Source organism: Megalobrama amblycephala, linkage group LG1, assembly GCF_018812025.1.
Source record: "Megalobrama amblycephala isolate DHTTF-2021 linkage group LG1, ASM1881202v1, whole genome shotgun sequence".
Lineage (NCBI taxonomy): Eukaryota > Metazoa > Chordata > Actinopteri > Cypriniformes > Xenocyprididae > Megalobrama > Megalobrama amblycephala.
The window spans coordinates 72,738,743-72,882,921 of record NC_063044.1 but is presented as its reverse complement, the minus strand read 5'-3'; the positions used below and the strand labels follow the sequence as shown (position 1 = coordinate 72,882,921).

Sequence of the window (144,179 nt, the reverse complement as noted above, 5' to 3'; positions counted from 1 at the left end):
AGAAAAGACTACAAAACTGCTCTATTGAAAGACAATGCTGATATTTCTCACAATATGACACATATAAAACATAAAACAAAAACATTAATTGACACTCATCTTCATCAACCTCTACAGCTAAATAGCTACAGCACACAATATGTCCATATGAATCAAAATATAGTCTGATTTTATGATAACTGCATTAATTTCAGTAAAGTAATTCAGTGATTAATATGTTGCAGTTTTTAATAGCAGAAACTGACAATGTTCCTAAAACCTTTAAAAATAAAGAGAAGCACAAAGCAACATTTAATCTTTCCAGTATCAATCTGTTCATATTAATCTCTATTAACATTGAAGTACAGATTTAAAATATCTCATGGCTCATTATAGGCTCAATGTAAAGTATTTATCAGTATCATATATTTTAATAATAATGAGTCATTCAGTAACAGTTCTTCTCACTCCAAACACTGAAACAATGGTGAGTTGTGACTGAGCTTCAGCAGTTTCAGTGTTTTTTGTGTTGTCAGGATCAACAGTCTCTGTTTGGTTAGAGTCTCTAGGGTCTTTCCATGGTCCCTGTTTCTCCTTTTAACACCTCCAGAATCCAGCTGGACACTGTAGGATCTCGAGTCGATGGGCTTCACCACTGTGCCCTTTCTCCAGACCTTATGAGGCTCGAATGCTTGTATTCTCACAGTCACCTTGTTTTAGTGCGTCTGAGTCTTTGGCTGATCTGTTAAAGTATGTTTGTTGCAGTTGTTGGAGGCTGCTTTTCATGGGTAGTCGTGAATAGAGATGAGCAGCGTGTTGTTTTTTAGTGATTATGTTATTTTCATAGATGTTTTGTCGTTTTGAACAGTATTTGGCGCGTCTACCGTTGGCGGCCGATGACGTCACCGCTCGCGCGCGCTCCTTCCTCTCATTCAGTTTCAGCGTCGAGTCTTCTGAGGAGAGTCGAGCAGTTCACGGTATTTCTCATATTTACACGATCATCAAACACACTTTATACAGTTAATGGGGGCAAGTTGCCAAGCACTGAAAATAATTTATGTGGCCCTTGATAAGATCTACGGTGGACTATGGCAGTATAGTGTATTCTTCAGCAGCTAGATCCCATTTAAAACAATTGGATGTGATTCAGGCTCAGGCGTTGAGAGTGTGTAGTGGAGCTTTTAAAGGAATTGAAATCAATAGAAGAACATCTAATAATTTAGCAGTATTTACAGTGGAGATGGTTGCAAATTTAGTTGCTTATGCATTGGGTGGAAAAAGGAAAAACTGACAAAATCATATTATGTACAGACTCAGCTTCAGCTCTAGTTAGTCTAATATCGTTCCATTCAAGTCGACAGGATATTCTCTACTCAGTTACAAGAATAACACACCAGGGTGGACTAGTTACATTTTTATGGGTTTGTTAGGGTTGTTTGTTATTGTTATTGTTATAAACTGGTGAGATAACACAAATAATATTTGCAACATTTATTATTTTACGCACATAGGAGTGGACTTTGGAGGGCAATGAAAAAGTGGACAAGGTCGCAAAGAAGGCATTAAAGAAGGAAAATGTAGAAAAGTATAGGAAAATTAAAATACTAGTTTGTAGCAAATAAGAATCAGTAAAGCGGAAGTAAAATGTATAATCTGGAAAAAAAAATGAACAAGAAATGTGGGATAGTGAGGGGAAAGGGAGACATTTATACCATATCCAAAAGAGTATTAAAGTAAATAAGGTGGGAGGTGGAGATAGAAAAGAAGAAACAGACTGTTACATTTTTATGAATAGGAGTGGAGGGCACTGTGAAGGAAAATGTAGAAATGTAAATAAGAATCTCTGAATAAAACATAGTAGAAAGGGAGACTAAAATCCAAAAGAGTACAAGGGGTGCAGAAACTCACTTTAAAAACAATACTAAGTATGAATGACAGATACTGGGCTTTATTATAGGATATAAAGGTAGGTTTTTTTTTTTTTTTTTGCTCTCCCTGGATATTATAGATTATACTGTAAACTTACTGACTGATCCGCACTCCGGAACAGAAGGTGGCGGTAATGCACCATTAAGCTGGATGCCAACCGCCGTTAAAAAAGAAGAAGAAGAGCCTTTTTTTTTTTTTTTTTTTTTTATACAGTTTGATCAAGCGACAGACTCATTTCTGTGTTGTTTTCATGGAGCACAGCGATACTTGTGCGTCTTCTCTGGCGTCTTCCTGCTGAAATAAACATTTAGTGCAGCATGTGAGGAAAATATGTTGAATTCAATTCAGACCTGAGCGATTTTGTGTTCGTTTGTGTTATTGTTTCATGTTTTATAGTGAAAACTGCTAAGTCAAAGTTTGAGATATGAGGGGAATTGATGGGAATCGATCTCTAGTTTTGCTGCTGCCATTTTATTTCTAATCTTTTAACATCTTTAGATGATCTTTGTCACTTTACAGTATTTAAAAACACTGGAACAGAAAGTGTTAAATTCATTAAGCCTATAACGAGCCACATGAGATATTTTACATCAATAAATAATTGTATAATTAATATAGAAACGTAAATAAAAGTTTGTCACCGGAAACATTGCTTTGTGATGCTGTTTATTTTTTAAATATTTTATAATAATTGCACATTGTTCCATCTAATTACATTATTGCAATAAATATAGTTACTAGAATATCAAACTATTCATTGTCATTATGCTGCTGTAGTTATCCTATTTGTGTTTGCTTGTATTATTGTTTTATCCATGTCATATTGTGAGAAATATCAGTATTGTCTTTCAATAGAGCAGTTTTATAGTCTTTTCTCATATATCCTGACTCAAATAATCAGTTTCTAACAGCAAACACTCAGAATAAAGTGAGATGATCTGAATGTCTTGTTGAATGAGTGTTGATAGTCTGAGGATCATCAATATTAACAGAGAAACTGCTGAAAACACTCTTTATTTCATGTCAATAGTTCCTGTTTTCACCTCATTTATTATGCTGATGTCTTCAGATCTGCTGTAAATTGACACTTAAAGCTCATTTCATTGCTGTCAACAGACTGAGGGGATTTGATGACTACAAATATGTGTGTTTCTGTATTCATGCTTTCAACTGTTTTTTTTACTACTTTTCTAGATATTTGCCATTATTTTAATGAAGAAACAGAATAAAGTTCGATTTAGAAATAAAATGTTCTGAATTAGCCTCAGTTGCTTTATGATAGATGGATACAATTCTGAATGCAATTAGTTTATTTGGTGAAATACAAAAAGAGGTTAATATAGAAAAAAAAAAAACTGTCATTATTTAGAACAAGAATCATTTTCTGACATTCAAACACTGTATTTAAGGATCACAGTGCAGCCCAAAATACTCTTTAATTGTCATTTTAAATCTTTATATAAAATTTGATATCTGGACTTTAACCCTATAAACACAGTAACTGATATATTTTTAATTTTGGCAGATCAGCTCCTCCCACTGCAGTAGATCATCAGTGAAGCTCCTCCCACATCAGTCACATCATCAGTGAAGCTCCTCCCACAGCAGTTCATCAATAAATGCTGGAATATTCCCATCAGACGAGCATCAGAGCATCAGGAAGAGCTGAAATCTGCAAAGACTGAGTTTATTAAAGAGGACAGTGAGAACATGAGTGATCCAGAACCCTGCAGAATGAAACACACTGAAGATACTGAAGAACAAAGAGGTTGGTGTTTATTCTTCATTCATTCATGATGCTGAACAACATTCATGATAGAAAGATTCAAGCACTTCTGCACGTTTAGAGAAACAGCTGAACTATGAAATGAGACATAATGTTCTTTTCTAACAAAAGCTCAGTAAAGGGAAGTTTGAGAAACTTTCATAATGATTGTCAACATCAGATCAACCTAAATATTTATTTTACATTATTTCAATATCTGCTTCACAGTTTGCAAGAGTGTTTCCAGAATTTAGGCATTTTCAATATAGTTTACAACATTATTATTTTTAATAAACTGTGAACACCAAAATGTTTGAAGTAAATGAACTTTCCAGAATGGCTGACAGGGTTGTAAGTGTAACTTGAGCAAAATCTCTTCTTACAGTAACTTTGGTAACAGGGTTGATGAATGCAGTCATTCATTTGTGTAAAAACTGAGACAATGGATTGAGATTATTTTTTTGTCCTCCCATCATGCTGTAGAAAGAGCCCAGATGATGTCACTTCCTGGGTGTTTTTGAAAGCAGGAAAATCATGTCAGAAGTAACAGGGTTGAGTGAATCATGAAGGACACTGATAATAACACATTTAAAGATGCAGTCAGTCTAGACTTTGAGCATGTGAACTTTCTACAGACGCTGAAACGATCATGATATGATGTCACACTCCGTGAATCTCTTTTAAAACATAAATAACAAACAATAATCATTTCAAAATGTAAAAATATACAATCTACTCCACTTTACTGCAAACTTCACTTGATCTTGTGTTTCTGGTGTCCCACATTCACATGTGTATGAATGGAAGTCAGTGGAAGGAAAGTCTAGTGTGTCCGGCCCTTTATAATTACACAGTTTTAGGAAAATAAATCAAATATCAGTTTAAAAGTTGATGTGAAAATATGGCTGTTAATATCACTCATTAGATATTTTTGTCATTGATCAATTATATTTAATAGTTCTCACTACTATTGATATTTTTTATAAATAAATCAATTTCTCTAAATCTACAATCATTTCACATGGAACGACAGACTCTCCTACTTTGTCTTTTCCTTATATCATGGTCATAGTGACTATTGATATTTCTGATATTTTTATACCATCATATGTCACCAAAGTCACCACATTTATGTTTTGGCTGTCTGGTCTTACTGGAATGATTTTTTTTTTTTAATTAAAATAAATATAACAACAATAAGCTTATTTTACATAAAATATGGTACTTTTAGAGATAAATGAATACAAAAAATCACAAAAAGTACATAAATTGATTTTATCGAAAATAGTGATTTGACATTTATTAAAAAAAATAAAAAATAGGATTACACCTGAGACCTTCATGCCCAAATTTGTCCACAAAGCACCAATTAAGAGTTGCTAAACGAAGGATGTTAATTTAAGGGAAAAGTGGCAGAGCAGCCATTTGGAAAATTCTGTAGCCAGAAGACCTCCATTCCGTGCTCATTGTCTTAATTCAGCAAATCTACATTTAATAATTTGAATTGAAATTAAATTAAATGAATTGAATTTAAAATTGAAGTGAGATTAAGCGTAAAGCTAAATTAAATTGAAACTAAATTCAGTAAAATCAAGTGAACATCACAGGAGCGCTGGAAAGACGTACACACATTATATCTTCACCCAGACCTCTGGATTGTGTTGTTGAGATGACCGGTGAGTCTGAACAATTGGAAGATTAATGTTAAAGTTTCAGGGACATATGCAATTAATTTATGAAAACGCAAATGCATCAAAATGATCAGGATATTTTATAGCAAGTTTTATTTCATTTTGATGTACTGAAAATTAAATGAATCTTTTTTTCTCTTTCATTTCAGAGCTGATGGAAGTGAAGGAGGAGAGTGAAGAACTGAGTGAAGTGGAGGAGAAACATCATGACAAACCTGGAGAAAAACCTTTGAGTCGCTCAAAGACTAAAAAGACATTTTTAAAGAAAAGAAGAGACAAGAAATCTACAACCTGCACTCAGTGTGGAAAGAGTTTCTCAACAAAACAAAATCTTGAGCGTCACATGAGAATTCACACTGGAGAGAAGCCGTTCACATGTGATCAATGTGAGAAGAGCTTCACGCGATCATCACACCTTAAAGAACACATGAAGATCCATGCTGGAGTGAGACTGTTCACATGTGATCAATGTGGTAAAACATTTACTCAGTCAATAAACCTGAAGACACACCTCAGAGTTCATACGAAGGAGAAGCCATATTCATGTTCTGTGTGTGGAAAGAGTTTTTCACTGCTGTGTAGTTTACATGAACATGAGAAAATACACACTGGTGTGAGAGAGTACATGTGCTTTGAGTTGTGAGAAGACTTTTACTAAAGCAAACTATTTAAAACTGCACCAGAGAATTCACACTGGAGAAAAACCTTACAAGTGTTCACACTGTGACAAGAGATTCAATCAGTCATCAAATCTGAAAAGACACGAGATGATCCACAGCAGAGAGAAGCCGCACACGTGTGATCAGTGTGGAAAGGGTTTCACTACTAAAAGTCACCTGAAGATACACATGAAGATCCATGCAGTGCAGAAACCACATCACCACAGTCTGAAATCATGATAAGTAATTCATCTTTATGTTCTGAGAAGAGACACAGAAGAGATCTCTATATGAATCTGCTATATAAATGCTTCATTCATTCATTCATTTATTCATAGTTAGCCGTTTCTCAATATGCGTTCTTGTCTGTTCTTGTGAAATTCATCAGCTGCTACCCAAGTACTGATCTAATTCAAAGTTCACATCTAGCCAAAGAAAATATCAAATCCCCGGACGTGTTCTTGATCCTTCTTGATCCTTTTATCGATCCTTACCGTCTTACCTCGGCTAGTCCTTCTGATGATTGCCACTGGCTCTGATGCCTCTGTAATGGTTACACATGAGATATAATTCATCTTTTGTATATATAACAGGTGATCTTTGGTCATGAATCTATAATTTGTTGAAGTGAAAGTGAAGTTTCATAACTTTACCGTTGTAGCCTACTGGAGCACTGACTTTGTGCGTTTGACTGAATTGTTTGCTTTATTTCTTATTGTAGCTTCTTATACCTTTTGCTTATACTTTTATAATGGTTATTATTGATCATTAAAACTGTCATTTAACAAAAAGAAACAGTGTTGTGTTTTATGTTTGCAGACTATATGCACATGTTACCTGAACCACATATGTTTAAAGTCTGTGTGAACCGGAAGTTGAAAATGACTTTTCTCCAGTGTTGTGACGTATTTCCCAGTGAAACAGAATATTGAATAGAGGGCAGCTTTTTTACTTTAGCGCTCCTCATCTCCATCTCTCGCTCATAGCAGACTAACGGTTGCAGAGGAGTGGTTTACGTGTTTTCAACCCAAGCCGTCAAACTGACGTTATCAGAGAAGGAACGCCATTCCAGACCGGAAGTAACTTTTCAGATTTTGATTAAAGATTACCGCAACTAATTTTTTCTGTGTTTTAACTTGCACGGATTAATTGTTCACCACAAGACTAGTAAAGTAAATAGGGTCGATTTTGATTTAATCTGTACTTTAAAATTTTTAAAATGTAAATAAAATGTTCCTTGTCTAGTGTTGTCCTTCGACGGTTGTTAAGTTTACGTGTTTGTTGGTAGTTCTGATTTGCCTTTCTTGCCTACATCCGGATTTATCAGTTTTGCCTGGATTTACTTTTATTAAATCAGTTTGTGCTATGAAAATTATGTAAAATAATGAAAATAATTAGAGTATATAGAAAAAGTCTTTCACGTGTCATTTTACTTAAACAATTTGAATAAACGAGTCTGTGAATATATTTCTGTGAGAAAATTTTGGGCAATACATTTCTGGGCAAATTTTTATTTATTTTTTTCTCTCTCTCCATTTTAACACCTATTTGCCAACTGTTTGCCACCTGATGTCACCTGTTGGAGTTTAGGTTCCTTGCCGCTGTCACCTTTGGCTTTGTCACGGTTCATGGATTCATTGACTCGCTCTCGTGTGTTTGTAATTGTGGGCGTCGCCCTTTATGGTCTGATTGTGATCTGTTGCCAGCTGTGTCTTGTTGAGGTGTGTATCTGAGACCCCTTGGTCTCGGATACCCGTTGCAGCCCTGCTCCACCCTGCTCATCACCATCTCATCTGCATCTGTTCATCTGCAGTCAAGTTATTGTACAGCGAATTCTGTCAATAAACATTGTTAAACTCGCACTTGGATCCTCTGTCTTTGTTACATTGCCGGACAGAACGATCTGACCACGTTCATGGATCCAGTGAGATCGACGGAGCTCCAGGAGCACTTGAGTCTTGAGTAGCGTTGGTAATGACGTTATTGACGGGACGCGCAGCGTTGTGGGGAACAGCGGGGAGAGCGATCATCCGTGCTGCTCCTCGTTCCCAGCCCTGTCTCAGGAGATGAGACGGGTGTTCGACCATTCGGTGGCGGGACGGGAGGCCGCTCACAAGCTCGCGGACCTGCAGCAGGAATTCGAAAACACAGCTGGCCCCAGGGTCTGCGCAAATATGCGTTTCCCCCAGTGAGCCTTTTCGCACAACTCTTGTGCAAGGTCAAGGAGGACGGGGAGCAGGTCTTGTTAGTGGCGCCGTACTGGCCCACTCGGACCTGGTTCTCGGACCTCACACTCCTCGCGACAGCCCCTCCCTGGCCGATTCCTCTGAGGAAGGACCCCCTGACTCAGAGACGGGGCACCCTGTGGCACCCGCGTCCCGATCTGTGGAACCTCCACGTGTGGTCCCTGGATGGGATGCGGAGGTTCTGAGTGATCTCCCGCAAGCGTTTTCTTAGACACCATCACTTCCGCTAGAGCTCCCTCTACTCGGAGCCTCTATGTGCTGAAGTGGAACCTATTCGTTGAATGGTGCGCCTCTCGCCGAGAGGACCCCCGATTATGCTCGGTCAGATCCGTGCTTTCCTTCCTGCAAGAAGGGCTGGAGCCAAGGCTGTCTCCCTCCACCCTGAAGGTGTATGTTGCCGCTATCGCTGCACATCACCACGCAGTTGAGGGTAAGTCCCTGGGGAAACACGATCTGATCGTCAGGTTCCTGAGGGGGGCAAGGAGACTGAATCCTCGCCCTTCCTCCGTACCCTCTTGGGATCTGACCCTGGTTCTCACAGCTCTCCGGGGTCATCCCCTTGAGCCTTTGCAATCAGTCGACCTGAAACTAATGTCTCTTAAAATGGTTCTTCTGGTTGCATTGGCTTCCCTTAAGAGGGTAGGGGATCTGCATGCATTTTCGGTCGACAAAGCGTGCCTAGAATTCGGGCCCGGTGATTCTCATGTCATCCTGAGACCCCGGCCTGGATATGTGCCCAAGGTTCCTACCACTCCCTTCAGAGATCAGGTAGTGAACCTGCAAGCGCTGCCTTCGGAGGAGGCAGACCCAGCCCTAGCTTTGCTCTGTCCCGTCCGCGCTCTGCGTGTGTACGTGGACAGAACGCGAAGCTTCAGGACCTCAGAAGGGAAAGGCTGTCTCCAAGCAGAGGATGGCCCACTGGATAGTGGATGCCATCGCCTTGGCGTACGATTCCCAAGGCGTGCCTTGCCCGCTTGGGTTGAGAGCCCACTCCACCAGAGGAGTGGCCTCTTCCTGGGCGCTGGCTCAGGGCGCCTCGCTGACAGATATCTGTAGAGCTGCGGGCTGGGCGACACCTAACACGTTCGCTAGGTTTTATAGCCTACGTGTAGAGCCGGTATCTTCCCGTGTACTCGCTTCCACTAGCCGGTAGACGCGTTGAACCCACTCTAAGTGTCGGCTTGCAATGCCATTCCCGCCCCCTGGGCCGGATACGTGCATATTTTTTACTCCAGTCGTGTTCCCCGCTTGGCGAACCCTGTCGAGTTCCTCCGCCTCCCCCTTCAGCTCGGACATTGCGGAGTGTCTGATGCCAGGTCTACATCCGTCACCGACGTTGTCTGTTGGCTGGGTTCCATATGTCGTGACTCCTCTACGTGAGCGGTCCCATATGTGTAATTGTCCACGGGTTTAAACTTCCTACGGTGAGCCCGTGTCTTTCCCTTAGCAGAGCCAGCTCTGCTGTCACCTGTCAGATGAGTCTCCCCCTACCCAGGTGGAGCCATCCCAGGGACTCCATATGCGTACTGCCCCCCGGGCCAGTCCATATGTGTATTCTCCACGTAAACTCCTCCCCCATTGGGTAGGTAGTGGCCTCCGCAGCGTCCCCTACGGGTTCGCTTCCCCAGTGTAGTCTACTTAGTGGGTATGTCGGAACAGCAGTAGACTCTCTCGGCGTAAGCTCGCCCCCTTCACCGTCCCAATTGGTGCGACGGGTGGCTAGAGCTTGCACTGGGCACTGGAAGGGGTTTCGTAACTGTGGCGCTTTATTTGGGATCCCAATTCGTCGGTCACTACTGACGTACGTCGAACGTGACCGACTGAAAGGGAACGTCTCGGTTACGTATGTAACCCTCGTTCCCTGAAGGAGGGAACGGAGACGTACGTCCCGTCGCCACAGTTTCTGTACCCTCGCTGTTGTGCGGACACCAGTTGTCTCCTCAGCGAAAAACAGAGTGCGATTGCATCTGCTTCCTATTTATATACACCTGTCGGAGGCGGTGCGCATTATGCAAATATCGCACGCCAATTCCATTGGCTTGTTTTAGTTCACTCAAAGCTGATAGGGCTCTCTAGCGATATCCCAATTCGTCGGTCACTACTGACGTACGTCTCCGTTCCCTCGTTCAGGGAACGAGGGTTACATACGTAACCGAGACGTTTAGTTTACCTGTAGTTCTCCCAAAAAAACGTGAAAGACTCCCTAAAAAAATATCACTCAACAATGAGATGTTAAAAAGCCAATAAGCACTTCTAGGTTTAACAGAACCTAAAACAAAAAACACATTGCACCATGGCATGGTCTAAGAAACCTATTGGAGTAATTGAACAGCTTTTAAAAATGTTGAGCTGATGTTTAATATAACGCACTGACACTAGTGTTCTTGTCATAGGTTTCTTATTAAGATTATATTTTATAAAACATTTATTGTGATATTTAAGAACCCTTTTGCCCACAGTATGTTTGTTCAGTGTGTTTTGTTGTGATGTATTTAGTGAATGTCTCTCTGCAGACAGATGAAGGTGGTTTAATGTGTCTTCAGTTTCTCAGATCTTTATAGTCAGCATTTAAACACAAGCTGTCTATGTAGGGAGTGAAGCCAGTCACTAGACTTTGAAACAGAACCAGTGACCCCTGTGAAATAAATGACCAGTTAAAGACAAGAACAAGAAAAAGTGAAATATCAAAATACTTTGGTATCATTTTTGTTTTATTTCCATCAATACATATTGAAGTGAAAGTGAAGTTTCATAACTTTACCGTTGTAGCCTACTGGAGCACTGACTTTGTGCGTTTGACTGAATTGTTTGCTTTATTTCTTATTGTAGCTTCTTATACCTTTTGCTTATACTTTTATAATGGTTATTATTGATCATTAAAACTGTCATTTAACAAAAAGAAACAGTGTTGTGTTTTATGTTTGCAGACTATATGCACATGTTACCTGAACCACATATGTTTAAAGTCTGTGTGAACCGGAAGTTGAAAATGACTTTTCTCCAGTGTTGTGACGTATTTCCCAGTGAAACAGAATATTGAATAGAGGGCAGCTTTTTTACTTTAGCGCTCCTCATCTCCATCTCTCGCTCATAGCAGACTAACGGTTGCAGAGGAGTGGTTTACGTGTTTTCAACCCAAGCCGTCAAACTGACGTTATCAGAGAAGGAACGCCATTCCAGACCGGAAGTAACTTTTCAGATTTTGATTAAAGATTACCGCAACTAATTTTTTCTGTGTTTTAACTTGCACGGATTAATTGTTCACCACAAGACTAGTAAAGTAAATAGGGTCGATTTTGATTTAATCTGTACTTTAAAATTTTTAAAATGTAAATAAAATGTTCCTTGTCTAGTGTTGTCCTTCGACGGTTGTTAAGTTTACGTGTTTGTTGGTAGTTCTGATTTGCCTTTCTTGCCTACATCCGGATTTATCAGTTTTGCCTGGATTTACTTTTATTAAATCAGTTTGTGCTATGAAAATTATGTAAAATAATGAAAATAATTAGAGTATATAGAAAAAGTCTTTCACGTGTCATTTTACTTAAACAATTTGAATAAACGAGTCTGTGAATATATTTCTGTGAGAAAATTTTGGGCAATACATTTCTGGGCAAATTTTTATTTATTTTTTTCTCTCTCTCCATTTTAACACCTATTTGCCAACTGTTTGCCACCTGATGTCACCTGTTGGAGTTTAGGTTCCTTGCCGCTGTCACCTTTGGCTTTGTCACGGTTCATGGATTCATTGACTCGCTCTCGTGTGTTTGTAATTGTGGGCGTCGCCCTTTATGGTCTGATTGTGATCTGTTGCCAGCTGTGTCTTGTTGAGGTGTGTATCTGAGACCCCTTGGTCTCGGATACCCGTTGCAGCCCTGCTCCACCCTGCTCATCACCATCTCATCTGCATCTGTTCATCTGCAGTCAAGTTATTGTACAGCGAATTCTGTCAATAAACATTGTTAAACTCGCACTTGGATCCTCTGTCTTTGTTACATTGCCGGACAGAACGATCTGACCACGTTCATGGATCCAGTGAGATCGACGGAGCTCCAGGAGCACTTGAGTCTTGAGTAGCGTTGGTAATGACGTTATTGACGGGACGCGCAGCGTTGTGGGGAACAGCGGGGAGAGCGATCATCCGTGCTGCTCCTCGTTCCCAGCCCTGTCTCAGGAGATGAGACGGGTGTTCGACCATTCGGTGGCGGGACGGGAGGCCGCTCACAAGCTCGCGGACCTGCAGCAGGAATTCGAAAACACAGCTGGCCCCAGGGTCTGCGCAAATATGCGTTTCCCCCAGTGAGCCTTTTCGCACAACTCTTGTGCAAGGTCAAGGAGGACGGGGAGCAGGTCTTGTTAGTGGCGCCGTACTGGCCCACTCGGACCTGGTTCTCGGACCTCACACTCCTCGCGACAGCCCCTCCCTGGCCGATTCCTCTGAGGAAGGACCCCCTGACTCAGAGACGGGGCACCCTGTGGCACCCGCGTCCCGATCTGTGGAACCTCCACGTGTGGTCCCTGGATGGGATGCGGAGGTTCTGAGTGATCTCCCGCAAGCGTTTTCTTAGACACCATCACTTCCGCTAGAGCTCCCTCTACTCGGAGCCTCTATGTGCTGAAGTGGAACCTATTCGTTGAATGGTGCGCCTCTCGCCGAGAGGACCCCCGATTATGCTCGGTCAGATCCGTGCTTTCCTTCCTGCAAGAAGGGCTGGAGCCAAGGCTGTCTCCCTCCACCCTGAAGGTGTATGTTGCCGCTATCGCTGCACATCACCACGCAGTTGAGGGTAAGTCCCTGGGGAAACACGATCTGATCGTCAGGTTCCTGAGGGGGGCAAGGAGACTGAATCCTCGCCCTTCCTCCGTACCCTCTTGGGATCTGACCCTGGTTCTCACAGCTCTCCGGGGTCATCCCCTTGAGCCTTTGCAATCAGTCGACCTGAAACTAATGTCTCTTAAAATGGTTCTTCTGGTTGCATTGGCTTCCCTTAAGAGGGTAGGGGATCTGCATGCATTTTCGGTCGACAAAGCGTGCCTAGAATTCGGGCCCGGTGATTCTCATGTCATCCTGAGACCCCGGCCTGGATATGTGCCCAAGGTTCCTACCACTCCCTTCAGAGATCAGGTAGTGAACCTGCAAGCGCTGCCTTCGGAGGAGGCAGACCCAGCCCTAGCTTTGCTCTGTCCCGTCCGCGCTCTGCGTGTGTACGTGGACAGAACGCGAAGCTTCAGGACCTCAGAAGGGAAAGGCTGTCTCCAAGCAGAGGATGGCCCACTGGATAGTGGATGCCATCGCCTTGGCGTACGATTCCCAAGGCGTGCCTTGCCCGCTTGGGTTGAGAGCCCACTCCACCAGAGGAGTGGCCTCTTCCTGGGCGCTGGCTCAGGGCGCCTCGCTGACAGATATCTGTAGAGCTGCGGGCTGGGCGACACCTAACACGTTCGCTAGGTTTTATAGCCTACGTGTAGAGCCGGTATCTTCCCGTGTACTCGCTTCCACTAGCCGGTAGACGCGTTGAACCCACTCTAAGTGTCGGCTTGCAATGCCATTCCCGCCCCCTGGGCCGGATACGTGCATATTTTTTACTCCAGTCGTGTTCCCCGCTTGGCGAACCCTGTCGAGTTCCTCCGCCTCCCCCTTCAGCTCGGACATTGCGGAGTGTCTGATGCCAGGTCTACATCCGTCACCGACGTTGTCTGTTGGCTGGGTTCCATATGTCGTGACTCCTCTACGTGAGCGGTCCCATATGTGTAATTGTCCACGGGTTTAAACTTCCTACGGTGAGCCCGTGTCTTTCCCTTAGCAGAGCCAGCTCTGCTGTCACCTGTCAGATGAGTCTCCCCCTACCCAGGTGGAGCCATCCCAGGGACTCCATATGCGTACTGCCCCCCGGGCCAGTCCATATGTGTATTCTCCACGTAAACTCCTCCCCCATTGGGTAGGTAGTGGCCTCCGCAGCGTCCCCTACGGGTTCGCTTCCCCAGTGTAGTCTACTTAGTGGGTATGTCGGAACAGCAGTAGACTCTCTCGGCGTAAGCTCGCCCCCTTCACCGTCCCAATTGGTGCGACGGGTGGCTAGAGCTTGCACTGGGCACTGGAAGGGGTTTCGTAACTGTGGCGCTTTATTTGGGATCCCAATTCGTCGGTCACTACTGACGTACGTCGAACGTGACCGACTGAAAGGGAACGTCTCGGTTACGTATGTAACCCTCGTTCCCTGAAGGAGGGAACGGAGACGTACGTCCCGTCGCCACAGTTTCTGTACCCTCGCTGTTGTGCGGACACCAGTTGTCTCCTCAGCGAAAAACAGAGTGCGATTGCATCTGCTTCCTATTTATATACACCTGTCGGAGGCGGTGCGCATTATGCAAATATCGCACGCCAATTCCATTGGCTTGTTTTAGTTCACTCAAAGCTGATAGGGCTCTCTAGCGATATCCCAATTCGTCGGTCACTACTGACGTACGTCTCCGTTCCCTCGTTCAGGGAACGAGGGTTACATACGTAACCGAGACGTTTAGTTTACCTGTAGTTCTCCCAAAAAAACGTGAAAGACTCCCTAAAAAAATATCACTCAACAATGAGATGTTAAAAAGCCAATAAGCACTTCTAGGTTTAACAGAACCTAAAACAAAAAACACATTGCACCATGGCATGGTCTAAGAAACCTATTGGAGTAATTGAACAGCTTTTAAAAATGTTGAGCTGATGTTTAATATAACGCACTGACACTAGTGTTCTTGTCATAGGTTTCTTATTAAGATTATATTTTATAAAACATTTATTGTGATATTTAAGAACCCTTTTGCCCACAGTATGTTTGTTCAGTGTGTTTTGTTGTGATGTATTTAGTGAATGTCTCTCTGCAGACAGATGAAGGTGGTTTAATGTGTCTTCAGTTTCTCAGATCTTTATAGTCAGCATTTAAACACAAGCTGTCTATGTAGGGAGTGAAGCCAGTCACTAGACTTTGAAACAGAACCAGTGACCCCTGTGAAATAAATGACCAGTTAAAGACAAGAACAAGAAAAAGTGAAATATCAAAATACTTTGGTATCATTTTTGTTTTATTTCCATCAATACATACAATAAAAACAGAAAAATGTTCCAGTAAAGAACAATATTGCATGACATTTCAAAGATGTGCTTTTGTTAGTCGATGGTGTTTTTCAGGAAGTGAAATTGTCTGAACTAATGCAGTCTTCATGTTAGACTTCAGCAGATTATATGGCTTTTAATGAGGTTTGGCTTAATCTTTGTGAGTTTTCAGCTAAGTAAATACAATAACAAAAGTAGGAAACCAAAGTATGAAGGAATCACGCCCCTTTGTGGTCCAACATGACTGCGCACCAGTGCACAAAGCAAGGTCCATAAAGACATGGATGATTGAGTTTGGTGTGGAGGAACTTGACTGGCCTGCACAGAGTCCTGACCTCAACACCTTTGGGATGAATTGGAGCGGAGACTGTGAGCCAGGCCTTCTCACCAACATCACTGCCTGACCTCACAAATGAGCTTCTAGAGGAATGGTCAAAAATTCCAATAAACACACTCCTAAACCGTGTGGAAAGCCTTCCCAGAAGAGTTGAAGCTGTTATAGCTGCAAAGGGTGGGGCAACTTCATATTAAACCCTATGGATTAAGAATGGGATGTCATTAAAGTTCACATGAATGCAGGTGTCCCAAAACTGTTGGCAATATAGTGTATCTCATTATTATGAGAAAGTATCCCATTATCACGACAAAGTAACATTACAAGAAAGTATTTAATTATCTCATTATTACAAGAAAGAATCACGAGAAAGTATCTCATCTCATTATTATGAAAAAGTATCTCATTGATCTCATTACAAAATCTGTCATTAAGAAGATATATATTCTGAATATTAAGACTATGATAAATTATCATTATTATGTGAAAATAAGTCATAATTATGAGAATGTTTCTCATTACTATGACTTATAAATTCTATATTTTGTACTCAACTGTGAAAAACTGACTGAATTTTCATTTCAAACATGTATGTGTGAAAATGTGGCTGTTAGGAAACTAACTCAGTATATACAGATGAACTTCTTACCATGATTTCTGACTGTGGTGATGTGGTTTCTCTACTGCATGGATCTTCATGTGTATCTTCAGGTGACTTTTAAAACAGAAACTCTTTCCGCACTGATCACACGTGTGCAGCTCCTTCGTATGAACTCTCAGGTGTGACTTCAGGTATGATAACACAGGAAATGTTTTGCCGCACTGATCACATGCGTACGGCTTCTCTCCAGTATGAACTCTCATGTGAACATCAAGACTTTGTTTATATGTGAATCTCTTTTCACACTGATCACACTTGAACGGCTTCTCTCCGGTGTGGATCCTCATGTGAACCTGAACATTTTTTTTGTTTGGGAAACTCCTCCCGCATTGATCACATGTGAACGGCTTCTCTCCGGTGTGGATCCTCATGTGAATTTTAAGATTGTTTCTGTTTGTGAATCTCTTCTCACACTGTTCACACATGTACTGCTTCTCTCCTGTGTGGATTCTCATGTGTTCTTTAAGGTGTGCTGATTGTGTGAAGCTCTTCCCACATTGATCACATGCATACGGCTTCTCTCCAGTGTGAACTCTCATGTGTCCTGTAAGATGTGCTAATTGTGTAAAGCTCTTCCCACACTGATAACAAGTGAATGGCTTCTCTCCAGTGTGAACTCTCATGTGAAGCTCAAGACATTGTTTGTTTGAGAATCTCTTTTCACACTGATCACACTTGAACGGCTTCTCTCCGGTGTGGATCCTCATGTGAAGCTGAACATTTTGTTTGTGTGGGAAACTCTTCCCACACTGATCACATGTGTGTGGCTTCTCTCCAGTATGAACTCTCATGTGACGCTCAAGGTGACTTTTGTTTGGGAATCTCTTTCCACAAGGATCACACTTGAACGGCTTCTCTCCAGCGTGAACTCTCATGTGAACCTGAAGATTTTTTTTGTTTGGGAAACTGTTTTCACATTGATCACACATATATGGCTTCTCTCTGGTGTGGATCTTCATGTGGTGATTAAGACTATTTTTATGTGTAAATCTCTTTCCACATTGATCACATGTGAACGGCTTCTCTCCAGTGTGAACTCGCATGTGAAGATCAAGTCTTTGTTTGATTGAGAATCTCTTTTCACACTGATCACACATATACGGCTTCTCTCCAGTGTGGATCCTCAAGTGAACATCAAGATTACGTTTGTTTGAGAATCTCTTTCCACACTGATCACACGTGAATGGCTTTTCTCCGGTGTGGATCCTCATGTGTCCTTTAAGGTGTACAGATTGACTGAAACCTTTCCCACACTGATCACATGTGAATGGCTTATCTCCTGTATGAACTCTCATGTGAACATTAAGACTTTGTTTGGTTGAGAAACTCTTTCCACACTGAGTGCAGGTTGTAGATTTCTTGGCTCTTCTTTTCTTTAAAAATGTATTTTTAGTCTTTGAGTGGCTCAAAGGTTTTTCTCCAGGTTTGACATGATGTTTCTCCTCCACTTCACTCAGTTCTTCACTCTCCTCACTCTCTTCATCAGGTCTGAAAAAAATAAATAAATGTTTAATTTTTTTTCAGTAAATCTTCCAGTTATTATTTTTTTAAATATTATAGGCACAAGTAAAATGTTTGTGTAGTGGGAAATGATGATTTGCTGCTCAAGAAACAATTTTGATCAGTATTGAAAACAAGTTGTTTTTAACATTTTGATTAACAGAAAATTCAAAAGAACAACATTTATCTGAAATGGAAAGCATTTGTAACTTTTTATGTAACACAATATAAGGCATCTTGTGTATCAAATCATCACAGGTCTAGTGTGACCGTCCCTTAATAATTAAAAGCTTTTCAGTAAAATAAATTAAATGTCAATCTAAAAGTTGGAGCCCAAATTATGCCACTATTGTCTATTTTTTTAAAGTTACTATTATGCTAGATAATAATGTTGTTCATCAAATAAATTTTTATATTAGAATGATTTCTGAAGGATCATGTGACTCTGAAGACTGGAGTAATGATGCTGAAAATTCAACTTTAATCACATGAATAAATTAAATTTGACTATATATTCACATAGAATATGTATAGTTAGATTACTTCTTTTAAAGTAAACTTGATTTTGTGAATGATCTACAAACAACACATTAAATCATCAAGTCTCCTCACATTCATTCTCTAGTTCTTCACATTTGTCATTGACAGGCCCAGCGGAGGGTCTTTGTCTCCTCAGGTGTGAATCACAGCATTATTCATGATGTTTCACGCCCTCAACACATACAGCCATTCTGACACTAAAAGTGTCTTACAAAAGATAAATTACTATATTGTTTCGTATAGGCTGACACCTAATAGTCGACTAACTGTTAGTGAGCCAGAAGAGGCTTGATCAACCAAGATTTGATTAGACAGTTGGTCACAAATAACTTATCAGGAAACCCAAACATTCGCCTATCATTGATGATGATTATTATTTATTTCGAGCAATGGTGACACAACAAAACAATAGAAGCATTTGATTATACAAGGTAAGTTCACCTTACATAAACAACATAATCAATTGCTCGAAACGGAGTGGGAAGAAGTCAAACTTATTTAAACCCACCCCGGTCTGTTACAAATTAATAGAAATACAAAAACAAAAGTAGATGCTTCCTTAATTATTAATGTTATCATATCTCTCATGTATTTATACACATATGGAGAAGAAAAACAAAAAAACCCAAAAACAAACATATCTCAATACACTCATATATTACCACAGGTAACAATTATAGTAATACCAACAATGGTAACCACAATACCAACAAGGTAAGACACACAGCCAATAAATACATTAACAGACAATTAAGCCCCGCCATCCTTGTACTGTGAAAAAACCTTCTGTTTATATAGAGCTTTAAACTGACGAATGCTTTGACATTGTTTGTATTCAAGCCCCAGACCATTCCATATTTTAACCCCACATACAGACACACAAAAACTCCTCCTGGTAGTTCTGACCATTGGTATTAAAAAGTTCCCATAGCCCCTCCTACTGTACAGCTGCTCTCTATGCGTAAATAACTTTTGTATGTTAATAGGTAATAGATTATGAAATGCTTTAAATAAAAATTGTGCGGTGTTAAATTTAACAAGATCCTGTATTTTTAATAACTTTGATTTGAGAAAAAGTGGATTTGTGTGTTCAAGATATTCAGCTGTGTGTATAGTACGTATAGCCCTTTTTTGTAAAATAAAGAGTGACTGTATTGAATTATTATAATTGTTCCCCCATATTTCAACACAGTAGCTTAAGTATGGTAAGATCAGGGAACAATACAGGGTATGGAGTGCAGTATAATCAAGAACATATTTGGCTTTATTTATTATTGCAAGGCATTTGGAGACTTTGTTTTTTATGTGTCTGATGTGAGTTTTCCAAGTTAAGTTTATTATCTATTGTGACACCTAAAAATTTTATTTCAGAGACATGTTCAATTTGTATCCCATCTATCTCAATGGGCTTTTTCGAGTTAATTTTATAATTACCAAATAATATGGCTTTAATTTTATTCAAGTTTAGAGATAATTTATTGCTATCCATCCATTTTTTAATATTCCTTAGTTCAGTATTTACAACATTAACAAGCTTATCATAACTGTCATCACAATAGAAAATATTAGTATCATCTGCAAACAACACACTTGAGTAATTGTGAAACATTAAATATATCATTGATGTACAAGTTGAATAATTTTGGGCCCAATACCGACCCCTGAGGAACACCACAAGAAATCGCACAGCAGTTAGATGAGAACTCACCCATCTGCACATACTGTATTCTGTCACTTAAATAGCTTTTTACCCAGTTTCCAGCCACCCCACGTATCCCATACCTTTCTAACTTCTTGAGTAGTATAGTGTGATTAATAAGTGTCGAAGGCTTTTTTCAAGTCAATAAATATTCCAATAGTAATTTTTTTATTATCCAGTGCATTCGATATTTCTTCTATTGCATCAATTATAGCCATTGATGTAGATCTTTTGCTTCTGAATCCATATTGACTTTCGTTAATCAGTTTATAATTTTCAACAAATTTTTCTAATCGAATATTAAAAATTTTTTCAAGAATTTTTGAAAATTGAGGAAGCAGTGAAATCGGTCTGTAATTAGTAAAGTTATGTTTATTTCCATTTTTAAATATTGGTATAACTTTTGCAATTTTCATTTTCTTGGGAACACAGCCATTTTGAAGTGACAGATTACAGATGTGCGTTAGAGGTGCTTTAATATTATTTATAACTTTTTTTAATAGTGCCATATTGATGGAGTGACAGTCCATAGAATATTTATTTTTAGACTTTTGAACAATATTCATTGATCAACATCAAATATGGCTTATCACTTGAAACATGTAAGCAGAAGTAACTTTACAATCATCTCGCTCTAATGTTAGTCTGGTTCGATCAATGTGCGCTGTTATCTGGCTCATGTCCATGTGTTTGTGTGGAGAGCGTGTTTACTGCATGACATGGAGGCGCCGGTGCGATCATGTCTATCATTGTGCTGAATACAGTGGAATCAGACTTTAACCATGAAAATGTTTTTAAGAAACTGATAAAAGCACAAATATCAGGACATGTCAGAACTTCTGCCCCAAAACCCCCTCAGACCCCAGAGGATTCAGTTATATTGAGCTTTGTTGGTAAAATGTCTGCTGGAATGTTCAAAAATGTTCAGTGTTAAAATGTAGTATTTTAATTGATTTTTTTCTTTACAAACCATTGTTGTAATGAACTTAACCTTTACGAATGTTTTAAGAACTATTTATGTTGAAAGAGACCATACAAAATACGCTTACAGACAAATATGACCATGATATAAGGAAAAGACAGAGTAGGGGACAGAGAAATTATTTATTTCTAAAAAACATCAAATTTAAATAACTCAAAAAAGTACCAGTGTGTTTGCCACATTGAGAATGTTGTGTAGAATCAATCCCTCATTTATGTACTACATGCTAATAGTGATTAGCTAAGTGCCAAAGTGGGCTAAAAACATGCTAAGAACTGTATAAAAACTACATAGTAATCATCTGTGACAACTACCAACCACCCCAAGTACCTTAGCAACCATCTAGCAAACACCCCAAGTACCTTAGCAACCATCTTGCAAACACCCAGGTTACCTTAGCAACCAAGTGGCGAATTTTGCCACTGCAAGCACCATTCACATTTTAATGTACATTCGAGAAATTCATAGGAAATGTACATTCTAGAATTATAGTATTCCTAGTCATTCATTTCCTATGGTGCCGATTGTTTGTCCACAAAGAACCAATTAAGGAGTTTTGTTTTTTAACATTGTATAATCAAGTCCATTATTTTTTTGTGATTTTTTTCTTTGAAAAGTAAGACAAAATAATAAAAAGCAAATTTAATTTATACAAAAGTGAAAAAAAAAAAATCGCAAAATAAGTCAGAAAAAAAGTGTAAAAAACATATTCTGTATTCGGCCAAGTGTTTCATTATATTTGGTTCCGGTGCATCTCTACTCATTATTATGATTTTTATACAAGCACATCACATGGCTTAGGGTTGAGCTCTGAGTATGAATAACTTCTATAATTTATGATAAATACATCAGTAACTATAAATCTGATTACTTCTTAAAAAGCAAAACGTGCAGAAGTGCTTGAATCTTTCTATCAATGTTGTTCGGCATCATGAATGAATGAAGAATAAACACCAACCTCTTTGTTCTTCAGTATCTTCAGTGTGTTTCATTCTGCAGGGTTCTGGATCACTCATGTTCTCACTGTCCTCTTTAATAAACTCAGTCTTTGCAGATTTCAGCTCTTCCTGATGCTCTGATGCTCGTCTGATGGGAATATTCCAGCATTTATTGGAGAACTGCTGTGGGAGGAGCTTCACTGATAATGTGATTGCAGTGGGAGGAGCTTATCTGCCAATATCAAAAATATATCAGTTACTAAGTGTGTTTTATATTGATGTCTTGATAAGAGAATATAAATAATGTAAAGTCTTCCAAATATAAATAATGATAAGAAAAAACAGATGCAGTATAAAGACAGAAATAAATGTAGATATTTGTAGTCATCAAATCCCCTCAGTCTGTTGACAGCAATGAAATGAGCTTTAAGTGTCAATTTACAGCAGATCTGAAGACATCAGCATAATAAATGAGGTGAAAACAGGAACTATTGACATGAAATAAAGAGTGTTTTCAGCAGTTTTTCTGTTAATATTGATGACTATCAACAGTCATTCAACAAGACATTCAGATCATCTCACTTTATTCTGAGTGTTTGCTGTTAGAAACTGATTATTTGAGTCAGGATATATGAGAAAAGACTATAAAACTGCTCTATTGAAAGACAATACTGATATTTCTCACAATATGACACATATAAAACATAAAACAAAAACATTATTGACACTCATCTACATCTACAGCTAAATAGCTACAGCACACAATATGTCCATATTAATCTAAATATAGTCTGATTTTATGATAACTGCATTAATTTCAATAAAGTAATTCAGTGATTAATATGTTGCAGTTTTTAATAGCAGAAACTGACAATGATCATAAAACCTTTAAAAATAAAGAGCCGCACAAAGCAACATTTAATCTTTCCAGTATCAATCTGTTCATATTTATCTCTATTAACATTGAAGTACAGATTTAAAATATCTCATGGCTCATTAGGCTCAATGTAAAGTATTTATCAGTATCATATATTTTAATAATATGAGTCATTCAGTAACAGTTCTTCTCACTCCAAACACTGAAACAATGGTGAGTTGTGACTGAGCTTCAGCAGTTTCAGTGTTTTTTGTGTTGTCAGGATCAACAGTCTCTGTTTGGTTAGAGTCTCTAGGGTCATTCCATGGTCCCTGTTTCTCCTTTTAACACCTCCAGAATCCAGCTGGACACTGTAGGATCTCGAGTCGATGGGCTTCACCACTGTGCCCTTTCTCCAGATCTCATGAGGCTTGAATGCTTGTATTCTCACAGTCACCTTGTTTTAGTGTGTCTGAGTCTTTGGCTGATCTGTTAAAGTATGTTTGTTGCAGTTGTTGGAGGCTGGTTTTCATGGGTAGTCGTGAATAGAGATGAGCAGCGTGTTGTTTTTTGAGTGATTATGTTATTTTTTATAGATGTTTTGTCGTTTTGAACAGTATTTGGCGCGTCTACCGTTGGCGGCCGATGACGTCACCGCTCGCGCGTGCTCCTTCCTCTCATTCAGTTTCAGCGTCAAGTCTTCTGAGGAGAGTCGAGCAGTTCACGGTATTTCTCATATTTATACGATCATCAAACACACTTTATACAGTTAATGGGGGCAAGTTGCCAAGCACTGAAAAGAATTTATGTGGCCCTGATAAGATCTACGGTGGACTATGGCAGTATAGTGTATTCTTCAGCAGCTAGATCCCATTTAAAACAATTGGATGTGATTCAGGCTCAGGCGTTGAGAGTGTGTAGTGGAGCTTTTAAAGGAATTGAAATCAATAGAAGAACATCTAATAATTTAGCAGTATGTAGTGGAGATGGTTGCAAATTTAGTTGCTTTGCATTGGGTGGAAAAAGGAAAAACTGACAAAATCATATTATGTACAGACTCAGCTTCAGCTCTAGTTAGTCTAATATCGTTCCATTCAAGTCGACAGGATATTCTCTACTCAGTTACAAGAATAAAACACCAGGGTGGACTAGTTACATTTTTATGGGTTCTGGCGCACATAGGAGTGGAAGGGAATGAAAAAGTGGACAAGGTCGCAAAGAAGGCATTAAAGAAGGAAAATGTAGAAATGTAAATAAGAATCAGTAAAGCGGAAGTAAAATGTATAATCTGGAAAAAAAATAACCAGAAATGGCAAGAAATGTGGGATAGTGAGGAGAAAGGGAGACATTTATACCATATCCAAAAGAGTATTAAAGTAAATAAGGTGGGAGGTGGAGATAGAAAAGAAGAAACAGTACTTACGAGACTAAGACTGGGACACTGTGCTCTGAATAAAACATAGTAGACTAAAAGAACAAGGGGTACAGAAACTCACTTTAAAAACAATACTAAGTATGAATGACAGATACTGGGCTTTATTATAGGATATAAAGGTAGATTTTTTTTTTTGCTCTCCCTGGATATTATAGATTATACTGTAAACTTACTGACTGATCCGCACTCCGGAAAAGAAGGTGGCGGTAATGCACCATTAAGCTGGATGCCAACCGCCGTTAAAAAAGAAGAAGAAGAGCCTTTATACAGTTTGATCAAGCGACAGACTCATTTCTGTGTTGTTTTCATGGAGCACAGCGATACTTGTGTGTCTTTTCTGGCGTCTTCCTGCTGAAATAAACATTTAGTGCAGCAGCAGCAGCAGCATGTGAGGAAAATATGTTGAATTAATTCAGACCTGAGCGATTTTGTGTTCGTTTGTGTTATTGTTTCATGTTTTATAGTGAAAACTGCTAAGTCAAAGTTTGAGATATGAGGGGAATTGATGGGAATCGATCTCTAGTTTTGCTGCTGCCATTTTATTTCTACTCTTTTAACATCTTTAGATCATCTTTGTCACTTTACAGTATTTAAACACACTGGAACAGAAAGTGCTAAATTCATTAAGCCTATAACGAGCCACATGAGATATTTTACATCAATAAATAATTGTATAATTAATATAGAAACGTAAATAAAAGTTTGTCACCGGAAACATTGCTTTGTGATGCTGTTTATTTTTTAAAGATTTTATAATAATTCCACGTTGTTCCATCTACATTATTGCAATAAATATAGTTACTAGAATATCAAACTATTCATTGTCATTATGCTGCTGTAATTATTTATCCTATTTGTGTTTGTTGTATTATTGTTTTATCCATGTCATATTGTGAGAAATATCAGTATTGTCTTTCAATAGAGCAGTTTTATAGTCTTTTCTCATATATCCTGACTCAAATAATCAGTTTCTAACAGCAAACACTCAGAATAAAGTGAGATGATCTGAATGTCTTGTTGAATGAGTGTTGATGGTCATCAATATTAACAGAGAAACTGCTGAAAACACTCTTTATTTCATGTCAATAGTTCCTGTTTTCACCTCATTTATTATGCTGATGTCTTCAGATCTGCTGTAAATTGACACTTAAAGCTCATTTCATTGCTGTCAACAGACTACAAATATGTGTGTTTCTGTATTCATGCTTTCAACTGTTTTTTTTACTACTTTTCTAGATATTTGCCATTATTTTAATGAAGAAACCGAATAAAGTTCGATTTTAGAAATAAAATGTTCTGAATTAGCATCAGTTGCTTTACGATAGATGGATAAATTCTGAATGCAATTAGTTTATTTGGTGAAATACAAAAAGAGGTTAATATAGAAAAAAAAACTGTCCTTATTTAGAACAAGAATCATTTTCTGACATTCAAACACTGTATTTAAGGATCACAGTGCAGCCCAAAATACTCTTTAATTGTCATTTTAAATCTTTATATACAATTTGATATCTGGACTTTAACCCCTATAAACACAGTAACTGATATATTTTTAATTTTGGCAGATCAGCTCCTCCCACTGCAGTAGATCATCAGTGAAGCTCCTCCCACATCAGTCACATCATCAGTGAAGCTCCTCCCATATTAGTTCATCAATGAATGCAGGAATATTCCCATCAGACGAGCATCAGAGCATCAGGAAGAGCTGAAATCTGCAAAGACTGAGTTTATTAAAGAGGACAGTGAGAACATGAGTGATCCAGAACCCTGCAGAATGAAACACACTGAAGATACTGAAGAACAAAGAGGTTGGTGTTTATTCTTCATTCATTCATGATGCTGAACAACATTCATGATAGAAAGATTCAAGCACTTCTGCACGTTTAGAGAAACAGCTGAACTATGAAATGAGACATAATGACATTTTCTAACAAAAGCTCAGTAAAGGGAAGTTTGAGAAACTTTCATATTGATTGTCAACATCAGATCAAACTAAATATTTATTTTACATTATTTTAATATCTGCTTCACAGTTTGCAAGAGTGTTTCCAGAATTTAGGCATTTTCAATATAGTTTACAAACATTGTTATTTTTAGGAATAAACTGTGAACACCAAAATGTTTGAAGTAAATGAACTTTCCAGAATGGCTGACAGGATTGTAAGAGTAAAAATCTCTACTTACAGTAACTTTGGTAACAGGGTTGATGAATGCAGTCATTTATTTGTGTAAAAACTGAGACAATGCAGTGTTTCCCACAGGATTTTGTGAGACTGTGGTGGGTGGACACCTCTAGGGGGGTCCGGGGGCATGCCCCCCCGTAGGAAAATTTTGTACATTTTAAATTTAAATGCATAAATCTGGTGCATTCTGAGACCAAAATTTAAGTGATTAGATCAATGAAGAAACTTGTTCTCTTGTAAACAATTTTGTGCTTTAAAAGTAATTCATTTATTGGTGATGGTAGGGCACATTAGTCACGTACACAACATATAGTAGGCTAAATGATAGTTCACAAGTGGTCAAACATGTAGAGTATACATTTAAACCATTAAAAATATGTAGCAAAAGAGGGTACCTTTGTTGAATTAATTTATTAGTGGGGGCCTTTATCTATACATCTGTATTTGTGCAACTAATGGTCACTCTTTGACAATCCAGAATGCACAAAACACACTACTTCATTATAGAGAAAAACAACAAATTATTAAAAATATATAATCATAAGCTGACCAATAAATGAATAAATAAAAACTAGCTGACTATATTATTCAGCAGCAAAAATTATGCTGGCCTAATTCTTGAACAAAACAGTAATTTTATAAAATTCAAATGTTAATAAAAAGTTTAAAATTACTATTTGTATTACGAAATGAAAACAATATACATTTATATTAGATTTGTATTTATATGTAAAAATTATATGTATTTATATTAATGTAAGATTAAAAGACATTTATTTTAAATGTATTATGCAGATTTTTAATGGGGCAACAAGTTATAGATACGACAGAACAAAATAGGCTATTAATAATCTTTCAGTGTGCAAAACCATGATAATATGAAATGCTTCAAAACAGCAGCACAAACCGCTTATGCGCATACCGGGTGCAGAATGATGTGCTTGAAGCAATATGGAATCGCAGTGTGCAGTTGTGCTGCACATTGAAGAGTTCATGGCACAAAGAGAATCCCTGTGTATATCTACGTTTAAGTTAACAGTTTATTAATCATATGTTTCTTCTCACATTTAAATTCCAGTTATCGTGCATGTGACGCGAATTCATAGTCCTTGTGTTGTGCGATCTAACAGACACACTGTAGCCAGTATGATGACATCATTCAGAAACAGCAATAAACTCCAGCAAGATAAAGTCATTTTATGCAAATCCACAGTCCTTTATCTACATATCAAGTATTATAATGGGAATATATTATATTGGAGAATTTTACCGTGCGTGCTGCTGACTGCCGTTACCGAACACGACGCGCTGTGAGAATGATTGACAGTTTCCGTGAACTTAAATTTACCGATGCACATATTCTTCTATCCCTCACATGAAGCTATGAAATGGCTTCAGATGAGTTTGAATATAGTGCACAAAAACTTAATTGGTGCTAGTGTAACGTTTGTAGTCTTACATCCCCGAAACCATCACAAACCCCGAATAGATGACACACAAGAATCTGAGAAACAATAAAGTGTATTTTATGGACAAATAAATACACTGCAGACATAAACCATAAACCGCAGCAGTATCAGCCATTTTCTGCTGAACTATTCCATGCAACAAAATAACAAAGAATATGCATGAAAATCACATACCTGAGAAACAATAAAGTGTATTTTATGGACAAATAAATACACTGCAGACATAAACCATAAACTGAAACAAGAAAAACATAAAATGAACAAACTCTGTATGCACTTTTATCACATTTTTTTACAGTAATCAGGACAGAAAAGAAACACACATACCCGCAGCAGTATCAGCCATTTTCTGCTGAACTATGGTAAGCGCAGAAGGACAAAATAAAGACTGTCTGCAGTTTTTTTATCCACTAGGGGGCACCAAAACACCATTTGATCGAACTTTCCCTCTAAATTCATGTAATTAAACAAAATGAATATTGTTAAAATTAACATTCTTTTTAACTCCGTTACATTCACCCCCACAGAATTACATGAAATTTAGGCATCACCAAAGGTACAAAAATAAAGTCACATAATAAGCATTTCACATCAAAGAAGAACCTCCCATAAAAGGACGGTCAATATGAAAATTATCCCATAAGGATGGACTGATAAGAGAGTAGCGCTACGCTCCCATATCAACAAACGACAGCAGAATGTCCACATACATTCTACAATATTCTTCAACAATTTCGTATTCTTAGAATACACTTCAATAAATGAGAAGAAAACAAAAATACATAATTGAGTAAATAAAGAGACCCCCTTAACGGTCAACTAAGGCACCCTACGTCCTCAGGTATATCATTAGAACATGAACCAAGAACTTTAAACCAGTCCAGACAAACTAGGAAAGAAAGAAGAAAAGGCTTTCTCAAATGTTCCATAAAAGTAGATTAACTTTCCTAATTGACAAAGGCTCTGAACATGGACTTACAAACAGCCTCAACATTACGCTTTGCATCTTGAATTACAGCCTGACCTGACATTGTTTGAATTAATCTGTCAACTGGCTTGATGACACGGCCAAAGCGTGATCTGATCTGTCTGGTGGAACTAGGGTTAACTGGCGTATGTGTGTTCAGAATCACACCAGAAGACTGAGAGTGTGCTCGAGCAGGCGTAACAGTGCTTGCAGATTCTATGTTTCCTGAATCTGAATGGCTTTCATCTTCAGTGACATTCACATCAGCTGTTACTTCATCTGACTTCACAGATGTACTTTCAAAAGGCGTCGCTGGAGCAGCTTGTGGTGTTGGATTAACTATAACATCACCTGAGACTACAGTCGAAGTTGGTTCTTGACTCACATCAGGTAAGTGAGTAACCCAACTCAATGTTCTGTCAGTATCGTCATCCACATGACTGGTCAGAGGAACTGACTCGCAGGCTATGTCATCATCCATGTGTGTGGCTGAGACTTCACTTAACACTGAGCAGTCTTTCTGGCTTGATGAACTTGAAGGCATGCTACTATGGGGTTCACTCACAAGGGAAACCGTACAGTCCACAGATATTTCATCAGGCACAGGCAGGAAGTTGACCAGCAACAGGAGATTGCGATGAACCACCTTCTCCTGACCTGTGGCAGGGTGTCGAATTCTGTAAGTGTTAGTTTGAGGCTTGTGGTCCACTACAGTGTAGACAGTGGACTCCCACCGGTCAGCAGTTTTTCTTTTTCCCCTCTCGGCCTTATTCGCCAACAACACTTGGTCTCCCACGTCGATGGTGAGCCCCTTCACTCTGCGGTTATACAGAGCTGCATGTCTCTTCTGTTCTTTGGTGGCATGCTGTTGTGCAATCACCATGGCCTCTTTTAGATCTTTAACAAGTGTGTCAACAAACTTGTCGTAGCTGATCACATTCTGATCATTCAAGACTGAACGGAAGAGAATATCAACTGGAAGGCGTGGTACCCTCCCAAACATCAAATAGAAGGGTGCATAGCCCGTAGACTCGTGTGTTGTGCAATTGTACAGGAACGTCAACGTCTGCAAACGTCTCGGCCAATCCCTCTTGACATCCGGAGACAGAGCACGGATCATGTTGCCCAGTGTCCTGTTAAAACGTTCCACACTACCGTTGCCCATCGGGTGGTAAGGGGTGGTATGTGATTTCTTCACTCCTGAAAATCTGAGAAGTTCACCAATGAGCCGGCTCTCAAAACTTGCACCCTGGTCGCTGTGGATACGTTCCGGTAGGCCATAGATACAAAAATATTTGTCCCACAGGACCCTGGCAACTTGCTTGGCGGATTGATCTCGGCAAACAAAAGCCTGAGCTAGCCTTGTAAAATGGTCGGTCACAACTAAGACGTCGATGGATTTATTCTTAGCATCTTCTGCCGACCAAAAATCAATACAGACCAGCTCTACTGGTCTTGTAGAACTTATGTTCTCCAGAGGAGCTCTGCCGGAAGGGTCGGGACTTTTGCTTATGATGCAGCGTTGACAGTGGCGCACATAATCACGTACTCTGTGCTCCATGTTTAGCCAGAAGAAACGCTGCTTCGCCAAACTAACAGTCCTGAATTGACCTTGATGGCCACTGTCATCATGAACACTTCTCAGAATCACATCCACCAACGACTCTGGAACAACATACTGGAAGCGTTTCGTCCTTAATGACTGGTTATGAGACACCCTGTAGAGAACACCATTCCTCACAATCAATTTCTCCCAATGTTTGAGGTAACGAAGCACTGCAGCTGCCTCTCCTGCTCTTTCCTGCCTTGTGGGTCTCTGACGACTCTCAACGTAAGACATGACTCTCGATAACACTCTGTCATTCATCTGCTTGTCACGCAGGTCCTCCACAGAAAATGCTGGCAATGTGTCCTGGCCTGCAGGAACCAACTGAGGCAGGTGATCCACGACTGCCATAGCCCGTGTATCAGCACCAGATTCCCACTCCATATGAGAAGTCAAGACAGCAGTGACATCCGAGCCTGCAACAGTAAGATGATCCACGCCAAAACCATTATTGACTGTGCATGACTGTCGTTGTTGGATAACACTTTCCTCCTGATTTTTACCACAGGACCATCTGAAAGCATCCTGCACAGAGTTAGTTGATATCCTTTTCATGTCGGTCAACATGGAATCATAAGGCACTTGAAGCAGTCTTTGTGTCACCCCACTCTTGACAAAAGGAACTCTGCTGAGGGAGTCAGCGATGACATTCTGAGGGCCAGGTACATACTTTATATCAAAGTTGAAGCTGGCCAATTTGGCCACCCAGCGCTGTTCACAGCAATCCAGCTTAGGCTTTGTAAGTATGTGAGCAAGCGGATTGTTGTCAGTTAAAACAGTGAAATTGTGTCCCTTTAGCCAGTGGCCAAACTTTTCACAAATGGACCATTTCAGGGCCAAAAATTCCAAGCGGTGCGCGGGATAGTTCCGCTGTGAACGTGAAAGGGATTTGCTGGCGAAAGCAACTGGTCTCGCTCTAGTCTCCCCTTCCTGGACTTGTGACAACACAGCCCCAATACCATCCAGGGAAGCATCAGTCGCCAATATGAAGTGACGTGAGAAATCCGGGTGAGCTAGAACAACACTCCTGACCAGAGACGTTTTCAGCTGCTCAACTGCATCATGCTGCGCTTGAGACCAATCCTCAGGTCTTAACTTCCTGTTCTGACACAACACATTTTGAGTCCTTTTCTTCCGTCCCCTGACTTTCTGACCTTGAAGAAGTTCAAAGAGAGGTTTTGCTTTAACAGAATAATTTGGAATGAAATGTTGATAATAATTCATCATCCCCAAAAAGGATCTGATTCTCTTCTGAGATGGTGTCTTCCCATCTGCTTCCATCAGGTCAGAACTGTTCAACTTGGAAATACACTCCACCTTATCAGGGTCCGTAGACACTCCGTCCTTGTTTATGACATGCCCCAGAAACTTTACTGATGCTCTCAAGAGGTGACATTTTTTTGGAGCAAGTTTCAGACCATGGGCCCGTAGCCTTCCAAACACCATCTCCAACCGATCAAGTGCAACTTGCTCATTCGGGCCAAAGACGATCAGATCATCTATATAACACAGAATGCTGAGAAAGTTTTGATCGCCGAAAATACTGTTCATCATCCGCATAAAGCTACCGGGACTATTGCAAAGGCCTTGAGGTAGCCTATTGTACTCAAATAGGCCCATTGGAGTGGTAAAGGCAGTGAATTTTCGATCGTCCTCATGCAGCGGCATGTTGTAAAAACCTGACGTGAGGTCCATTGTACTGAACAGAGCATTACCACCAAGCGCTGCCAGGCAATCTGCCTGATGTGGAAGAGGGTGGGCATCTTTTAAAGTTCTTCTGTTTAACCAACGGAAGTCAGTACAAACCCGAAGATCCCCATTCTTCTTCCACACTAAAACAAGTGGAGATGCATACTCACTTGTAGAACGACGAATTATCTCTTTTTCCTCCATTTCTGTCAGGACCTGGCGCAGCTTGTGGTACTGACTGGGGGCTACTCGCCTGAAAGGGAGTCTGAATGGCCTGGGGTCTGAAAGGTGGATCCTATGTACAAAACCCTTAGCTTCTCCACAGTCAAGGTGATTTCTTGAAAAGATGTCTTCATATGTCAAGATCAAACTGACTAATTGCTGCTTGTATTGATCAGAAACATCACATGACTCTACATCAAGGTCAGGCAGTCCCATGGATTTCAACCTTTCACTTGCAGATATTGACTGGGCCCCGGAGTCAGACAGACCCATGGGACAGCTTACAAGGGGTGGTTCAACTGCATCCACGCTCTCAACGTCCTCAAGTGCGATACAAGGATATATATCAGCCAGTTTTGCATTACGTCTTAACAGTATAGGTCTCCCTGATGTGTTAATCACCTTCAAAGGGACCCATCCATCGCTCCACAATGGCGTGACTAGTCTAGCTACCATGACACCCCTGGGAATCGAATGAGAAGTGGTGGGCTCTGTCATGACAGCACTACCTGGTGATGCAACAGCCGATTTCGATAGTCTCCCCCACACCAAATATTCAGAACCAGGCTCAAGACAAACAGCCGAATTGCATCTCACTGTTCCAAGTTTCTCAGGCATGTCTTTACCTCTCCAGTGATTTAGTCCAGCGAGCATGGACAGAAAGCTCTCACATTCAGGATCCTTTGATGTAGGGCCAGACACAGCTCTCCAGAAACCCTCACACTGCTTGATATGTCGCAGGATATGTTTGATGACATTAGTTCCAATTATGAGTTCGTCGTGTTGGCCAGAAACCACTAGAGTAGGAACAATCATTTTCAAGCCATAAACTTCCATGGTCAGATTATAAACAGATTTAGGCTTAACACGCAATCCACCACAGCCCACTAGGACTACATCAGTGCTCAGCTCACTGCTTCCATCAACTATTCCCGCTTCTCTCAGTCTCATCTCAGCTGTGTCATTTATGGTGCATGCCATTGATCCACTATCCATCATGGCTCCCAATGTCACTTTTTCTCCGATTTTCACAGGTGTATAAAAGAGGCTATCGTGTCCCCCAACAACATGTGTGTTTTGATACACAATATTTAGTTCATCAACATTTTTCTCATTCAAATAACATCCATCTTCAAACTCAGTAACAACTTGGGAGTTGCAAGAATGACCCGTACTGCCTCCCTCCAAATACGGGTCCACTAGTTTCCCTCCATATTGTCCCGGACAGAGGAAAGTTTTGGACAATCACGTTTTGCATGTCCAGGTAAGAAGCATTCGAAACACAGCTTGTCAGTTATGCAGTGCGTCACAGTGCTGTGCTTGTTATCATGACACACACGACATGTATTTCTGGCATAGCGCCTCTGCAACCTCGAGCTGACTCTGTGAGTGGGAACATCACGTGACTGAACTCTATCCATCAGCTGCTCTAACATCTCCATCATACGTGAGAGCACTTGACTTTCAGGCTGCTGTGTATTCTGTGTCATGGTTTGGACTGCAGGCATGTTCGGAGCAGGACATGACCGACATTGAACAGTACTGGGCTCTGCTGAGAGTTCTGGCTGCTTACATGTACTTGGCACTAATGGAAAACTTGATGCATCCTGAACAGCAGACTGCGAAAAGCTGACGAGGTGATCATGTTCAGTACATTCTTTATTAAGCACAGCTGAAGTGTGGCTTTTCACATGCACACCATGTATTCTCTTTGATAGTCATCAATTCTGCTCTGTATGTCTTTAGCTCTCCATTCATGGATAGGTTTACATCTGAATACAGTAGCCAAACCTGGGTCTGGACAATGCTTGATGAACATCCTTGTCACCTCTTCACTCATGTCAGCCAGTTGCTTTCCTTGTCTATGGAGGCCATCGTTTGCCAGATCAGCAGCCTTGTTGATCCGAATCCAATAGTCTACTGGATTCTCTCCAGCTCTGGGAAGAGTAGCATAGAAATCGGCAAGAGGTAAGCATGACGAGGTCTCACTGAAATACTGTAGCAGAATATTATAAATCAGCTCAGGATTCTGCTTCACATCAAGCGTATAATCACTACGCAGACTGATTTTAACGACATCTTTGGCTTTTCCAGCAAGTCTGCTCATAATTTCCTCAGCTTGTTCTGAGATGGAACATTTCTGCTTTCTTATACAAGCTTTAGTTCTATCAACCCACTCTTTAATACAGTACTTGTCAGATTTGTCGCCACGGAACATGTCGTGTTCTGACCCCACATGCACTGACACGTGTGGCACCATCATTGGCATAGACTGTTCTGGTCTCATCTGTGATCGAGTTTGGTGGTCTAGCGAATCACTCTGGTTGTTATTACTTGCATTTACTAAGCCTGCTGAGAGCAGCCTGGAGACGATTGATTCTCCAATCTGTGCACCTAACTGGCCCACCATATATGTGAGATGGCTAATAGCATCCCTCTCAGCATTTGGTGTCGAAGTACAAGGGAATTCAACTGTGGCATGCACAACAGGGGAATTATTTGTTGTTAAATTTAAACCACGACCCCCACTGTGGTCATTGTGAGACCTCGACTGACCCACCCCCCTTCTGACACCTTCACTGAAAACATCATTCCCAGAAGCTCCAACGAGCCAACCACCCCTCCCTCTGGGAAAACGAGTGGCTTCCATGAATGTTCTATCCATATCAGTATCACAATCAATTTTTTCAGTCATATCTTAGTCACTGTTACTTACAAGTAATAAAAAAATGAGTATATATTATATAATTAAACTGAGAAAATGACACACTGAAACAACACTCCAGTTAGAATATACAGAAAATATATACAAGCAGTTCAAAAAGCTGTATATCAGTGTAAATGTGCTCAAAAGTCCATATCCAAAAAGTGTTAAGTGATTGACAGTCACTCAGCTTTGATCATGTATTGTGTATGCGTTTACTGTCTTTGTCCATAACATCGAAGATCCGAACGGGGTTCAAACACATCTGAGGAGCAGCAACCACGGCCGATCTGCATCAAGCTGATCAGGGCGATCCAAAGAGTCACGGCACCAGTGTAACGTTTGTAGTCTTACATCCCCGAAACCATCACAAACCCCGAATAGATGACACACAAGAATCTGAGAAACAATAAAGTGTATTTTATGGACAAATAAATACACTGCAGACATAAACCATAAACCGCAGCAGTATCAGCCATTTTCTGCTGAATTATTCCATGCAACAAAATAACAAAGAATATGCATGAAAATCACATACCTGAGAAACAATAAAGTGTATTTTATGGACAAATAAATACACTGCAGACATAAACCATAAACTGAAACAAGAAAAACATAAAATGAACAAACTCTGTATGCACTTTTATCACATTTTTTTACAGTAATCAGGACAGAAAAGAAACACACATACCCGCAGCAGTATCAGCCATTTTCTGCTGAACTATGGTAAGCGCAGAAGGACAAAATAAAGACTGTCTGCAGTTTTTTTATCCACTAGGGGGCACCAAAACACCATTTGATCGAACTTTCCCTCTAAATTCATGTAATTAAACAAAATGAATATTGTTAAAATTAACATTCTTTTTAACTCCGTTACACTAGTCTATTTCTTTTGCTCTATGATTCCCACTTTTGCCATATGAAAGAGCGCAATTATCAGACGGCTATTTAAATGTCGCGACAAACCTAATTTCCGTTTCATTTTAAGACTGTGGCGGGACAAATTAGAATGTGGCGGGCCGCCACAGTCTAGTCAATGTATGGGAAACACTGCAATGGATTGAGATTATTTTCTTGTCCTCCCATCATGCTGTAGAAAGAGCCCAGATGATGTCACTTCCTGGGTTTTTTGAAAGGAGGAAAATCATGTCAGAAGTAACAGGGTTGAGTGAATCATGAAGGACACTGATAATAACACATTTAAAGATGCAGTCAGTCTAGACTTTGAGCATGTGAACTTTCTACAGACGCTGAAACGATCATGATATGATGTCACACTCTGTGAATCTCTTTTAAAATATAAATAACAAATAATAATCATTTCAAAATGTAAAAATATACAATCTACTCGACTTTACTGCAAACTTCACTTGATCTTGTGTTTCTGGTGTCCCACATTCACATGTGTATGAATGGAAGTCAGTGGAAGTAAAAGTATAGCAAAGGGCTATTTGAAGCTGTTAGCGCTAGCTTGGATTGCAGCGAACTAGGTGTGTCGGTCAGAACACCACAGAGCGAAGAATCAATTTGAACTGGTTTATTTATCACTGGTATGCAGATATCAACATCAGAAGGGAAAGTCAGCCTTTACATGCACATTAATAAATAGACGTTTAAATAGAAAGGGCTGCGGCAGACTTAGCAACGAGGCTTCCTTTGCGGCATCCAGGAACAATGTATCTCTTTAGCTTAGTTTGAGCCTTGGGACAGCCAGAGATAAGTATGCAAGGACTAATATGAATGATAAGACTTGTGAGCAGGTTGAGCACATCCAGTGGAGGAGAACCTGAGGTACATTCAGTAAGAGTCCTGTGTTATCTTGCGTGGGTTTGCTCATAAATGAGTTGGATACATATCAGCTGATGTAGACTTGGATGGTACGGTAAGGACGTGTGTTTGTGTGGTTTATCTGCAAAACACACAGCAGCACTCAACTGTCAGCAACATCATTACATTATCCTCATTCACATACAACTATAGGCTGCTCCCCTCATACAATAATGCAATAATGCATAAACATGTGATATAACAGCGTACTGACTTGCATTGTCACTTTTATATAATTCAAATAACACCTTCCATCACGTTTACTATCATTATTAATCTACATGCCTTACTGCAACATTATAAACATTATAACTGTGAACATCGTAGACAACTTAAACGATTTAGAACTAGCACTGATGAGTTAACATCGTCTTGAAACATTATACAGCGTCTAACATTAACTGCGTCATCACTGATGATGAGCATAGATCAGCAAACACAACAGAATCAACAGTACTCACTCCCATAGGACGCACACAAACACAAAACACAAAACACATCCAATCCAACGCTGACAACAACTTTGATGCGGGTCCACAGCACTGATGAATGGAGCAAACCCGATCGTCAGCAGCGGATGATGCAATCTGTCATTAGCTCCGTTGGTGAATGAACAGTGTTCTCTTCCGTCTGTTCGCGCTACATATTTTCATAATAAGAGTCCCCACTAGGGCAGCACAACCATGCTCTGACATCGTTGAGCTCTAGTTTATGAAGTAGTCTTTTGCACAGCCGCCCCCAAATTGTGTGCAATTTGCTCATGTAAAAGACTCAAGTTGTCAGAGGGCATTTGTCATCCTCCTCAGCATCTGGGATAACCGGAAGAGTAATAAGACGGGCAACTGGCCGGGTGTAGATTTTGTCTTTGACTTGCACATCTACAGATCGCACATGACCATCTGCACTCGGATATACTTTGATCACCCTGCCTACTGGCCAGAGCGCCCTGGGGAACTGGGGGTCCATCAGCAGGACTACAGAACCTACTGTCAGATCGTTGGGGGTACCATGCCATTTCTGTCTGCACTGGAGGGCCGGCAGGTAGCACCTGATGAATCTGGCCCAAAAGTGATCTGCTATAACTTGGCAGTGTCGCCATCTCCGCTTGCTTAATCCCTCACTCTTAGGGTAGACCACGGGAGGCAGTGCTCCATCCAGCCGCCCCATCAAGAGCAGATTTGGCGTCACAGTATCCACGTCAGCAACACTAGACGAGGTATAACCCAAAGGTTTAGTATTCAGTTTTGCCTCAACCTCTAGTAAGATAGTATATAGAACCTCCTCAGAGATAGGTTGGACTCTTATGACAGTATAAAGTGCAGTCTTGACAGACTTTATCTCCCTCTCCCACGTTCCCCCGAAGTGAGGAGCTGCAGGGGAATTGAAGCGGAAATTAATCTTCTGCTTCGCTAGAAGGTGTTGGAGGTCGGAGGACATGCTGTTAAAAGACTCACGCAGCTCTTTCTCTCCTGCCTTAAAGTTTGTACCCTGGTCGGAACAGAGCTCAACTGGAGTCCCTCGGCGAGCGATGAAATGCCTGAGACTCATCAGGAAGGAGTCCGTATCCATACTGTGCATGAGGTCTAGATGCACCGCCCGGGTGGTAAGGCACTTATAGATGATGCCCCATCTTTTCTCTGAGCGCCGTCCTATCTTGACTTGAAACGGTCCGAAGCAGTCAACGCCCATAGAGTAGAATGGCGGTTTGTATAAGCGTAGACGGGACACCGGTAGGTCGGCCATCTTCGGGACCGATGGCTTAGATTTCCATCTTCGACACTCTTCGCACTGGTGTTGCACCCTCCGAACTGCCTCCCTGCCACGAAGAATCCAGAAGACCCGGCGGATCTCCGCAAATACTCGCTCTGGGCCTGGGTGACAGAGCCGAGCACCGCCGAGTGTCTTTCCTCGGGTTACGTCATCTGCTGGGTTCTGTGCAGAGTCCACGTAGCGCCAGGTACTCCCTCCAGTAAGCTCCTGGATCTCGGCTACACGAGTACCCACAAAGACTTTGAAGCGGCATGACTCCGACTGTAACCAAGTCAACACTGTCGTAGAGTCGCTCCAAAGAATCGTCTGATCTGTCTTTAACGTCAGTTCTCTCTCTAACGTCTTTGCTAACTGGGCAGCCGTCAAGGCACCACAGAGCTCGAGGCGGGGAATGGAATGCTGACGACGGGGAGCTACCCTGGATCTAGCCGCCAGAAATGCCAGGTAGACCTGTCCCTGAGTATCTTCTGTTCTCAGGTAAACTGATCCGTAGGCCCTTTCAGAGGCGTCACTGAACACATGGATCTGTCTGGAAGCAACCCTCTGATCAGTTGGCGTTGGAGCATAGGGTCGGGGTAACGAGATGAGTGGCAGCAAGTGCAGCTCTGATTCCCACTCCTTCCACGCCTTCTGCAGCTCTTGAGGGATAAGGGGGTCGTCCCAGTCACGCGGCTTGTCCCACATGCTCTGGACGATCAGCTTGGCGCGGGTAGTGTAAGGTGCAATGAATCCCAGGGGATCATATTGTCGAGCTAACACCTTGTAAACATTCCTCATTGTCAATGCCCCATACTCCAGAGGTCGGTTCCTGTAGCCTAAGATGTCTGTGTCCCAGTGCCAGCTTAGACCGAGTGCTGGTTCTGACAGGCCAGGTTCATCATTAGACAGCCATCGCTCCATGCTATCAGACCTTGCATCTGCAGGTAAGTGCCTGAGGACATCAGGTATGTTACAGGCCCACTGTCTGATCTCGAACCCTCCAGATGCTAGTACCTCTCTGAGCCGGTCCACCAGTTCTCTGGCCTCATTTACAGTGTGCACACTCTGGAGGCAGTTATCCACATAAAAACAGCGCTCCACTGAATGCTTGACTACTTCTCCTGGCCCGCTATGATCTCTTGCATGCATTTGGAGAGCAAAGGTGGCGCAGCACGGTGAACATGCTGTGCCAAATGGCAGCACCTGCCACTCGTTGACATCAGCGGGATTATCGCGCTTCATGTCCCTCCATATAAACCTTAGGAGCGGCCGGTCTTCTGGTAAGAGCTGGACCTGGTGGAACATTCCTCTGATGTCACCACTTACTGCCACTGCATGTTCCCTGAAGCGCAGTAAAACTCCCAGCAGAGAGGCTCCTAATGTTGGTCCAGGAAGGAGAGTATCATTAAGGCTTCGACCTTGATATTGAAAAGAGCAGTTGAAGACCAAACGACTCTTCCCGTTATGACTCACTAAGTGGTGTGGTATGTACCACGACTCATCCGTGGCTGAGGCCTCACCTGGGTCAATCTTCTTGACCGCTCCTGTCTCCACCAACTTCTGAATCGCTGCGCGATACTCATCGGCTTGTAGGGGGTCTCGGGCCAATCGTCTCTCTAGACTTCTGAGGCCAGGTAAGACGGCTTCCTTTGGAGCTCTGAGCGGGGGAATATCTTGTTTCCTTAGCAGAGGTGTGGCATATCGGAGGATGCCTGCGACCGGTACACGCCTCGTCTTGGCCTCCAGGGGCTCCAGCGCTTCCTTATCCTGCTTTGATCTCATAACTAATTTGCTGTTCTGGTATGGCAGTAGGTCCATTTTCCAGAGCATCTCGACATTCTGCATCAGCTCTGTCATTCGGGGTGAGATACTAGTGAAGAGACACTGCTGGGTGCTCTGAGGCCACTGGGTAAGGTGTGTAGGTCCTTGAAGTGTCTATCCCAATCTTGTGCGAATGGCTGCCGGTCCTCCAGGAGGGCCCAGTCTCACCGGTTCCGTAGGAGTAAGTAGACGTGGGTAGTCGGCTCCGATCAGCACGAGTGGCTTAACATGCTGAAATGGCTCAAGTGGAAGATCCGCCAGGTGTTTATACCTTCTCTTCAAACTGGCAATGGGGTAAGTGTGGTCCGCCAAACCCAAACGTTGTGAGGTGAAGGCCTCCACTATCCGGAATGTTCTCTTGGGATTCATAGGAGATGATATTCTGAATGAGACAGCAGATCCCTTCAGAGTTTGGACTTCCTGACAAATTGTGCGGAGAGCGAGATCTTCAGGCCTCTTATGCAGGCCCAGTTTGTCAACTGCCTCAGGGAGGAGCATTGTGCGCTCCGATCCATCGTCCAGTATTGCGTAAGTATCTAGTGTCCTGTCTGTTATGCAGGAGAACTCTGACGACTTTCAGCAAGACACGAGAATGGGCGGATGGCCTGTCTAGGTAGAGAACTTCCGTACTGCTGCTCACCAGACAACTTTCAGCTTTCGACTGCTCAGCCTTAGGGCGTGTGTTGGCGTCGTGTAGGACTCTCAGATGCTTCCCTTGACAAATGTCGCAGAGCCTTTTAAGGTCACATTGCACTGCTTGATGTGCTCTCCCGCATCTCCAACATCTCTTCTTAACTTTGATCCACTCTATGACCTCCTCTCTGGTGAGTTTCTGAATAGCGGGACACTTATTTAGGAAGTGCTCCGTGCCCTCACAGTATGGACAGTAGGGTTTTGCTTTGCCCTTCCATCTCGACACTGATGAGCTCTGAACCTCTTGTTTAGTTGCATGGTTTGATGTATAGCTCTCGGCTCCGTGTAGCACTGTAGCTGCCGGCTTGCTGCGTCGCTTATCAGCTCGGTAACCTGACGGCCCTGGGCCACGGATGTCTGAAGGATTATCATAGCCTTGGCACCACGACTCATATCGAAGCCATTCTGCCAGGTCGAGCAGTGTATGCGTGTGTCCCGGACGGTGGAACATCTGACGCCTGAAGTTTGCTCTCATTTCTATTCGAAGCTTGGTGAGAAGTCTGGCCACATGTGAGCCGCATCTCAGCTCGAATTCTCCATCTGGACCCAGGGTCTGTAACATACCCACGAGTGACTGTACATGCAGGGAGAACCTTTCAAAAGCAGCAATATCGCCTCGTCTAATTTCAGGCGAATCCATCTCAGCAGCAATCCTCTTCAAAGCTACATGATGTGGCTGGCCGAACTTCTCGGTCAAGGCTGCCATAGTGTCAGTGTACGGCCTAGGTGAGTTGATAAAGGAGTCGGCGATGAGACAGGCCTCTTCAAGCTTCACATGATCCACAAGGATCTGATACTTGAAAAGCTCCGTAGCATCAGTGGGTAGTAGGTTTGCTAGAGCTAGTTTTAACCGAGAAAACTCCATCGGGTCTTTATGGATGAAGAAAGGAATTTTTGGTGCCGGCCCCCTGTACTCTCCTCCTCCCAAAGTCGCTGATACTGGCGAGTACTGTCTGCCTTGGGCAGGACGTGGTTGGCCTGTATCGGGCCTGGCGGGGTACTGAGTTGAGGAGCCTGCATCCATGTGATACATACTGGGCTGCAGACGTGAGATGGGCGAGTAGAGTTGTGGCCTCTGGGTGTAGGACCGGACATCGTGTTGTTCAGTACCTCGTTTAGTCTGCGGGGGGTTCAGACTTCGAGGAGTGGAATGAGGATGAGTGTAGGTCGTGATGCTGGACGTTACACTGTCCCTCATAAGCTGAAGCTCGCTCATCATACGGTCTATGACGACGACCACTCGCTGCTCCTCAGCAGCCGCAGACATTGGAGGATAGTCAGACGAAGGCCATGGGGGAGGGGGCAATCCCTCATCATACTCCTCTTCGTCTAAGGCTAATGAGTCAACTGGTAAAGGAAGGGGAGGCATTGGCCATTGCTCCGAGGTCTGATCCCGCTGCACTGTTGCTGAGGCAGTAGACTGATACGATTCCCTTCTAGTATCATAAGGTGAAGTGAAACTATACTGCCTGCTCTCGGTGTGTAGCCCGCTTGGCTCTGCTTCCTCAGAGTGGGGCAGAGGGGTATGTGGCCATCCTAGGCTTGTATCATTGAAGCTCTCCTCAGAGCTTGGGGAATAATCATCCTGCACATTGCCGTGTTTTCTCCACTTCACATGAGGCTGTGAGCTCCACTCTTCTCCCCTGGGCACGTGTGGTGCTGGGCTGGCATGTGATGGACCACGTATCTTTGATCGCACTACATCAACGTCGTAATCTTTCAAATAGGATGGCAGTCTCACCTGACGTTTGGGCCGAGTAGATGGGGCCCACGATGCTTCATCACTCTGTTGCATGCTCCTAGCACAGCTGCAGATCCGGCTCGAAGGACCACAATTTATAGCAAAGGGTTATTTGAAGCTGTTAGCGCTAGCTTGGATTGCAGTGAACTAGGTGTGTCGGTCAGAACACCACAGAGCGAAGAATCAATTTGAACTGGTTTATTTATCACTGGTATGCAGATATCAACATCAGAAGGGAAAGTCAGCCTTTACATGCACATTAATAAATAGACGTTTAAATAGAAAGGGCTGCGGCAGACTTAGCAACGAGGCTTCCTTTGCGGCATCCAGGAACAATGTATCTCTTTAGCTTAGTTTGAGCCTTGGGACAGCCAGAGATAAGTATGCAAGGACTAATATGAATGATAAGACTTGTGAGCAGGTTGAGCACATCCAGTGGAGGAGAACCTGAGGTACATTCAGTAAAAGTCCTGTGTTATCTTGCGTGGGTTTGCTCATAAATTAGTTGGATACATATCAGCTGATGTAGACTTGGATGGTACGGTAAGGACGTGTGTTTGTGTGGTTTATCTGCAAAACACACAGCAGCACTCAACTGTCAGCAACATCATTACATTATCCTCATTCACATACAACTATAGGCTGCTCCCCTCATACAATAATGCAATAATGCATAAACGTGATATAACAGCGTACTGACTTGCATTGTCACTTTTATATAATTCAAATAACACCTTCCATCACGTTTACTATCATTATTAATCTACATGCCTTACTGCAACATTATAAACATTATAACTGTGAACATCGTAGACAACTTAAACGATTTAGAACTAGCACTGATGAGTTAACATCGTCTTGAAACATTATACAGCGTCTAACATTAACTGCGTCATCACTGATGATGAGCATAGATCAGCAAACACAACAGAATCAACAGTACTCACTCCCATAGGACGCACACAAACACAAAACACATCCAATCCAACGCTGACAACAACTTTGATGCGGGTCCACAGCGCTGATGAATGGAGCAAACCCGATCGTCAGCAGCGGATGATGCAATCTGTCATTAGCTCCGTTGGTGAATGAACAGTGTTCTCTTCCGTCTGTTCGCGCTACATATTTTCATAATAAGAGTCCCCACTAGGGCAGCACAACCATGCTCTGACATCGTTACTCTTTATGAAGTAGTCTTTTGCACAAAAAGTCTAGTGTGACCGGCCCTTAATAATTACACACTTTTAGGAAAATAAATCAAATATCAGTCTAAAAGTTGATGTCAAAATATGACTGTTAATATCACATTAGATATTTTTGTCATTGATCAATTATATTTAATAGTTCTCACTACTATTGATTTTTTTTTATAAATAAATAATTTCTCGATCTCCTACTTTGTCTTTTCCTTATATCATGGTCATAGTGACTATTGATATTTCTGATATTTTTATACCATCATATGTCACCAAAGTCACCACATTTAGGTTTTGGCTGTCTGGTCTTACTGGAATGATTTTTTTTTTAAATTAAAATAAATATTAAATATAACAACAATAAGCTTATTTTACATAAAATATGGTACTTTTAGAGATAAATGAATACAAAAAATCACAAAAAGTACATAAATTGATTTTATCGAAAATAGTGATTTGACATTTATTAAAAAAAAAAAAAAAATAGGATTACACCTGAGACCTTCATGCCCAAATTTGTCCACAAAGCACCAATTAAGAGTTGCTAAATGAAGGATGTTAATTTAAGGAAAAGTGGCAGAGCAGCCATTTGGAAAATTCTGTATCCAGAAGACCTTCATTCAGTGCTGATTGTCTTAATTCAGTAAATCTACATTTAATAATTTGAATTGAAATTAAATTGAATTAATTGAATTTAAAATTGAAGTGAGATTAAGCGTAAAGCTAAATTAAATTGAAACTAAATTCAGTAAAATCAAGTGAACATCACAGGAGCGCTGGAAAGACGTACACACATTATATCTTCACCCAGACCTCTGGATTGTGTTGTTGAGATGACAGGTGAGTCTGAACAATTGGAAGATTAATGTTAAAGTTTCAGGGACATATGCAATTAATTTATGAAAATGCAAATGCATCAAAATGATCAGGATATTTTATAGCAAGTTTTATTTCATTTTGATGTACTGAAAATTAAATGAATCTTTTTTTCTCTTTCATTTCAGAGCTGATGGAAGTGAAGGAGGAGAGTGAAGAACTGAGTGAAGTGGAGGAGGAACATCATGACAAACCTGGAGAAAAACCTTTGAGTCGCTCAAAGACTGAAAAGAGATTTTTAAAGAAAAGAAGAGCCAAGAAATCTACAACCTGCACTCAGTGTGGACAGAGTTTCTCAACAAAACAAAGTCTTGATGTTCACATGAGAGTTCACACTGGAGAGAAGCCGTTCACATGTGATCAATGTGGGAAGAGCTTCACGCGATCATCACACCTTAAAGAACACATGAAGATCCATGCTGGAGTGAGACTGTTCACATGTGATCAATGTGGTAAAACATTTACTCAGTCAATAAACCTGAAGACACACCTCAGAGTTCATACGAAGGAGAAGCCATATTCATGTTCTGTGTGTGGAAAGAGTTTTTCACTGCTGTGTAGTTTACATGAACATGAGAAAATACACACTGGTGTGAGAGAGTACATGTGCTTTGATTGTGAGAAGACTTTTACTAAAGCAAACTATTTAAAACTGCACCAGAGAATTCACACTGGAGAAAAACCTTACAAGTGTTCACACTGTGACAAGAGATTCAGTGTGTCATCATCTCTGAAAACACATGAGAGGATCCACACTGGAGAAAAACCTTACAAGTGTTCACACTGTGGCAAGAGATTCAATCAGTCATCACATCTGAAAAAACATGAGAGGATCCACAGCAGAGAGAAGCCACACACGTGTGATCAGTGTGGAAAGGGTTTCACTACTAAAAGTCACCTGAAGATACACATGAAGATCCATGCAGTGCAGAAACCACATCACCACAGTCTGAAATCATGATAAGTAATTCATCTTTATGTTCTGAGAAGAGACACAGAAGAGATCTCTATATGAATCTGCTATATAAATGCTTCATTCATTCATTCATTTATTCATAGTTAGCCGTTTCTCAATATGCGTTCTTGTCTGTTCTTGTGAAATTCATCAGCTGCTACCCAAGTACTGATCTAATTCAAAGTTCACATCTAGCCAAAGAAAATATCAAATCCCCGGACGTGTTCTTGATCCTTCTTGATCCTTTTATCGATCCTTACCGTCTTACCTCGGCTAGTCCTTCTGATGATTGCCACTGGCTCTGATGCCTCTGTAATGGTTACACATGAGATATAATTCATCTTTTGTATATATAACAGGTGATCTTTGGTCATGAATCTATAATTTGTTGAAGTGAAAGTGAAGTTTCATAACTTTACCGTTGTAGCCTACTAGAGCGCTGACTTTGTGCGTTTGACTGAATTGTTTGCTTTATTTCTTATTGTAGCTTCTTATACCTTTTGCTTATACTTTTATAATGGTTATTATTGATCATTAAAACTGTCATTTAACAAAAAGAAACAGTGTTGTGTTTTATGTTTGCAGACTATATGCACATGTTACCTGAACCACATATGTTTAAAGTCTGTGTGAACCGGAAGTTGAAAATGACTTTTCTCCAGTGTTGTGACGTATTTCCCAGTGAAACAGAATATTGAATAGAGGGCAGCTTTTTTACTTTAGCGCTCCTCATCTCCATCTCTCGCTCATAGCAGACTAACGGTTGCAGAGGAGTGGTTTACGTGTTTTCAACCCAAGCCGTCAAACTGACGTTATCAGAGAAGGAACGCCATTCCAGACCGGAAGTAACTTTTCAGATTTTGATTAAAGATTACTGCAACTAATTTTTTCTGTGTTTTAACTTGCACGGATTAATTGTTCACCACAAGACTAGTAATATGCACTAATAAAGTAAATAGGGTTGATTTTGATTTAATCTGTACTTTAAAATTTTTAAAATGTAAATAAAATGTTCCTTGTCTAGTGTTGTCCTTCGACGGTTGTTAAGTTTACGTGTTTGTTGGTAGTTCTGATTTGCCTTTCTTGCCTACATCCGGATTTATCAGTTTTGCCTGGATTTACTTTTATTAAATCAGTTTGTGCTATGAAAAGCATGTAAAATAATGAAAATAATTAGAGTATATAGAAAAAGTCTTTCACGTGTCATTTTACTTAAACAATTTGAATAAACGAGTCTGTGAATATATTTCTGTGAGAAAATTTTGGGCAATACATTTCTGGGCAATTTTTTTTTTTTTCTCTCTCTCTCCATTTTAACACCTATTTGCCAACTGTTTGCCACCTGATGTCACCTGTTGGAGTTTAGGTTCCTTGCCGCTGTCACCTTTGGCTTTGTCACGGTTCATGGATTCATTGACTCGCTCTTGTGCGTTTGTAATTGTGGGCGTCGCCCTTTATGGTCTGATTGTGATCTGTTGCCAGCTGTGTCTTGTTGAGGTGTGTATCTGAGACCCCTTGGTCTCGGATACCCGTTGCAGCCCTGCTCCACCCTGCTCATCACCATCTCATCTGCATCTGTTCATCTGCAGTCAAGTTATTGTACAGCGAATTCTGTCAATAAACATTGTTAAACTCGCACTTGGATCCTCTGTCTTTGTTACATTGCCAGACAGAACGATCTGACCACGTTCATGGATCCAGTGAGATCGACGGAGCTCCAGGAGCACTTGAGTCTTGAGTAGCGTTGGTAATGACGTTATTGACGGGACGCGCAGCGTTGTGGGGAACAGCGGGGAGAGCGATCATCCGTGCTGCTCCTCGTTCCCAGCCCTGTCTCAGGAGATGAGACGGGTGTTCGACCATTCGGTGGCGGGACGGGAGGCCGCTCACAAGCTTGCGGACCTGCAGCAGAGAATTCGGCCCGTCTCGGAGTTTGCCATCGAGTTATGCACCCTGGCGGCAAAGTGCAGATGGAACGAGGAGGCGCAGCGGGATATATTTCTGCATGGGTTGACCGACCGTGTTCAGCAGGAAATCTACGCGCTGGAGTTACCCACTAGTCTTAACGGACTTATCGAGCTCGTGTTACGAGTAGATGCCCGCTTACAAGAACGGGCGGAGCGCAGACGGCCGGTAGTGCGGGTCAAAGACCCGGAGGAGGCGGGAGCCAGCGGTGGTAACACGGTCGGTCCCCCGTTCGATCATGAACCCATGCAGGTGGGTAGAGCTCGGCTCTCACGGGAGGAGAGGAAACACCAGAGAGAGAAGGGACTGTGTATGTACTGTGGTAAGGCGGGACATTTTCTGAAGGAATGTCCCTTAAAAAGACCGAGCCCGACAGTAGGTCCGAGGTTACTGTCGGGTGGTCTTTCCTTGGATAAATCCTCATCTGCAACGCTCCTCCCGGTGAGACTGCAATGGGTATCGGGGTATCATATCTGCCAAGCTCTGGGCAGTGTTTCCCAAAAGCATCGTAAGCTTAAGTTGATCGTAGCTCCATTGAAACCAATGGAGCTATGATCAACTTAGGCTTACGGTGCTTTTGGGAAACGCTGCCCTGGTCGACTCGGGGGCGGAGGGCAGCATCATGGACCATGATTTGGCCACTCGGTTGCACATACCCATTCACCCCCTTAAACATGCAATAGCTGTTCACACCCTTAATGGACAGAAGTTACCCACCATCACACATGCCACGGAGCCTTTAACCGTCATCACATCCGGTAATCACACTGAACAGTTGTCATTCTTCATCTCCAGATCTTCACTCCATCCGGTCATTTTGGGACATCCTTGGCTGGCGATTGAGTGATTGAGTGGGGCCAGGTTTTGGTGGCGGAGTGGAGTAATCACTGTCATGTGTCTTGTTTGTTGAGCTCCTTCCACATTGATGACATGCATACGGCTTCTCTCCAGTGTGAACTCTCATGTGTCCTGTAAGATGTGCTAATTGTGTAAAGCTCTTCCCACACTGATAACAAGTGAATGGCTTCTCTCCAGTGTGAACTCTCATGTGAAGCTCAAGACATTGTTTGATTGAGAATCTCTTTTCACACTGATCACACATATACGGCTTCTCTCCAGTGTGGATCCTCAAGTGAACATCAAGATTACATTTGTTTGAGAAACTCTTTCCACACTGATCACACGTGAATGACTTTTCTCCGGTGTGGATCCTCATGTGTCCTTTAAGGTGTGCAGATTGACTGAAACCTTTCCCACATTGATGACATGTGAACGGCTTCTCTCCAGTATGAACTCTCATGTGAGCATCAAGATGTTGTTTTGTTGAGAAACTCTTTCCACACTGAGTGCAGGTTGTAGATTTATTGGCTCTTCTTTTCTTTAAAAATGTTTTTTTTGTCTTTGAGCGGCTCAAAGGTTTTTCTCCTGGTTTGACATGATGTTTCTTCTCCACTTCACTCAGTTCTTCACTCTCCTCACTCTCTTCCATCAGGTCTGAAAAAAATAAATAAATGTTTAATTTTTTTTCAGTAAATCTTACAGTTGTTATTTTTTAAATATTATAGGCACAAGTAAAATGTTTGTGTAGTGGGAAATGATGATTTGCTGCTCAAGAAACAATTTTGATCAGTATTGAAAACAAGTTGTTTTTAACATTTTGATGAACAGAAAATTCAAAAGAACAACATTTATCTGAAATGGAAAGCATTTGTAACATTATGTCATTATGTAACACAATATAAGGCATCTTGTGTATCAAATCATCATAGGTCTAATGTGACCATCCCTTAATAATTAAAAGCTTTTCAGTAAAATAAATTAAATATTAATCTAAACGTTAGAGCCCAAATTATGGCACTATTGTCTATTTTTTAAAGTTATAATCATGCCAGATAATAACTTTGTAAATTTTTAGATTACAATTATTTCTGAAGGATCACTCTGAAGGATGACTCTGAAGACTGGAGTAATGATGCTGAAAATTCAGCTTCGATCACACGAATAAATTAAATTTTACTATATATTCACATAGAATATGTATAGTTAGATTACTTCTTCTAAAGTAAACTTGATTTTGTGAATAATCTACAAACAACACATTAAATCATCAAGTCTCCTCACATTCATTCTCTAGTTCTTCACATTTGTCATTGACAGGCCCAGCGGAGGGTCTTTGTCTCCTCAGGTGTGAATCACAGCATTATTCATGATGCTTCACGCCCTCGACACATACAGCCATTCTGACACTAAAAGTGTCTTACAAAAGATAAATCACTATATTGTTTCGTATAGGGCTGACCCCTAATAATTGACTAACCATTAGTGTGCTAGAAGAGGCTTGATCGACCAAGATTTGATTAGTCGGTTAGTCGCAAAAAACTTAGCAGGAAACCCAAACATTCGCCCATCATTCATCAACATCAAATATGGCTTATCTCTTGAAACATGTAAGCAGTAGTGACTTTACAATCCTCTCGCTCTAATGTTAGTCTGGTTCGATCAATGTGCGCTGTTATCTGGCTCATGTCCATGTGTTTGTGTGGAGAGCGTGTTTACTGCATGACATGGAGGCGCCGGTGCGATCATGTCTATCATTGTGCTGAATACAGTGGAATCAGATTTTAACCATGAAAATATTTTTAAGAAACTGATAAAAGCACAAATATCAGGGCATGTCAAAACTTCTGCCCCAAAACCCCCTCAGACCCCAGAGGATTCAGTTATATTGAGCTTTGTTGGTAAAATGTCTGCTGGAATGTTGAAAAATGTTCAGTGTTAAAATGTAGTATTTTAATTGATTTTTTTCTTTACAAACCATTGTTGTAATGAACTTAACCTTTAAGAATGTTTTAAAAACTATTTATGTTGAGAGAGACCATACAAAATACGCTTAAAGACAAATATGACCATGATATAAGGAAAAGACAGAGTAGGGGACAGAGAAATGATTTATTTCTAAAAGACATCAAATTTAAATAACTCAAAAAAGTACCAGTGTGTTTGCCACATTGAGAATGTTGTGTAGAATCAATCCCTCATTCATTTCCTATGGTGCCTATGGTATTTTTATCCACAAAGGACCAATTAAGGAGTTTTGTTTTTTAACATTGTATAATCAAGTCCATTAAATTTTTTGTGATTTTTTTCTTTGAAAAGTAAGACAAAATTATAAAAAGCAAATTTAATTTATACAAGTGAAAAAAATTGCAAAATAAGTCAGAAAAAAAGGTACTGATAATGTGATTGCAGTGGGAGAAGCTGATATGCCAATATCAAAAATCAGTTACTAAGTGTGTTTTATATTGATGTCTTGATAAGAGAATATAAATAATGTAAAGTCTTCCAAATATAAATAATGATAAGAAAAAACAGATGCAGCATAAAGACAGAAATAAATGTAGATATTTATAGTCATCAAATCCCCTCAGTCTGTTGACAGCAATGAAATGAGCTTTAAGTGTCAATTTACAGCAGATCTGAAGACATCAGCATAATAAATGAGGTGAAAACAGGAACTATTGACATGAAATAAAGAGTGTTTTCAGCAGTTTTTCTGTTAATATTGATGACTATCAACAGTCATTCAACAAGACATTCAGATCATCTCACTTTATTCTGAGTGTTTGCTGTTAGAAACTGATTATTTGAGTCAGGATATATGAAAAAAGACTATAAAACTGCTCTATTGAAAGACAATACTGATATTTCTCACAATATGACACATATAAAACATAAAACAAAAACATTAATGACACTCATCTTCATCAACCTCTACAGCTAAATAACTACAGCACACAATATGTCCATATTAATCTAAATATAGTCTGATTTTATGATAACTGCATTAATTTCAATAAAGTAATTAAGTGATTAATATGTTGCAGTTTTGTATTTGTATTGCAGTACAGATTTAAAATATCTCACGGCTCATTATAGGCTCAATATAAAGTATTTATCAGTATCATATATTTTAATAATATGAGTCATTCAGTAACAGTTCTTCTCACTCCAAACACTGAAACAATGGTGAGTTGTGACTGAGCTTCAGCAGTTTCAGTGTTTTTTGTGTTGTCAGGATCAACAGTCTCTGTTTGGTTAGAGTCTCTAGGGTCTTTCCATGGTCCCCGTTTCTCCTTTTAACACCTCCAGAATCCAGCTGGACACTGTAGGATCTCGAGTCGATGGGCTTCACCACTGTGCCCTTTCTCCAGATCTCATGAGGCTCGAATGCTTGTATTCTCACAGTCACCTTGTTTTAGTGTGTCTGAGTCTTTGGCTGATCTGTTAAAGTATGTTTGTTGCAGTTGTTTGAGGCTGGTTTTCATGGGTAATCGTGTCTTAGTGCCACTGTTGCTGGTTTTTCTGTGGTGACTATTCTGTCTATTGCAAGAAAGCTCTAGTAACTCACTTTGATTAGCTTGGAAATGCTGTGAGACCTTGAGAAGGATCTGGGAAACTTTGGGAAAGTTACATCTTGCATCAATCAAGAAGATTAGAGGCTTAAAACACTGATACGTCAGAAATATAATTGATCACAAAAACTGTGTCATAATATATTGAGTCATAATTTATAATATTTTAAGACTTTGAACAAGAACATACACAGAGAAGTATTCTGACCTAATTGTCAGTAATTTAAAATGAATATAGTTTAGGCCAGACTCGACTTACTTTACCTAACCTGAGAATAATAAATAATACGGTTAAAAGTGTTGATCAGAGCACCGCAAAACAATCTGACATATTAAAAGATTCACCCTTGATATCCAATAGCCTGTCATCAAAGAGTTTGTTCTAGTCAGTTTGATGTTCATTCACACCACGAGGCTTCATGAAGTCAAAACAATTACTATGAACTTTAAACAAAACTTTTTCCAAAATAAACTGAAATGATCTCACCACAGCTTTACACAACCAGCAGAAAGAGAGCAGGAATAGAGATGAGCAGCGTGTTGTTTTTTAGTGATTATGTTATTTTCATAGATGTTTTGTTGTTTTGAACAGTATTTGGCGCGTCTACCGTTGGCGGCCGATGACGTCACCGCTCTCGCGCGCCTTCCTCTCATTCAGTTTCAGCGTCGAGTCTTCTGAGGAGAGTCCAGCAGTTCACGGTATTTCTCACATTTACACGATCATCAAACACACTTTATACAGTTAATGGGGGCAAGTTGCCAAGCACTGAAAAGAATTTATGTGGCCTTGATAAGATCTACGGTGGACTATGGCAGTATAGTGTATTCTTCAGCAGCTAGATCCCATTTAAAACAATTGGATGTGATTCAGGCTCAGGCGTTGAGAGTGTGTAGTGGAGCTTTTAAAGGAATTGAAATCAATAGAAGAACATCTAATAATTTAGCAGTATGTAGTGGAGATGGTTGCAAATTTAGTTGCTTTGCATTGGGTGGAAAAAGGAAAAACTGACAAAATCATAATATGTACAGACTCAGCTTCAGCTCTAGTTAGTCTAATATCGTTCCATTCAAGTCGACAGGATATTCTCTACTCAGTTACAAGAATAACACACCAGGGTGGACTAGTTACATTTTTATGGGTTCTGGCACACATAGGAGTGGAAGGGAATGAAAAAGTGGACAAGGTCGCAAAGAAGGCATTAAAGAAGGAAAATGTAGAAATGTAAATAAGAATCAGTAAAGCGGAAGTAAAATGTATAATCTGGGAAAAAATGAACAAGAAATGTGGGATAGTGAGGGGAAAGGGAGACATTTATACCATATCCAAAAGAGTATTAAAGTAAATAAGGTGGGAGGTGGAGATAGAAAAGAAGAAACAGTACTTACGAGACTAAGACTGAAACACTGTGCTCTGAATAAAACATAGTAGACTAAAAGAACAAGGGGTGCAGAAACTCACTTTAAAAACAATACTAAGTATGAATGACAGATACTGGGCTTTATTATAGGATATAAAGGTAGGGTTTTTTTTTGTTTTTTTTTTTGCTCTCCCTGGATATTATAGATTATACTGTAAACTTACTGACTGATCCGCACTCCGGAACAGAAGGTGGCGGTAATGCACCATTAAGCTGGATGCCAACCGCCGTTAAAAAAGAAGAAGAAGAGCCTTTATACAGTTTGATCAAGCGACAGACTCGTTTCTGTGTTGTTTTCATGGAGCACAGCGATAGTTGTGCGTCTTCCTGCTGAAATAAACATTTAGTGCAGCAGCAGCAGCATGTGAGGAAAATATGTTGAATTAATTCAGACCTGAGCGATTTTGTGTTCGTTTGTGTTATTGTTTCATGTTTTATAGTGAAAACTGCTAAGTCAAAGTTTGAGATATGATGGGAATCGATCTCTAGTTTTGCTGCTGCCTTTTTATTTCTACTCTTTTAACATCTTTAGATCATCTTTGTCACTTTACAGTATTTAAACACACTGGAACAGAAAGTGTTAAATTCATGAAGCATATAACGAGCCACATGAGATATTTTACATCAATAAATAATTGTATAATTAATATAGAAACGTAAATAAAAGTTTGTCACCGGAAACATTGCTTTGTGATGCTGTTTATTTTTTAAATATTTTATAATAATTGCACGTTGTTCCATCTAATTACATTATTGCAATAAATATAGTTACTAGAATATCAAACTATTATATGTCATTATGCTGCTGTAGTTATCCTATTTGTGTTTGTTGTATTATTGTTGATATATTGTTGTATATATGTCATATTGTGAGAAATATCAGTATTGTCTTTCAATAGAGCAGTTTTATAGTCTTTTCTCATATATCCTGACTCAAATAATCAGTTTCTAACAGCAAACACTCAGAATAAAGTGAGATGATCTGAATGTCTTGTTGAATGACTGTTGATAGTCATCAATATTAACAGAGAAACTGCTGAAAACACTCTTTATTTCATGTCAATAGTTCCTGTTTTCACCTCATTTATTATGCTGATGTCTTCAGATCTGCTGTAAATTGACACTTAAAGCTCATTTCATTGCTGTCAACAGACTGAGGGGATTTGATGACTACAAATATGTGTTTCTGTATTCATGCTTTCAACTGTTTTTTTACTACTTTTCTAGATATTTGCCATTATTTTAATGAAGAAACAGAATAAAGTTCAATTTAGAAATAAAATGTTCTGAATTAGCCTCAGTTGCTTTACGATAGATGGATATAAATACTGAATGCAATTAGTTTATGGGTGAAATACAAAAAGAGGTTAATATAGAAAAAAAAAAAAAACTGTCATTATTTAGAACAAGAATCATTTTCTGACATTCAAACACTGTATTTAAGGATCACAGTGCAGCCCAAAATACTCTTTAATTGTCATTTTAAATCTTTATATAAAATTTGATATCTGGACTTTAACCCTATAAACACAGTAACTGATATATTTTTAATTTTGGCAGATCAGCTCCTCCCACAGCAGTCACATCATCAGTGAAGCTCCTCCCACATCAGTTACATCATCAGTGAAGCTCCTCCCACAGCAGTTCGTCAATAAATGCTGGAATATTCCCATCAGACGAGCATCAGAGCATCAGGAAGAGCTGAAATCTGCAAAGACTGAGTTTATTAAAGAGGACAGTGAGAACATGAGTGATCCAGAACCCTGCAGAATGAAACACACTGAAGATACTGAAGAACAAAGAGGTTGGTGTTTATTCTTCATTCATTCATGATGCTGAACATCATTCATGATAGAAAGATTCAAGCACTTCTGCACATTTAGAGGAACAGTTAAACTATTAAATGAGACATAATGACCTTTTCTAACAAAAGCTCAGTAAAGGGAAGTTTGAGAAACTTTCATAATGATTATCAACATCAGATCAAACTAAATATTTATTTTCCATTATTTTAATATCTGCTTCACAGTTTGCAAGAGTGTTTCCAGAATTTAGGCATTTCCAATATAGTTTACAACATTGTTATTTTTAAGAATAAACTGTAAACAGCAAAATGTTTGAAGTAAATGAACTTTCCAGAATCGCTGACAGGGTTGTAAGTGTAACTGGAGCAAAATCTCTTCTTACAGTAACTTTGGTAACAGGGTTGATGAATGCAGTCATTCATTTGTGTAAAAACTGAGACAATGGATTGAGATTATTTTCTTGTCCCATCATGCTGTAGAAAGAGCCCAGATGATGTCACTTCCTGGGTGTTTTTGAAAGGAGGAAAATCATGTCAGAAGTAACAGGGTTGAGTGAATCATGAAAGACACTGATAATAACACATTTAAAGATGCAGTCAGTCTAGACTTTGAGCATGTGAACTTTCTACAGACGCTGAAATGATCATGATATGATGTCACACTCCGTGAATCTCTTTTAAAACATAAATAACAAATAATAATAATTTCAAAATATACAATCTACTCCACTTTACTGCAAACTTCACTTGATCTTGTGTTTCTGGTGTCCCACATTCACATGTGTATGAATGGAAGTCAGTGGAAGGAAAAGTCTAGTGTGACCGGCCCTTAATAATTACACAGTTTTAGGAAAATAAATCAAATATCACTTTAAAAGTTGATGTCAAAATATGGTTGTTAATATCACATTAGATATTTTTGTGATTGATCAAATATATTTCTCAAAATATTTCAGAGCAATGTTTTTTTTTTTTTTTTCTTAATATTATTTATAAATTATTAAGAATTATTTAAGGAAAGGTGGCAGAGCAGCCATTTGGGAAATTCTGTAGCCAGAAGACCTCCATTCAGTGCTCATTGTCTTAATTTAGTAAATCTAAATGTAATAACATTTGAAACTGGAGTCAGATTAAGCGTGGAGCTAAAGTAAAATTGAGACTAAATTCTAAAATTAAGTGATCTTCACAGGGGCGCTGAAAAGACATACACACATTATACCTTCACCCAGACCACTGGATTGTGTTTTTGAGATGACCGGTGAGTCTGTACAATTGGAAGATTAATGTTAAAGTTTCAGGGACATGTGCAATTAATTTATGAAAATGCATCAAAATGATTGTAATGTTTTATAGAAGTTGTCTATCACAGCCAGAGGTGTCAAGTAACGAAGTACGCACCTGCACATGTCACAAATCACGTCATACTCCAGCAAGGAGGACATAGCAAGTGTTGGCGTCGTCACTCAAAAAAAGATTATTTCTTAAAAGTTATTATTTCTCCACCACTGGCTCACGTAGGCTATCAAACGGGTGCTTTCTCTTCGTCCTCTGCAAATTAAGCTACGTAGTTCGGTAGAGAGACGTTTGAAAAAATTAGTGTATACACCGCTTTTTAAACTTTTTTTTTTTTAGCGCGACCCTTTTTATCTATGTGACCCACAGTCATATACAACGATGCTAAACAAGCCAAAACGAATTAATTTAAAACGAAACTGAAGGTAAACCTGCGTTGCTCGCATGGTATTATACCTTTCTCTTTTGGTGAAGTGGAACAGTCCTTTTGCTGAATGGCCTATTGTACCTTTTATATGTTTTTTTTTTAAACTGTATTTTATTTTTTATAATAAAGAAGCTGCGATGTCACATTTCCAGTGCTTTGTTGTGTGTGCGCGAGGCGCGGGCGCGATCAAACATCTGTATTTGCAGGGGACTTGCCTCATCGTCATGGCAATGGTTCGTGGACAGGTCAGATTACGTCAAAGTTTGTTGGATGCTCAGAGGACCAAACAAACGACGATTAACATGTTCAGTCTGGTAAAAACAGACTCCGACCAACGCCAACACCTATCCAACAAACTCCAACAGACGAGTCTGTTGGCGTTTTTTTGGTGCGGTGTGAACTGAATCAGCTGAAAACCACCTGCATTTGGCGGGTTGGCGGGTGTTAATGTCAAGCCCTGACTTTTACTAAGCCTGCTCTGGGTACACCAAAACTACCCGCATTGCCCTCACAGATTCCTGCAGTTAAGCTTGGATGTACATTCCAATAAAGGTCATTGATGACATGCCTCTGAACTGAAGTTTGACTTTTTGCACCATTAAAATACTTATAGGCAACTAGTCATCATATCTTCCGCTCCATGAAACACATGTTAACCCTCTGGAGTCTGAGGCTGATTTGGGGCTTGGAGAAGTTTTGACATGCCCTGACATTTGTGCTTTTTTCAGTTGTTCATAAACATATAAATGACAAAAGTGTCATTACACTGTATTCAGCACAAACTAGGCTACCATAATATGTGAGGAACATGTATGTACTAGGGGTGCACCGAAATTTCGGTCGCCGATAAAAAATCCAGCCGAAAATGTCAACCGAAAATGAATGTCAACCGCGCCCCTCCCATCTGTGCGCTAGCGCTTGGGTTTCACTCACGGTCAAGCTGTTATCACTCGTCACCCACCCCTCCGCAAACGGTGCCCGAGAAACGGTCACGTACAAGTGAGGAGGCGTACACTCCCTCACTTTCTGAGATGTTTGACGAAATTTTACAGGAAAGCACTCCAATTCGTAGCGGTGTTGAAACAAGCGCAGCCGCACAACAAATAGAGATGTATCTAGCTGAACAACCCATTGCCAGAAGCGACAATCCTCTGGACTACTGGCGCGCAAACAAAGACCGCTTTCCATTGCTTGCACAGATTGCACGCAGGTATTTATCTGCCCCAAGCACCAGCACAGACAGTGAGAGACTATTCAGTGCAGCATCTCATGTTCTTAATGAGAAGAGGAACCGTCTTTCTTGGGAAAAAGCTGAGCAACTTTTGTTCTTAAAGAGAAACCTGACACGTTTCCTTAAATAAACAGCAGTCAAATTTTCTGTTTATATAGTTACATTAAAATTTGCGTAGCACTGCACAACTGTGTTTCCTAAGGCTACATAGGCTTAAATGTTGTTTACAGTTTGAGTTTGGATTAAGTTCTATTGCTGTTTTTGCACTGTTGTTTTGCATTGTTTTGCACAGAAATTTAAAATGCAAGTAAATAATTGTTTACATGCAGCAACAGAATAGAGGCCCACTGCCATTCTGTGATTTTGTGTGCAGTTATTCAGATAATTGTGGATTGTTTTTTCCCCCACAAATGTTAATCTATTTTATTCAATGGAAGAAAACTTGAAGAATAATATTATTTATTTATTGTTAAAAAATATTTTAGGTTTTGTTATGTAACAAAAAGTGTTAATAAAAGTTTGATGATTATTCTATTGGTTTGTGATTTTTCATTTCAGATCCATTAAAAATTAAGCAATACGTTTTTAAAAGAAGCCATTTTCGGCTTCAGTTTCGGTTTTCGGCCAAGTGCATCCTAAATTTTCGGTTTCGGTTTCGGCCCAGAATTTTCATTTCGGTGCATCACTAGTATGTACATGTTTGTGTTTTTGAAGGAATAATATTTATGCGTGGTTATTGAAAAAACAAAAAACTTAAGTCACTGAAATAAGGCCAAAAAAGTATATTAAATCTGTGTTCACAAGACTTATGGGTATTGGAGGTTGTAGACTAGAGTTTTTGCTTCAGAATTATGTAAAAAAGTATGCTGCCTGCTTGTTCATATAAAACAATATATTGATTTAGTTTTTGTAAGGCACTTTTTGTCAAGAAACACTGTATGCGTGGAGGCGTGAATCTGCATAAATAATGGGCCATTTACACCTGAGAAGACAAAAGAATCACATAATAATGAGCTGAAATGACTTGCATATTAATGAGGCCTTTCAGTCAGGTAGGCTGTGAAAAAAGCCCTCTGTAATAATGTCTCAGCTCATCATAAACAGCAATACTGTGAAATATTATTACAATTTAAAATAATGGTATTCTATTATATTCTTTAAAATATAATGTATTTCTGTGATGCAAAGTGTCTGAACAATTATGTTACCTCTATGGCATTTCATATAGGCTTTTAGCTTAAAAGCATGCACATTTGGAGAAATATTGATGGATTCTTATATATCTATGTCAATTTTCTATACTGAGAAGTAATATTTATTGTCATCACTGAGTGCTGGATACTGTTTTTTCAATTCATACTTGCAGCCGGAGGGCGCTCTCTGTACATCTTTAGTCCACAAATTATTCTAAAGAAGAAGAGGACATTTCAGGAATGGTGTTTTCAATTCATACTTGCAGCCGGAGGGCGCTCTCTGTACACCTTTAGTCCACAAATTATTCTAAAGAAGAAGAGGACATTTCAGGAATGGTGTTTTTAATTCATACTTGCAGCCGGAGGGCACTCTCTGTACACCTTTAGTCCACAAATTATTCTAAAGAAGAAAAGGAACTAGGAACTAACGGCATGTCTTCTAGAGATCACTAACCATTTCTTTAACATCCAAATAAACACTTTTTAAGACAATAAATACACGATTGAGATGATGAATGCATGTATTGCCTCAGAATTTGCCTCTGAATAGCGCTGGCTCCGTGGGCGTGGGCGCATTAGCGGATAATGAGCTGAATCACGGACTTCTGACATGGCTCTCTTTTCATACAGATTACATAAACACAGAATGTTTGTTTTCGATTTGACTTACACGATTTAAAACCTGACATTTCAACATTTCTTTAGACGTAAGTGTCAATTTTTTTGTCATTAGTATTCATAAGTTACAGTTCATTTTCTGAGAACTATCAGATTGGACTTCGTTCAGAGGGAGAGGAGAGATCACGCATCATGTTAGTTTTCTTTATTTTAAAAAAAGCACAACATTGTGTTTTTACTCTGAGTGTACACAAATAAAAGAAAATATTCTATAGTTTCAATTGATATATTACTTATGTCTCTATGACAAAAAATGATGGAGTATTTTAAGTCTGTTTTGCTGCAATGTGAAAAAAATCCTGCAAAACTCGCCGGCGCGTTTTCAGACCTCAGGGAGTTAATGCTCAGTAGTACACATATATGGTGCTTTAATGTATTTGCATTGTAAAATGCGTTCATTTTCAATGGGCATATATGCGGCTGAAACGGGTAGCCTAGTGCATCCCACATTTTTCAACATTAACATTTTAATATAACATTGTAGTCATAATGTCCTTTAGAAAAATGTTTTTTTGAGGAGGTGGAGTGCACAATTGGCCCCTGTGGCGCGGCCTAAGCTTTTGTCCTTAATGACATTCCCCCCCCCCCCCCCCCCCATTACTTTTACTTTTATACTTTAAGTAGTTTTGAAACCAGTGCATTTATACTTTTACTTGAGTAAAAAGCTTGAGTTGATACTTCAACTTCTACAGAAGTATTTTTAAACCCTAGTATCTATACTTCTACTTGAGTAATGAATGTGAATACTTTTGACACCAGTGATCACAGCAAGTCTCAATTTTATGACCTTTCACTTCGTATTTTTCTCTTTAAATTATTTTGATTTACTGAAAATGAAATGAGTCTCTTTTTTCTCTTTTATTTCAGAGCTGATGGAAGTGAAGGAGGAGAGTGAAGAACTGAGTGAAGTGGAGGAGGAACATCATGACAAACCTGGAGAAAATCCTTTGAGTCGCTCAAAGAATAAAAAGACATTTTTAAAGAATAGAAGAGCCAATAAATCTACAACCTGCACTCAGTGTGGAAAGAGTTTCAAATTCAATCATCATCTTAAAGGTCACATGAGAGTTCATACTGGAGAGAAGCCATACACATGTGATCAGTGTGAGAAGAGTTTCAGTCATTCATCAACCCTTAAAAAACACATGAGGATCCACACCGGAGAGAGACAGTTCACTTGTGATCAGTGTGGCAAAACATTTCTTCTGGAATCATCCCTGAAGAGACACCTGACAGTTCATACGAAGGAGAAGCCACATTCATGTTCTGTGTGTGGAAGGAGTTTTTCACTGCTGCAGTATTTACATGCGCATCAGAAAACACACACTTGTGTGAGAGAGTACATGTGCTTTGAGTGTGAGAAGAGTTTTACTACAGCAAACTGTTTAAAACAGCACCAGAGAATTCACACTGGAGAAAAACCTTACAAGTGTTCACACTGTGACATGAGATTCAGTCAGTCAGGAACACTGAAAACACATGAGAGGATCCACACTGGAGAAAAACCTTACAAGTGTTCACACTGTGACAAAAGATTTAGTCAGTCATCATATCTGAAAACACATGAGAAGATCCACACTGGAGAGAAGCCGCACACGTGTGATCAGTGTGGAAAGAGTTTCTCTATTAAAAGTCGGCTGAAGATACACATGAAGATCCATGCAGAGGAGAAACCACATCACCACAGTCTGAGATCATGATAAGTAGATCATCTTTATGTGCTGAGAAGAGACTCAGAAGAGACTTAGCAAAATCTATCTTCTCCACCTATAGTTGGCGCTGTTGCTCTGTGTCTGCTGTTGAATTATCCAGGTTGTGGATGAGGAGCGACCCCTGATGTGATTGTGTACATACAGTAGTTAAGTGTTATATAAATGCTTCATTCCTTCTTTTATTCATAGTTTGCTGTTTCTCAATATGTGTTCTTTTCTGTTCTTGTGAAATTCATCAGCTGCTGCCCAAGTTCTGATCCAATTCAAAGTTCATATCTAGCCAAAGAAAATTTCAAATCCCCAGATGTGTTCTTGATCCGCCCCTTTTATTGAGCCTTACAGTCTAAAAATTCTTTCTTTGTATTGGTCTTAAGTAATATTCTAATTTTCTGAGATACTGAATTTGGGATTTTCCTTAGTTGTCAGTTATAATCATCAAAATTAAAAGAAATAAACATTTGAAATATATCAGTCTGTGTGTAATGAATGAATATAATATACAAGTTTCACTTTTTGAATGGAATTAGTGAAATAAATCAACTTTTTGATAAAATACTAATTATATGACCAGCACCTTTATATACAAAAGATGAATTATATCTCATGTTTAACCACTACAGAGACATCAGGGCCAGTGGCAATTATCAGAAGGACTAGCCGAGGTAAGAAATCTCGGCCAACTGAAAAGTATGAACATGAAAAGTATGAGCATGTACAGCACTCAATATTTAGTTGGGGCTCATTTTGCCTGAATTACTACAGCAATGCGGCGTGGCATGGAGTCGATCAGTCTGTGGCACTGCTCAGGTCTTATGAGAGCCCAGGATGCTCTGATAGTGGCCTTCAGCTCTTCTGCATTGTTGGGTCTGGCATATCGCATCTTCCTCTTCACAATAACCATAGATTTTCTATGGGGTTAAGGTCAGGTGAGTTTGCTGGCCAATTAAGAACAGGGATACCATGGTCCTTAAACCAGGTACTGGTAGCTTTGGCACTGTATGCAGGTGCCAAGTCCTGTTGGAAAATGAAATCTGCATCTCCATAAAGTTGGTCAGCAGCAGGATTCATGAAGTGCTCTAAAACTTCCTGGTATACGGCTGCGTTGACCTTGGACCTCAGAAAATACAGTGGACCAACACCAGCAGATGACATGGCACCCCAAACCATCACTGACTGTGGAAACTTTACACTGGACCTCAAGCAACGTGGATTGTGTGCCTCTCCTCTCTTCCTCCAGACTCTGGGACCCTGATTTCCAAAGGAAATGCAAAATTTACTTTCATCAGAGAACATAACTTTGGACCACTCAGCTGCAGTCCAGTCCTTTTTGTCTTTTAGACGCTTCTGACGCTGTCTGTTGTTCAAGAGTGGCTTGACACAAGGAATGCAACAGCTGAAACCCATGTCTTGCATACGTCTGTGTGTAGTGGTTCTTGAAGCACTGACTCCAGCTGCAGTCCACTCTTTGTGAATCTTCCCCACATTTTTGAATGGGTTTTGTTTCACAATCCTCTCCAGGGTGCGGTTATCCCTATTGCTTTTTCTACCACATCTTTTCCTTCCCTTTGCCTCTCTATTAATGTGCTTGGACACAGAGCTCTGTGAACAGCCAGCCTCTTTTGCAATGACCTTTTGTGTCTTGCCTTCCTTGTGCAAGGTGTCAGTGGTCGTCTTTTGGACAACTGTCAAGTCAGCAGATTTCTCCATGATTGTGTAGCCTACAGAACTAGACTGAGAGACCATTTAAAGGCCTTTGCAGGTGTTTTGAGTTAATTAGCTGATTAGAGTGTGGCACCAGGTGTCTTCAATATTGAACCTTTTCACAATATTCTATTTTTCTGAGATACTGAATTTGGGATTTTCCTTAGTTGTCAGGTATAATCATCAAAATTAAATGAAATAAACATTTGAAATATATCAGTCTGTGTGTAATGAATGAATATAATATACAAGTCTCACTTTTTGAATGGAATTAGTGAAATAAATCAACTTTTGATTATATTTTAATTATATGACCAGCACCTGTACATGGTGAGACTTGTGTCTTTAGCTACAATGACTTTCTAGACTCTAAAGTTTCCTTCTGACAAAATCAGCAACACAGATTCTCAATAGTGTGCACTTCAGTGAGTTCGGTTGTTTAGCAAAAGTACAGCAAAACTGTTTGTTGGTGAGTGTGATGGCATTGGCTTTATGGCGTGTTCAAAACATATCAATCATTGAGGTTCAACCAATAGTAGGACGTTGGGGCAGGCCAATGGGGGTCAAGGTTTAGCTTCAGCAGTTACAGTGTTTTCAAGTCATGTCAGAAAGAATGTATTTGAAATGCACATGAACACCAAAATGTATTTAATAGACTAAAAACCCATTAATATACAGTAGTCAACATTTGAAGTAGATCAAAAAAGTTCATCAAAGTTGTCCTTAGAAGGTTTTAGTACAACTTTGATGAAGGGTTTTGATCCGCTTCAAATGTTGACTATTTACAGACATACTGACATAAATATTTTAATTAAACTTTATTTGTAGTTCTTCTTTATTGCACAATGCATATTTCTAAATATTAAACCTAAAATGTGTTTAATATCACTATTAGTAAGGATAGTATGATCACTGTATAATTTAAATGCAAGATTAATATACTTGTGCTAAATTGCTTGCAATAGTTCCACTTTAGCATAATCAAATATACTTAATTATATCTTTAGTTGGACCTCAACACAAAAATACTTGTTCCAGTTTAGCAGACTTTAAGTATACAAATTTAGTATACTAAAAGTACAGTTGCAGGGTATTTATATCAAGTACAGGCAAATGTAAATGCAATTGTAGTACACTTAACATAAAATAAATGTATTTCAAATAGATTTTAGTAGATTTATTTTTCACTAGGGACTATCTTAGATTTCTTCCATATTATTTGGGACCTTTTGTAACAAGAGAAAATGTGATGAAATATTCAACACAACTGGTCTGCACAGGTCTTTAACTCCATGCCTCGTACATTATCAGGGCCTGGACTTTTTTAACATCTATATTTTTAAAAAGATGTTTAACCTTATAAACTTTGATATTTTACTAGATAATGTTTTCTGTTGTAAATCATTGATTTCTGCTCTAAAATCATGATTATCAAACCTCATTTAATTTATCAGCAAAATCCAATGCATTTCAAAATAAAACAGTATTGTTGTACCCTCTGTCAGTACTTTCATAGACTATTTTATGACACTGTAAATATATTTGCAGACTTGCATACACACTGCATGTTTAAGTGTGTGTGTGTGTGTGTGTGTGTGTGTGTGTGATACTCCTGGATGTGTAAACACAGGTTGGGCAGCCAGTAGTTAAATAAGTCTAACTTAGTTTTTTTGACTCCTATTTCTCTTCACCAAAATGCGCTCTAGGTGGTAGTCATTTCGGGATTTGACAAAAATTGTTTTGCAGTTACACTTTGATTAACTGATGATACAGGAAACCACAGACGGGGACTATTACAATTACAATATTAAAAAAATAATAATAATAGTTAAGTCAGTATATATAATAACAATATAAATGCTCAACATGTTTTGGGAACGCTGTAAAAAAGAATGTGATTTTAACGGTAAAATATTGTCAAGTCAAGTCACCTTTATTTATATAGCGCTTTTTACAATGCAGATTGTGTCAAAGCAGCTTTACATTGATAACTGGTATATAATTTTGGCTGCACAGCAGCTCTTAAAGAATAGTGTCAATGCAGGCAGATCAAAGCACTGTTGAATAAATGTCAAGAATACTGTTGAATATCAAATGTCAAGTCAAATGTCAAGTGTCCCCAACTAAGCAAGCGAGGCGACAGCAGCAAGGAACCCAAACTCCAACAGGTGACATCAGGTGGCAAACTGGTGTAAAAATGCTACAAAAAAAAATGTAAATAGGTTAACAGTAAGTTCCCATACAATATACTGGGAAAACTGTAAAGCAAAAGTAAAATGCTGTAAATATTTACAATTTTTAGAAGTAAAAAAGAACAAATCAATGTATAATTTACAGTAAAAAACTGTAAACTGATATTCCCACAATTCCCTGTGTGACACTCCACATTTGAAAGTATTTTGTTTAAATAATCATGTTTCTTAATAGTTTTGTTATCAGTTATGTATTTTATGTTACATCTTCTGTTGCTTAATGAATGTTTATTGCATTATGTAAGTGTTGTGTTACCATGATGGTGTTTTGTGTTTGCATCAATGACTCTGTGCACTTTCTTTATATTAGTATATACTTCAGCTCGTGGATTATATGGTGATTGTCAGTATATGTTAAAGGTACAAAACAGATTTTAGTAATAGTGTGCATTGTTGAATTTACTGGTTTACATTCAAACTTCTAACTGAACCAAAAGTTATGCAAATTTCCCATCACTCACTGAAGAGATGTTTTAATACACATATGTAAATATTTTATTACAGACATTTCTCACACTTTTTAAAACGGCAATGTTTTTCTTTAATTATTTATTACATTCTATAATAACTTTTCCTTTATGCAAAGAAAATTCATACATGTTCGTTTTGATGCAGTAATTTGTTTAATGTTACATGTTTAAGTAATTTGTTTAATGTTAAAAGTACATAAACCAAAGAAGAGCAGAGCAACAAACAAGCTTTATTCAGTATCAGATAGTGTATCATATTGAGTTTCTGCTGGTCTATGACGTTCAGCTGGATTCACTGAAACAGGAAGTAGAAGAGCAGAGGAGACAAGAGCAGGAGGAAGCTTCCCTTATACACTCCATCTAATCAAGACAGCAAGGAAATTCATATTAATTAACACCACACTACTACTACTATCACTACTGCTACTACTAAGAAAACTGCATGTTCATTGTTGATCAATTTAACTTAAAAAAAAAAAATAGAAACTTCATAAGCTTCTCCTTTTCATGCTGCTTTACACTATTTTTTACTACTTTTAATATTGTCCTGCTTATTAACAATCACGTTCATACTGAATTATTGTTGTTTGTAAAATATCATTTTAAATTACTGTGGATGAAATCAAACTGCTAGTGCATGATGAAATAAAGGCCAATACCTGCTGCATTGCAAAGATCAGTGTCACAGCAGCTAATAATCCGTAACCCTCCGTTTTTTTGATGTACAGTCTGTGGTTCACACTCAGGTGCGCACCCTTTAGTTATGATAGACACCTCAGCACTCTTTTAACGCATTGGTTCTACATTTAGTAATTCCAACTGCCCAGCGAGCAAAAAGTCGTCTAGAACACGTCTAAAAGACATAATTGTTAGACCTCCAGAAGACGTCCTCAGAGGAGCCAGAATGAAAGTTTTTTTTACGTCTTTTCTGGACATTGTTTAGACGTCAATTAAAGACGTGTTACAGACATAATTGTTAGACCTCCAGAAGACGTCCTCAGAGGAGCCAGAATGAAAGTTTTTTTTACGTCTTTTCTGGACATTGTTTAGACGTCAATTAAAGACGTGTTACAGACGTAATTGTTAGACCTCCAGAAGACGTCCTCACAGGAGCCAGAATGAAAGTTTTTTTTACGTCTTTTTGGACATTGTTTAGACGTCATTAAAGACGTGTTACAGACGTAATTGTTAGACCTCAGAAGACGTCCTCACAGGAGCCAGAATGAAAGTTTTTTTTTATGTCTTTTCTGGACATTGTTTAGACGTCAATTAAAGACGTGTTACAGACGTAATTGTTAGACCTCCAGAAGACGTCCTCACAGGAGCCAGATTGACCGTTTATTATACATCTTTTCAGGACATTGTATAGACGTCAATTAAAGACATGCTAAAGACCTGATTGTTAGACATCTAAAGGTAGCCAGACTAAAAGTTGTATTAGATGCGTTTTCTGTAGTAGAAATGTTAATTAATGTTCTGTAGTAGACTGTTAAAGACCCACTGAATTCCCAACTGTGCATATTTGCATGGATCCAACTGTAAAAAATGTTTACTTCAAAACAGTGGCAGTTCTCACAGAGAAAAACCCAGTTAATCATTGTTAATGGTTGTCGTGTCATGAAACGTCAGACGATAGACCTAAATAAGATTTTAAAGAATACTGATAATATTGAATATTTAATTGAATAACTGTGTACTGTATAAACTGCATTTTATCAATATAATGGCAATAAACTGCTTACCATTTTCCTGTAAACTGACCACTCCAAGAAATCAACTATTAAAATTCTCAAACTACTTTATTACTAATTTTTTCTGGTGAACAAAACTTCACAGCCTAGAACACAATAACACAAATCTTAAAAGCCAGAACAGAAATTAACACAATTACAAAATATATAAAATGTTGTTAAAACAGTAAAACAATTAACAAAATGTGGCTCCTTAAAGATTAATAGCCACCACCCCCGAGTCTCCCAGGGGCATGTTTCAGGTGATCAGCTGCAGATGATTTTATCTGGGCCTCTGTTGCAGCGGCATCCCATTTCATGACAGCAGCTACAATCAAAGCAAAAAAAATCCACATGTAAAATAAATGGATACAAATGCCACTGTTGTGGTTTAGCTTGCAGCAGAGTGTACATAGTTGAAAATCAAGTACTCTAATCAATTAAATGAAATGGTTATTAAATCACAAATCAAGTAAAACTACATCAAGCCTGATATTAAGCATTCCACACACATACATATACACACATATATACAATTTTTTTTTTTAAATGACCATAATATGAAGCTAACCTTTTATTGCTGAAAACACTGTTTTGTCCTCAAACCGTAATTTTCCTTTTTTACCCTTCCCCTTCATATTGAATTTGGTCATAAGTTGATTGGTGAAGAGCCTAATCCAATCCAAGACAAAAATAATATGCAATTATTACACACACACACTCTCACACACACACACACACACACACACACGTAACATGATTGTCCATGCATGGTGACCGCAGATTGCATTTCTCCAATAAGTTGAATTGCCTCAACTTTTTCCTGCAGGAATTCAAAATCAATGACACAAAAAAACCCTGCATTATGCATAGCCATACTATTTTTACCTTCATCAAATAGCCTGAAAACGACTGATCTGAGAGAGATCTGCCAGATAGTGCTCTCACCGCGCCAGTGAGAATACGGGTGATGCTCTGTTGCTAACTTGCTATGCAGATGATTTAGGTTTGGTTGATGGTAAGTTATACAGTAAACAAACATTACGTTTCCTTCTTCAGTCCTATAAATGCGTGCAACTGTGCCTAGTAGATTTCTAGATGTCTGTAAGAATTAAAGTTAGGACTCTTTGACAATTTAGCACACTTTGCTAACAACTTTCTCATTAATCTCTACACCATATGAGGCGACTAGCTTTTTCACAATTACCAATGTACAAGAATGGTGTTTTGATCTATTGCTTATGTAGTATTTACTTGTATTTTGAAATAAATAAGTTTTGTTTTAAAGTGTTTTGGGGTTGACTTGATATCAAGAAAATAGCAAGGGGAATGTAAACCTAAAGGCCAGCGCCTTGTTGTCAACCTGTACAAGATAGATGGCTATTATTATGGTTTACAAACAGAGTACAGAGTACCCTTTTATGCATTAATTGTGCATCCTGCATATGAACAACATTTACACACTTCTTTATAAATAAAAAATGTAAACATTGGACGATTAATCGGTAATCAGCATTTCTGAGTCTCTTTAAATCAGCATCGGCTCAAAAAAATCCACATCAGTCGGGACCTAGTGCGTATGACATCTCACACGTGGCTTTGACTTAAAACTACATATTTATCCATTTTCATAAAAAAAAAAAAGATAAAACTGTATATCACCATTGAGCCAAAGAACACCAAGATATGATTTTTTATCCATATCGCCAAGCGTAGTCCTGCTCCTTATACTTAAACCATCAACTAAATTCTGTCAACCACCAAATGAAAAATTGGGGACATAAGAAAACCAAAGTAGAGCTGAACTAATATGATCAATTGTTCTGGTCAAATGTCTAAAGACCTATGTCTGTTAAGTAAATGTGTAAATAAATACCTGTCCATCACTTTGTGCGTGCAGTCCTTAACATCTCTCCCCCCCACTCTTGCCAGCTGACAAACCTATGATTAAAAAAAAAAAAAAAAAAAAAACATGAAAAAATATTAAGAGTAAAAAGGTGATAACATTGTATGGATAGAAAAAAGTTCAACCAGTGGGGTCCAGTTGTTTGCTGCCCTGAAAAACTGTCAATTTTAACAATTATATGCATCTGGTCTAGTCTTGAGAAAATTGCAAGCTTTGTTTAATATCACATTTTCCAACAAATTGTATCAGTAGGTAAAATATAAAAATGCAGATTTGCCCAAAAGATCACCTTATTCCTCAAAACAAAACCAAAATGAAAAAAAATATATATATATACAGCTATGGAAAAAAAAAAAAAAAAAAAAATAATATATATATATATATATATATATATATATATATATATATATATATATATATATATATATATATATATTGTAAAATCAGTTATATTAATTTGTCACTATCAATACAGTGTTAATAAAATACATGATTATTCTAATTGCTTAAGGGAGTTGTTTAAAACCTTTTAGTAAACTATACACAATGTTCTCAATGCTGGAGTTCATGTGTAGAGCCCCTGGAGATAATTGGAGCAAAGTTTCACGTTGTTTCTTAGTGTTTTAAAAATACTCGCAGCTCGGCACACAACAAAAACTGTTGCTCGGATGTTGCCATTCCAGATATTTTAACAATCCAACATTTTAATTAAAAGATATAGACTAAAGTTTGATCAGAAATAAGAGTTTTATTATAATAAGCAAAACTTATCAGTTACCTAAGAGATCAGATGTGTACCCTACCGCTACAGATGTGTACTGAAGTGAAAAGCTAAAATGATTAAGACCTGTTTTCCGGTACAAACACTCAGCGTTCCGCATAACCCCATTTGGCATTAGAGGTTGAAAACATCTTACCAAGGTTTCAAATTTGTGTGGTTCCAGAAGAGAAGCCTCCTCCCTCTGGAACTCTTCCAAGGTGTCCATCTTCTTTATTTCAATTCCAGATTGAGGTACGCTCCTCTGCATTTTTCTGACTTCATCAGTGAGAGTCACCAGCTTTGTAAGAACGATTTTCTGGAACTCTGGCAATAATGAGAAATTAAGAAAAAAATTATTACTCACTATAATCATGGTTCTCTGATAAAAGCAAGCATTTCAGCCTTTCAGTAAAAGAATGCTTGGCTTGCTCAGTCGGGGGCACTGAAATTTCAACTATATTACTGATCTGTCCGCATTGTCACTATATGATAATTGAACTGAGCTGATGACATCACTGTTTTCTCCAGAGCAGCTGTACAGCCTAATCAAATTCTGTTGCATTATTTTCTGGTTTAACACTGTGAAGCAGCTTTGTAACAATCTGCACTGTAAAAAGTGCTATATAAATAAAGGTGACATGACTTGCTCTCTTGTAATCCCAGAAAAATTTATAATTATTCAATTAGCTAGTTTTATTAACATTTTATTCAAAAGGGAAACCTTAACCGTTTTTCATTAAAAAAAAAAAAAATTATTAAGAGATTGTTCTAAACTAAATGTCATAAATGCCAAAGTCTGATTTACCAAACAGTTACAAAGGGAATGCAATGTTATAATACACAAGTTATTAGTCTGGGTGTCACATGAAAATATTATTGTACTTACTCGCTTCTGACAGCGGGAACGTGGTTGGCACATCCCTATTGGAAATGGACCTTGCATGTGAAAGACCTAAGCAGGAAAGAAAAAAAAAAAGTGTGTGAAGCGATCAATATATTTTGAACATATGTACAATGTGCCTCATTGAGTGATACAACCAATGGCATTCACCATCCATGGACCTGCTCTCCACAGCCTGGGACCTGGGTACACCTGATAAACCCAAACCACCAACATTAGTCAGTCCAGTAACAATAGTATTCTTCATGCTAATTTGACATTCAATAAGAGAAGCCAAATGTAACTGGCAATACTCACGACTACTTGAACTGTCCCGGCTCACAGACCTGGAGGAACCTGAGCAGCCCAGATTTAGCCATCATCAATAGTGCTAATGACCTATAGGGCTGTGACGGTGGCAAATTTTTACCACCGCGGTGGTAAATCACCGACAACCGCCGGTGTTGCGGTGGTGGGGTCCGAAGGGGGCGGGGTTTGGTTTTATATATAGGCTATATATATATATTATAACATCAGAGGTTGCTTTAGACTTGCGTTTCACCGTCATTTTGATGGGCAGGATCGTAAAAAAAATCCATCATAATCAATAATTACTCGTCATTTTAATTTTTATATTTTAATAAGACATTTAATAGCTTCTGATTTCGTCCACATTTTCATTTTTATTCACGAACTTACAGGATAAGCAAATAGGCATAGGCTATGCGTTTATTTATATTATGAAAAGAAAGTTGATCAAAGACTGCGTCACTTTCAGTTTCCATCTTGAACACGTCGCGGATTGTGAGTGAATGTGATTATCCTTTCCTCTTTACTACTGTACAGAATGAAATAAACATGAATGAAAATAAAAAAAATATGTTGAAAGATAAAGTAGCTTACCGAAATCTGTATCACATCAGTTCAATCAGTATTGCAAATAATGTCACGTAACAATATACCTCAGAAAAGCCATTCGTTGACCATAAACTCATAGTCAGCAAGAAAAATAACAAAACTTAATTATGTAAGTAAGCATAAGTAATTTATTACTTTAAAATTGACTTAAACTAGGGTGCTTCGTCTGTGTGTAATCAAACAACGCATCGTTTTCATTTTATTCTGGAGACTGAACTCGCTCTCTGAGCCACACTGGAGCGCACTCACCACCTACTGGACAGGGAGTGGGAATTACAGTTACAAGCTACATAATCTGTCAAAATGACGGACGGGCTGCAGATTTTTTTTCCGTCACTGCTAAAAAAAATTCCATCAAAGACGGAACATTTTCGGTTAACGCGATCTCTGAGATATATAAATATATATTATATATGATGTCACACTACCGCCGGTGACACTCCACGACCGCGGTGGCGCGGTTGTCACGCCTACCGTCACAGCCCTAATGACCTATGCTGATTTGATATGCAATAAGACAAGCCAACTGCGACTGGCTATACTTACAACTACTTGAACTGTCCCGGCCCACGGACCTGGACCTGGATCTGGACCTTGACGAACCTGTGCAACCCAATACTGAAACATCAGTTTTTCATGATCAATAGTGCTACTGATCTGCATGCTGATTTGATATTTTAAAAATGAGAAGTTAAACTCACCACTAGTAGAACTGTCGCGGTCCACAGTCCTGGATGTACCTAAGCAATGGAGAGCAGAAAATCAGTCACAAACATAAGTCAGTCATGAACAACAGTCCTAGTGACCTGCCTGCAATATTCAGCAATTGAAAGGATATACTCACGACTAGTTGACTTGTCCTGGCCCACAGACCTGGGTGAACCTAAACAAAGCAGAGCAGCAACATCAGTCAACAATGATCAAAAGTGTTACTGACCTTCATGCTGATAATCTAAAAATGAAAACCTAAACTCACCACTACTTGGCCTGTTGCGACCCACAGACTTGGGTGTACCTAAGCAATGGAGAGCAGAAACATCAGTCACAAACATCAGTCAGTCATGATCAATAGTGCTACTGATCTGCATGCTGATTTGATAATCTAAAACTGAAAACCTAAACTCACCACTACTTGGCCTGTTACGACCCACAGACTTGGGTGTACCTAAGCAATGGAGAGCAGAAACGTCAGACAAAAACATCAGTCAGTCATGATCAATAGTGCTACTGATCTGCATGCTGATTTGATATTTTAAAAATGAGAAGTTAAACTCACCACTACTTGACCTGTTACGATCCACAGACTTGGGTGTACCTAAGCAATGGAGAGCAGAAACATCAGTCACAAACATCAGTCAGTCATGATCAATAGTGCTACTGATCTGCATGCTGATTTGATATTTTAAAAATGAGAAGTTAAACTCACCACTACTTGACCTGTTACGATCCACAGACTTGGGTGTACCTAAGCAATGGAGAGCAGAAACGTCAGACAAAAACATCAGTCAGTCATGATCAATAGTGCTACTGATCTGCATGCTGATTTGATATTTTAAAAATGAGAAGTTAAACTCACCACTACTTGACCTGTTACGATCCACAGACTTGGGTGTACCTAAGCAATGGAGAGCAGAAACATCAGTCACAAACATAAGTCAGTCATGAACAATAGTCCTAGTGACCTGCCTGCAATATTCAGCAATGAAAGGATATACTCACGAATAGTTGACTTTTCCTGGCCCACAGACCTGGGTGAACCTAAACAAACCAAATCGGAAACGTCAGTCAGTCATGATCAGTAGTAGGTAGGGCTGCGCAATTAATCACAATTTTATCAAAATCGCAATATGAACTAGCGCAATATCCAAATTGCAGTGGGGGTGCAATTTTTGTTAAATGCAAAATGTCATACCATTCTAAAATAAAGTATTGTGGTGCTGCAGAGACATCCCGGCCTACAAATAGAGACTTCTCGCAAAAAAAAAAAAAAAAAAAAACCCACTTCAATCTTTTTTTAAATATTTTACAGTGAAAATAATGATATGATAATGTTCATATAATCATATAATAATGATCATATCACAATCGCAATATCAGTCAAAGTCATTTCAATTAGATATTTTACTAATATTGTGTGATCACAGTAGTGATTACAGGAGAAGAGTGGCATTAGCCTTGAGTAAGAGGGAGGTATAAAAACCAAAGGATTGTTATGGTTGGTGGCCACAGTCTGCAGCCACTCATTGTTTGACTGTTTCTTGCAAGAAAATAAATCTTTATAAAGACAACTGGAAAAGGTTTGTCTCTTATTTAGCGATCAATTGAATTTTTTCCACAGCAGCCATTGGCATTGCGGCTAAAGCTATTGTTATGTTATGAAATCGTTTCGGCTGTGCTTTCGAACATGCTGTAATTGTGCTAACCGATCACCGCTAGCCTTTATAGCCGCTTCAATACACTTGTTAGATAATGTTTCAGTACAAGATTGACAATGCATAATAGTACAGTAATAAAAAGTAATGGCTGCATTTGAGCATTAAATATTCGAATATATAAAAAAAATGAAATTTGAATGGTATTAAATTGGAAGATTGACAGCTCTACTCGCCACGATTTGATCTGATGCAACCCAATGACAACAAAGACAGACAAAGTTTAATAAAATTACAAATACTTAACTTAAAATTTAAATCTGGTTAAAATGTGCATGTCACCTTAGCAATCAACTCACCATTCTTTGACATTTTGATTGGTGGGGTGGGAAAGACTGGAATTTCGGGACTGGCATCTGATCAGTAAATAAGGGGTATAAAAAAAAATTAATATACAGTTTACTTGATTTTGTACTGAGCACAGGCAACATTTCAATACATTCAATTAATGCCACAAGAAACATTTCTGTACCTCCTTTCCTCTCTTCTTTATCCTCCCCCTCAGCAGTCGCCTCAGACAGGTCAGATCCTTTGAATAATAAAACACGTTCCAATTGTAACGCGAGTATGCATGTTTTCACTATTCAGCCAATGATAGGGGCATACCTTCAACATAATCTTCAAAAGTTTTAGTTTTTTTCATCCTCTTTCGCACTATAACCTCTTCGTCTTCATCTTCACATTGTTCAGCATGGCTGGTTTGATCATATTCCTCACACTCATGGAGACTTTCTGCAAAGACAGCATGCATGTCATCAAAGCTTATATCAATGTCTTGTCCACATAACTTCTCAAATTTGTTTTACCATGGTATCAAAATATGAGAGGTTACCTGCGGTAAATTTCACTTTCAACAATGGGAACATATCCCAGTCATCCTTAGGGGCCACATGGTTTTCAAAACAATATTTTGCCCTTGTCTTTGGCCACCGAAGGGTTTTCTCAGCTACATTAACCCAGGCATCAGGGATGGTCCCCTCCATTTCCTTCCCATTTTCATTCCAAACGGCTCTGACAAAAAGCATAACCTGCAACAAAAATTAATATATTAAAAAATGAAAGTTTTTAAACACACACACCAGTATATTTCCAACATACTTTTTGACTTGCCAATCTTCAACATGAATGTTCAATGCCATGCCGCAGAGGAATCATGACAGAGCCATTGTTGTAAGGTAGACAGGCTACTTTTCGACTGAGGTCTTCTTCCTTGAGTTCTTTTCTTTTGAATCTACGGCTATGCCCTATGTAACCAATGTTCAAGAGCTTTGACAGACATGGTTTGTCAAACAGATTGACAGTGTGTCTCTGTTTTATCACATCGCAAACAACCGTCCCATCTCCCCTCCTCTCTTGAACAAAAGCAAACCTCTCATCTTTCAAAAGGAAGCAGCTGTCTCTCATTTTTGTTGAAATGTACATTTTGGGCTTCGCCTTAGACTGTGCACTGGAATTCCCCTGGGCATGTTCAATTTCGACCAGTCGTTTGGACACCTGCGCTAATGGATTTTGGCCAGTCCTGACCAATCTTTTGATCTGCTGCAAATAATTCTCATATGGAAAGCAACATATGTCATTTAAAGAGCATTTGAAACGAGAGACATCTTCATGGATGTGTAACAGGGCATGCACATTGTACACAGCAAATGTTTTTCCATAGAGTGCAGGGCAGCTAGACACAAAGTGCCTCATCAGTTCAGAAGAAAAATCCAAATAGGCAGCTCTTGTCACGTCATCCGAGTCCAGCATGATGGATACTGCCACGGTCAATGTCACAAAATGAGCATACAGCTGTGAAGAGACAGTATTTTTGAGTACTATGGGTCCCGTGTAAAGAAGAAACTGACGGAACTCTGTGGCTTTCCACCTGTCCAACTCCTGAAGGCCACGGGGCTGTCGCGCAAACTCGCTGGGCATATGGCCTCGTAGCATGTTCAGTTTTTGTGATATTTCAATTTTCTGTCTCACAGAGAGCCTACACAGTTTTGGGCCTCTAGTCAGATACACCAGCAGCCGCCTAACAACACCCAAGCAAATCGTATGCATATAGTCTAACACAAAGGCACTGACACAGGGAATCCCAGCAGCTATTAAAGGGCTAGACCCATTTTGATGGCGGGAATACTCTATCTGACTAAATGCTTCATCTGTGCGCAAGATGGATGTCAACTGATTGAAGACGACTCTTCTTTCGACATACTGGCCTTTCACTTGGCACCTCTCACAACTGTCATATGCAGTATGACCTTTAATGCATTTTAAATATGCTCTTGCCGGTGCATCACAAACAAAGGTATGAATATTTACTGCAAACTTTTTGCCACGAATCACCAGGCCATTCTGTTGGAGATTATTGAACTCCTCCAAAAAGTCATGGAGATAATCATCAAGGGGCTCAGGCTTGCTTTCCCCACAGTATAATGCCACAATAAATGGATTGAAATTGTTAAATTTCACCAGTATTGGCCAGAACTGGATTTTGCTACTTTTAAAGATTGGTAGTCCATCAATGTTGACATCTAAACTGACCGTACTGTGTTGTTGCCTGAAAGCATCATTTTGACACAGTATATAGGAAATGCCGCCCTCCAAGCCATTGTATATATACTGTCCATTGCATTTTGAATGGCTGTCAATGACTTGAGGGGTGGCTAGTAATGTGCGGGAATCTTTGGGGAGTACATGTCCATGATCCCTTAGCATTTGCAATAATTCATTTAGGGACCTATTAGTAATTTGGTGTCTTGTACTCCACTCTCGCAAGTCATTGCCTAGGTTTCTAACTTGGGCCTCTGGTTCGGGATTCAAAATCTCCACATCTGAGTCACACATTCCAATGTCTGTGTCAAAGTCTGAACCATCAGTGGTCACAATGGTGCTGTGGTCATCAGTATTGCTTCCACCATCATCATTGGTTGTTTCCTTTCTGTCATTTGTCATGACTGCGTTGTTGATTGTCACTGCATTGTCGTTTTCAGACAGGAGAAGTTCATTGATATCTGCTTTACGTTTTCTCCACATTCTTAAATAAGCCATCTGTAACCATAAAAAAGTTGAAAGTCTCATAACAAAATCCAGTAATATTAATTATTTTGCGTGCACACACACTAGAGATGTGCCTTGTCCTGTTTTTATATGCAGATACTGATTGTTGATCATCAATTAGCACTATCTGCCGATAAAGGGCAGATATCTTTGGTTTTGTGTTGTTTTGTTAAAGCAGCTATGTATACATGTATGTGTGTCTACCATATACAAACATATATATTATATATATATATATATATATATATATATATATATATATATATATATACACACACACACACACGGGGTGTGTGAAAAAGAATTGATTCAACTACAACTCAACTACAGATTCAAAATCGATTCATAGAATTCAAAAAATCAATTCATATTTATTTTTATTTTAATATATTGTATGTCTATTGCAATCACATGATAGATACTATATTGATCCCCAAGGTGAAATTCAAGGTCCCAGTCAAAAGTCTGGGGTCACTTAGAAATTTCCATTCCACTCCATTATAGACAGAATACCAGCTGAGATCAGTTGCATATGTATGTAAGTACTTTGGAGACTTTGTGTTGAAATAACATTGAGACAAAGGAGGCAGAGGACAAATACTCACTTCTCTTGGTAGCTGCTCTGATGAATGAGGGATTCTAATAAAAGATAAAAGAGAGACGAGAGAAAGGAGGGGAGGGGAGGAATTAATTAGCATGGGTCACATTTCAGTTACTTCATTTAATTTTATACGACAACATAGCCTGATTCTGGTCTTTGAACCAAGTATCTTGGTCTTTGAACCATGTCAGCGTGGACGCTATACAATCAGCTAACATGAGTCTGACACTTTAAACTAAAATTCGATTACTTTTTTTTGTCTTTAACGGGTGATAAAACCGTTTGTCTCTGGTGTTCAGACAGCTAATCAGGGGCATAAATTTCATCTGACAGGAGGGGACAATAAAAATAAAATTTCTTAAATGCAATTTTTGAAGGGGGCGCAAATAATACAGCCAAAATTTTACTTATAAAAAATATATGTTGTGTTACACAGAAGACCTACTATTATTAGTGTAGCATGGGGACTGCCAATATGCTCACAGTTTCTCTTTGGTTCAATGAAAAAACTGACTAAACTGGCCAAAATATTCTTCTTCAAAATCTTATATATTATATTTTTAAAGTTGTTTACAACCAAGTCACCAAAATACCATGAATACACACTGAACATAACCCAACACAACAGTAAATCTATTAGCCTTATTACAGTTCACATATTCTTATCACAATGTTAATTGTTGTTGGTGTGGATGACTTAGTATCCAACAAGCTATGGTAAACAAGCTACCAAACAAGCTAGGTAACATTATAATCGCTAAAATAGCGGACTCACAGAAAAAAATCACCAGTTATCATCTTTTTTTGTTGTTGTTGTTGTTGTTATGACTAATTACTCAGCACCGTCAGCATTAAAGAGAAAATAATCACTTCATCCTATGTTTTTGAATAAAATAGCCTTGCCGATTTACAGGAACCAAGGTCCCTTTCCCTTTTTTATTCTATAGTCTTTGCTGGAACTCATCTGTTCTCTCCCGCCGGCGCCGCCGGACTTCTACAGAATCTACACACACACAGACAAGTGTGACGTGCGCGGTGGACAAACCACTGTGAGGCAAGGGAGGGGTGACTCAAAATGTTTCTAAACTTAAAACGCCCGTTTGCGTTTGCATTGCTTTACTTGCATCGTTATTTTAAGTTTATATAATTTAATTACAATACTTAGCGTGATTATTAATTATTTTTTTCATTTTTTTTTGGCGGGGGGGGGGGGGGATACCCCCCTGCCCCCCGCGATTTACGCCCCTGGTATCAAATAAAAGTGTAACTTCTTACGTTTCTAACCATATAAAGTTTAAATAATTAATTTCTTTTTTTTTTTTTTTTTTACTGTGGCCGTAAAATGAGCGCCACAACCCATAGCTTTTGACGCTAAGGTATTATCTTAAGTCGGACACTCATCTCACCTTCTTTGCGCATCCAGCTTTATTTGTGTTATTTTTTTTTTTTTAGCTTGCTTTAGCTTTATTTTAGGTCTAGGATACTGCCGTTGGTATTTACACATGTGCCTCATTTCCGTCCTTCATAGCTAACGTTAACATTTTCCTTTGCTAGTGTAACCCGTGTGGCTCGCTTATGCCCAGCGTTATGTGCGGCCAGCGACAGCGGGTATTAAAACTTGGTCTGCGTTGTGTTACGTTGTGTGGATGCAGAAACAGACACGGGACAGCCGATTCATTTTTACTGTTTATCAGAGACAAATAAGCAGCCTCAGATTGAGTGGCCCTTATAACACTCTATAAAACAAATGGTGCACCTCCATTACCATGTGCTGGTCTCACATAAAAGACAGAAATATACCTCAATGAACGTAACATGACGAAAATAATCCCAAGGATAGATAGAATAGTACTTTATACATAAGTTTGGGTGGAAATACCAATATAAAAGATATAATTAAAATAAGGATTACATAAAATTAACAGGATGACAAAAGAAACCTACCTCTTCCTTTGAATCACGTTTCAAAAGGGAAGAGGAGGAGTTAGGACAGGAAATTAGGTCATACTGTGACCATGCAACACTTAAAGGAGAAGCGCACCTTTAGATCAGGTATCATAAAAACATAAAAGAATTATATGTTTGAATTTGTGTGAATTATAACAATATGTAGTTGTATACTTTGTATACCTGTTACACTAGCAAGCATGTAGACTTGGAGGAAAAAACATTTGAATGATGACTTAGATGGACCAACTGGGACTAACGAAAAATACTTTATAATAAAATTTCGGGAATCACTCACTATTAGTTTACCAATATTACAAAAATACTTACAAACTCCTTGGTGGGGACGGCAAGTACAACACGAGGCAGGAAAGCGCGAAACAGCCTAAGTTCCAGGTGCGGACTGCAGTCACATATCCGTCCGCCACAGAACTGAAGAAACTTGTATTCCGAGCATGTTTGATCAATAAAAAAACTCAGTACCATGTTATAAAAGTTTTTAAATTTATTCAAAACAATGTCTACTTAACACAGTCCCGATTTTTTATTATCACCAGGGCCCGGTTTTTCAAAAGTAATCCACTAGGATTTTGGATAACGGATTGGATCAAATCTTGAAAATGTGTTTTTCAAAAGAAAAAATGGATTACATAATCGGATCACATAATCCAATCTTGGTTTTGATCTGGATCAAACCTTTAGTTTGGGTTTTTCAGAACTTTTTTGTAGGATTTGGATCACTTTGATCCAAAAAATCTGGATTAAACTGATCCCATCAGAAGGGTGGATTCAGCGTGGATTTCATGGCCAAAATGTAATGAAAACTTTAAAAATGTATCAAATAATACTATATTTGGATCATGCAGTATCTTACAAGATATCCTATTTATTCATAAGGTTTTAATTTTATTTGTTCATCCGTCATGCTACAGTGATTAGGTAGGCTTTAACGTATTCAGCCTTTCAGTATTGGCCTACAGCAAAGTAGAAAGAGTTTGGCCTCATAAAATAATCCCCCAAACAGCTGTCAAAATTGAGCAAAAACAATAAATTTTATTCTGTCACTAATTGATATATATATACATCACAATCGAAAATATTTTTGTTTTTAGAATATTTATTAGTGATGCATGCAATGATTACAGAATAACCAAAAAAATGCAAAGAATGGCAATCACTGATTTTTGAAATCCAAAACAAATCCAAATCAGAAATAGTGTCTAACTATTGCGTCCCTTGTTGCACGTCCTGTTTGCTCATTCTGGCAGAGGAACAACTGACTCTGACCAAACTGCAGCAAACCAAGGCCAGACTTGAGATCCACCTCCTAAAGGCTACGCTCAGACAAGCTGGTCTCTCCACATCAGATGAGGAAGTCTGAAATTATTGTGGAGTATTTGACATTGTCTTTTTTTTTTTAATTCAATACATCTATACTTGATACTTGTTATAAATATCCTCAATGTACAGTGTTTGTGTTGTAGGTCTCAGATGAGCGGACTGCTGGAAGAGGATGGGGTGGGGTTTTTCTTGTTTTTAGTTTTTTATAAATGTGTGTGTTTTCATTTCAAATAAAAATAAACTTATATTGACCCCACACTGGCTATTCTACTTGTTGCTCTTTATATATAGTTCTACAATGTGATTTCTTATCCTGTTTGAGCACTGGTTGGGATCAGTTTAATCCAGATTTTTTGGATCAAAGTGATCCAAATCCTACAAAAAAGTTCTGAAAAACCCAAACTAAAGGTTTGATCCAGATCAAAACCAAGATTGGATTACGTGATCTAATCCGATTATGTAATCCGTTTTTTCTTTTGAAAAACACATTTTCAAGATTTGATCCAATCCGTTATCCAAAATCCTAGTGGATTACTTTTGAAAAACCGGGCCCAGGTGAAGAAATTTGTCTTGGACAATCATGGACCACCATTGTCATTCAATTCATCAACAACATCAACACATCAACATTCACATTCCAATCGCAAAACAGCAAATACATCCACAACAGTACACAAGTCAAGTTAATCACATTAATTATGATTCAAATATATTGCAAAAAAAAACTAAAAATGTGCTAAAAAGTATTGCCCCTCTCCCTATAGCCTGCTCATTTAAACAGTCATATTGAATTATTATGGTTCAGAAGTGCAATTGACAAAGGAATCAGAGAATGTTTGTATCTCTTCAGCCTACAGTTTGGAACTGTACCCTCTGCCTGAGGGCATAACCTCACACTGATCAAAGAGAAAGTGGGTAGAGTCATTAGCAATCTTTCGACCCAGTTTTAGTGCTGTCTTTTCAAAAAATGTCCAGTAGAGAGCAAAGAGGAAGCACACCCATTATTTTGCCTGCCCTTTTTATCAGGTTCAGAATCTGTGATTTAAGTTTAATTGATAAATTACCAAACCAGGTAGTGAGTCCGTATCTGAGGAGATGCAGTTCTATAAAAGATGAGCCTTGCAGTTTCACATAGCCAAAATCTATTTATTGACAGTTATTTGGTTTATTCCTCTCCTTGTTTGAGGAACTATGTCGTCTATATTTGTGCCAATGCCTGCATCCTCTATTCAGAGCTCATAAAAATCCTCATGCTTTCCCCAGCTGACTGCCTAAAGCGAAAGTTTAAAAGACCAAGGTGACCAAAGTAATTAAATTATGTAGAGAATGTTGAATGCAATACACTTGTGATACTGACACAAAAATAGCCAAGATGCAGTACATGGACACGTCAACTCCACGCAGCGTCACTCCTACGAAGTTGTGACAGTCTGATTTGCAAGGTGTCTGCCAGAAAACTGGCTACTGCTTGCTGGCAAAGTGCTAATTTCAAAATGTTACTGACATATAAACGAATAACGTTATCTGAGTTTATTTGCAAAGTGACGCTACTCATGCTGCTTAACACCAATGCAGGTCAGCCTGCGTCACTTTAACGCGAAGTTACACATTTTTGGAGGTGCACACATCGATACGGCGGGGCTTGAAGGGGTTCGCAGGGTCTGCGGGAATATGTCATCGATTTGACGCAGAAACATATGCCTTTAGCCATGCTGTCTCTTCACCACTGCCATTTTCTTTTTTTTCTTTTCTTCTCTTTTTTTTTTACTGTCCCCCAACAGCAACATAGTGTCAGCCCAGATCCGGCCCACATCTGGTCTGCATGTAATCCACATGTACCAGATGTGAGCTGGATCTGGGCCACACTATGTTGCTGTCTGGGTCATTTCTGGTTGTATAGCCATCGTGAATGATTTTTCTTGATTTGTAGGGGGATGTCGGTTGATGTATTGATTGTGGCCTTTAACATATTTTATGTAATTTATAGACTAATTCTGGACGTGGACAGTGGACGTTCATATTGTGGCCAGATTGGACAACTTTATTCACGTCATTCATCGACTAATTCTAGATGTCAATGGACGTTTAGATTATAGCCGGTATGAACGTCTATTCTCAACGTATTCTGGCTGTCAGTGGACGTTTATATTGTGGCCAGATTGGACAACTTTATTCACGTCATTCATCGACTAATTCTAGATGTCAATGGACGTTTAGATAATAGCCGGTATGAACGTCTATTCTCAACGTATTCTGGCTGTCAGTGGACGTTTATATTGTGGCCAGATTGGACATCTTTATTCACGTCATTCATCAACTAATTGTGGACGTCATCGGACGTCCAGATAATAGCCGGTATGAACGTCTATTCTCAACGTATTCTGGCTGTCAGTGGACGTTTATATTGTGGCCAGATTGGACATCTTTATTCACGTCATTCATCGACTAATTCTAGATGTCAATGGACGTTTAGATAATAGCCGGTATGAACGTCTATTCTCAACGTATTCTGGCTGTCAGTGGACGTTTATATTGTGGCCAGATTGGACATCTTTATTCACGTCATTCATCAACTAATTGTGGACGTCATCGGACGTCCAGATAATAGCCGGTATGAACGTCTATTCTCAACGTATTCTGGCTGTCAGTGGACGTTTATATTGTGGCCAGATTGGACATCTTTATTCACGTCATTCATCGACTAATTCTAGATGTCAATGGACGTCCAGATTATAGTCAGTATGAACGTCTATTCTCAACGTATTCTGGCTGTCAGTGGACGTTTATATTGTGGCCAGATTGGACATCTTTATTCACGTCATTCATCGACTAATTCTAGATGTCAATGGACGTCCAGATTATAGTCAGTATGAACGTCTATTCTCAACGTATTCTGGCTGTCAGTGGACGTTTATATTGTGGCCAGATTGGACATCTTTATTCACGTCATTCATCGACTAATTCTAGATGTCAATGGACGTCCAGATTATAGTCAGTATGAACGTCTATTCTCAACGTATTCTGGCTGTCAGTGGACGTTTAGATTGTGGCCAGATTGGACATAATTTCTCAATGTCATTAATCGACTAATTCTGGCTGTAAATGGACGTTCAGATCATGGCCTGGACGGGCGGACGGGATATCAACCTGTTTTGGATGTCCACAGACGTCGCTTGCTCAGTGGGTGGACATGTCTCCACTTTCAGTTCACAGGAGCCCGTCAGAAGAGGTGTGCACGAGTAACACTTGAGAGAATATCCTTACAAACAGAGAAAGACATTGAGTTAGCTCTCTACAGTATGACTAACAAATAATACATTTCAATATTTGCTGTTTTTTGTACCTCCAGTGAGAAAAATGAAAAGAAGAACAACGGAGACTTGCAGATCCATCATGTGTCAGAAACAGAATGACTATACAGGAATAATGCTTCAGGATCTTTCATGTCTGTTCAGAAAGGGTTGGGTTTAATAAGAACACATTGTGAAATCCGCAAGGCACTATGAAAGTTACTGCTAAGAAAAGGGAATCTGTAACTTCATCAGGTTGGGGCTCGTTTGTGAAAACAAGCAGAATGAGTTTCTGTGGAAAATGAAACGTCATTTTATTATTTGTGCATATTTCTTTCAGAGAGTGTTAAAATGTATGACTGATGTGTTAAAAGCCCATTTTTAATATATGCAGTGTAGCCTATAATTTCCAAATTAGTGTAAATATATTTAATAAGTTTACACTGGCAGAAAAGAATCCTGTACACACAAATCTATATTAAACAACACACCAGCAGCACAACTGCATGCAAGAGAATATGAGTTGAGTGGTTGAGACTGAATTCAAATGTCTTTTTTTTTTAGTTTATGTCTCTCCATCATCGTCATCATCATCATCATCCTCACAGACTGAGATCAGTCCAGGTCGCTCTGTGACTCTCTCCTGTCAGTTGTATTCATATACTGGATTCTCCTGTTATTCTGAGGGACTTCATCTGTTGTGGGTGAATCAGGCTGGTGTTGATCTGAAGACAGACTCCAGATATCAGATATTATTCTCATCAGATCACTGTATCATCACTCTGACTACAACACTCCTGAATGAAGATGACAACAGAGAGTGGAGATGTCAGCTTACTCTCAGAAATCAACTCCAGACCTCAGTCAGATACACTGTCAAGTATTCAGGTGAGAAACAACTATTACTACTGTAAAATATGATGTTAATGTTATGACACGTTCATTTCTACTGACAGCTTTACACCATTAAACTATCAGTCAGTCTGTAAATGCTTCATCAATAACTGTTCATAGTTGAATCCCCTTGACTTCAGTCATGTCCAGTTTCTCTTCTTCTTCTTCTTCCACACATGTTTCCTGCAGTGATTGTGATGATTGTTGAGATGGCAGTGTTTGCTGCTCCTACTGTGATTCTTCTTCAGATCATCTGTGCAAGAAGACCTGGTGAGTTTGAGCTTCACACAATCTGATGATTCACACTCATCTGATCTGGAACAATCATGGTAAAAACACATACGAGAGGTCAGTCAATGCTTTTATTTTGCAGGGAGGAAGGACTCGCAGCACCCAGAGGAAATAGAGATGCCTACAATATTACAATAAAATACTGCTGAGTTTGGAGACCATCTGAAACAAGATTTAAAACAGCAGAAACTCACAGAGGATTGTTCATTGTTTGATTTTCTTCTTCTCAGAAAACAGAGAAAAACTCCCTGAAGAAATAGTGACACCATCCAGTTTAGATTCAAATATCTTTTACAAATAAAAGGCCAGATTTATGTTCATTTATATGGTTTGATGGATATTTTCCTACAGTGTTGAATGTCATTTTCTTGTGCTTCATATATAAACTGCATTAAATATAATATTAAATCCAGTAATGGACAGACTGTTTGTAAAATCCTCTCTCTGTTCTGTGTGATGAAGATGATTTGCTGATTCTCATATCTTATCTTTTCATTCCTGTTTTTAGCATCTTTGTTCATTTTGAATGATTTCTACTAATTTTCTTAATTAAACCTCTCTAATTGTTTAATATGTCTCCTTTCCTGAGATGTTTGTCACAATTAAGGTGATCCATGAGCTTGTAATGTGAGGATGAACAGCAGCAAAGATAAACTAATAATGAAATGATTCATTCATGTTCATAATAATTCACATAACTTTATTCTGGTTAGTTCAGAAATCCACTTTGATAAACTGATGACTTTAACACACTTCACCTTCTGTCACAGCCGGGTTACAAGAGCACAGTTATTGGTTTAGACTTGTTAACTGAAAGATAGAGATGGGTGTCATGCAGCACGTAAAGAAAGAAGAGGAAGTGACATCAGAATGATTAAGAATGATTCAGTCTAAACTGGTTCAGAGATGATCACTGCTCGATGTGGTTAAACTGAGTTCTCACACTCAACATGTTTTAGTAACACTTTACAATAAATAATCCTGAACTTATACCTGAATTAATAGTTACTTCAACATGAGCTCATGATTAGTGAAGATATGAACTAATCATTAACAAATGAAGAGCAATTCATAACTTCTAAAACGGCTATACTTAATTTATTATTTTAGTTACGGAAGTGTAGGATGGATATGAACCATCTTAATATTGTAAGAAAGTATTGACTCTGGAATAAATCTTCATACAGACTCTGAGTTTGGAACTAACAGTAATGATCTCATGAGCAAAAGAATATCCTATAAACCCTGTTCAGGACAGATGTGTGTTGAGCCAGTGTGGTTTACAATATTCACTTCTCACCCTGAACAACATGTTTCACACAGATGTAAAGCAACACTTCACTGTGGTTTAGTGTCAATAAATAGCAACCCGATGTCATCACTCTGATCAGAGGAAGGAATGAGTGTGATCTGTGTGTGCTGAGACTGATCATTCTCTCTTCACTTCTCTCTGTTCTGCTCTGACAGTTCTGTCTGCCGTGTCGTAGTTCATTGTCTCTTTGTTTGTGTTGTGCTGGATCACATGACTCTTTGTGTTGGCCATGTGATCCTCTTGTCCCGCCTCCTTGTTTCCCATATTATCCTTGTTTAGTTTTTGTTGAGTACTCGTTTATCTGAGTGGGATCACCTGTTCTTCCCCTCTTAATGGGAGAAATTAAGCTTTTTAAAGCTTTAAATCAACTGAACCAATTGCTTCACAATTTGATTCATTGTTTGGAAGCGTTCGAAACATCACACCCCTGCTGGTCAGAACAGTGTAAAAACAGACAGTAAGAACAGCATTTGTTGCAGTGTGTTCAATGGACAGCTCAGCTAAACAAGCCAGTAAGAGACTATTAACTACTATTATTCCTTTTCATTATACTAATGTCTCATTAAAACATCGACAAACGTATAAAACTGACCAGAGCCCAAAGAGATTTTGTTCAGTGATTCATTCCCAGAGGATGATCTCAGTGAATCCTCATGATTAATGGGTGAACCATTGAAATTTCGAAATGTTTTTAACACTTATGATGTAACAAAGCCTTGTTTACTGAAATCATGTGACTGTCAGTTTGAAACACGCTCCGAACCCAGTCTCCACACCATGGGCGGGCATTGAGGTGCCTGGCCCACCCTGGGATTCAACAGTGCCCACCCTGGATGAGCCTGTCTCCCTTCACCAACTCCATGTCCCACCTTTCACCAGTTCTTGCTCGTTTGCTCAATATTATTATTATTTTTTATCAATTTTATCAAAAATGTGTTTGCCCTGATTTTCAAAAAAATATTTAAAATGGATTTGATTGGTGTGGCAACCAGGGCGGGCGAAAGCCGTGAGGGAACGGCCGAGGCCGGTGACGCAAGTGATAACGAGCATCACCTGGGAGGCGCACCGGCCTTGAGTCTCTCACGGAGGAGCTCCGGGAGCATAAAAGGAGGAGCGACGACCGTGAAGGTCGAGAGAGGACCAGGCCTGGATATTATTTTATGTTTTATTATGTTTGTGTGGCCGGCAGACGTCCGCGAGGGTCTGCCGGCATTACTTTCCTTTTGTTCTTTGTTTATTTATATATTAAAGTTTTGTTGAACGTTCGCCGGTTCCCCCCTCCTTCTTCCCACATTTACGAACTGTGTTACAATTGGTTTGTCGATAGTGAGCGCGGAAATGTTTGGTTGTGTGCTAAGCACATCGCTGCTTAACGTTAGCTGTCATTTTTTAAACAACTATGCTGAGCTATCTCGTGTGACTATGGATATATGGCAATTTTTTATTGATTGACAGCGTTTGGTGATTCCCTAGTTATTTTTTGTAGCAAATATGCTTCTTTGGGGCCCGTATGGGGCCCCAGGTGGGGCTCCAGTGGGACAGCCTAAATCCTGAGCTGACTGTGGGCTGCCGCCCCTGTTGAGGCCATTTGTGGGCCTACACTACGGGTAAAGTGTGGGAATACTGTGGAAAATGCACAGATGTGTGGGAACATACCTTTGGCTTTAACAAACAACAAGATTAGTTTAGATTAGTCTACTTTGCATTTGCCACAACACACGCAAAACAATTTAACTTATTGAAAGAATAAATTAGAAGTCATATGTTTCAAATAATTTCATTTATTCACAGTCATGTTAAAATATACACTATATTGCCAAAAGTTTTGGGACGCCTGCTAGCCTGACTTCGTCATACTCATATTCTAGGCAGAATGTGAGTCTGATACTGCTCCATTGCACTTGAATTATGGGGCGTGTCTTAACCGAACCAGTAAAAAAAAAAACTCTGCACTCAATTGGATAGACCTACAACCAATCAGAGCAACGCAGTAAGTGACGTATGTTGAACTTGTACTTAAACTTTTGCCGAATCCCGTTGGAAGGACGGCAAACACATCTTTCCCATCGACAAATGCCTTGATTGCGGTTCTTTGTTCGTCTTTTAAAATTAATGCGCTGTCGATTTCTTTTATTACAGACGTGATAGCGGAATCTAAACATCTTACTTCTCCAGCTGCAGTCATCGTTGGTGAAAACCAATTCAACCCAAGCGCTCTTTGATGACGTGGGTGGTTACGTAACCGCAGATAGCCTGTCCATCATCGATTAAAGCCCGCCCTGGCAATTTGATTGGCTCGGCCTTCTGGGAGCCGAGCATAATTACTCCACAATGGATCGAGTCCAGACCGAACTTCCCGTCCAAAAAATGTTGTGGGCGGGGTTCGGGCTGGCACCCAGGCTAGACGCCTGCCATTATGTGCACATGAACTTTAATGACATCCCACTCTTAATCCGTAGGGTTTAATATGGAGTTGGCCCACCCTTTGCAGCTATAACAGCTTCAACTCTTCTGGGAAGTCTTTCCACAAGGTTTAGGAGTGTGTTTATGGGAATTTTTGACCATTCTTCTAGAAGCGCATTTGTGAGGTCAAGCAGTGATGTTGGTGAGAAGGCCTGGCTCACAGTCTCCGCTCTAATTCATCCCAAAGGTGTTCTATCGGATTGAAGTCAGGACACTGTGCAGGCCAGTCAAGTTCCTCCACACCAAACGCGCTCATCCATGTCTTTATGGACCTTGCTTTGTGCACTGGTGCGCAGTCATGTTGGAACATCCCCAAACTGTTCCCACAAAGTTGGGAGCATGAAATTGTCCAAAATGTCTTGGTATGCTGAAGCATTAAGAGTTCCTTTCACTGGAACTAAGAGTTCAAGCCCAACCCCTGAAAAACAACCCCACACCATAATCCCCTCCACCAAACATTACACTTGGCACAATGCAGTCAGGAAAGTACAGTTCTCCTGGCAACCGCCAAACCCAGACTTGTCCATCGGATTGCCAGACAGAAGCGTGACTGGTCACTCCAGAGTAACGTCTCCACTGCTCTAGAGTCCAGTGGCTCGTGCTTTACACCACTGCATCCGGCGCTTTGCATTGCACTTGGTTGCTTGGATGCAGCTGCTCGGCTCTCCACACATTGTTCTTGAGCTAATCTGAAGGCTATTGTAGTTATTGAGCTATTGCATACTGTGCATCTCAGCATGCGCTGACCCCGCTCTGTGATTTTATGTGGCCTACCACTTCATGGCTGAGTTTCTGTTGTTCCCAATTGCTTCCACTTTGTTATGATACCACTAACAGTTGACCATGGAATGGACTTATTGCACATTTGGCAACCTATCTCGGTACCACACTTGAGTTCACTGAGATTCTGCAAAATGTGTAGTGCTGGGGAGTCTCCAGGAATGTGTTTGGGAACCCCTGTTGTAGGCAAAATTGTGAGTGAGCCCACTCCCTTGGCTGAGAAGCAACCCCACACATGAATGGTCTCAGGATGCTTTACTGTTGGCATGACACAGGACTGATGGTAGTGCTCACCTTTTCTTCTCTGGACAAGCTTTGTTCTGGATGCCCCAAACAATCTGAAAGGGGATTCATCAGAGAAAATGACTTTACCCCAGTCCTCAGCAGTCCAATCCCTGTAACTTTGCAGAATATCAGTCTGTCCCTGATGTTTTTTTTTTTCTGGAGAGAAGTGGTGTCTTTGCTGCCCTTCTTGACAGTCCATCCTCAAAAAGTTTTCACCTCACTGTGCATGCAGATGCATACAAACCTGAAACCATTCATGTAGGAATTAAATTTTGGGTCCATGACCAGGAAACTCCCCTGACATTAATCCCATTGAGAATCCTCAAGAGGCAGGTGGACAAGCAAAAACCACAAATTCTAACAAACTCCAAGCATTGATTATCCAAGAATGGGCTGCCATCAGTCAGGATGTAGCCCAGAAGTTTATTGACAGTATACCAGGGTGAATTGCAGAGGTCTTGAAAAGAAGGGTCAGTATTGACTCTTTGCATAAACTAAATGTAGTTGTCAATAAAAGCCTTTGAAACTTAAGAAATGCTTGGATTTATACTTCAGTATGCCATAGTAACATGTGACAATAAAATATAAAAGTCTGCTGTAGCAGCAGTCCTTGTGAAAATGAATTTTTAAACTTCTAAGATGAGTTTTAAACACGTAAATCATGTTAAAAGCTGCATACGGTGGCCATGCTGGATCATTCCTGATCATCAACCCCAGTGAGTGAACGGCACTATGAACTATGAGACTAATGATGAGCATAGACCACATAGAGAGAATTAACTTCAGTGCTTTTATTTACAACATGCGCTCATTCATGGCTGATTTATTTTTATTTTATTTTCAAGTAGAACTGATTATCAGTCTATCTGTACATGTGATGTCACTTCCTGGGTGTCACAATTTTAAGAAATGTCCTTTTTTTAAAAAAAAAAAAGAGGGAAATCAACTATGTAACAAGGTTGAGGGACACAGATAATGTTAATAAAAATTAACGTTATGGTCGTGATATATCGTCTTGCTTGAGCTTGTGGTTTTGGTGTCCCACATTCACATGCGTATAAAGAGAAGTCAATAAAATTAAAAGTCTAATTAAATGAGTGTTCACACTAATGAAGAAAAACAGCAAAATGGTTATATTTTTTAGCATTTGTCTATATTTTAACTTTGATTTTTTTTTTTTTTTTTAGCCCTGATGGAAGTGAAGGAGGAGAGTGAAGAACTAAGTGGAGGAGAAATATCACGTCAAATCTGGAAAATAAACTTTGAGAAAAGACGAGACAAGAAATCTACAACCTGCACTCAGTGTGGAAAATGTTGTCTTGAGCATCACATGAGAGTTCATACTGGAGAGAAGCCGTTCACATGTGATCAGTGTGGAAAGAGTTTCACAGACCAATGTCATCTTGAGCTTCCCACTGGTGAGAAACCGCACACGTGATCAGTGCGGGAAGAGCTTTGCACAATTATCACACCTTAAATGTCCCATATTATGCCTATTTTTCAAGATGCAGTTTAAGTCTCAGGTGTCCCCAGAATGTGTCTGCGAAGTTTCAGCTTAAAATACATCACAGATCACCATTATCACAGATGAGTAAAATTAAGTCTGGAATGATTCACAGTGTGATGGATGTTAATGAGTATGTACTTGTAATGTTAATGTATTTCACTAATTATACTTTCTTTCAATTTTTATTTATTTACTTAGTATTAATTTGCCTACGAAAACCTCATCATTTTGTTTTGTATCTTATTTTTGCTATTTTTGGAAAAAGTTTTATATTTCTATTACGTGATGGCGCAATTTTTGTTCAGCCCGCGCTGAGTCCTCAGACCGCGTTGAGAGGAGGTAAACAGTTAGCGGTGCTCTCTCAATATAGACTTATAAAGGTTCTAAAAGTTTGATTAAGTCAATAATATGCAGTAATATTATTTTTACTAATGAATGAATTGGATTTAATCGTTCATTACCGAGTACAGTGGTTTGAGTATGTGTGTGCGCGCCAATAGAACGTGGTGATTTTAACAAATTAAATAACTGCCTTTAATTTGTGCTGGTAAAAATCACAGATGACATGTATTTCTCAAACTCTGCTCTTTAATCCATCCAGGTACAATTTATATTTGTTCTTTCTTTTCAATGTGTTCATTTTGTATTGATTGATTTAAAACTAGCTGCAGGAGATTATTTTCTATGTTTGTAATGATTAATTTTGCACTTTATGTAATTTATGTGTTTTATGCATTTTGTTATCACTGTAATGTTTGCTCAGACCGCGTTGAGCGTGCTGAGAGGAGGTAAAAAAATCACAGATGACATGTATTTCTCAAACTGTGCTCTTTAATCCATCCAGAGAGCCAGAATAAACTCCACAGCAGCAGCAGCACTTCCAGTTGTCTCCTTGTCTTCTATCACACAACGCAGATTGGGCAGTAGCCAGAATTAGGCCGGTTACACTCGCAACCTTTCAAACCTTGATTATCTTGTTCAGGGGCCGTATTCACAAAACATTTTATCTTACCACTAAGAGTTCTCCTAAATAGCAGTAAAAGTTCTTAGCTAAGAGTTTTCTCTTAAAACCTATTCACAAAGCTGCTGAGACAGACTTTTACTAAGGAATAGACAGAAGTCTTAAGCTAAGAGTAAGGGCGGGGTTGACCTCGTTGCTATGGAGTATACACACAGTGATTGGCTGATGGGGAGGAGTCAGCGATTTAATCACAGAAATATTGTAGAATGAGGTGTCATGTTTCCATATTAAAATAAAGGTTTAAAAATACAAATGTTGCCCTATTCAAAATAAAATGTTGCCATATTGTTGCCATAAAGGTTTTAAAATATAGGCTAAGTGTCACTAATTAAACTAGTATATACAGTATATATATATATATATATATATATATATATATATATATATATATATATATATAAATATGTGTGTGTTTTTTTTTTTTTTTTTTACTCTATTCGATTTGTAATTATGTAATCATTTGTAAGTGTGAACTAATGAAAACCACTGGCACAGGTAATCAGACAATCTTTATTTATTTGTTAAAGATTTTTTTTGGCGTCTCATCGTAGATTCAAATCTATAAATCAAAATGTATTGCATTTAGGAAGAAAAGGTTCAGCACCTAAGGCTCTGTCGCTATTGCCTCAATGGTGTACAGTGTCTTTGGGTGGATTAGGACTGTTTGTGATTTGGTCTTACCCACGTAGAAGGCAACGTTCTCAGGACCTTACGCAACGTTCCCTAAAAGTTCTCAAAATGTGATTAAATTTCTGAACCTTTACAGAACATTCGGGACGTTCCTAAACCTCCTCTTTTGGTAATGAAAGTGCTGCAGTTCAAGGTTCCTTATATGAGTTTAGGGGGACTTTCCATTTTGGTTATTTTATGGTCAAAAAAAGAACGTTACAAAGAGGATATTTGAAACATTAACAGAACGTTCCCACACAGTCCTCTGTTGATCATTTAATAACGTTCCCGATATGAGTTTAGGGGAACGTTCCATTTTGGTTATTTTATGGTCATGCATGAATGTTACAAAGAGGACATTTGGGAAGTTATCAGAACGTCCTATTGATAGTACCCTCAACATTCCCAGAACGTCCTGAATGTTCCCTGAAGGTCCACCAAATAACGTTCCCCAAACCTTAAAAGCACTCCACATCGTGACCGTCTCTGAATGTTCTGGGAACTTTACTAGGTGACAGTGTAAAAAAGCCCATGTTCAGTTTGTGTTCTTTTATTATTATAAGGGCTGTACAGCTATTATGTTGGTCACTGAATTGAATTTAAAGGGTGTGGCCTGTTTTGACGATCGCGCGAGAGCGGATCAGTTTCAATGCGCGAACGGCAGAGTGAAAGCATAGGTCCTGCAGTCTTCCCTGTAAATCAGCAAAATAATGCAAATTAAGATGTCTTTCTGTAGCGATTTCACTTTGTGAAATGCAGGAAGAATACTTGTGATCCCGATTGGTAGCAGATGATGGTTAATTGTCTCAGACTTCTCGTTGAAGTTTCCTTCATGACGATTCTGGAATGTGCGTCATTGAAGACCATTCATCGTGATTATTGATATTCAACATCTTAAATAGTAAATTAGTACAATTTAGTACAACTGCCTCCTCTTTATTTCTCTCATGGCCATTGGACATCAGATGTGGTAATCGACTCTCTGAGACGGTTAACACCGTAGTAGTAATTGGTGCAATACAGTTCCTTTCAAACAGACAGCCTCGCTAGAAATTTTACGTTCCCAGAACATTCTCAGAACGTTCCCAGTATGTTCACAGACGGTCAAGATGGAGTTCTTTAAAGGTTTGGGGGACGTTATTTGGCGGACCTTCAGGGAACATTCAAGACGTTCTCTGAACGTTTAGGGAACCATACTTTATTTGGAAATGTTCTCAGAACGTCCCTGCTGCCCTTTTCAAAAATTGAATTGAAAATTAGAGCTAAGTTGACTAATAAAAGTGGCTGTTCAAACAAAAACTATTTTTTCTTAAAGGTTTTTACAGGTTATTCCTTGATTAATATTATGAAACAGTTTCTTTAAATTTCAAATCTCTTGCATTAAGTCATTAGCTGACAAAAACACACACATGAGCTAATGTAACTGCTGTATCACTGCATCAGTAACTACACAGTTACTATCTTTAAATAAATCAACATGCAGCACAAAACCAGTGTTTCTGGATCATCACTGACTGAAGCACAGGAGCTACCCTTCAGCACAATGGTGACCTCACAAATCTCAGATAACACAAACAGAACATTAAACTCTAACAGATCTCTCTAGATCTCTGCATCTTCACTTATTACAAACCACTCTGACTTTGTTTCTTTCATACACATCTTCTTAATGAGGTGTTGATGTTTTATCAAAATTTATAAATGTCACCGTTATGGAGGTAAGCGCTTGTTTTAGTTGGGCTCCTGACCCTTGACAATTTGACTTTAGTTTTTCTCCAATTGTTATAACTGTGTTTTTCTAAAGCATTTGGTACAATAAAAAATTGTGAGAAAATTAAAATCTAATCAAATGGGATTGGATGCTTGATCATTGATAATAATATAAAGTCATACCGTGGTCTTATTCACAGATCTTTGAATATTGTGTTTTCATTCACCTAGACATCATAATGCAGGAGAACCTGTCCTACTTTGAAATTATGAAAGTTTTTATCCAGAAATTATTCAGACAGTATCATGTAGATTCACACAGACATCAAGATTCTGCATATGATCCTCAACAATGGCGACAAAATTTTCAGATAAACTCTGAACATCACAAAACAAGCTACTAAAGTCACAAAAAAGATATTTTAGTGTCACCATTGCTGAGAATCATACGCTGATTCATGATGTCAGTGTGAGTCTAAAAGACACTGCTCAAAACTCTGCATAATGTATAAAAAACTAATAAAAAAGGGGGTAAAAAAAACCTTCAATTAATGCAAAAGTAACATTTAACACACTCAGTTTAGATTTTGGTGATCAATGAATTTGGACACTCCATGATGATTGACCAGCACAAAATAACCAAACTCATCTGATCAGACTTTCTCCTGCTTTTTTTTGCTATAACTAATGCATTTTGAAAACACAGTTAAAGCAACCAGAGAAAATCAAATGCTAAAAATGGCAAGAATCAAGAGCCAATCTAAAGCAAATGCTCTCCTCTATAACGGTGACTTAACACTTTATTATTTTGTATAAAACACCCACACAGGAGGCGACATTCTCGTGACCTTGTGCAACTTTGTCTGAAAGTTCTCTAAAAGTGACAAAAATTCTAAAACTTTACAGAACATTTGGGACATAAAACTCTTTTGGTAATGAAAGTGCTGCAGTTTAAGGTTCCTTATATGATTTTAGGGGGACATTCCAATTTGGTTATTTTATGCTCACACAAGAATGTTACAATGAGGATATTTAGAACTGAACGTTGCTACATGGTCTTCTGTTGGTCATTTAATAACGTTCCCGATATGAGTTTAGGGAAACGTTTTATTTTGGTTATTTTATGGTCGCACGAGAACGTTACAAAGAGGACATTTGGGAAGTTAACAGAACGTCCTATAGTGATAGTCCCCTAAACATTCCCAAAACGTCCTGAATGTTCCCTAAAGGTCCACCAAATAACGTTCCCCAAACCTTAAAAGAACTCCACATCGTTCTTGCATGACCATAAAATAACCAAAATAGAACGTCCCCCTGAAGTCATATCGGGAACGTTATTAAATGACCAACAGAGGACCATGTGGGAACGTTCTGTTAATGTCCCAAATCTCCTATTTGTAACGTTCTTGCGCGATCATAAAATAACCAAAATAGAACGTTCCCCTAAACTCATATCGGGAATGTTATTAGATGACCATGTAGCAACGTTCAGTTTAATGTCCTAAATATCCTCATTGTAACGTTCTTATGTGACCATAAAATAAACCAAATTGGAACGTCCCCCTAAAATCATATAATGAACCTTGAACTGCAGCTCTTTCATTACCAAAAGAGGACGTTTTATGTCCCAAATGTTCTGTAAAATGTCAGAATTTTCATCACTTTTAGGCAAAGTTGCGCAAGGTCACGATAACGTCGCCTTCTACTTGTGTGTTTTATAGAAAATAATAAAGTTTGAAGTCACCGTTATAGAGGTGAGCGTTTGCTTTAGATGGGCTCTTTTGATTCTTGCTATTTTAACATCAGATTTTCTCTGGCTGCTTTAACTATGTTTTCAAAACATGTTTGTTATAGCAAAAAAAAAAAGCAAGTGAAAGTCTGATCAGTTAGATGATGATGATGGAATTAGATGATGGTGATACAATCATCATGAAGTGTTCTGATTCATCGATCATTACCAGAGTCTACACTATGAGTGTGTTATATGTTAGTTTTGCATTGACTAATGGCTTTTTTTCTAAAGTTCATTATACAGAGTTTTGAGCAGTATATTTATACAGACATCATGAATCAGCGTATGATCCTCAACAATGGTGACAATAAACAAAAATCTTTTTTTGTGACTTTAGTAGCTTGTTTTGTGATACTCAGAGTTATTGTTATTCCGAAAATTTTTCCACCATTCTTGAGGATCATACGCAGAATCTTGATGTCTGTATGAATCTTCATGATGCTGTCTGAATAATTCATACATAATAAAAACTCAAGAGATAGAGATTGCAGCTTTAGCCTCCTTGTTAGAGTGTCCGACTCCCACGCCGGAGACCCGGGTTCGAGGCCTGCACAGAGCGGGGCGAGTACGACCTGGGTAGAGGGGTTATACACATATATATATCTCGTCTGTGTATTTATTCCTCTTCTCGTGCTGATTTGTAAGACCGTTTGAATGTGTTTCTCCCAAACTTTGTTTATAAAACATAATTTGTCGGTTGAATTCTGCATTCTCTTGAGCTGCAGACAACCAAGAGGTGGACAATTAACTGTATAGTTTAATTAGTGACACTTAGCCTACATTTTAAAACCTTTATGGCAAAAATATGTCAACATTTTATTTTGACTGTGGGAACATTTTTATTAAAAAAAAAAATATTTATTTGAATAGGGCAACATTTGTATTTTAAAACCTTTATTTTAATGTGGAAACATGACACCTCATTCTACAATATTTCTATGATTAAATCACTGACTCCTCCCCATCAGCCAATCACTGTGTGTTTACTCCATAGCAACGAGGTCAACCCCGCCCTTACTCTTATCTTTAGACTTCAGTCTATTCCTTAGTAAAAGTTTGTCTCAGCAGCTTTGTGAATAGGTTTTAAGAGAAAACTCTTAGCTAAGAACTTTTACTGCTATTTAGGAGAACTCTTAGTGGTAAGATAAAATGTTTTGTGAATACGGCCCCTGTTATTGTTTAATGTTGTTTGTGTTAAGAAATCACTCCTGCCATGTGAACTGTTCTTGGTGAAATTTTGCAAGGTAAGCAAATTTTTTTTTTTTTTTTTTTTTTTTTTTTGACATTTTACACTCTAAGAGCCCTAACTTAACAAAATGATATTACTTGGTGCCATGAAAAAACATATGTATGTTTTTAATAATTTTTCAAAAACATGCTCAACCAAATAGTTGATTTGTCACTTTATGGTAAATGCAGAAAAGCTAAGGTAATATTTTCAGATCATCAATTTCTGCAGTCAGAATGGACTATTTGCTGTGAAATATAAACTTCTGATCATTCTTAGCTATGAATATGACATCTACTGTTATTTCTTCATGAATATACTGATATAATTTCTTAAATATGTATTTTTTTTTGCCACTTTTGCATATTTTTTTAAGTAAATATAATGAATTCATTGAATTAATGTGTGGAAATCATAATTATCAGAGGCAATTACTTCTTAAATGACAAATGCTGGTGTGCTAATATTACTAAAATTGTAAGAAATTGTTATTTATTTGTTTGTTGTTGCTTTTTTTACAATTACTAGATGGATGTCAACAGTTTCTATGGTACAAGAACATGCACTCTTCAGGCCCTTGTCCCAGAAAAGCCCCCAGATTCTGATGCTGATCTCAGTGATGTTGATGACCCAATAGAGGATCCAAATTATCACCCTGTCCGAGAAGAGAAATGTTCATATATCTAAAAAAATAGAAAAATCCTGTTGCATTACCACACTTGATGGCGTTTCTTGAATCATAAAAGCCTAAAATGCCATTATATTACTATCTTTTGCGATTTTGTTTTTAGTTTTTGAATGCAGAAAGAATGTATTGTCTTTAGTTTTGTTACTTTTAGGTATTTGTGTTATTTATTTTTGTTTATTGTTAATTAAAAAACAAGAAAACCTTTCCTGTGTTAAAATGAAAATATTTTATAGAATACTTCAATGAATAAACAAGATTCAATATATAAAACTATTTTATTTTGATTGTTTTAAAAAAATTAGTATTATATTTCATATTTTCTTATTTTCATATTATCTGTATGAATTTCATTATTTTACCATTAAGTGACATATCAGCCATTTGGTAGAGGCTGATATTTTAAAAATTATGGGATGTGTTGAAAAAAAAAAAAAATACTTTGAGTGTGGTAACTAGTGACATAATGAGATAAAAAAATGCAAAAAAAATAAATAAAATAAAATAAAATAAAATAAATAATAATAATAATAATAATAATAATAAATGCCTTTTTCTTGGTGGAGCAGTTAAAGTTTAAGATTAAACGTTTTTGAACTTTGTATTCATCAATCTTGAAAAAAAAAAAAAACTATCAGGGTTTACATAAAAACATTAAGACACTATGAAGAGAGGGAGAGAGAGAGCATTCCCAAAGTCAGTTCCTTCTTTTGTGTTTATTCTGCTTAGACAGTGTGACTACAACATGGTGATTGATTAGATAATTACATAAAGATAAATAAATAAGGAAAGATAATTACATTTTCAACAAGCAGGATCCAAGGTAAAACATGAGAAACTACATTTACATGAAGAGTGGTAAACTGTAACAGGATAAAAGGTTTGAGATTTGGATGTTCTGGGTTCATTCTGACTCTGATGAACCCAGTTTGTCACTGCTATGCTGCAATAAACTTCTTCATCGAGATCTTCAACGTCCTCATCATTTTTTTCTTACAAGACTCTAAATCAGTTAAGCTGGTTATCACATATAAACAAAAAAAGGAATGGTATTGTTATAATAATAATATTGGTTAATCTCTACTATTTATGAAAACATGCTGAATCTCAGAGTGCAGAAGCAGGAACTTCATTAGTGTATGCTCTTATAATGTCAAAAAGAGAGCTTTTCATCAATCACAATATAATTTACATATAATGTATAATGACAATATTAATAACATGTTCAGCACAACTGTCCACTTCATCAAAGAAACCCTGAGAATTATTGTTCAATCAATCTTTAGGAAGAGAGATAGAGGGAATAGAAGGTGAAAGGAATGATGGAGAACGTGAGAGAAAGGGAAAATAAGAGGGAGTTGGGTGCACTTCTGAAGTTGGAGTTGGATGTTAGAGTTGGAGTTTTAGTTGGAGTTGGGCTTGGATTTGTAGTTGGAGTTGGGCTTGGATTTGTAGTTGGAGTTGCGCTTGGACTTGTAGTTGGAGTTGGGCTTGGATTTGTAGTTGGAGTTGCGCTTGGACTTGTAGTTGGAGTTGGGCTTGGATTTGTAGTTGGAGTTGGGCTTGGATTTGTAGTTGGAGTTGGGCTTGGATTTGTAGTTGGAGTTGCGCTTGGACTTGTAGTTGGAGTTGGGCTTGGATTTGTAGTTGGAGTTGGGCTTGGATTTGTAGTTGGAGGTGACTGCTGAACATCAGTGTTGAATTCAACAAATCCAGGTGGGTTGCTGCCCATGTAAGATTCGATCCAGTTCTGGTACTGAGAGACTCTGGTGTACACACCGGGAAATTCGGGTTCAGCACATCCTGTACCAAAACTCACAATGCCGGACTGAATCCACAGGGAGTCTTTCTTACTGACCATTGGACCTCCCTCGTCTCCCTGTATTCACAAACATTCAGCATTTATATCTCTGACGATTTAGAGTGAACAGCTGTTACAGACATAAATGTATGCCGGCCGTGTGTCCACTAAAACTTTCCTCCCCGCTCAAGAGAGTGATAGAGAAATTGTTTACTCTGTTGATATACATATATATGTGTGGCCTTCCCTCTCCAGCAGTGTCCTTCAAGTGCAGAAAAAACGCAGTTTGGAATTCATCATATAAAATGTTGAGCAGAAACTGTCCTAAATTTGGTCTTACGATCATTTCTCAGATGTGCCTACGTGTGATTTAATGAACATAAACACAGAAAACGATCGCCTCTCTTTCAGATGTGAAATCTATAAATCACAAATGATCTTGAACTTGTGCGCAGCTGAATGGTTTCAGTTCTCCGCATGGTAAATGACACGTGATTAATGTCATTTACATTTAAAAGATCAACATCATTGTCCAAATCCTTTATTTAGAATGATGAGCTGCAAGAATAGCTTAGATTTACAAAAACCTGCAGTAATCTGACCAGGAAAAGTGTGTAAATCTGCTCAGACCCTGACGTGGCTCTTAGCACTTTTGCTAAACTGTTTTTATAAACATGAGCGTTGGTGTGGATTTAAGCGTACACACTCTCTAAGATCAAATCTGTGATAAACAAGGTCTCGTGTGTGTGCAGCCCAAATATCACGTATAGTTGTGCATATAGACTGCACTGCAACTCTGTGCTCTCCTCTGCAGAACAGCTGTAGTATCAAAAATCAGTCATCGTGTACAAGCTCATGATCGGCGGTGGCAGGTTGGTAGAGTAAAGTTTGCAGATGACCAGAATTTGTGAGAATGAATGAATGACTGATGTCTTACCTGACATGAATCCTTTCCTCCCTGATTTAACAGTCCAGCACAAATCATATTGCTTGTGATGCCCCCTTTATAAGCTTTATCACAGTCACTGTTGTTCACAATGGGTATCATGACCTCCTGCAGTGTATCAGGATACTGGCCTGTGACAGATCAGAGGACACATTTTATGGCTTTCAAAACCATTTCTAGGTAAATTATTGAGTTTTAGAGTATTGTTTGTATTCATTTAACAAATGTTCACTCACCTTCAAACTGTAGCAAGCCCCATCCAGTGACCCAACTCTCTGTATCTGCAGAAAATACACTACCAGCTGCTGCCAGACAGACCGGCTTAATGTAATCAGAGAAGGTTACAGAAGAGTTGAGCTGGACCAGTGCTATGTCATTGTCAAAAGTAGAACTGTCATAGTTAGGATGGGTGATGATTCGACTTGCTGTCCTGATTATCTCATGAGGGTTTGAGCCGGATTGTTTCAGACGCCCGAAGTACATCACAGTGTTAGGATCACTGACATCACTAGACTCCCTGGTTGTAAATAGAGAAAGTCTGCATTAATTCCACTATTATCAATCTACAGTTGTATCTTCAGTTTTATTTAAGCTTTCAACATACTTGAAGCACTTAGCTGCAGATAAAACCCAGTCTTTAGTGATCAGAGTCCCACCACACAAAACGCTTCGGACACGAATCCTGACTTGCCACGGCCAGGCTCCTTCCATCGCATTATTCCCTCCAACAATCCTGACACTGAGAGAGGCTCGACCACACACTGATGAGAGAAAGATAATGTGGGAATTCCCAATTAAAATTAAAAAGATTGTGGAACAAAAGTCTTATGGTCATTAAGAGTATGATAACTTACCATCTAACTGGCAGAGAGAACCTGGGAAACAGAGACCAAACAATTAGATGAACACGTATGAAACTGATAAACTGGTTCGTAGCCTGCAATCTCAAGCCCAAAGTATACTTCAACTGTCCTGTGTGGTCTGCGATGGTTAGTACACTGTCCTCGTCACGTGATTTTCATCATCAGGAGTGTTTTCTAATGTCCGTGTGCAGCTCAGTTTTTGGGTGCATCTCAATCAACTTCCTATAGCTTCGATCTTGTGAATCAGTACAAATCCGGCACTGGTAAAGGCACCTGATTTATTACCTGATATAAGGACCACTTACCTATATAACTGACTTTGATTGCTCATATAGTTTTAAACTTCCATCAAAGCCACTGGAAATGTTCGAGCGGCAATATTGCTATTCCCTACCAACAGAGGGCATCATTTGGCGCTTTTCCACTGCTTGGTACGACTCGCTTCGACTTTGTTGAAAAGAATAACTTTAGCAAAGTTTGTACTATTTTCTGTTTATTGTTCAATAAATTTTTATTCAATAAATGTACTGTCATTAAAATAGGCCTGTGTAATATATTTTTATATATAAAATATAACAATAGATCTAAAAAAAAACTGAAATACAGAAACAAAATTATTTTAAAAAGTAAAGATTCTAAAATATATAATAGTCTTTTTAATATAGATTTACAGTAGTAACAATAAATTATATTTTGCAGATATGATTCAGAAATTTTAAAATATGATTGTTTAATAAATATGGTGATTATCTCTGTACCTAATTTGAAATATGATATTTGCTATGTGAATCTAACCATGTCATGTCATGAAATGGAAAAGTCAGTCAGCGATTCACTATCATGTTAATTATTGTGCCTTTTGCCCAACAGCAGGTGTGCTTTTTACCCCAAATACCATACTTTTACATATTTTACCATACTTTTACATAGACATGCTGTGAACAGAGGGTGTACAGAGACTGGATCCCCAGATTGAGAGCAAAATACTTTTCTTAAATTATTGTTATAACTGCCCCTGACTGTATCACCCCCTGACAAGTTACCCTGTTAGAAACAACAAAGCTAATGTTTGACAAAGATATCAAATTTTAGACAACAGAATGGTCATCAAAATAAGACATAGACATTAATGGTTGAGACAGTATGAGGAAAACACTGTAGATGAAAGTAATTACTTTTATACAAAAAAAATAAAAAAATTAGAAAAACTTGAAAAAGAATGCTTCAGAGGCTTGTCCTTTAACATAGAGAGTGGGATCTCCACAGAGCTCATGCACAATGAGTTTCATGGTTCTGTCTCATTTGTGATCGGTGTACTAACGAGTTTATTCTCCACATTTTATCTCGACTTTTTTCTCGAAATTTAACAAGTTCAATCTTGAGATGGTTTTATTTTTTTATTATTGCTTGGCCCTAATCCTCTTCCGTACAACTCATCCAATAAAAATTATATAAATAAATATTCCTTACATTTATAAATAAATTCATACTAAAAGCACAACATGCTGAATATGTATTCTCAAAACGGGTTTCATGAATTTAAGCATAAGGCTTTAGATCAAAAAGTATTTTGAGACTATGAGAAATGCAAATTCAGTAAAGTTGGTAGTGTTTGTGTTTATCGATTAGTTGATTATCGATTTGTGTTACAAAGGTCCCTACTGCAATTCTACTAAGCCATTAAACATTAAACATTTAGCTAATTTAACAGATTTGTGTAAGATCTTACCTGCTATGCTGAGAAGTATAACTCCAGCAACACTGAAAGCTGTGATAAACTTCATACTTATGTTCTGGACTGGTTCAGACTGCTGTTTCTTCAGCTGTCAGGATAGAGAGATGTAAAAGCAGGTACTGCCACATTCATCAAGTGTTTTCTGCTCCTGCCACCACAAGTCTCATCTTTTTAAAGATGCCTTTTTTTTCTGTCAGTATTTACAGTACACGCCCTGGACACCTTTATGGGAAAAGTAAAGGTTTACTATTAACTGCCTTTCAGTTCAAGGTTGCTTCACTACATAGTTCCCCCCAAAATGAAAATTTCCCCATGATTTACTCAACCTTTAAGACAGGTGTATAAGACATTCTTTCAAATGAACACAATTGGAGTTATATTAAAATATATCCTGGCTCTTCCAAGCCCTTCTAAACAAATCGATGGGTTTCTAAAATGACTAGTTTCTGGTAGATGGTTGACTTACAGAAAAACTGTAAATGACATGACAGATAACATATTTTTCATGGATATTTTTTTTCGCAAAAAGGCATTGATTCGCTTATATTAAAAGTCTTTCATTTTCTTTTTTTGCTATCATAAACTTTCCTGTCTGCCTCACATGACATGAAAAACAATAAACCTCTCCAGAGTTTACAAGAATCTTAGTCTCTTCCACTTTTGTTATTTTAATTGTTATTTTAAAATGAATTTGTTCTAGTATTAAACAGAACGATGCATATATAATACTGTTCAAATGTTTAGTTCAAATTCAAGTCTATCATTCATGTGATAAAAAAGATAAAAGTATTGCTAGTGAGTTCATTATGGCAAAAGGAAAGAATGAAAGGACAATAAATGTACATTTACATCTTCTGTGTTTTTAAACGAGTTGCTGACTTTCCTTTGTCAACACTGTAAAATAAATACTTTTAGTGTTACTGCTGTTTCTAATTGAGTGGCATTTTCATATGATTCACTAAAGTGGTATTTGCATAATAAGGATGATGACGGCTTGCTTTCTAATCAGTGAAGCCAGTTTAACCAGTGATTATAAATAAAGGTGAATATTTCTCTCAGAGGTAAACATTTCCTCAATCCAGTGGTTGACAGGAGTTTTTAATCAATCTGTTGATCATCTCTATATTATGAACAGCAATATTTGGAGTAAACAACAATATTATGACAACCATGGAAACAAATCATGCTCACGTGCTCCGATACCATTAAATGAAAGTCCTTGAATAAGCATTTTTAGCATATTTACTGCTGGGCAATGGGTCAATTTCAGGGGTAGACAAAATGACAATTTTAAAATCAGTCAGAGCTATAGAAACATATCTGCATATTTACAAGTATAGTTTTATATTATGAAAAGCTATGCTATATCCAGTGAAGTTGGACACCATGACACCATCTCTGTGGAGAATCAACAACTGGCAGACGATCTGAACAAGTTTTATTGCAGGTTTGAAAAATCACCATTCACACCACCTGTAACCTTCGCACAGCTCCATCTCCCCCAAACCTGCAATTCAGTTCAGTTAAGATGACGTGCGCCAGGTCTTCAGAAAGAACAAGAGAAGAAAGGCACCAGGCCCAGACAGCATTTCACCAGCCTGTCTGAAAACCTGCACTGACCAGCTGGCTCCCATCTTCACACAGATCTTCAACAGATCATGGAGCTTCGAAGTCCCCTCATGCTTCAAACGCTCCACCATCATCCCCGTCCCAAAGAAACCCAAAATTACTGGACTAAATGACTACAGACCTGTGGCTCTAACGTCTGTGGCCATGAAGTCATTTGAAAGACTGTTCTGCTTTTCTGAAGGACATCACTGGACCCTTACTGGACCCCTGCAGTTTGCTTACCGAGCAAACAGGTCTGTGGACGATGCAGTCAATATGGGACTGCATTATGTTCTCCAGCATCTGGACAGACCAGGGTCTTATGTGAGGATCCTGTTTGTGGACTTCAGCTCTGCTTTTAACACCATCGTCCCATCACTCCTCCAGCCTAAACTAACTCAGCTCTCCGTGCCCACCTCTGTCTGTCAGTGGATCACCAGCTTCCTGACAGACAGGCAGCAGTTAGTGAGGCTGGGAAAATTCTCATCCAGCACCCTCACCATCAGCACCGGCGCCCCTCAGGGCTGTGTTCTCTCCCCACTGCTCTTCTCCCTCTACACCAATGACTGCACCTCTAAAGACCCCTCTGTCAAGCTCCTGAAGTTTGCGGATGACACCACACTGATCGGCCTCATCCAGGACGGTGACGAGTCTGCTTATGACTGGAGGTTGAACAGCTGGCTGTCTGGTGCAGTCTTAACAACCTGGAGCTCAACACGCTCAAGACAGTGGAGATGACCGTGGACTTCAGGAGAAACCCCCCTGCTCTCCCCCCACTCACCATCATGAACAGCACTGTGGCAGCAGTGGAGTCATTCAGGTTCCTGGGCACCACCATCTCCCAGGACCTGAAGTGGGACAACCACATTGAGTCCATTGTGAAAAAGGCCCAGCAGAGGTTGTTCTGAGGAAGTTCAACCTGCCACAGGAGCTGCTGAAACAGTTTTACTCTGCCATCATTGAATCCGTCCTTTGCACTTCAGTTACCATCTGATTTAGCTCAGCTACCAAATCTGACCTCACTTACACATACTTTATAACACATACTTATTTATATTTCAATTTGCACACATCATAACTGTACATACAAATTGTCTATATTATATATTGTTTTTTGCACTTTGTCTATCTTGTAAATTTGTATATCTGTTGCACTGTGGAGCTTCTGTCACTAAAACAAATTCCTAGTATGTGTAAACATACCTGGCAATAAAGCTCTTTCTGATTCAATTTCTCTCTTACTGTATGTACAGTACACAAATATTTCTAGAAAAATCATTACAGTAATTCACCAAAAGGTTTTTTTTTTCAAGTTCCAAAGCTTGTAGTACCTTCCTAATGACCAGACTGACTTACTACAGGTGAAATGTTACCAATTTCTCCATTTGCTGTATGTAGAGTACACAAATATTTCTATTTCTATGTACATTTACATCGTCTGTGTTTTTAAACGAGTTGCTGTCAACACTGTAAAATAAGTACGTTTAGTGTTACTGCTGTTTCTAACAGAGTGGCATTTTCATATGATTCACTAAAGTGGTATTTGCATAATGATGATGATGACGGCTTGCTTTCTAAAAGCCAGTTTAACCAGTTTTATTGGGCGATTATAAACAAAGATGAATATTTCTCTCAGAGGAAAACATTTCATCAATCCAGTGGTTGACAGGAGTTTTTAATCATCTGCTGATCATCTCTATATTATGAACAGCAATATTTGGAGTAAACACAACAATATTATGACAACCATGGAAACAAATCATGCTCACGTGCTCCGATACGATTAAATGAAAGTCCTTGAATAAGCATTTTTAGCATATTTACTGGGCTATGGGTCCATTTCAGGGGTAGACAAAATGAAAATTTTAAAATCAGTCAGAGCTATAGAAACATATCTGCATATTTGCAAGTAAAGTTTTATATTATGAAAAGGCTGTTTATCTATGATCTTTATATCCAGTGGCCATGGTGAGATTAAAGTTAAGGACACACTTAAGGATTGTAAGGCCGATCATGAATGTAATTTGATACTTAAAACGGATCATGCCCAAACGCGTCAGAGCCAGTTTCGCTCAGTCAGTGTTTAAATTCTGTGTGTAAGTGTTTAAATCTGCTTCAGTTGAAGGAAACAATCTTTGTTTTAAGTGAGTCCCCGGCTTAAGTGAACATGTTCCTCCAATCTTTTGTTAAAAAAGAATCAAACAGTGAAGAACTGGTTCTAGAATAGATTCCATCGGTTCCAGAACAAGGATTCAGAATTGGAATCAATCCCCCTAAAAAGACATCATCCACAGTTGTCAAAATTCATCTTCAGGAGCAGCAGTGTGAGATTCAGATAGACTCAAAGATGAAGTTCCTCTCCAAATCATTTCATTTTAAACTGTTTCTAATAATGTAATTTTATTTTTAAAAATGTTATTCTTATATGTAATTGTAGTAATGATCAAGTTTGTCAGGGAAGCTCGGTCATGCAGATTTGCACTACACAACATCAGGGAAATCAGGCCCTTTCTAACAGAACATGCAACACAACTTCTGGTCCAGGCTCTGGTCATTTCTAGGCTTGATTACTGCAATGCTCTTCTGGCTGGACTGCCATCATGCACAATCACGCCTCTACAAATGATTCAGAACGCTGCAGCACGTCTCATCTTTCAACGAGCCCAAAAGAGCCCACGTCACGCCTCTCTTCATCTCTCTTCACTGGCTCCCACTTGCTGCTCGCATCAAATTCAAGGTCGTTGACGCTTGCTTACAGATCTACCACAGGCTCAGCACCCTCCTACTTCCACTCACTCTTACGAGTCTACACTCCTACCAGAAGCCTACGCTCATTAAAGGAGCGAAGGCTTGTGGTACCATCACAGAGAGGCACGAAATCACTTTCCAGAACATTCTCATTCACTGTTCTTGCTGGTGGAACGATCTTCCTGTCTCCATCCGGAATGCTGAATCCCTGGCAATATTCAAAAGACAGCTGAAAACCCATCTCTTTCGTGAGCACTTAACCTCATCTTAAAAAAAAAAAAAAAAAAAAAAAAAAAAAACCTTCTTATTCCTATCCTTTCACTTCCTCTAATCCCTCTCTATTGTAGCTTAGGATAATCTGAGCACTGCCTATAACTTGTATTATGAGCACTTCTTGTCTATTTGCCTCGTCATGATGACTCGCTTGTTGCATTCCTCACTTGTAAGTCGCTTTGGATAAAAGCGTCTGCCAAATGAATAAATGTAAATGTAAATGTAAATGTGGAAGGAAGAAGACAACCCAGATAGCAAGGTGACATTGATTCAATGTTGAAATTCTATCAGAATCATCATTTTGGTTGAGATTGAAAATTCAATGCTAAATAACATTGATTCAATGTTGAACTTTCAATGCTTTTCAGTGTTGAAAAAGACAACATTGAATCAACGTTGATTTTTGGTCAGCTTCATCACTGGTGGAACTTAGACTATGTCAATCCATCTGTCCCCTCATTCAAGACTTTATTCACATTAGCATTCATGCTCCTCACCCAGCTAGCATGTATAATCGGCCCGAGCTCGGCTGTCCTGCGGCACCTGCGGCTAAGACTCGGCATCGGCGTGTGTTAAACGGGCCGATTGTGCCCCGCAGCTCGCTCTGGCACATGCATTTTTGTTACGGCTGTAAGCACTGGGCCGATTCATGTTCACCGTGACTGGTAACCCAGCTCTGGCTGTATGATCTGGACCACTTCTGGAAATGACTGGCTTATGTTAAATCAAGGATGGTTTTAATGGAGGCCATTCAATGTAGGTGACTTTCTTTAACACAAATGTAGATGTTTAACTCCAACCGTTTTAGTCTGTCCGTAACAAAATCTAAGACAGTAAAAAACAAAACATGCACAGACAATTCCAAATTAAACCCTGCTGCTTGTTGATGTCCTAAGACACGAAACGATCGGTTTATGCGAGAAACAGAACTGTATTTATACCTCTAATACAGCGCTTCTTCTTTTGAGTTTTAATGGCGGGTTGCGAAGCAACTTCATAGTTGCATACTGCCATCTACTGTATCGGGTGCACGGCTTGAGGGCTATACTCGGCTCAGACCCTTTTGCCAGTATGAAGCCGATTTCAACGGTTACTGCAGAAAGCGTCAGCACGTACGCTCAGCTCATCACTGGAGGGGCGTGTGCACAACGGGTGAGATAAAACTCAACGCCTGACTGAATCATCCCTTTTCGACGCCATACGTTGAACTTGAGGTAAGTCTTGTGTTCAGTTTCCTTAAAAATCATCAACATTCACGCTGAGCATAGTTTCAATCGAGTTCCCGTCACATCCTATATTAACTCTACATATTTCGAACTGTTGCTGATTACATGTTGATTATTATTGATCCGTTTAAACTTTGTTCATGTTTCTTTGACATGTTCATGTACTTTTTTCCAGATGAAACAAAAATAAAGAATTCATAATTCATTTAAGATTTATTAATCAGGACAACATCAAATTATTTATCATGTCTGAGTAAAGTAGTGCAAATTTTGGGTAATATGAAAGTGGCTCCAACTTTTATGGCGCGAACAAAGCTAGCATTGACTAGCTGTTAGCTTACTTTCGTTGCAGCTTGGCAAAGCATTAGCCAGGCTAGACGCAATTTTTATTGAATGCAATTTACGTTAATAATATTTACAAGTGTTCTGTGGAAGAAAATTAAGTGGAACAAAATGTTAGCTGGTAGTGCTATGACAAATCGCAGTTGATCCGACCCATGGTTCGGCTCGCATGTGATTCGCGGATTAATACGCAAATTTAAATGGGGAAAGTTCATAATTTGCACGTGTTTCAAAGGCTTGCAAATGTTAACATTCAAGTGATTTTAAACAATTTAATCGCAAAAAGGCGCTAAAATGAGCAGCTTTCTGTACACACATAAGCACATATGCCATTGAATGTGTCCGGTCCAGCTCCAGTCAGATGTGTAAACTTTAGAGAAGGTTGCGCTTATGTGTCTCATACTGTAGTCCATTAACATACATTTGGCGAATAGAGCAATGAAAAACAACGTATGTGGAGCGACAGTTTGTAATTCGCTCTCCGTCTGTGTGTGCGCGCGCGTGCGTTTAAGTGCACTCAAAAGTGCACACACGCAGAGACGTCTTTCAAAAAAGCAAGCGAAAAAAAATCTTTTTGTTCTCGACAGGGCACATACAAACAAAACGATCTCCACAGTATTCTTTTTCTAATAAAAACATTTGTTTATGTCTTAAGTGTAAGTATAGAGTCATAAACCAATCTGTGCTTATTTGGTCTTAAAGAGACAGTAAGCTTAATCAACCTACTAAAGTATGTGTCCTTAATGTTAATCAAACAACCTAAGACAATGAGAAAATAACTTTTTGTAGCTCTAAAAATAATAATTATATTTAATTCATACAATAAGATTTTGTAATGATTTATTTGATAATTTTAGACCTTATTTAATGTGCAACTTTGTTCTTTATAATAAAAAGTTTGTCACTTCTTTATTTGTTATTAGATTTTTGCCACCCCTTTTTTGGCTTATCCAAAAAATGATTATCTACCTTCATGCCTGACTTACTTGGCCAGTTAACTTCTTTTCTAAGAATAACTGTTAAGTGCCATATAGCAACATCTGACAATTATACTGAATAAAACTGCCCTTCAAAGTAATGTTAGTGTTAATCCTCCTAATATATAAAGAAATTATTAAGTGTGAATACACCTAAAAAGCTATCCCCTTGGCATTTATAAGATGCCTCTGAAGTTAATTGCCAACAATGAGCAAGTCTGACTCGCCTTCTACATAGATCTTGTACTTGCATATTGTTTGCAATTAACTTCAGATTTGTCTGACTTATCAATGCCAAGGGGATAGCTTTTTAGGCGTGTTCACTTAATAAATATATATATATATATATATATATATATATATATATATATATATATTAGGGATGTTCATATCAGTTAATTTTCCCGACCGACAACCGCAGCTTATTAACCGAACATTAACTGTTAACTTATAAGATTTAAATACTAAATTGTCATTGAGTAAAAATACAGTTGACGGTTGTCTGTGACCTGGTAAAAACAAAACATTTTATTTCATTTGAACGTGCAAACAGCAACGACAGATCAACAAAAGAACCAGGAATCATACATTTTCAGATATTCACGCAACATTACGTTATCAAAGAGCACGCAATCAGTCCAGATGATTAATATCCAAAAAGGGCAGATTGTCTCTTTTTCATCTACCACAGTGGCCATTTCTAAAGCAGGAGGCATTTCAAAAAGTTTTGCTTTTGCGTCATCTTTCTCCGTTTGTGCAAAAAGAGAGATGTTTATAGTCATGGTCAGAGGCCATCAGCAAAGGTCTGTCCGGATGTGCGCGAGACGGAGACGGACCGCATCATCTTGCTCGTACACGCGCGCGTCTCCGTCTCCATTCAGCTTCCAAACCATACTCAAACACGCACACAAATGATTTTTCATACAAATGATTACTTTATCAGACCGTCAGGGCAGCAGTAATTTGTGTCATTTACAGGACATTCACAAATTAAAGATAGAAAAGTGGCAAAATGTCTGTCGGCTCATGACGACACGCACCGTGCGTTAACAAATATTTTTTTCTTTTAACTGATAATGTTAATCGGTCATAAATTCTTACATATATATATATATATATATATATATATATATATATATATATATATATATATATATATTAGTTTATAGATTGTTTTTATTTATTTTTTATTTCCATACACTGGTGTTTGTGTGTATGGTAGGGTTGCATAACGATTAATCACGATTAATCTATTGCAGAATAAAGGTTTTTGTTTACATCATATATTTGTGTGAACTGTGAATAATAATTATGTATATATAAATATGCACACATGCATATATATTTATATATTAAGTATTTATATATAATATAAATTATACATAAATATACAAATGTATATGTAAACATTTCTTAAATATATACATGCACGTGTGTGTATTTATTTATACAAAGTTATTATACACAGTACACACACATATATGATGTAAATAAAAACCTTTATTCTGCAAAAGATTAATCGCGATTAATCGTTAAGCAACCCTAGTGTATGGGATGTCACAATTATAGATTTGTGTGTAAGATAACTCAGAACCTTGTGAACTGATAAAATGCTTTTTTTATCAAAGTAACTTAAACATGTCTTGATGGACCCTACTTTATGCACTGTGCAGTTATGCTGGTAGTTGGGTAATGTCATAATGGTTATTGGGTTGGGCTTGGACTAAAAAAGGGAAATTGTAATGGTTTAGTATAATAAGACATTATGTATGGTTTTGTACAATGCTAATCTTTTTTTTTCTTTTTTCCTCAGGTAATCTTGCTTTTGCTGTTCTAAAATAAACACTGCTCTTAGGTAAGAATGGCTGATCAAATGCATTATTTTAAATCTAATCTGAGACGCAAGGCAGTTAAATCAGTGTCTAATTTGCTGCAAGGTATTGAGAACGACAGTTTGTTTTGATGCAGTAATTTGTTTAATGTTAAAAGTACATAAACCAAAGAAGAGCAGAGCAACAAACAAGCTTTATTCAGTATCAGATAGTGTATCATATTGAGTTTCTGCTGGTCTATGACGTTCAGCTGGATTCACTGAAACAGGAAGTAGAAGAGCAGAGGAGACAAGAGCAGGAGGAAGCTTCCCTTATACACTCCATCTAATCAAGACAGCAAGGAAATTCATATTAATTAACACCACACTACTACTACTATCACTACTGCTACTACTAAGAAAACTGCATGATCATTGTTGATCAATTTAACTTAAAAAAAAAAAAAAAAAAAAAACTTCATCAGCTTCTCCTTTTCATGCTGCTTTACACTATTTTTTGACTACTTTTAATATTGTGCTGCTTATTAACAATCACATGTTCATACTGAATTATTATTGTTTGTAAAATATCCTCATTTTAAATTACTGTGGATGAAATCAAGCTGCTAGTGCACGATGAAATAAAGACCAATACCTGCTGCATTGCAAAGATCAGTGTCACAGCAGCGAATAGTCACTGTCACTCCGGTTGGTAGCTGTCCAGTCCCTGGTTCACATTTATCCATGCACCCTTTACTTGTGACAGTCACCTTAGCGGACCCTGTAAAAAAAGATATAAATGCTCAAATAATAGGATAATAAAAAATCCAAGATTAGCAGTTTACAAGTATACTTTCTCTCCAGCAGTATGGTCACTTATACAGCAGACTTCCACATTATTCTGGACTTACCAATGGATTGTTCTGTCGTGCTGCTTGCACATTTAAAATTTCCATTTTGACATGTATCCACTTTCAGTTCACAGGAGCCCGTCAGAAGAGATGTGCACGAGTAACACTTGAGAGAATATCCTTACAAACAGAGAAAGACATTGAGTTAGCTCTCTACAGTATGACTAACAAATAATACATTTCAATATTTGCTGTTTTTTGTACCTCCAGTGAGAAAAATGAAAAGAAGAACAACGGAGACTTGCAGATCCATCATGTGTCAGAAACAGAATGACTACAGAAATAATTGATTGTGTTCATGAGGAAAAAAGACTATGATTTGAATTTGTTTATGCTGATATGTTAATATTAATATATATCATAATGATCACTCAAATATACTGTGTTTCAGGTACCAGTGGAGTGGATGATCCTCATGTGTTCATCAGTTCTGGTGAAAATGTCCATTTGCCCTGTAATAATGCTCTTTCTGACTGCAGTTCAACTGCATGGATATATAACAGATTCAGACATTCATCAGCAGTTGCACTGATTAATGGAGGGATACGCACAGAGTTGAGAGAGAATGCTCATGTGACGAGAGATGACCGCTCTACTGCTGACTGATGTTGCAGTGTAATAATGTTACTTTTCCACATTGATTTGTAGCGTTTATCGGAGTGCTTTCTTTTCCTGTTTATCCTCGCTCTTTTGCATGTATGTGAAGAGTGCTTATTGTGCGAACCATCTATAAAGACTCATGGGACTACCAGTTAATTTGCCTCAGGTTTTCCTTCTCGCCTCCTGTTTTCTGTTTTTCATCTGGGCAGACTTCAAACCCTCTGGTAGACGTTACAATCTGTGGCCATGTAAGTGATTGGAACACCTGAATTCAATGATTTGGAGGGGTGTCCTAATACTTTTGGCAATATAGTGTATTATATAAAAAGTATTATACAAATATACTCTTGCAATCCATATCAGTTGTACTTTGTAACCATAAATGTCATTTCCACCACAGAGGACAGCAGAGGTGGGTGACTCGAGTCTTAAAGTCTTAATCTTAATTTGCACATTCATGACTTGAGACTTGATTCGGACTTGAGTTAAATGACTCGAAATAACTTGTCTTTTGTTTAATAAATATGTTTTTGAATGCGGTGCAACCTAACCACGTGACGCAGCAGGCAAGCAGAGAGAGCTGTCGTGAGCTTAGAGCATGCAGTCGTGACTGAACATGGAAGGTGCTACGCCAAGAATAATTAAGTAAAAAAATAACATTTTGGACATGTTAAGAGTTGACTTTGAATTGGTTTTGTGTTCATTAAACAGAAAATTGGGTAAATCAGTGCTGTGAACGTTTTCCAGTTTAACGTAGCATCTGTATATAACACATAATGCCAAAAATGTCCATTTTGTCAAGTATCCACACTAGAGCAGCCTTGAATGAGTTGAAGTCTAAAACAAAAGTAAAAAGTTAGGGACGCGCGTGAGATCTGTGTCATGTGCAGCAGATCTTAAAGTGACAGCAACCAATGCTGTCTGTCATTGAAGAACAAATGTAACAGAGAAAATTATCACATGTAATTTTTGTGCAAGTGCAATGCGTTATAAATGGTTATTCACTGTTTATAAGGAAATGTCATCTCTTTTTTTTTTTTTTGCAATAGCACTTAATATGTGTACAGTGTCTAATAATTGATCTTCAGTGTTAGACTCTGAGTGAAAAGCTTATGGATGGTTTATGGGATGCACATAAATATATTGTATACACACACACACACACACACACACACACACACAAAAAAAAACAAACTCAAACTTGCAAACAAACAATAGACTTTTCACTCATATACGCGCACACACATTCACTCACAAATATTAATGAATCACATTCATTCATATCACCTCTCTCTCTCACATACAGTTTTTAAGGTTTTTAGTTTGACGAAGAAAGATGAATTTGTTCAAAATTATATGTATTTTTTTTAAAATATGACCAAAGAACATAAAAGTGCCCATAGTCTAAGAATCACCCTTATACTTTTAAAATGTCCATTATTGATCATTAAAACTGACATTTAACAAAAAGAGACAGTGTTGTGTTTTATGTTTGCATACTATATGCACATATTGCCTGAACCACATATGTTTAATATTCTTAAAATGTGAATGAAAAGAGGACGAGCTGTGTTTTATAGTTATGGAAATGTAGTTATAGTTATAGTGTTTTATAACATATTTCATTTTATTGTTGCTTAAAATATACATACACAGATAACCGGAGTAGCCAAGTCAAGTACGCTACTGTATCATGTGCAGAATCACTGGACTTGTGTCCTCCCATCCTCAGGAGTCCTTCTCCTGAGTCACACTTGTCAAGTCCGAAGTTTGCATACCTGGTATTGAGAAACGCCTCAAGTGTGCCGCACAAGTCCTGAAAAGTGAAGCCAAAGCGCCTCGATCGCCCCCAGGTGGTTGGTCCCAGTATAGGTCATAAACCCCGCCCTCCGCGTGTAATTTAATGGGACATGAAACAAACTAAACAATTAAATTACACTTCAAATAATATATATTTCCAAAGTTTGTTATTTTATGTAGTTTTTATTACGCTGATTTAAGTTCAATAGTTTTTTTTTTTTTTTATAGAAATTTGGCTGCAGCATTTTGCACCAGTTGAAGTCAGTCTTTGAGATGCCGTAGAGCAGAGAATTGCAGAAGGATAGCTATCTCAAGAAACATTTTTAAGTTAAAAAATGTTTTATTTTAGCAAGTAAGTGAAGCTGAAAAAAGTTTGAAGCAACGACAGTAGCTAATGTTAGCCAGCTATCTAAGAGAACACCAAGATTCCATACACAGTTTAAATTAAAAGCAGACAAATCACCCAGGGCAGTATTATTAAACTCAAATTTATCAGATGGACCAAAAACAATAATCTCCGTCTTTGAGTCATTGAAACTATTGCCTCTGTCTTTTCCAGCAAATTAGACTCAGTTGCTCCTTTGCATTTAAAAAAGATTAAGGAAATTAATCCAACGCATGGTACAATGAGCACACTCGGGCCCTAAAAACAGCAGCCAGAAAAATGGAGTGCAGCTGGAAGAAAACAAAACTAGAAGTATTTCGCATTTTGTGGAGAGAGAGAATGATTGAGTACAGAAAGGCCTTAAAAACTGCTAGATCTGCCTATTTTTCAAAACTTTTAGAAGAAAATAAACACAACCCTAGGTATTTATTTGATACAGTGGCTAAATTAACAAGAAATAAAGCTTCAACTTCTGATGTCTCCAAAGAGCACAGCAGTAATGACTTTATGAACTTCTTTACTTGCAAGATTGATAACATTAGAGAAAAAATTATAACCATGCAACCGCCTACTGCAGTATCGTGTCAGACAGTGCATTATAGTGTCCCTGAGGAAAAATTCAATTCATTTACTGCTTTAGGAGAGGAAGAATTGTCTAAACTTGTTAAATCATCAAAATCAACAATATGTATGTTAGACCCTATACCAGGGATGGACAACTTCAGTCCTGGAGGGCCACTGCCCAGCAGAGTTTAGCTCCAACCCTAATCAAACACACCTGAACCAGCTAATCAAGGTCTTTAGGATTAGTAGAAAGTTATAGGCAAGTGAGTTTTTATCAGGGATGGAGATAAACTCTGCAGGACACTGGCCCTCCAGGACCGGAGTTGCCCTGCCCTATACCGACTAAGCTATTGAAAGAGGTGCTTCCAGAAGTCATAGATCCAATTCATCTTTAGCGCTAGGATACGTACCAAAAACTTTTAAGCTGGCTGTTATTAAACCTCTTATTAAAAAACCACAACTTGATCCTAGAGAACTAGTCAATTACAGGCCGATTTCAAATCTCACTTTTCTATCAAAAATACTAGAAAAGGCAGTTTCATCACAACTATGTTCCTTTTTAGAAATAAATAGTATCTGTGAGGATTTCCAGTCAGGATTTAGACCGTGCCATAGTACTGAGACTGCTCTCATTAGAGTTACTAATGATTTGCTCGTATCATCAGATCATGGTTGTATCTCTCTATTAGTGTTACTAGATCTTAGTGCTGCATTTGACACTATTGATCACAATATTCTTCTAAATAGACTCGAAAACTATGTTGGCATTAGTGGAATTGCATTGGCATGGTTCAAATCATACTTATCTGACCGTTATCAGTTTGTAGTAGTAAACAATGAGATGTCATATCAATCACAAGTTAAATATGGAGTACCGCAAGGCTCAGTACTAGGACCGTTGCTTTTCACTCTGTACATGCTACCCTTGGGAGATATCATTAGGAAGCATGGCGTTAGTTTTCATTGTTACGCTGATGATACTCAGCTCTATATTTCTTCACGCCCTGACGAAACTTACCAATTCGCTAAATTAACAGAATGTATAGCTGATATAAAAAAACTGGATGACCAGTAATTTCCTACTACTAAATTCAGAAAAAAACAGATTCTAATTTTTGGACGAAAATGCCAGAAGCGCAGGCGTTTTTTCTGGGCCAAGGCTCATTTAAAATGGACTGTGGCAAAGTGGAAAACTGTTCTGTGGTCAGACGAATCAAAATTTGAAGTTCTTTTTGGAAAACTGGGATGCCATGTCATCCGGACTGTAGAGGACAAGGACAAACCAAGTTGTTATCAGCGCTATGGGGTTGCATGAGTGTGTGTGGCATGGGCAGCTTACACATCTGGAAAGGCACCATCAATGCTGAAAGGTATATCCAAGTTCTAGAACAACATATGCTCCCATCCAGACGTCGTCTCTTTCAGGGAAGACCTTGCATTTTGACAATGCCAGACCACATACTGCATCAATTACAACATCATGGCTGCGTAGAAGAAGAATCCGGGTACTGAAATGGCCAGCCTGCAGTCCAGATCTTTCACCCATAGAAAACATTTGGCGCATCATAAAGAGGAAGATGTGACAAAGAAGACCTAAGACAGTTGAGCAACTAGAAGCCTGTATTAGACAAGAATGGGACAACATTCCTATTTCTAAACTTGAGCAACTTGTCTCCTCAGTCCCCAGACGTTTGCAGACTGTTATAAAAAGAAGAGGGGATGCCACACAGTGGTAAACATGGCCTTGTCCCAAATTTTTTGAGATGTGTTGATGCCATGAAATTTAAAATCAACTTATTTTTCCCTTAAAATGATACATTTTCTCAGTTTAAACAATTGATATGTCATCTATGTTGTATTCTGAATAAAATATTGAAATTTAAAATTCCACATTATTGCATTCTGTTTTTATTCACAATTTGTATAGTGTCCCAACTTTTTTGGAATCGGGTTTGTATATGTACCAGGAAAGTACATGTTCTGTAAAATAAGGTGCTTCCAACACTTCTAATAATGATGATATATTTTCTAAGCAGATACTAAGCAACCACAAAACTGTCCTGCTGCTTATTGTGGCTGTAAGGAAACTACTTTGTTGCTCAGCATATCCAGATGAACTACTCACTGTGATTTCAGACTGTGGTGATGTGGTTTCTCCACTGTATGGATCTTCATGTGTGACTTCAGGTGACTTTTAAAACTCAAACATATTCCACATTGATCACATGTGTACGGCTTCTCTCTGCTGTGGATCCTTTCATGTGTTTTTAGATTTGTTGACAAACTGAATCTCTTGTCACAGTATGAACACTTGTAAGGTTTTTCTCCAGTGTGGATCATCTCATGTTTTTTCAGATTTGATGACAAACTGAATCTCTTGTCACATTGTGAACACTTGTAAGGTTTCTCTCCAGTGTGGATCCTCTCATGTGTTTTCAGATTTGATGACAAACTGAATCTCTTGTCACATTGTGAACACTTGTAAGGTTTCTCTCCAGTGTGGATCCTCTCATGTTTTTTCAGATGTGATGACAGACTGAATCTCTTGTCACAGTGTGAACACTTGTAAGGTTTTTCTCCAGTGTGAATTCTCTGGTGCAGTTTTAAATCACTCCCTGTAATAAAAGTCTTCTCACACTCAAAGCACATGTACTCTCTCACACCAGTATGTGTTTTCTGATGCACTTTTAAATATGACAGCAGTGAAAAACTCTTTCCACACACAGAACATGAATGTGGCTTCTCCTTCGTATGAACTGTCATGTGTCTCTTCAGATTTGATGCCCAGAGAAATGTTTTGTCGCACTGATCACAAGTGAACAGTTTCTCTCTGGTGTGAAATGCCCTGTGAATCTCAAGACTATCTTTCCTTGAGAAGCTCTTCCCACATTGATCACATGTGAACGGCTTCTCTCCAGTGTGAACTCTCATGTGAATCTCAAGATATTGTTTTACTGGGAAACTCTTTCCACACTGAGTGCAGGTTGTAGATTTCTTGGCTCTTCTTTTCTTTAAAAATGTCTTTTTAGTCTTTGAGCGACTCAAAGGTTTTTCTCCAGGTTTGACATGATGTTTCTCCTTCACTTCATTCAGTTCTGAAATGAAAGAAGAAACTTCATTTTCAGTACATCAAAACATTTAAAAAATAAAGAATATAATTTATAAGATATATATATATATATATATATATATATATATATATATATATATATATATATATATATAAGAATATATATAAATAAATGAAAGGGCATAAATTGAGTCTTCATGTACCGAAGTAGACAACTGCTATAAAATATTCTGATCATTCTGATGCCTTTTTATAAATTAATTACATATCCCTGAAACTTAGCATGAATGAGGTACCCCAGCTAGCAGGGAACGTTCTCAGAACCTTGGCTAACATTTTGTAAAGGTTTTTTAATGTTTTAAAGAAAACATTTGAATGTAATGTTCCAAAAATGTTTTAAGAATGTTTTTAAATTCAGAAAATGTTCCTATAATGTTAAGTGCAAACAAATCTAGAACATTTTCCCTGCAACATTTTGAGGATGTTTTGAGGATGTTGTTGAGGTAACATTATATAATGTTGTCAATAAAACATTCGCACAATGTTTCAATAAAACAAATGAAGAACATTCTCTCAGCAACATTAGGAGAACGCTATAAGAACTTCACTGAGGTTTGAGGTGATGAAATGTTCTGTATAAAATGTTCTTCTAATGTGACGTATTAACAAATCTAGAACATTTCACCTGCAACATTTTGAGGATGTTATTGAGGTAACATTACACTGTTAACAATTTCCCTGTATTTTTACAGTACAGTACTGGCAGCAGGGTTGCCAGCAATGTACTGTATTTCGCTTTACAGCAATGTACTGTAATGCAATTTTACAGTACAAAGAACAGTACTGTATAACTACATAACAATATTTTACTGTATTTTTACAGTATTTTGTAATTTGATCAATTTTTACTGTATTTTACTATATTGTATTATATAGTTATTTCACTGATAAATATTACTTATAATCATTGCTAATAATGATAAAATATATAATTATATAATACATAGGTTAGAATAGTATATACATGCTATAGTTAGTAATATTACAATAGTACTATACTACAGAATAACATTACAAATCAAAAGGCAAACCAGAGTATATTTAAAAAATGTATTTTTATTCAATCAATATATTTAAACATTTCAAAACATTTCAGAATTGTCACCATCTTTCGCCCCATCAGCAACGGTCTTGGTACAGTGCATCAGAAATTTGATTTATCTTAAAAAGTGAGCAAAAACAACAAGTGTCCCACAAGATTCACCCCTAACTGAAGGGCACGTGGATGGTTGCAAACAGGCCACAGTCCCTCAGTGTGAAGTCTTCCATTTAAACACAAAGGACCGAACGAAGCTGTTGACATGTGGGTTGATGGCCATCACTCTGCACCACCGTCCTGGTCTTCTGCTCACTCCCTGTCGGGCAGTACATTTCTTTCCTTCAATGCCAAAACTGTAACAAAGTCAAGGCACAAACACAAATACACGTATTACAAAAACTGTTATCCACAGCACCAATAAAGATGAACAGACAGTGTAAGATAGAAATGTCAAATGAAAATTCTGTAGCAAAACAAAATGCAACTTATTTTTAAAGTGTAAAAGGTTGTATTATTATGGCTAATACTTACAAATACGCTTCCTTGTGAAAGCAATGCACTTCCCAGGATGCAAAGACAAGTGGACCACACTGCTGGAAGAAATCAAAATAAATGTTTATTCATTTATGTTGCTTGTTGGGGATAAGCTAACACATACACTGTTGCCACATGCATTTCATATAGGCCTACTTCAATAATACATCTAGGTTAGTAAAATATTATCCTTGACCTTGCTGAATATATTGCCATGGCATGCATTATACTTGCTTTGTTGTCTAATAGATAATTATAAACGGTGATAAAGGTAATTTATACCCCAATTCATATTTTTTTTATAATCATAATCGTTTATTGTCATTACAGTCACTATGCTACAGAACAACTGCCCAAACAAATGCAGTAATAATCTGGCCAAGTTAACAATAGCCAATCTCTCTGACCCCAAACCACCCATTTACAGTACGTTTCAAGTGAAACTTAAGTATTTTCGATCTGGGCCATCTTTTTCCATGTTTTTGTGCCTAAGCACTAACTGAAGACCGCGGCCGCTGCAGCCGTCAGTGGACGGCAAATATAATACGTTTGAGCTTGTGTGCACCGTCAGTGTACGACTATAAAAGTGCTTGTTTTTCTCACTGACAGGCTCGAATCGGACAACATTATGGAAAGGATCCCCACAGGAATAGACTTTTTTTTAATCGCAAGATCCTTTTTGTTTAAACACAAACGGCCGTCTATCAATCTCCCAGCAGATTCCAACCTCGCGCGCATTAGTAAACAAATTAAAACTCACCAAACCCGTTTCGGTTCGTCTTTCCACGGTTCCAACAATCATCGACATCGAGTTTGGTAGAAATAAACCCGAAGCTAATTCACTGAGTTAGATTTTAAAATGTCAGGAGAGCAGCGGGGCAAAACAGCGCATACACATCTAATAACGGTGTTTTCGACTACAGCTAGCAACATTCGCTGGCTAAATGTGCAGTTTCATTCCAGAATAAAAACGATACACTTTGTAAAAACCTAATAGTAAAATTAACTTACCAAACTTCCAGAAATACACCGTTCTGCTTCTCCAGTCACCAGCGGCCGTGTTCTTCTGTCTGTGTGATGTGACGTCAGGTGGCGCGTTATTTACAGCAATCCTGTATTATTGCCTGGTATATTACAGCCAGGTTACAGCAGGGTTACAGCAACGCTAAAATGTACTGTAAAATATTCCCGCTCAATCAAAATTACCCAGAATGCAATATAAATTACAGTATTTTACTGTAATATAGAAATATGGTACTGTACTGTAGGTTTTTACAGTACTGTGCTGCAAAATCTACAGCGACATTTAACAGTGTATATAATGTTGTAAATATAACATTCGCACAATGTTTCAATAAAACAAAGGAAGAACATTCTCTCAGCAACATTAGGAGAACGCTATAAGAACATCACTGTGGTTTGAGGTGATGAAATGTTCTGTATAAAATGTTCTTCTAATGTGACGTATTAACAAATCTAGAACATTTCACCTGCAACATTTTGAGGATGTTATTGAGGTAACGTATTATATAATGTTGTAAATATAACATTCGCACAATGTTTCAATAAAACAAATGAAGAACATTCTCTCAGCAACATTAGGAGAACGCTATAAGAACTTCACTGAGGTTTGAGGTAATGAAATGTTCTGTATAAAATGTTCTTCTAATGTGACGTATTAACAAATCTAGAACATTTCACCTGCAACATTTTGAGGATGTTATTGAGGTAACATATTATATAATGTTGTAAATATAACATTCGCACAATGTTTCAATAAAACAAAGGAAGAACATTCTCTCAGCAACATTAGGAGAACGCTATAAGAACATCACTGTGGTTTGAGGTGATGAAATGTTCTGTGTAAAATGTTCTTCTAATGTGACGTATTAACAAATCTAGAACATTTCACCTGCAACATTTTGAGGATGTTATTGAGGTAACATATTATATAATGTTGTAAATATAACATTCGCACAATGTTTCAATAAAACAAATGAAGAACATTCTCTCAGCAACATTAGGAGAACGCTATAAGAACTTCACTGAGGTTTGAGGTGATGAAATGTTCTGTGTAAAATGTTCTTCTAATGTGACGTATTAACAAATCTAGAACATTTCACCTGCAACATTTTGAGGATGTTATTGAGGTAACATATTATATAATGTTGTAAATATAACATTCGCACAATGTTTCAATAAAACAAATGAAGAACATTCTCTCAGCAACATTAGGAGAACGCTATAAGAACTTCACTGAGGTTTGAGGTGATGAAATGTTCTGTGTAAAATGTTCTTCTAATGTGACGTATTAACCACGATAGAACATTTTACCTGAACATTTTGAGGATGTTTTGAGGATGTTGTTGAGGTAACATTATATAATGTTGTAAATATAACATTCGCACAATGTTTCAATAAAACAAAGGAAGAACATTCTCTCAGCAACATTAGGAGAACGCTATAAGAACTTCACTGAGGTTTGAGGTGATGAAATGTTCTGTATAAAATGTTCTTCTAATGTGACGTATTAACAAATCTAGAACATTTCACCTGCAACATTTTGAGGATGTTTTGAAGATGTTATTGAGGTAACATATTATATAATGTTGTAAATATAACATTCGCACAATGTTTCAATAAAACAAATGAAGAACATTCTCTCAGCAACATTAGGAGAACGCTATAAGAACTTCACTGAGGTTTGAGGTGATGAAACGTTCTGTATAAAATGTTCTTCTAATGTGACGTATTAACAAATCTAGAACATTTCACATGCAACATTTTGAGGATGTTATTGAGGTAACATTATATAATGTTGTAAATATAACATTCGCACAATGTTTCAATAAAACAAAGGAAGAACATTCTCTCAGCAACATTAGCAGAACGCTATAAGAACATCACTGTGGTTTGAGGTGATGAAATGTTCTGTATAAAATGTTCTTCTAATGTGACGTATTAACAAATCTAGAACATTTCACCTGCAACATTTTGAGGATGTTATTGAGGTAACATATTATATAATGTTGTAAATATAACATTCGCACAATGTTTCAATAAAACAAATGAAGAACATTCTCTCAGCAACATTAGGAGAACACTATAAGAACATCACTGAGGTTTGAGGTGATGAAATGTTCTGTGTAAAATGTTCTTCTAATGTGACGTATTAACAAATCTAGAACATTTCACCTGCAACATTTTGAGGATGTTTTGAGGATGTTATTGAGGTAACAGATTATTCAAAGTTGTAAATATTCACTAATTTTTTTATAAATATTCACTATTATTCATTCCTTAAATTGAACAATCTCAGAACTAACATTATATTGTATTATTAAACTTGAGTTCTCAATGTACTATTGAAATTAATTTCTGCACAATTTAATGTTTTCTTTTTTTCTACAATTGAAGAGTTCAGATGCAAAAGCCTGTGCAAGTGGCATCTGAAATTTTCTTCTTAAATTAGCATTTTTGTCAAGCTTGTATGTTTAGGTTCAGTAAATTTCACTTTAATGGCAATTAATAGGTCCTTTTCATTGCCATTAAAGTGTAATAAGCTTGATAAACTTGCTTGTTTTATAAGAAAATTTCAAATGGCACTTAAAGGCTTTTGCATCTGAAGTCTTCAATTATTATTGCACATAACTGATATAGCATTGTATTAGCAACAATTTCCTTCACTGTTTTGTTTCTTTACGCTTTATTAAAAGAAAAAAAAAAGAAAGAAAGAAACTTCCCCCCAATGTTCAAGACATGGTTAGCTTGGTTTATGTAATGGAGAATATACAATATTGCCACAATGTTCCATAATAAAGGAGTAACATTATCAAAACAACATTTGTAAAATGTGGATATTATTCCAGATTGTGATGAAGTTTGGGCCAGATCATCATTACATCTGGCACTTCTGTTTTGGTTCTGGGTCTGGCTGGCATCGTGTTTTTAACACCATTGTGTGAAACAGCATTGGGCTGAACTCAAAAGAAACAACATATAATAAAATACAAAATATAATAAGAAACAAAAGATGAAATGCATTATTTTAGTTGAACACTGGCTTGACTGCAAAAGTGAGATGAATTCTGGGGGAAGGGAAAGTCTCGTATTTGGCTGAACTGTTGCGTGAACGTGTTTACCATAGGGCAGGGATGGGCAACTTTGATATTGACGAGGGCCAACATTTTTTCTCCTTGATACCTGGGGACCAGATTACTAATCCACACTCGCACCTTTTACACTGTCTTACTCAATTTACTTTTTACTAAGGGAAATTTATGTATAATTAATGCCATTTGTTTTAAAAAGATTGTATTAACTGTAGCCTAAATGGGGAAACTTTGTTTTCAGTTGGCAAGCAATATTAAAGGGATAGTTCACCCAAAAAAATTAAATTCTGTCATCATTTACCTACCCTCAAGTTTCTGTTGAACAAAGAAGATATTTTGAGGAATGTTTGTAACCAGGTTGCTTTGGGTCTAATACTATGGAAGTCAATGGTGCCCCAGAACTGTTCAGTTTCCCACATTCTTCAGAATATCTTCTTTTGTGTTGAACAGAACAAATACATTTATACAGGTTTGGAACAACTTGAGGGTGTGTAAATAATGACATTTTTATTTTGGGGTGAATTATCCCTTTAATACCTTTATTAACAATATTAACATCTCAATGGCATTTTCTGTAAATTTGCAACAAACAAATGTAGCTACAGTTTATATTTGATTACAAGGTTAGAGAACATTTTCAACTCAGCCTCGTTAAAAAGTGCTTATTTTAAAATATGACAATCTACTGGGTGTTTACAGGAGACGAGAGGCACTGATTGGGCCATGGTAAATCGACGCGTAAATCCACCAATCACAGCGTGCTTTTCTCGTGACGTAGGAACATTTGAAATTGACGAACAGCGCGAATGGTAGTTGAAGAAATTGGCGCAAAATGTCCCTGGTCTGATTGTCTTTTTGACGGAAAAAGCGAGTACGGACTCGTTCACAAACAGAGTCGCGGCAGATACAGAGTTGTGATGGAGGATGTTTTACCCGCTCGGACAGTTTGTGGCCTAAACAACAGAACTGTCTCCTGGTCAACGGAACTCTGCCCTCAACAATAAATACTGGAATGTAAGTTTTTAAATGTCTTTTTCAGTTTACATCTTTCGTTTATCCTTTACGTATACACTGAAATCCGTTAGATCTTTCTTAGAATGACATGACAATTACATTAATTGTGGGTGTATACTGCTTTAGAATAACAGCTAACTTAGATTTGTTTTCATCCAGAATCCAAACGGCCTACTTAAATATGGACACTGATGATGCAACAAAAAGTCTTCATTTACAACAAAGGTACTTTAATCCGTCGTTATGCGATATTGTGTTCTATATGAATACGGATACTGTGCATTTGCTACTTAAAAGTGTTAATCTGATTATTTGTTTTGAACTTAAATAATAATATTTAAGTAATTCATAAAGATATGTTGAAATGGGAAAGATATGTTTTAATTTTTTTAGGTACTTTGGGGCTGACAGACAGCCATTGTGAAGGACACAATCTGGCAAAAATTTACCTGCAGAAGTGAATGGGAGGATATGGGTAAGTGGTTTTGTAAGTTTTGTTGTAAATCTTAATAAAATGTCCTTTAGAAACAGTTTGTAGTAATTATTTACTAATATTTTCAAGAACAAAATTATGTTGGTTTAAGAAATGCAACATATTGTTAACCTATTTGAACATTATTATTATTATTATTATTATTATTATTATTAATAATAATAATAATAATATTATTATTATTATGTTTTCCTCCGAGACTAAATTTTTTAACCCTTAAAGGATTAGTTCACTTTCAAATGAAAATTAGCCCAAGCTTAAAGGCCTTTGCACACTGATTATTATTATTATTAATAATAATATTATTATTATGTTTTCCTCTGAGACTAAATTTTTTAACCCTTAAAGGATTAGTTCACTTTCAAATGAAAATTAGCCCAAGCTTAAAGGCCTTTGCACACTGAGTCCAAAATTTGCATGTGAAACTTAAAATAAAAAAATAAATTCGACCTCACGTTATGTCAATTGCGTTTGCACACTGCCTCCGAAACTTTCGTCCGTCAAAAAATATTCGGATCAGGTTCGATTTTCTGCGTTTTTCGCATCCGTGGCATGCGTTTTGAGAGACGTTTTGACAATTCAGAGCCACCGTACGCGAACGCAAAAATCCAGAATGCCATCTGACAAGTTGATCCACGTCTTCTACAGCACAAAACAGCAGCGCTTAAAGGGCATGTTGCAGGTTAGAGCATCAGTGATTCAATGTATAGAAAAATAATGTATTAAATAGATTTTCTTGAAAAAACACATATAAATACGCTACATAGGCTTCTGGAGTCGTTTTTTGTGAGAGAATTTTACTTCCGCATCTGAAAAATGCCAAATCGGAAGTGACGTAACTCAAGGGAGTGCGATCAATATAAACTATAGGAAAACAATGGATCGCAATGACAGTTCGGATACTGAGGAAATTGTAAATTTTTATTCATACTCGTATCACAAACCACAGCCATACAATTAGCCTGCTATGTGTTTATGAGAGCAGGGACAGACCAGGATTAGACAAAATAACAGTCAAAATAGACAAATTGAGCTGTTGTGTGAGGAGAAGCAGTGGAGAACAGGGCAGCGACCGATGTTAGCTTAGCTAACGATATGTGCTCAGATCACAATATTGTACAGATTATTATCATGATTCAGGCAATAGCAAAGCTATTGGTCATCTAGGAGTAACGTTATTGATTACTAATAACAGAATCTAATAAACCTTGATCAGGCGTATGTCACACGCATTAATATCCGTCCACACTAAAGTTACGTGATATAGCGGTTTCTCATCATGACTGATTTGGTAGTTAGCAAATTAAATAATAAAATAATAATAATAATAATAATAATAAATATTTATGGTGCAAAATTCACGTGTTCATCAAGCTGCATCTCTGACGGATCCGTGATCATGTCTCCCGCCGGCGGCCGAACGTAGTTTATGCGTTTCATGTAATGTTATCCTTTATTCATTAATTCTGTGTTATGAGTTTATTCCGTGCCCATTCACTGATAGTGTGAGGATGTATATGACGCCATGATTATGTAGTTGTGTGAACTTGAATGTATATACGTTTACAGTATATACATGGCATGAATGAAATTGGAGTATTTACATTACCAGCACATAATTCAAAACTGTTTTGTGCGAGTGTGAGACTGTATGTATGTGTACATAATTTGTATTCATCAGTGTTGAAATTGATTCAAGTAAAAATGGTGAAGAAGCATCGTGTGTAAGTTTATTCATTTAATATCATTATTTACAGTAGTATTACAATGTTGAACTCCATCATATCGCCAGGATGATAATCCTCCAGTCTATAATGAACACGTTTTTTCGAAGCAGATGCAGAAGTGAAGTCCCGTCTCTTCACCTGCACAAAACACCCCCCGGCACAGAAGATAGCAGCATCCTTTTTCTTGTTATTAAACCTCTGTACTCAATGTCCTGACAGGCTGGAGTTTGTGCAACCTCCACAAACACAATAATTTACCATGACGATGATAAATAGAATACAAAAACTACCGAAAACACACTAATTCACGACCGCTGTCACTGAATACCAGCCTACTCTGCACTGAGTCAACACAGAGCTCGGCGATCGACTCCCTTGAGTGACGTAATATGACGCGACGCTGAAAAAAAAGCGTTTTTTACAGAGACTGTCACTTTATCTACTAAATTCATGCCCTTATGTCCTGCAAAACATGTTTAAACCCTGCAGTACCCTTTTATATGGTATTTTTGTACAAGGTTATATATTCATCTCGAAAAAAATGTTTAACCTGCAATATGCACTTTAATGACAAACAACGTGCGGTTAATGAAGGCCTGAAGTGTGAAGTGATGCATTTGTGTAAGAAAAATATCCATATTTAACAAGTTATGAAGTAAAATATCTAGTGGTCTGGCCAAAGCTATATATTTTACTTCATATACACCTAGGATGGCTTGGGTGAATAAAGCTTGGTGTCATTTTCCAGCACCAAACACAGACCTTAAGACTGTTCTGAAGTTCATTGCTATCATTTGTAACTGATCAGACTTAACAGTTGTCATATACAGTGTTAAGTTGGGCAACCCTTTGCAGAATCTGTGAAAATGTGAATAATTTTAACAGAATAAGAGCGATCATACAAATTGCATGTTGTTTTTTATTTAGTACTGTCCTGAGTAAGATATTTTACATAAAAGATTTTTACATATAGTCCACAAGAAAATAAATAGCTGAATTTATGAAAATAACCCTGTTCAAAATTTTGGGAACCTTTGGTTCTTAATACTGTGTCGTTACCCGGATGTTTTTTTTTTTTTGTTTTTTTTTGGTGATGATTGTTCATGAGTCCCTTGTTTTTCCTTAACAGTTAAAACTGCCCAATATTCCCAGACCCCTGACTCTTAATGCATCGGGTTTTCCTTCTGGAGCATCAGTGAATGTTTGAAACTTTTTTAATAGTTGAGTTTAAGTACCTTAGTTGTTCTCAGTGTGAAAAGATGAATCTCAAAATCATACAGCCACTGCTGGAAAGGGTTCAAATATGCAGAAGATGCTGAAAAACTGAAGAATCTGCAGGAGCTGGAGGATTTTTCTGAAGAACAGAGCTCAGTTTTACTGCTCAGAGACTCATGAACAACCATCACAAAACACAAAAACAGTCGTGGATCATCAGGTAGTGACACAGTATTGAGAACTTGCAGTTGCAACTTTTTATCTCACAATTCTGAGAAAAGTCAGCCAAAAAAAAGCAATTGTGAGAAAAAAAACATTGCACAATGACATTGACATTGTAACTCCCAATTGCGAGAAAATGTCAGCAGTTTATGTTTTTTCTTATTCCATGGTGGAAACAAGCGTCCATACGCACATACTGTAACTCATATATAATGTGCAGATTGCAAACGGAAACCTCCAGGAGCACAGAAACTTGTCAACTGTCCTATAACTTAACAATAACAAAACAGTGTAGAAACTGAAAGTTATGGCATATATTTTTCTTTCTGCTTTTAAAGTAACTAACCTACAACTTCACTATTAGCAAAGAGATGCTACACTGGTAGGATTAATTCACACACACAGTTGCTCTCGCTGATGCATTCAAATACAGTGCTACTTTATCTGTATCTAAATGAAAAGAAAAGCAGAAATCTGTAAGAGATGTAACGATCCATAGACAAAATAACTGATGAAAACTAGCTATGTCGTAGCAATAGAATTGTTGGCAGTAGTAGATGTGTTTTAAATAGCAAACAGAGTAGATACTTAAAGTATTATATCTGTTGAATATCAATATTGTTTGCGATCTTAAAATGTAATATGTATTTTGTGTTTACACTGTTGTATGCTCCTCTGTTATAGGCTCTGGGGAAAAACTCTACACACAGACGCTCTACACACATAGACGGCTCAATGCTGCTAACTGGCAGAGCAGCTGGAAAACTAAAAGACAAGAAAAGAAGAACATTAATACGGACGACTGTATTATTTTTCTTCAAGGACCAGGTCAAGCAAAGACAGTGATGAGCACTCAGAGCAAACACAGCAGTCAGACGCAGGATTACACACTGGACTTTAGAGTTCTTCAACATGTGATGTTGGACATTTACTGTTTCTAAAGCCAATAATTTATGTGGATGCCATTTATAGACCTGTTAGATTTTGTTTTATTTTTGAGATTAATAAAATTGTATGTTTTAACAATGTTATAGCTAAGCTTTTTCTTTCTTTCTTTTTTCTTTTTTGAATATTTAGGAGAACATTCTGGGAACAAAAATAAAACTTCCTGTTAAATAACTATAAGAATGTTAGGGGATAATGTTCTAATGTTATGACTAAACATTTATAGAAGGTCATCGCCAAAACGTTTTTAGAGTGTTTTGTAGGGAATGTTATCTTACCTTTTTAGAAGAACATTCTAAGAACAAAAATAAAATTTCCCACTACAAACTTTATAAAAACATTGGGAAATAATGTTCTAACAATGTTATGACTAAACAGTTTTAGAATGTTTTAGAGAATGTTATCCTACCTTTAAGGAGAACATTCAGGGAACTAAAATAAAACTACCCGCTAAAAACATTATAAGAATGTTAGGGAATAATGTTCTAAGAATGTTATCGCTAAACATTTGTAGAATGTTTTTTAGAGAATGTTATCCTAACATTTAGAAGAACATTCTGGGAACTAAAATAAAACTACCTGCTAAAAACATTATAAGAACGTTAGGGAATAATGTTCTAAGAATGTTATCGCTAAACATTTGTAGAATGTTTTTTAGAGAATGTTATCCTAACATTTAGAAGAACATTCTGGGAACTAAAATAAAACTACCCGCTGAAAACATTATAAGAACGTTAGGGAATAATGTTCTAACAATGTTATCGCTAAACATTTGTAGAATGTTTTTTAAAGAATGTTATCCTAACATTTAGAAGAACATTCTGGGAACTAAAATAAAACTACCCGCTAAAAACATTATAAGAACGTTAGGGAATAATGTTCTAACAATGTTATCGCTAAACATTTGTAGAATGTTTTTTAGAGAATGTTATCCTAACATTTAGAAGAACATTCTGGGAACTATTATATTTCTCACAATATGACATGGATAAAACAAAAACAAACACTGAACATCACTCATATTCATCAATGAATCTGATTGTATGATTACTCCTTTCATTACAATAAGGTAAAAGATTATTAAAATGATGGGCTTGTGCAAAAACTGAATACGATCATCAAACCTTTTTCTTTTTAAAAACTCAATGCTCTGACTGATTTTTTTTTAATTTTTATTTTAATGTTAAGAACATTCATAACCAACGCCAGGGGTAAATACAATTGAGAATACAATTACAGGTTACAGGAAAATATAATTCAAATGCTAATATGCAGGGCTTTAGTGAAAAAAAAAGCTAAAATGTATTTGATACTTTTTGTGCTAAGTAATACATTTACATATGTATGTGCTTAATAAAAATACCCTGTAATTGTACTTTTGGAATACACAATTGGTATACTTAAATTGGAACAAATATTTTTGTACTTATTGCATTTTAGTACTAAATATATACTTGTTTTTGATTGTGCTGAAATAGAACTATTGCATGTATAGCCTACATTAGGTGCACTTTATATATCTTGCATTTAAAGACTGATAATATACAGTGATCATAGAATTCCCTTATGAAAACTGACCATAGTTTTACTACAAAAATAATCAGTACTGCAGAAAAGGAGAATTGGAACCGTTTCAGATATTTCAGTCTTGATACAGAGAGAAATAATGACATTTTTGACAACATTACTCTCTAAAAGGGAAACTCCTACAAATGTATATAAAATAAGGTCAGCCACAGAAATAACCCTGTCCACACTTTTTCATAGTTGCGTATCTTTAGTAAACCCTGACAGTAGTTTTTAACACCAAAAAAGGGTTTGTGCTGCACAAGTTTTTAGTAAATATGGTCTTTTGATTTTTAGTTTGCAGCTTCTTTAGCTCCAGCAAATGTCTTACATCAGTATTTATTTTCATTCTCTCCTCTACAGATGAATACAGATGTTGCCAACACTGAGACATTTGTTTGTCAGAAGCATATTCAGAGCAGGTATTGTGTAGTTTTGTGCAGCTGCTTTTCCACCGTTGTGCTGTTGTTTTACATGTGGGCAGCTTATGATCCTGTGTTTTCAGCATATCAGAACAGATGGATTCACAGTAAATAAACCAAACTGTTCTGAGACACTGAATCATGAGCTGCACGTGTGTAAATAAACTCAGTGCTGCGCTTCCCTCTGAATCCAGGAACGCATCTCTCTACCTGACAGCCCTTCTCTGTGTCACTTCAACATCTTTAAACTTTCAGACTCGGGTCCGCATCACATTAAACTTCCAAAAGACATTTTAGATCAATAAAACATGTTAAATGCATGTAAAGTGTCTTATTTAATATTTAAAATACATTTTGTAAAAATAAAACGTCAACACATGAGGGAAAACATTTTCCAAAGTGTAAAATTATCTTTCAGCGTAATGGAGACTTTGATTTTGCCATTACATCTTTAAATAAATATATAAAATACTAAGTTAAAAAAAATATATATATTTGTTGTCTTGGCATTTTCAAATAAGTGTTGGCTGTGTCTTTTTTATGTATTTAAATAACCAGGGGACTTTTGTCCTGAAAATGCAGTTTTTAAGAGATCAATTTAAACCTCTGATGTTTCAGTCAGATGACATTATTGATCACAAACCTGAAAATAAATCAAAAACAAGTACTTGAAAATATTGTTCAAAACCCCCGCCCTTATCTCACTTTTTTTAAAGTTAAAGAGGAAGCAAAACACACAAACATTATGTTTATCAGTTTAACTAAAGATCATAACCTATATTTAATATCGGTAAACTTAACTTACCAGTTAAAAAAGGCATCAAAACCCTTCCGATGTGAAAACGACACATTTTGAATCAAGTTAGTTTGCTGTTAACATTATAAGTGAAAACATTTGGAAATGTTTGTTTTACATAAAATAGAACTAATATACTAACCTTTTTTGGTGAGTTACCGGTACACTACATCTTTTGTCCATTAACCGCCACTTCCACCATACAGTGTTTCAGTAACATACTATCTATCATATATCTTACTGTACATATTACAGTAAAATTACATATTCAAATTACAGAAATCGGTTACAGTGTTTGATCACTGTATAATATTAGTCCTTAAATGCAAGATAAAAGTAGATATACATGTAATAGTTCCACTTCAGCACAATCAAAAACATAAAAAATGACCCCTGGCATTGGTTATGGATGTTCTTAGCATTAAAAAAAAAAATCAGTCATCATCAAGTTTTTAAAAATAAAAAGGTTTGAAAGGTTTGTTGATTGTCAGTTTCTGCACATACAAAATTAATGACATTTTAATGATCTTTTACTTTATTGTAATGAATGCAGTTATCATAAAATCAAATATAGTTAGATTCATGTGTACATATTGTGTGCTGTAGTTATTTAGCTGTAGAGGATGATGAAGATGAGTGTCATTGATGTTTTTGTATTATGTTTTATATGTGTCATATTGTGAGAAATATCAGTATTGTCTTTCAATAGAGCAGTTTTTTTATATTTTTAATTTTGCAGATCAGCTTCTCCTAGTGCAGTTCATAATCAGTGAAGCTCCTCCCACAACACATAATCAGTGAAGCTCCTCCCACATCAGTCACATCATCAGTGAAGCTTCTCCCACATTAGTTCTCCAATAAATGCTGGAGTATTCCCATCAGACGAGTTACTGATGTATTTATCATAAATTATAGAAGTTATTCATACTCAGAGCTCAACCCTAAGCTGTGTCATGTGCTTATATAAAAATCATAATAATGAGTAGAGATGCACCAAAACCAAATATAATGAAACACTTGGCCGAATACCGAACATGTTTTTAACACATTTTTTTTCTGATTTATTTTGCAATTTTTTCACTTTTGTATAAATTAAATTAGCTTTTTATTATTTTGTCTTGCTTTTCAAAAAAAAAATCAGTTACATAATACATTTTAAAAATATTATTTAACACTGAACATTTTTCAACATTCCAGCAGACATTTTACCAACAAAGCTCAATATAACTGAATCCTCTGGGGTCTGAGGGGGGTTTTGGGGCAGAAGTTTTGACATGCCCTGATATTTGTGCTTTTATCAGTTTATTAAAAACATTTTCATGGCTGAAGTCTGATTTCACTGTATTCAGCACAATGATAGACATGACAGATGATCGCACCGGCGCCTCCATGTCATGCAGTAAACACGCTCTCCACACAAACACATAGACATGAGCCACATAACAGCGCACATTGATCGAACTAGACTAACATTAGAGCGAGAGGATTGTAAAGTTACTTCTGCTTACATGTTTCAAGTGATAAGCCATATTTGAGGTCGATGAATGATAGGCGAATGTTTGAGTTTCCTGCTAAGTTTTTTGCGACTAACCGACTAATCAAATCTTGATCAATCAAGCCTCTTCTAGCTCATTAACGGTTAGTTGACTATTATGGGTCAGCCCTATACAAAACAATATAGTGATTTACCTTTTGTAAGACACTCTTAGTGTCAGAATGGCTGTATGTGTCGAGGGCGTGAAGCATCATGAATAATGCTGTGATTCACACCTGAGGAGACAAAGACCCTCCGCTGGGCCTGTCAATGACAAATGTGAAGAACTAGAGAATGAATATGAGGAGACTTGATGATTTAATGTGTTGTTTGTAGATTGTTCACAAAATCAAGTTTACTTTAGAAGAAGTAATCTAACTATACATATTCTATGTGAATATATAGTAAAATTTAATTTATTCATGTGATTAAAGTTGAATTTTCAGCATCATTACTCCAGTCTTCAGAGTCACATGATCCTTCAGAAATCATTCTAATATAAACATTTATTTGATGAACAACATTATTATCTAACATAATATTAACTTTAAAAAATAGACAATAGTGGCATAATTTGGGCTCCAACTTTTAGATTGACATTTAATTTATTTTACTGAAAAGTTTTTAATTATTAAGGGACGGTCACATTAGACTTATGATGATTTGATACACAAGATGCCTTATATTGTGTTACATAATGACATAATGTTACAAAAGCTGTCCATTTCAGATAAATGTTGTTCTTTTGAATTTACTGTTTATCAAAAAACAGTGTTTTCAACATTGTTTCTTGAGCAGCAAATCATCATTTTTCACTACTCAAACATGGGATTTGTGCCTATAATGTTTAAAAAATAATAATTGGAATATTTAATGAAAATAAAATTAAACATTTATTTATATTTTCAGAGCTGATGGAAGTGAAGGAGGAGAGTGAAGAACTGAGTGAAGTGGAGGAGAAACATCATGTCAAACCTGGAGAAAAACCTTTGAATCGCTCAAAGACTAAAAAGACATTTTTAAAGAAAAGAAGAGCCGAGAAATCTACAACCTGCACTCAGTGTGGAAAGAGTTTCTCAACAAAACAAAATCTTGAACTTCATATAAGACTTGGAGAGAGTTCACATGTGACTGCGGGAAGAGATTCACACGTAAAACTAATCTTGAGATCACATAATCTTTTAATCCCCGTAGCTATAATAAAAATGTATAATTCGATCTCCATATCCATTTCATATATTATATATACTTGTTTTTTCCCTCCTGACTTTTTTCCCACGCTGGGTTTTCTCAGTCCACCCCTGGGAGTCAGCCGACATTGGCTTAATGTAGCACCATCTTGTATAGTTACATATTAACGCTTGTTTGTACAGCTTATTTTTAACCACTTCCCTTTTTTCTGTGCTTCTAATATAAAGCTCTTTGAAACAATTACAATTGTAAAACTATATAATATTGATGATCACATGAGAGTTCACACCGGAGAGAAGCCTTTCAAATGTGATCAATGTGGGAAAGGTTTCAGTCAATCTGCACACCTTAAAGGACACATGAGGATCCACACTGGAAAGAAGCCGTTCAACTGTGATCAGTGTGGAAATAGTTTCACAGACAAATCAAGTCTTTATGTTCACATGAGGATCCACACTGGAGAAAAGCCTTATATGTGTGAACATTGTGCAAAGAGATTCTCAAAGAAACATCGTCTGGATGTTCACATGAGAGTTCATACTGGAGAGAAGCCGTACGCATGTGATCAGTGTGAAAAGAGATTCACATACAAACATCATCTTGAGCTTCACATGAGAGTTCACACTGGAGAGAAGCCGTTCACTTGTTATCAGTGTGGAAAGAGCTTTAAACAATTAGCTCATCTTACAGGACACATGAGAGTTCATACTGGAGAGAAGCTGTACGCATGTGATCAATGTGGAAGGAGCTTCACACAATCAGCACACCTTAAAAAACACATGAGAATCCACACGGGAGAGAAGCCGTTCACATGTGATCAGTGCGGCCAAACATTTCCTGTGTCATCAAACCTGAAGAAACACCTGAGAGTTCATACGAAGGAGCCACACACGTGTGATCAATGTGGAAAGAGTTTCAGTTTTAAAAGTCACCTGAAGATACACATGAAGATCCATGCAGTGGAAAAACCACATCACCACAGTCTGAAATCACAGTAAGAATTTCATCTGTATATACTGAGTTAGTTTCCTAACAGCCATGAGCAACAGCACATTTTCACACATACATGTTTGGCATGGAAATGCTGTCAGTTTTTCACAGTTGAGTACAAAATATATAATAAATCATAGTAATAAGAAGCATTCTCTTAATTATTATTTATTTTCACATAGTGAGAATTTATCATAACAGTCATAATATTCAGAAAATATATCTCATAACAAGATATTTTCTTGTCATAATGACAGATTTTGTATTATTAAGTATTGTAATAATGATATTTTCTCCGAATAGAGACATTAGATCCAACAAGTGGAGGCTGAGATAGGGCAGCACCCATCTCTAAACCCTCTGTTAGATCCAACTGCGAACCCCACGACATCAGGCACCGGTCTGCCTCGGCAGAAGCGGGACCCGAGCCTCCCTCCTCAAAGAGGGAGTGCAGCCTCTAGAAGAAGCACAGCCTCATGAAGAAGATCACAATGCTCACAAGCTCCCTCGAGAGCTGCCTGGGCATGCTGCACTCTCAAACAAACAACACACATCTGGTGTGTTTCTCTGCCTGAAATGAAACAAGGGCAGGGATGAACACACTTTCTGAAATGCTGTTCACTTGCCATAATAAATAGTTGGTAGACAGACAACAATAAATGGGCCAAATGATTTCACATGTAGCTCTTGCTGAAGACCCAGAAGCTGAATGAGTGTTTTTCGGGTAGGCTTTATAGTTCCTGGTCAGTGATGTCACCCGCCTATGATGTTCTGTCACCATATTGATTTCATACGTGCTTGATGACGCAATCATGCAGGCATCCCATGCAGAGGCATTCCTTGAAAGGGAAATGGAAGCAAACAAACTTCAGGAGATGGACTAGCCAAAACAACAAACAAAATGATTACATACTATTGCCCTTTCTATATCTCAGCATTCCTGTTCAATTCAGCAATGGGCAGAATTTCATATTTTGAGCAGTTAATTGAATATCCTGATCCTTTACCAAAATACTTAACAAATTATGAACTGACAGAAGTGATGAAGATGGGTTTGTGATATATAAAAGAATGTTGTCCACATATAAACTTCATTTTATGATGGTGATGTTTTGATTGGATTCCATATATGTTATGTGATTGTCGTATTGCAGCTTCAAAGAATTGAATGAAAAAGTGCAAAGAGTAGCGGCGATAGTGGGCAGCCTTGTCTGGTACCTCTTTTTAGATAAAATTGATTTGATATAATACCACTAGTTATTACCAATGCTGTTGGTGTATTATAGAGTGTTTTAATCCAGCTGATGAATATATGATTTAAAACCATAGTGACTAAGTGCAGTGAAGAGAAATTACCATTCTACCCTATCAAATGCCTTTTCTACATCTAAAGATACAATTATCTACAATTATCTGCATCTAAAGAAGGAAACTATTTAAGCTAAGATTATTTCTTTGCTGTTATATTATTATGTTGCACTCAACTTATAAAATCGTCTTTTTTTGTGGCTTGTGAGATATTTTTGGCTGTTGTTGGTGTGAATCGTGTGTTACTTAAAGACAGACAGACAGACAGTCATCAACGGTGAGGCATTTCATATTAAGTTAGTTCATTATTTGTTTTGTTTTTTTTCTTTACTTAGTCACTGTGCCAAGTTGGTTTTTATTTCTGTTTTGCCTTTACTTGTTGTTCTCTCTTGTTGTCTTGTGTTGTGTCTTCTTGTGCCCGTTCCTGTCCTGCATCCCAACCCACCCTGGCTGCTGTCCTCAATGCTGTGCAGTGAGACTGATACAGCTTCAGTTGCAGCTCAGAGTTTCAAGCCTCTGGTGTCTCAAACTACTGCCTGTTGTCATTGTCTGCTGCAACCCCATCCATCTCCTTGGTTCTCCAGCCTAGCTTTGCCTGGGTCTGATCTCACCTGTCTTACCATCATCATCCTCTGTTAGAATGCTGTGACATACCCCACATGGAAAGAACCTATATGTGGATATATGCGCATATATGAAACCTATATGCAGTGTATATGCACATATATGCTGCATATATGCACATATATGATAATATATATGCTGCATATATGCGTATATATACTGCATTTATGCTGCATATATGCGTATATATGCCACATATAGGCAAAATTGAGGTGCATATATGTGCATATACAGGAAATATAGGTCTCCTGTATTGCTTCTTCATATCCACATATAAGCCCTATACATACAAGATATGTCTTCTATATAGCTAATGGCAGGATCTGGTCATTTTGTAGCTCATATCTCATTTTTGACTGTCATATGCCTAGCTCATATTTTCTATTATCAAGGCAAAAACTAAGAATTAACGAAAAAAATTATGCAAGAACTTATGTATGTGCGAACACGTGAAATTGGTATCACATGTAATTGGCATGTTATGCAATTTAACTATGGCAATATATTAACATGATATATTAACTATGATATCTACACGTTTTCCAGAAACATTTACAAGGTTAATTCTTTCTTGTATGAAGATAGTGGAAAAGAAGGAAATGTATAACAAAATGGTTTTTAATTTTTATTTTGTCAAACTTTTTTTTCAATTTCAAGTCACTTCCAGATTCACATCACAGCTCATACACATCCACACATTCACCGTTACATCCACCAAATGCAATGCAAACACAATGTTTTGTACTATTTGATTGATCTTGAGTAAATAAATAATGTACATTTCTACATTTTGGACTTTTATTTATGTTGCCTAGCAGCTATGGATTTTAATTTTACTATTATAGGTGAACATATAGGTGCATATATACGTGCATATATGTACCTATATAGGTATATGTATGCACATATATATGTGTGCATATATGTACACACACACACACATATATATATATATATATATATATATATATATATATATATATATGTACATATAATATAGGAAAACGGCCAATTTTATATATGTCACATATATTAAAAACCTATATCAAAACCTATATTGAAACATATATGTTTACATAGGTATTTTCCATGTGGGACATTGAAAACAAAGAGTAGCGCTGATACTGGGCAGCCTTGTCTGGTACCTCTTTTTAAGTAAAATTGATTTGATATAATACCATTAGTTATGACCAATGCTGTTGGTGTATTATAGAGTGCATTTTAATCCAGCTGATGATATGATTTAAAAGTAATCTCAAGTCAAGTCATCTTCATTTAACCCTTAAAAACCTAGACGGCCGCCGGTGGCCAAAAATAACCATCGTCCAAAAATTTTTAATAAATTTTGAACCGCTAATCCAATCTGTATGCTTTAAAATGTACTGTAAAGAGGAGATTCACGGCTGAACCAAAAATGAGGATAAAACAGTTTCACATCAAGTTAAGTTACTGCAATTTATGTTTTCAAACACATCTCTACACAGTGAACTGCTGCAATCAAATGTAATGCGTTCAGTGAGGAGTTCAGCCACAGGACTTGCTCTGTTTGGTTGTTATATTATCTAAATACTTGTTTTATAGTTTGTGAAGATCATTAACATTAGTAGTTCAGTTGAACTACTTATTTTTCTCTGTCATTTTGTGTGTATTTTGTGGAAAAAAAAACTTTGTTGTACAAGACAGTTTTCATAATTGTTTTCATTACATGCAACACTAAATGTTTTTATTCATGTTCAGATTGAATATATATTTCTCTAATAAGTCACTTTTGCTTTAGTGTTCTGTTGTATAACTTTTTTTTTTTTTTTTTGTATTTATTTTACCCCCTGGTCTTTTTTGGACACACATTATCAATAAATAGGGAACTTTACCTGTCTATCCCTAAAAAGTAATATTGTAGTTTTATCTAAAGTAATATTGTAACAAATAGCTATAACTTTCTTAGAGATTGTTACATTTAGACAAAATTTCATCCGAAAGTTTAAAACATCAAAATATAACTTTTAAAAAAAATAAATAAATAAATAAAAATCAAACTTCAGGAGGTTTGGGTCAGTTTCCAGTGAAAAACACTAGATTTTTGCTGGCTTTTTTAAAAAAAAAATTTTTTTTTTTTTTTTTAATTTTGGAAATTTTATCCATTCTCAGACAAAATAAATGTAAAATTGGCACTTTAAATTAGCTAAACTGAAACTTCAAGTTGTCCTGTTTGAAATGATATATGGCACTTGATGCTGACTGCTAGGTTATAGGTTAGAAAACCAGAGAAAAATGCAGTCAGTCAGGAGCCCCAAAAATGCTCTAGGTCTTTAAGGGTTAAATAGCGCTTTTCACAATGCATTTTGTTTCTTATCAAGCTAAAGTTGGTTTTTGATTGAATCATTTCCATTGTAAATGTTCATTATTACTTAAATTAAATGACACCTTTCCTACTGAAAACTGAATACCTTTAATGCACTCTAATGCATTTAAAAACCAGTGGTGGACAATAACTAATTATTTTTACTTTGTTACTTTACTTAAGTACATTTTCAAGTATCTGTACTTTACTCGTGTAATTTTATTTTGAGCAACTTGTACTTTTACTTCACTACATTCCAAGGCATAAGATCATACTTTTTATTCCACTACATTTCATAAAAAATATTGTTACTCTTTATTTTAAAATGAAGAAATG

The 144,179-nt window shown here is 37.9% G+C and overlaps 7 protein-coding genes and 5 long non-coding RNA genes across 23 annotated transcripts; 4 read left to right on the top strand and 8 right to left on the bottom strand.

Annotated features, from left to right (window-relative positions):
- Positions 1-15,852: 15,852 nt before the first annotated feature.
- Positions 15,853-17,721, bottom strand: LOC125247749 (gastrula zinc finger protein XlCGF57.1-like; the record flags this gene model as incomplete). The annotated part of the gene is made up of 1 exon (XM_048159214.1): positions 15,853-17,721. A coding segment is annotated over one exon (1,377 nt), but the record flags the coding sequence as incomplete, so codon positions are not given.
- Positions 17,722-45,186: 27,465 nt separating this feature from the next.
- LOC125248610 (gastrula zinc finger protein XlCGF7.1-like) lies at positions 45,187-46,701 on the top strand. Its single transcript, XM_048160624.1, has one exon. It carries the CDS (start codon positions 45,187-45,189, stop codon positions 46,012-46,014), a length of 828 nt encoding a protein of 275 aa, XP_048016581.1. The 3' UTR covers positions 46,015-46,701.
- An 8,848-nt stretch (positions 46,702-55,549) lies between these two features.
- LOC125248676 (gastrula zinc finger protein XlCGF52.1-like) lies at positions 55,550-62,605 on the top strand. Its single transcript, XM_048160795.1, has 2 exons — positions 55,550-55,607; positions 61,297-62,605. Exons 1-2 carry the CDS (start codon positions 55,550-55,552, stop codon positions 62,127-62,129), a joined length of 891 nt encoding a protein of 296 aa, XP_048016752.1. The 3' UTR covers positions 62,130-62,605.
- A 4,170-nt stretch (positions 62,606-66,775) lies between these two features.
- LOC125249034 lies at positions 66,776-67,691 on the bottom strand. Its single transcript, XR_007180478.1, has 2 exons — positions 67,224-67,691; positions 66,776-66,924 (listed from the first exon to the last, which is right to left on the bottom strand). It is a non-coding gene; the product is annotated as an uncharacterized LOC125249034 (long non-coding RNA).
- A 751-nt stretch (positions 67,692-68,442) lies between these two features.
- Positions 68,443-80,814, bottom strand: LOC125246570. 12 transcript variants are annotated; one of them, XM_048157594.1, is made up of 22 exons: positions 79,612-79,991; positions 78,841-78,874; positions 76,023-76,218; positions 75,797-75,922; positions 75,663-75,719; positions 75,490-75,546; positions 74,478-74,516; positions 74,335-74,373; positions 74,185-74,223; positions 74,035-74,073; positions 73,885-73,923; positions 73,735-73,773; positions 73,603-73,641; positions 73,460-73,498; positions 73,305-73,376; positions 72,159-72,197; positions 72,012-72,053; positions 71,847-71,912; positions 71,118-71,284; positions 70,171-70,235; positions 68,866-68,966; positions 68,443-68,622 (listed from the first exon to the last, which is right to left on the bottom strand). In XM_048157594.1, exons 1-22 carry the CDS (start codon positions 79,632-79,634, stop codon positions 68,516-68,518), a joined length of 1,464 nt encoding a protein of 487 aa, XP_048013551.1. In that variant the 5' UTR covers positions 79,635-79,991; the 3' UTR covers positions 68,443-68,515. The 12 variants fall into 12 exon arrangements, with proteins under 12 accessions (XP_048013551.1, XP_048013558.1, XP_048013537.1 ...); XM_048157601.1 differs by having other exon boundaries at positions 73,305-73,361; positions 79,612-79,990; XM_048157580.1 differs by lacking the exon at positions 79,612-79,991 and adding an exon at positions 80,781-80,814 and having other exon boundaries at positions 72,012-72,197.
- A 5,509-nt stretch (positions 80,815-86,323) lies between these two features.
- LOC125249000 lies at positions 86,324-87,170 on the top strand. The gene is made up of 2 exons (XR_007180471.1): positions 86,324-86,578; positions 86,682-87,170. It is a non-coding gene; the product is annotated as an uncharacterized LOC125249000 (long non-coding RNA).
- Positions 87,171-100,683: 13,513 nt separating this feature from the next.
- Positions 100,684-102,025, bottom strand: LOC125248108 (circumsporozoite protein-like). The gene has a single exon (XM_048159730.1). The coding sequence runs from the start codon at positions 101,910-101,912 to the stop codon at positions 101,334-101,336; it is 579 nt and encodes a 192-aa protein (XP_048015687.1). The 5' UTR covers positions 101,913-102,025; the 3' UTR covers positions 100,684-101,333.
- A 577-nt stretch (positions 102,026-102,602) lies between these two features.
- Positions 102,603-105,701, bottom strand: LOC125247824 (transmembrane protease serine 2-like). The gene is made up of 5 exons (XM_048159325.1): positions 105,391-105,701; positions 103,653-103,673; positions 103,403-103,559; positions 103,035-103,315; positions 102,603-102,929 (listed from the first exon to the last, which is right to left on the bottom strand). Exons 1-5 carry the CDS (start codon positions 105,443-105,445, stop codon positions 102,706-102,708), a joined length of 738 nt encoding a protein of 245 aa, XP_048015282.1. The 5' UTR covers positions 105,446-105,701; the 3' UTR covers positions 102,603-102,705.
- An 8,876-nt stretch (positions 105,702-114,577) lies between these two features.
- LOC125249113 lies at positions 114,578-115,070 on the bottom strand. The gene is made up of 2 exons (XR_007180501.1): positions 115,036-115,070; positions 114,578-114,726 (listed from the first exon to the last, which is right to left on the bottom strand). It is a non-coding gene; the product is annotated as an uncharacterized LOC125249113 (long non-coding RNA).
- A 5,691-nt stretch (positions 115,071-120,761) lies between these two features.
- Positions 120,762-121,571, bottom strand: LOC125278351 (oocyte zinc finger protein XlCOF15-like). Its single transcript, XM_048207486.1, has one exon. The coding sequence runs from the start codon at positions 121,569-121,571 to the stop codon at positions 120,762-120,764; it is 810 nt and encodes a 269-aa protein (XP_048063443.1).
- A 1,248-nt stretch (positions 121,572-122,819) lies between these two features.
- LOC125248839 lies at positions 122,820-124,501 on the bottom strand. The gene is made up of 3 exons (XR_007180398.1): positions 124,355-124,501; positions 123,341-123,402; positions 122,820-123,162 (listed from the first exon to the last, which is right to left on the bottom strand). It is a non-coding gene; the product is annotated as an uncharacterized LOC125248839 (long non-coding RNA).
- A 3,678-nt stretch (positions 124,502-128,179) lies between these two features.
- On the top strand, positions 128,180-133,152 carry LOC125248863. Its single transcript, XR_007180420.1, has 4 exons — positions 128,180-128,469; positions 128,629-128,694; positions 128,863-128,944; positions 132,811-133,152. It is a non-coding gene; the product is annotated as an uncharacterized LOC125248863 (long non-coding RNA).
- Positions 133,153-144,179: the final 11,027 nt, after the last annotated feature.

Excerpts from the sequence above, each read along its gene's own strand:
- LOC125247824 (XM_048159325.1), bottom strand. The coding sequence starts at position 105,445 with ATGAAGTTTATCACAGCTTTCAGTGTTGCTGGAGTTATACTTCTCAGC. Across the intron at positions 103,560-103,652 it reads TTCTCTCTGCCAGTTAGATG|TGTGTGGTCGAGCCTCTCTC; the intron begins GTAAGTTATCAT and ends TTCTCTCATCAG. Across the intron at positions 103,316-103,402 it reads TCTGCAGCTAAGTGCTTCAA|GGAGTCTAGTGATGTCAGTG; the intron begins GTATGTTGAAAG and ends ATTTACAACCAG.
- LOC125248610 (XM_048160624.1), top strand. The coding sequence starts at position 45,187 with ATGGAAGTGAAGGAGGAGAGTGAAGAACTGAGTGAAGTGGAGGAGGAA.
- LOC125248108 (XM_048159730.1), bottom strand. The coding sequence starts at position 101,912 with ATGGTCAGTAAGAAAGACTCCCTGTGGATTCAGTCCGGCATTGTGAGT.
- LOC125248676 (XM_048160795.1), top strand. The coding sequence starts at position 55,550 with ATGAGTGATCCAGAACCCTGCAGAATGAAACACACTGAAGATACTGAA. Across the intron at positions 55,608-61,296 it reads AGATACTGAAGAACAAAGAG|AGCTGATGGAAGTGAAGGAG; the intron begins GTTGGTGTTTAT and ends CTTTTATTTCAG.
- LOC125278351 (XM_048207486.1), bottom strand. The coding sequence starts at position 121,571 with ATGAGAGTTCACACTGGAGAGAAGCCGTTCACATGTGATCAATGTGGG.
- LOC125246570 (XM_048157532.1), bottom strand. The coding sequence starts at position 79,634 with ATGATAACTGGTGATTTTTTTCT. Across the intron at positions 78,875-79,611 it reads ATAACTGGTGATTTTTTTCT|AATCCCTCATTCATCAGAGC; the intron begins GTGAGTCCGCTA and ends ATCTTTTATTAG. Across the intron at positions 78,227-78,840 it reads CAGAGCAGCTACCAAGAGAA|ATGGCTTATTTAAGAATGTG; the intron begins GTGAGTATTTGT and ends TTATGGTTACAG.